The sequence below is a fragment of the Schistocerca gregaria genome, chromosome 4 (genome assembly GCF_023897955.1).
Source record: "Schistocerca gregaria isolate iqSchGreg1 chromosome 4, iqSchGreg1.2, whole genome shotgun sequence".
Taxonomy (NCBI): domain Eukaryota; kingdom Metazoa; phylum Arthropoda; class Insecta; order Orthoptera; family Acrididae; genus Schistocerca; species Schistocerca gregaria.
The window spans coordinates 574,931,520-575,075,698 of NC_064923.1; the positions used below are offsets into that span (position 1 = coordinate 574,931,520).

Below are 144,179 nucleotides of genomic sequence, written 5' to 3' on the forward strand. Positions count from 1 at the left end.
GCACCATGAGAACTGTGGCCTACACGAACATTATAACTGACGACCTACATCCCTTCATTCTTTTCGTCTTTCCAATGGCATCTGCTCATAATGCAAGGGTAGAATCTGGCTATAGTGGTTTGAGGAGCACGATAGTGAACTCATGTTGAAGACTTTGCCACAAACTTCCCCGGATCTGAACCTGGTGGTAAAAACCTGGGGCACCATCGGGCATCAGGTCCACACCCACAAACCACTGGCCTGTTAATTTAAGGTAACTACATGATCTGTGCATAGACATCTGGTCCGGTATACCTCTGGAAACCAACCAAGGACTTTTTTATTCCATACCACACAGTTACTGATTATTGCTTTCCAAATGTGGACCATTCTACTATTAAGCAGGTGATCATTATGTCTTGACTCATAAGAGTGGCAAATTAATGTAAAAGATTATTAGTCTTTAAGGTAAGTTTCATTAACACTTCACCTATTACAGGTGAGATTCAGATATGGCAGGTCCTATGTACTCCAGTTAGATACATTTTCCCAAAGTACCTCAGCTGCAAGTCCAAGCATAAATTGTTTCCAATGTGCCCAATTTTGCTATACCTGTCACTGCAAATATAATTAACTTAGCAAACTTCTTACCCCTAGAGAATTTTAACTATCTGTCTTGGCCAATCTTAAAGGATGAAATGTGACTACAAAGATATGAGATTAAAAAGTTGTAACAACTGTGGAACATCTAATACAAAACAGATGAGTTCACAGAACCATCAAATGTTGGTACAAATATTGTCCTTCCTTGTAATGGCAATGAGGTCATTGGATGCAGGACCAGACATTTATATGAGAGAAATAAAGATACATCTGTTGGCAGAAATATGTCGTAGGGTAAAAAATAAGTGTGCTACCTGTGGATAGTTTTGAGATGGCAGCTATACTGAAAGAATGACCAAGCAATGTTACCAAACCTGACAAGCTGGCATAACAAAAGAGATGAATGAAGGAGAATTGTGGTGATGTAGTGTATGAATAGCAAGCCAATATGTCACAGTTCTGCACACACAATAATGAATGGGTTACTGCAACAGCAGCTTGAAGGGTTTCCCACTTACACACATTTAATTAAATAAATGAAATATAAGTCATACTTCTGCAGTGAGAAATACACTTCATATGCTGTTCACTATCTTACAGAGTGTATCAATCTCTCTCTCTCTCTCTCTCTCTCTCTCTCTCTCTCTCTATGTGTGTGTGAGGGTGCACACCACCATACTGATTCACAGCCACCATCTAAGTATATAGTGATATTGTTGTGAGGTACAGCATCCTGGTGGAGGTCTTTCAATTGGACACCACTTGGGCGACTTATGCACCCTAAAACCCAATGGTACCCAATGGTACCATTGTGGCAAGGTATTTCAAGCAGTAGTCTGAACACTACACTGCAAACAGAAAGAAAAGACCCAACAGCATTGACGGCCGGGAGGTCCCTATCTGGAGAACTTTGGCCACCAGATTGCAAGTCTTATTTCAGGTGACACCACTTTGGGCAACTTGTGTGTCGGTGATGATGATTGGATGATGCAAACACCACCCAGTCCACGAGGGGAGAAAATACCCAACCCGGTGGGAAATTGAACCCGGGCCTGCTGCTTGGTAGGCAAACATGTTACTTCTTCCAAAGTAGTATCTCACCATTCACCAAAACTTTCTGGCTCATTACTCCATTGCTGGTCCTTACCATTTACTGCCCCTGGTGGCATCCATTATTTTCTTTTCTCAAAATTTTTCTGGATGGCTTCCACCTCCCTTTCTTTCACTATTTCTTCCAGTTTCACGATTTCTGCAGCCTTAAGCATACCCTGAGCCTGTTTGCTGCGTTTAAATCAACTTTTCCAGTGCTTTCTTCAGTCTACTTGTTCTTTTGCTTCCTTTAGATAGTTGGTGTTCTTTTCTTTTCTTTCTGAGCAGCTGTCTCATCGTCAATTGATTTTTGTCTTTCTGCTTTTCTTCTAATTCAAGTTTTCTTTTCCTTTTGCATTCTTCCTTATAAGCAATATAATTTGCAAGTGCTTGCTGTCCATAACTAATGAGCTGCGAGTCAGACACAGAAAGGAAATGGGTAAAACAGTGTTTAAAAATCTTTTGGCCATTGCTGCTTTGTCCCCTGTAAATGTGTGTTTCAAAGTGAAATATCTTCTCTCGTGTCCACATTTCCATGGGACAACTGTAAGTTGGGAATTCTTAGAAACCGCAACTTGTCATGTTCTTCCAGTTTTACATTTTAGTACGCTATTCAGTTATCTGCCTGTCAACAACTAATTGTTCAAGAGGAAGCAAATTATAAAGTGCCAAGAGTTCATTATGAAGAACTTCAGAAATTCACTCAAGTTTTCTCAAAACAAACTTTCAAAAAAAAAAAAAAAAAATCAGCCAAAAAGGTTTAAAGTCTGTTTCCTGCTATGTAAGTAACTTGTAAATCAGATGTTTTTGGTTTTGAAAATGTAATGTGAATGTAGTGAATAGTTCTGCAGATGAAAATATGAAATAAATTTCTGATATCACTGAATTTTTTTAAGCAGTCACAAGAGCATTGTAGAATTTTGACAATAGCAGAGAATTCTTTTTAGAGGTATATGCTTAAGATAGTAACACTGAATACCATCCCACTGTTCCAAACTCCTGTTGACTGCAGATCCTAAAGTAAGCCATCTTGCAGTTGTATGCCTCAAAAACTTTCTTTCCAACAAACAGGTGTACTGTCAGAATAATGGTAAATATTGACCAGAAATTGGGATGCTTCTTGACCTAAACATTCCAAAGCCTTTACACACACATTATGCATTACACGACTGTTGCCAGTTTCTATGTTTAGAAGTTGTCTGCCTCAGGTCTCCTGGTAATCACCATCGAAAACTTTTTTTTTTCTTCATTATGCTCATCTGATACTTGTGTATGGCATTTATCTAGGGATAAGTTGGCTTCAGAAAGTGATTCACAGTTTCTGATGTAACATTACACCATCTGCTTTTCATATAAAGTAAGTTCTTGGGTGACAAGTTGTTATGCAACACTTACATTCTAGCCAAAATGTAATGGTAGTTCGTAATTCTTTTTTTATTTTTAATTTCGTTAGTTACATTGAAACCCAATGTGTAATATGATGAACATGCTGCTTCTAACATACGTTCCCTGATATATGGTGGCAGTCCATCAGTTATTAGATCTCTCATTTTCTTAGACGAAAGTGAAAAATGTTCAGGAACACTATCCACATCTTACTCTGTCAACCATGGTAGAGGGTACGTCCCAGATGTTAGGATTTCTTCCTGTTCCATTCACTTAATGGCGCATGGGAAGAATGACCGACTGAATGCCTGCGTGTGTGTGTGTGTGTGTGTGTGTGTGTGTGTGTGTGTGTGTGTGTGTGTGTGTAGTACTTACTCTAATCTTATCCTCACGATTCCTTTGCAAGTGATACATAGGGGGCTGTCTTATAGACACACACTAACCATTTAAAGCCAGTTCTCGAAACTTTGTTAACAGACTGTCTTGGTTAGTTTACGCCTGTCTTCAAGAGTGTGCCTCCTCCAGTGTCTCTCCCATGGATTATAACCAAACCTGGGACCATTCATGCTGCCCTATACGTTCAACACCCCTTTTAGTCTTATCTGGTACGAGTCCTACCATGTGAGTAAGATTCTAGGATGGGTCACACATGTGATTTGTAAGCAATCTCTTTTGTACACTGATCGCACTCCCCCGGTAACCAGTAAACAGAAGTCTACCATCTGCTTTACCCACCCCTAGGTATTTTTACACGTTGGCCAATTCCAAAAGTGACTCATTGATATAGTTTTTTGTTTTGTGAAGTGCAAAATTTTACATTTTTTAATATTTCGAGTAAGTTGCCAATCTCTGCACCACGTTGAAATCTTATCAAGATCTGACTGAATATTTATGCAACTTCTTTCAGGTAGTACTATCGGGGTTCATCAACTTAAAAAGGTAACAAATATCAATTGACAAATCTATAAAGAAAATGGAAATCACTTGATTTCACTGTCCAAATCTATTCAGCAATTGTGGAACTATCCTAGGAACTTGACATCCATATTGTTCATGCACATACCGATCATTTATGGTTGCTGAACATTCTAAATGTAAATGATGTAGTCCAAATTTACTGTCAAAGTTGTACTTGTGTTTTGTTGAAAGTGAATGATTAAAAATCGTCTGAAAAACTTTTGCCTCAAAATTAATAGAGCAAGAACACATACTGCAAAGTAGTTCACTTTCACTAAGTTTTTTTCTCCATACAGAAATATTTCAAACTATCCAACATGCACAGACTTTACTTTTCAAACTATCAATCTTCGGAAGCCGATCACTATGAAATTTGCATTTTCTCCGACTCTAAAAGCAGTACCTCGTTGCCATGCGCTGCACTTCACTTCACAAGGTCACCCAACACAGTGCTATCAGCTAAGGGCCTCAATTGTTGTCTTGCTATACATGCTTTATAATTTTCAAGGTGCCCAGCCCTAAATTAGCAGGAGCAGCTCCAACTGCTGTCCTCCCCACATTGGCAGCAGTCAGCAAGCAGACAATGCATTCCTTTGTTGGTGAGCGGGTGACTACTGATCACATGAGAACATGGCATGTTGTGTACAAGCCAGCAGCTCCACTCCCCACAACTGCCATCAGCCAATCACAAAGTAATTTTCATCGGAGTATAGATTTTATCTACTTTCATCATTGGAGCATTTTAAATGAACAAATTTGGAAACAAAAGTGAGTGACTCATTTTCATCCTAAAAGGGCAGAAAAGGTGACAAAAATTTAAAAAGGTGACAAATTTTAACAAGGTTACAAAGATGACTGATTCCCCACCCCGAAAACACGTATGATATGATATGATTTTTGTATGAGACTGAACTTGGGAAATATCTTTGCTTGAGCGATATTTTTCAGTACCCCAAGATTTTAAGTGTTTAAAAGAAGTGAATTGATTTGCTTCTTTGTTTATTTTGTTGAATGCTCAAAGTGATAACTTCCAGATTTCATACATATTTAATTTTTTAATTGCTAACTGCCATATTTGTTTGAGCATTTCCAACATGACAATATTACATGTGTTACTGACACGAGTGTGATTCAAATGAAAACTGTAATTACTTTATATTATGTAATGCTGAAAAATGCAGTAATATAAGTTTTTGATGTAATCCACATGATGTGTAAGCACACATTCCACCACTTTTTGAAGTACATGGTTACCGGATGAGAATTCTTAATTCTTTTGATTGTGAATGCCTCTCCAAGTTTCACCTACACAGAAGTTACACATCTTTTAAACTTTCTGCACCACTGATACCATTGCTTCAGGGACAGAAACGAATAACAATACTGCACTTTCATCTCACAACCCATTTCCACAGTTTTAATAGCTTCACTGCACAAAAAATTTGTCACAGACTGCTGCTCCAACATGATGGAAACTGACAATGGGGAAGCCATCATTGCACTCCCACAGCTACCTTTTTTGTGATGCAATAAAGCTGCCAATGGTTCGTCATTTGTCAAAACAAGGGTAACTCCTGCCAACCCGACGACAACTTTTAGGAATTTTACCGCATTTCTGAAGTTTTCATTTGTTACCAAGGTGAATAGTTGCTTTACCATTACCAAATATGTTTTAAATCTACCTTTGCTAGTATTAAAAAAAACCATGATATTTATTTTATCATAAGGGCATCACTTTCTCCATGCAAAACATAAGTGGCAGTATTTTTGTCCGATTTAGGGTTCCATCTAGAGTGTTATCTGTATGTACATTTGCCATGTATTTTTGTATTTGGCACCAACAATTTTGACTAAATTTCACTTTGGCATGCAGCACTACACATTTCTTGATGTGACACACAACAAAACAGTAATCAGAAACATGGATTTGAAGAAACTTTAATAATACACTACTGCACATTTTCTTGCGTTGTTGGTGGATCCTTGTAGACAATGTGTTTGAGAGGCATAGGGAAATGAAAGACTTAGAGTGCCAAGGGTTAGGATGACTGATGCAAAACTGTAGTGGAGAAATAATTTAGAAGCTCATTACCAATTAACTTGCTACAGAAAATGTTTTAATATCTACAAAATTAATATAAAAGCAAATAAGAATACATTTTCAGTAATGACATAAAAGTATTTCATGGTTTATTACAGGCAGCCATGAGACGGTCTGCGAGATCCATGACCTCAACGTGACCTTCACAGTGCCTCTGGAGGGATTCCGAAATTGCAGATTGGCCATAGTATGCCCCTGCAATGGCTCCTGCCATGCTGGCAATAGTGTCTGTGTCACCACCCAGAGATATGGCATACTGGAGCGTACGGCGGAAGGGGTTCTCAGTCTGAAACCCATAACTTCCTATCAGAATTTTTAAAAAAATACATTTACTTTGACATGCATATCATAACTAGAGCATTATTTACATATTCTATACTCCATTTGTATCACTTCTAGTTGACAAATTCTGCAACTAATAGAAAACATGAGATACAAGTAAACAATATATTAATGACCAAAGACATGCACAATGTGAAGACTTAAAACCACTGATGAGCTAATATATTTTGACCACTGCCCACAGCATGACTGAATGCCACCTGGTGACACACAGGGAGATTATTATGGCCTGGGAACAAGCACTCCAGAAAGGGTGAAGCTGATCAGCTATTAACGTGCTACTGGTGAGCACCTAATGAAAGTTTTTGAAAGATGGTGAAACCACGAGCAGGTGGCAACGTCTTGATCCATGCCTCACCATGGGATGCTGAGGCTGAAGAGTTGCCCATTCTGTAACGCAGGATAGGAGGATTTGACAACTGCGTACAATGCTGGCACGGAGATAGGTATTTCAAAGTACATCGTTCAACATGGGGCTCCGCAGTATTTCAACCCCCAGGAATTCCCATGTTGACCCAATGACATCATCAATTATAACTGAATAGGGCACAAGAACATAAAGATTGGACGGTGCAACAGTCGAAACATGTCTCATTAGTGAATCATTTTTTCCTTGTTAATCTACATCAATGGTCATGCCTCTTTATGCCGAAGTCCAGGTGACTGGCTGGTCTAAACATGCACCACACCTCAGATACTGGTGGGGGCAATATTATGCTGTGGGGGGAGGGGGGGGGGGGGACATTCATTTTTACTAGTGTGGTACCTATGGTAGTAGCTGAAGACACTGTGACAACTGTGCACTATCAAAGCATTATTGTGGACCACCTGTCCTTCACACTTGATGTCTTCCCAGATAGTGATGGCACTTTCAGGAGGCTAACCGTGTGTCACAAGACCAAATTTGTGCTACAATAGTTAGGAGCATGATAGTGAACTTTATGTCCTGCCACCTATTTGGTCTGATCTCAACCAAACCCAAATGAACACATCTGGGACCCTATCAGATGCCAGGTCTGTGACCACAAATCACTGGCCTGTAACTTATGGGAATTGTGGCATGTGCGCGTAGACATCTGGCCCCCACACATCCCCAGAAACCTACTCGAGAACTTATTGAACCCATGCCACACAGAATCACTGCTGTACTGCACTCCAAAAGTAGACCAATAAACTATGATTCAAATGGCTCTGAGCACTATGGGACTTAACATCTGTGGTCATCAGTCCCCTAGAACTTAGAACTACTTAAGCCTAACTAACCTAAGGACATCACACAACACCCAGTCATCATGACCAATATACTATAAGCAATGTTTTCCCTTATTGGTTACACTATACAATGAGAAAAAATATGTGGAAAGAATACTGTAAAGGAACTTGCATATTACAAATGGAAGCAGCTAACAGCTCTCACATTCAATAAAATATTGCCCCAAGTGCACATTACCTCAATATCAGGGATAGGTCGTAGAGCACGCAGAAAGCAAAACACAGCAGTTGGAACAGAATAGAGGGCAGCTATGTTTGTCCCCAGTAAGTCACAGACTTTGGTGTTGATATCATCAGGGCTCCCATCAGCATCTAGCAGGTCCAGTGCTACACTGAGCTGCTTCTGGTAAGGTCGACATTCTTCCATCTCCACTCTGAAATGTTACGTCGGTCTGTAACGAATATTTTTACTTTCTCAGAGGGTTGTATTTACTGAATCTCTATGAAAGAAAGTAGCTCCTAATGTACCTCAGTTAAACTTCAGAGAATGTTTGTAGTAAAAATAGAATAGCTGCTTAAGAAAGTGAAGTCAAGTCAGTCATAAAATCTCTCTCAGAGGTCCGCTCATGACAATTTAGAAATAGTAGCAGTAGAAAGAGGCTGAAGAGTGAAAGTCCATCTAAATCATTTGCCTCCTTTCCCTCTCATAACACGTGACCTCTAGTGACTCACTCAAACTTGAAGGGCAGGAGGTTGTCAGTTTCATCGGAAACATCTAATCAGAGTCTCTCGTATGTGTGCCAATCACAAATGCCACGCAACATGCAGTTTGCTACCACAAACAAGTGCATAATTTTTCGTACCAAGAAAATAGTTAAGCATAGTAATTTACAGATCTCTGAGACACGACAAATGGACCTATATCAGACACACTAGCATTACTAGTCTAGAAAATACAGAGCAATAAAAGATAAATGTCTTATAGCAAATTTATAACTTTTACTCTAATCATCCCATGAGTATATGTGATTGCTCAAATGAAAGATAAAGCAGCACAGAACACACATCTAATCCCAAAACTGACCATCAATGGTTCTTTAGGTGTTACAGTAAATTTAGTATACTTTGTATTTAGTGCTTGTGAAAATATTGAAAAATATAAATTAGAATTGCAATACGCAAAGCATGGGAAAATATAGCTTAAGACAAGCAGATTGAAGGGCCACAAACCACGGTGATTCTAATGTCGCACACTACATAAAAACTAGAGATATGCTCGTACATACCATGTATGAATGTTGCAACTTTGGATAGCATGTAAGAAGTTTATGTCTGTAACATTTGTGATACTAAAAACTGCTATAGTATTTCAAACTGATTATACACATGGAAGCACGCAGTGTCCCATGAGGAACAGTCAGTATTCAGCAATATGACAGGAACAACCACTTGAAGCAAAAAGAAGTATGTAATAAGAGTAATGAGTAGTGTAAATCCAAGATCATTTCAAAACCTATTCAAAGAAATGGGCATAATAACCACAGCTTCTCAGTATTTTTATTCCTTAATGAAGTTTGTTGTAAATAACACATCTCTTTTTCCAACCAACTGCTCAGTACACAGTATCAATACTAGGAATAACAACAATGTACATAAAGATTTAAAATCACTTACTCTTGCCCAGAAAGGAGTCCAGTATCCAGCAACACATTTTCAATAAGTTACCAGCAAAGATTAAGATTTTAGTTTCACACAAGGCACAATTTAAACTTAGTTTAAAAGAATTTTTGGTGGCCAACTCCTCCTATTCCATCCATGAGTTTCTCAACAAGTGCAGTAGACCATTTTCATTAAAATTTATTATACTTTAATTTTTGACAATACTTGATTGTATTAGCCAAGTAACTAGCTATTGTGTGAAAGATGGATTAAATGAAAGCAGATGTAAGCATTAAACCTGTAAATATTAGAAGTTTAATGTTAATTCATGTACATAATTTTACTGTTTATTGACTGAGGATCATTAACATAAATGAAACAAGTTTTTGTATTGTGTTTATATGACATGTTCCACACCCAGGAGGATCGCCTATTTTCTGGCTCTATGGAATGAATAATTAATCTAATCTAACTGTAAAACATTACAATGATGAGGTAAAATGTAGTTATTTCATGGTGTTGCAGGTAAGTGCAGCCACACATGCTGAGTGATGGAGATCAGCCTTTTGGCAGACAGTGGTGATGCGATACTGTACGTTGTGAGGCACAGTGAGGTGTACTCGAGGATGTGTGGTGTAACTGCCACACATTTTGATTTAGTGTAATTCTGGCAGACTGACAAAGTCAGATAGTTGCAGGACTCAGAAAAATTCTGGACACTTCTAGACTGAATTGTTTGAGGTTATGTGGATTCTGATCTATTTTGATGGATGTTGGACTTTAAGTACCTGACGCCAAGTGTGGACATGCTAGATAATTGTACATTGGGATAAAGAATAATAGCAACCACGATTACCTACGTGACTCAACATGCTGTTTTTTGCTGAAATTCATGTATGATCAATGGACATTTACCTGTGGTTTAACTTAGAAAAATACCCAGTCTCTCTTATTTAAATGAGTTGCACTGCTACTCCCGAGATTTATATGTACTTGTAGAGGACGGTTTATTCCCAGTGGGCATAAGCAAATGCAAACAACCCTTCTTTGGGCCTCTAGATAGAAATAATCATTAGAGCCAAATCTGGAAAACGAAGTCTCAGGAGAAAAGAGGTAGACTTTTAAAGTCACGTACAGCAATATATTATTGTAGTTTTTATTCCCGTATGCTCACACTAGTGACATCTATGCCAGCAGGCAAATAAACAAAGCAGTCTATAGAGAGAAGAAATGGATACTGAATAATAAGTGCAAAATTACTTAAGGTTACAGACTTGTGATAGTGCAGGTAATCATGCAAGCCCATATACTACTCAGTTTTGTTGTTACAACAGTAGAAGTTCAGTTTGCTGTTCATAATGCAAAAAATTTGAAACAGTGTCACGAAGATTTAGGTTCCACCAACCATTACTTTTGTTGGTGTACGAATAAAACACAGCTTGCAGGTTGCCGTGTACAGTACATTTCTTACTCTTCAATAAAACATGTAAGCCCCGCCCATTACCCCACGACTAGACAAATGGTTGTTACACAGCCTCTTCCACTGTGTGTGTGTGTGTGTGTGTGTGTGTGTGTGTGTGTGTGTGTGTGTGTAGAGGACACTATCCGAAAGATCAACAATCTCTACCTGTGCCTACTAACTTACTAACATCTCAGCTATTCAATGAATGGCTACCTTTACTCTTTCCCGTGTTTGTATTGCACCATGCACTTTTTAGTGCCATACTAGTCACTCTGAAGAATACAATTAGGTGAGAATGTGTTAACCATCTCAGAAATTACAAGCATAATGCAATGAATACTATTATACATGATAACTGAGTAAAATGTGCTATTCTAGGCATATGAGAATGGAATGTGTAATAGAGCATACCCATAATCGTCATCCTCAATTTCATGCATTTTATTCATTAGCTCCTTGATGAAGGTTGTAGCATCTAGGCCTTCCGACGGGATGCTCTGTAATCCTTGATAAACTGCAATAGCCTGGAGTGAAAGCGAAAGACAAACAAAATTAATTTTTTTAGTTAAAAAATATACCTTAATCAATTACTCCATGCAAGAAGTTTCCACTTACAAAGTGGCATGTATACCTGTGAATAGGATTACTACTACTAGTAGTACTACTACTACTACTACTACTACTACTATTATTATTTTCAATTATTCCCTTTTAAAGAGAGCGTTTGAACTTGAATTCCTTTATGATGATTATGTTTTTTCTGAGCCCAAATTTTCTTCATTTGTTGTGGTTTCAAATTTATGTTTTTTGATTATGCTCCTGAATTCAGTTATATTTTCTGCATCGTTTACTGTTATGTGTGGTTGTCTGAGGTCCTCTTCAACTTCTTTTATCCATTTTGTTTTTCCCCTGCCTGAGTTGATGACTTTAAGAATTCACTTTGAAATTCTGTTTTCATTCATCCTGTGGATATGTCCATAGAACTGCATTCTTATTTTCCTTACTGTATCCATAATCTTGTATGTGTATTTATATAATTCTGATGTTGGTCTCTTCTTCCAGATTCCTTGCTCTTGTATCGGGCCAAAAATTTTCCTGAGAATTTTCTTTTATTGTTTCTCTATTTCTTTGATTTTAGTTTGCCCACCTATTTGTGTTGTGAGAGCTGGTAGGGGGCAGGGCGGGAGAGCGGGTAACAGGGCATTGCTTTGCAACCAGAGTCAAATGTTTGCAACAGTATCAATATGTCTGCTGCATGTCAATGATGTTTACAACGGTTTTCTTAAGAACAGAAATAAAACAAATGTCACATTGTGTGTACAGTTTTGTTGTAACTCTTCATCAATTCAGTACAAGATATCTGAATGGTGACTTTGAAGAACTGAATAGCTGCAAGAGCCTTTCACACAGAATGAACTAGGGGAATCCATGTCGTTCAAAGATTGTTTTGCTCTTCTGTCAATCGATGTGTGTTAGGGCAGCTGACGATTGTAGTGCTACATGGGGATACAGGATGTGGTGTCATACGCTGAGACAAAACCCTCTTTTTACGTATTCAATCTTCCAGTCTGCAGCGAATTGTGTGCTGTTTTGAAACATCTCATCTGGCACAAATTGTCAATTTGCCAGCAACTCCTGCCTGGAGCATCACTTTTCACAGTCACAGTCAATGCTGAGCTATACAGGTGTAACAAACAATCCATCCTCATTGCATACCCTGCATAATTAGCACTCCAGGAAAAAGGCTATTGTGGAGAAATCAGCCTACAGGTGGTTGTTTTTGTTTTGTTGGAAGAATTAATGTTCAGGTAATGTCATGCTCTCAAAATTCTGACTGAAAGACTTATTTTTTCCAGCTCTGTTTTTTTGTTTTATGTTTAATCATCAGATGACATTACTCTTTCCATTCTGATGTGAGAGTTGTTACATCTTTGCTAAATTTGTGATTACTGTGCAATCCTACACTAGTAGAGTCCAGTAGCACATATTTTTAAAGTAGGGTAGTTTTCAACCAAAAGAGCATTATAAACCCATATGGAGGTAAAGGTGGGACCTTTTCCCATTTTCTCTTAACTGCTTGTTTGTTCAGCCTCTCACTTCTCTCCCATCATTTCACCAAAGGAGATGTTCCCTTCTCACAAAAGACATCTGACATTTTTGGATTCTTAGCTTGTCATCTATGATGGCAGATCATTTTTGTTAGTCATGAAAGTGCCTAGTGCATAGCCATAAGAGAGTAAATGCAGCAGATGGCATATAACAGTGATCCATGTGGACTGTATAATCTCTAGTCAAAACATTTCTCCAATAGTCTATTGAAGAAGTGATATAACAACTTGCTCCTGTTCCCTTTCTCTGCAAACACCTCTTTCATAAGTAGGCCTACACACCCAGTCAATGTGTCACAAATACGATCTTGTTCACTTTTCATGTACACATGAAAATGAATTTGTTCACAAAAACCACAAATATCTTCATCAGCCGTCAAAAATTCATTGGGAACAAATGATGAGGGAGACACACAATTTAAATGATAAAACTGGTCAAATTTTGAATCGAGGATCAACAGTTAGTCTGGTTATGAGGTATATATTTGATATTGAAACCTTGCTTTAACTTATCACAGTTCTTAATTGTTGGAGGAAAGGAATGATTTCATGGAATACTGTTGCTACTAACCAATAGTCACCAAGTGTTTGCTTTATAAGAAGAGAAATGATTAACAATAAACATGAGTATATAGGCTCAGTTTTTTAATAGTTCACTTTCCCCACACACTATACGCTTGTAACTTTTTCTGTCTTCGTTTTTTCACTAAATTTGATGACCAGTCTCTGATTTCAATATTTCCACTGGCATAAATCACCCATTGGTGTGGAAGTCTAGTCAAGAGATGCATCCATATTGACAATTCCTTGAAGAGTGTGTACAAGTATGTCAACTGCATGCATTCCAGTCTCTCATCTGCTGTCTGGTATTTTAAGCAGTGACGACTGAAATAGATGACTCACAATATTCCACACCATCATTTTCTTAGCATATGACCAAATTATTATGTATTTTACTAATATAATTGTTTTACAAACATTGTCAGGAGACATTTTTGCAAATACAGTACTACATTACCATTATTTTTTGTTACTTCCTGAACATTCAGCTGCACAGAAATCTATCAGTATTTGTACCATCACCATCTGTTTCTCTTTCTTAACCAGACTGACAATGCTTCCTACCAATGCATCAAAAACTTAACTACAGTCAAATTTCACCATTTCAAAGTTGGGGCATGCATGAATAGAGAGAAAGCAAACAAAAGTAGCTAACAAAACTGGCCTGCAATAACACATGGTAGCAATAAACAACACACTGTTGAGAATTACAGCTAATTCAGATTTGGATAACTAGGTGGCAGCATAATGCAGACATTTAAAACAGTTCAGAGTGATATGTCCACTACAAATATTTGCACACAACAAGAGCCAAATTCAGGTACTATCTGCCTGTCTACAATATGTTAGGCAGTAAAGTGATGTTTTACTGCTGATGTAGTGTACAGATGAAGTTTATATAAGTTGTTTGTCTTTTGCTAATGTATACCTTAACTCTTTCCATATCCTTGAAAGTTTTCCTCAATGGGATTTATGAAATATGTTGAATGAAGAAGTATGTGTATATCGTGTGGATTTAGGATGGTCAACAGCAATGTTATTAGTGCAGTGAATAGTTTGGGATGAATGGCTGTGCTGAGAAACTTGGGCTCTCTATTCTCAGCTCATGTCCAGCTGTTTCTGGCTGACCCACATAGAGTAGGAGCAGCATGATCAGGAAGAAACAGGGACACCTTCAGGAAACAGTTTCAGATAAAAGAGAGAGCCTGTTTACACTGACAATCACAAGACAACTGACAAAACTCAAATTTTATTTTACTGTGTACTACCTGAAGAATTGCACCATCCCTTCCCAATTTATTTGTATGTGTCAACAGAGCAGACTTCCTGGCCTTCTCAATTAGGGCTGGGTAGTCTTTATGGTAGAACAAAGCTACTGGAGCAACTCTCATTGCCCCACCATTGCCCAATGATCCTGCTCCATCAAACTGTTCCTTTGCTGGCCCAAAAGGATCTTCACACTTTTGATCCTTAAGTTTCATAAAAACTCTGACAACATTTTGGCCATAACCACGACGTGGACTAGCAAAGAATTCTTTTACGAATCTGAAACATTAGAAATAAAAACCAATTAGTATTAATGGTTTTAAGAGTATACCGTCAGAGTTTTTAACATATGTATGATAATCTTTCACATCAAAATGAAATGTCTAGACTACAGCCTTACTGAAAACTTAAGTCACTTTAGACAGACTCAGGTTTTACTTTAGAAGACTATTTCCATATTTTGAATTCTGTGTAAATTGTCTGGGTTCAAGTGGACTGATATTTGACAACCTGTTCATTAAAAAGATTAACTGAATAATAGATCTAACTGATAGCAGAAAACTGAAAATTTTTCTTCAGAAAAATACAGACAAGCAAGTATACTTATGAATATGACTAGTAGCATCACTTATAATCATATGCAAAGCATTTTTTATACATCATGGAGCTTGGAAGAAACAGTTTCTTTGCATATAGATGACATAGATTGGCTTTGTATATAATTAGACAGGAAAAATGATGTCTAGCTGATACTCTTATGATGCAACATTACAATACTTGGAGGTGTCAAAAACAATGTAACTACTACCTCTTTCTAAGTTTTGTTTGGGACCATTAATAGTCAATTATTTTTCACAGTGCTGAAGCAGGCACCATTTGCCTGCTTCTCTTTTGTGACAAGTTTCCTCTGTGCAAAATTTTTCCTGATAATACAATATGTTTACTATTGAGTCCCTAAATCTTTAGTATTTTTACTTCGCTTCAAGACCACAAATACCATCATACCTTAGGAAAGATCTCCAGCAAAGTTCTAAGCAAGTGCAAAAATAAATAAATAAATAAATAAAAACTAAATAAATAAATATTGCAGGTGATTCCCGTTTATCGGAATGGCAAAAGAACAGATTCGCAAAACTGCAGACTAATATCCTTAACACCAGTTTGCTGTACAATTCTTTAACATAGTTCAAATACAGTGATTTTCTTTGAGGTGGAAAAACCACTGTCCACATATGCACATGTTTAGAAAGCACCGTTTGTGCAGAAAACAGCTTGCTCTTTTCTCATATGATATCCCACAAACTGTGGATTAAAGGCACCAGGCAGATTCCATATTCCTACATTTCCAGAAAGCTTATGACATGGAACCACACTGCAGACTGCTGAAGATCCAACCATACAGACTAGGTTCCCAGATATGAGTGTCTTAAGGACGTCTTAAACAACAACCCAGACTGCTGAATTCAGTGGTGAGTGTTCACAAGAGACAAGGGTATCTTCATAGGACCACTCTTATTTTCTAAATGCACAAATCATCTGACACACAGGTTAGCAACAATCTGTGGCATTTGCTGATGGTGCTAGGTGTATGGGAAGGTATCATCGATTGACAGTAGGAGGATGCAATATAACTTAGAAGAAAAAAAATTCTAGTTGGTGTAGTGAATGGCAGCTTGATCAAAATGCAGAAAATTGTAAGTTAATACATATGAGTACAAAAAACAATACTACAATGTTTGTATACAGCGCTGGTAGTGAGCTGCTTAATACAGTCACGTCAAATATCTATGTGGAGCATTGCAAAGTGTTATGAAATGTAATGAACATGTAAGGACGATAGTTCAAAAGGTGAATGGTTGATTATGGTTTATTCGACAAATTTCAGGGTAGTGTGGTTCATCTGCATAGGAGACCATATAGAAGGTAACCACTGCCAATGGTGAGAGCATCCAGAACATGTGCAAATCATTAAATGACATCCTAGACCATCAAACTGGGCTTTTACCAAATACAGCACTGCTGCATCAATTTGAAGGCAAAGAATGGCATAGCACTGTGGCACAGAAGTGATCAAGAGCTTCATCATGAATGTATCACATGTTACATGTTCCTCCAGTGGGTCGGATTTTATGTTCTTCCAATAATTCTGTCAATGAAATACCCAATGTATTGTAACATAATTTGTCTGTAATACTGCCAACCCAGTTATTGATACAGTATTTTTGTAGCATACATATTACTGTTTTAGTACTGCAAACAGCTGAAAGCAAGGGGAAACTACAACCTCCCCACTCTCCCACGAGCCGGCAGATGCCTCCCTCAAGCCCCTCCTTGCATCCCACCTCCCTCGCTCTATCCCACACAACACCCTCACCAATCTAGGGAGACAGACGTGTGTGTGTGTGTGTGTGTGTGTGTGTGTGTGTGTGTGTGTGTGTGTGTGTGTGTGTGTGTGTGTGTGTGTGTGTGTGTGTGTGTGTGTGTCTGGGGGGGGGGGGGGGGGCATGTTTTTCTTACAGCCAGAAAAAGGAAGTGCATTCCAAAAGGTAGCCAAAATCCGTACCTTTCGTTTGTGTGCCTATTGATGATGCAGCGCTTCTGCCTTTTGGTGAGTCATCTCCTTCATTCCTATACAATTTTCAACCAGATCTTTCCATAAGTTATTATAGATAAGTACTTTTGCTCTGCCAGGATAGTAACTACAGCATGTGGATACTTTAGGGAAATTTGTTGCACAACATGCATCAATGACAGTTGAATCAGATGTCACCATTTAGTGAGATGACAGGGACTATTGCGGATGGTGAGTGGTTGCAAATGTGGTGGAGTTTAGTCCATACTTGGGTGTATGGGTTCTCACAAAAGATACTGTGGGCACTGAAGTCCACCAGTAGGGATATGGGTGGAGGCAGCTGCTCCAGCAGCTCCACAAGAACGTGATACAGTACAAACCTGTCTGAAGGTATGTAAATATTACAGTCTGTTATCCTAACTGACAGGCACACTGAACACGAGTAACTTAGACGTAGATATCCTCGGGGAAGATCAGTTTGGATTCCGTAGAAATACTGGAACACATGAGGCAATACTGACCTTACGACTTATCTTAGAAGAAAGATTAAGGAAAGGCAGTCCTACGTTTCTAGCATTTGTAGACTTAGAGAAAGCTTTTGACAATGTTGACTGGAATATTCTCTTTCAAATTCTAAAGGTGGCAGGGGTAAAATACAGGGAGCGAAAGCCTATTTACAATTTGTACAGAAACCAGATGGCAGTTATAAGAGTTGAGGGACATGAAAGGGAAGCAGTGGTTGGGAAGGGAGTAAGACAGGGTTGTAGCCTCTCCCAGAGGTTATTCAATCTGTATATTGAGCAATCAGTAAAGGAAACAAAAGAAAAATTCGGAGTAGGTATTAAAATCCATGAAGAAGTAATAAATACTTTGAGGTTCGCCGATAACATTGTAATTCTGTCAGACACAGCAAAGGACTTGGAAGGGCAGTTGAATGGAATGGACAGTGTCTTGAAAGGAGGATATAAGATGAACACCAACAAAAGCAAAACGAGGATAATGGAATGTAGTTGAATTAAGTCGGGTGATGCTGAGGGAATTAGATTAGGAAATGAGACACAAAGTAGTAAAGGAGATTTGCTATTTGGGGAGCAAAATAACTGATGATGGTCGAAGTAGAGAGGACATAAAATGTAGACTGGCAATGGCAAGGAAAGCGTTTCTGAAGAAGAGAAATTTGTTAACATCGAGTATAGATTTAAGTGTCAGGAAGTCATTTCTGAAAGTATTTGTATGGAGTGTAGCCATGTATGGAAGTGAAACATGGACGATAAATAGTTTGGACAAGAAGAGAATAGAAACTCTCAAAATGTGGTGCTACAGAAGAATGTTGAAGATTAGGTGAGTAGATCACGTATATAATGAGGAGGTATTCAATAGGATTGGGGAGAAAAGAAGTTTGTGGCACGACTTGACTAGAAGAAGGGATCGGCTGGTAGGACATGTCCTGAGGCATCAAGGGATCACAAATTTAGTATTGGAGGGCATCATGGAGGGTAAAAATCGTAGAGGGAGACCAAGAGATGAATACACTAAGCAGATTCAGAAGGATGTAGGTTGCAGTAGGTACTGGGAGATGAAGAAGCTTGCACAGGATAGAGTAGCATGGAGAGCTGCATCAAACCAATCTCAGGACTGAAGACCACCACCACCACCACCACCACCACCACCACCACCACCACCACCACAACAACAACAACAACAACAACAACAACAACAGATATCCTCAGAGTAGTGGAGCAACTTGCATCACTTAATAAAAGCAAGTCTTCCGGTCCAGATAGTATACCAATTAGGCTCCTTTCAGAATACGCTGATGCAATAGTTCCACTTTTGACAATTATATGCAACCACTCGGTCAACGAAAGATCCTTACCTGAAGATGAGTAAGTTGCACAGGTAGTAGGGTAATTCACTCAATTACAGGCCCATATCATTAACATCGATATGCAGCAGGATTTTGGAACATATCTTGTGTTCAAACATTACAAATTGCCTCAAAGAGTTGACACAGAGTCAGCAGATACTTACACACCATTGTTCCTATGAAACACATCTAGCTCTTTAGACATGAAGTGTTGAGTGCTACTGACGAGAGATTTCAAATTGATGCCATATCTCTAGATTTCCAAAACGCTTTTGACACTGTATCACACAAGTGGCTTTTGGAATTCAACTAAATATCTAGGAGTTACAGTTATGAACAATTAGAAAGAACACACAAAAAATGTCATGGGGAAGGCAAATGAAAGACTGTTTTTTCTTGGCACAATACTTAGAAATTGTGACAGATCTACTACAGAGACTGCCTACACTATGCCTGTCTTCCTCTTTTGGAGTACTGGTGTGCAGTCTGGAACCCTCAGAAATGATTAACAGTTTACATCGAGAAAGTTCAAAGAGCAGCATTTTTTGTATTACTGCGAAATAGGAGAGAGTGTCATGGACAATACAGAATTTGGGGTGGACACCATTAAACCAAATTTGTTTCTTGTTGCTATGGAATCTTTTCATGACATTTTGATCACCAACTGTCTCTTCCGAATGTGAAGATATTTTGTTGACATCGACCTACAAAGAGAGAAACGATCATCAGAATAAAATAAGGGAAATCGGATCTCGCACGGAAAGATATAGGTGTTCGTTTTTTCCGCGCTCTTTTCAAGAGTGGAATAATAGAGAATTATTGTGGAGGTGATTTGATGAACCCTATGCCAGGCACTTAAGTGTGATTTGCAGAGTATCCACGTAGATGTAGATGTAATGCAGTAGTCAGTGCTACCCACTAACTGAAAGCGTCAAAAGCTTGCAGACTCCTGCAGATGCTCTCTCAGCAACTTTTATAGGATTTGTACCTTTTAATAGTAAGGGATAGGGTTTCTGTAGAGAGTTGAGTTTCTGGTAACTGTATCTCCTGAAGCCGCGCACCAACTGATGAATAAGTAGGCATTAACTGATTGAGTTTGGGCAGATGGTGATTGCTTGTTTATGTGTGTGTTTTGTTTTGGGCACAAAAACAACTAAGGTCATGTGTTCCCACACCAGAACCATAGAACATGTAGACCAAAAATGAGTTAAAAGAGACAACATGCTAAGCCCAATTGACAGAAGGAAAGATAGCTAGACAGGGACGTTCTCTTGGAGAAAGGGCCATAAAATACATCAACAGACAATGGAGGTCCTGAACTAAGGATTAAATGCCATGTGCCATACTGCTATGATGGATAAAAAGTGAAATGAGGTTGACAGCTCACGCAGCGTTCATTGTAATAGCAGATAACTCAAGACGCCAAACGCAAATCACAACATAAGTGGTTAAAAAAGGGCATTCCGCCAGGAAATCGCAACCATCAAATGTTGATGACAATGAGGACAAAGTGGTGGGGGATCACCACTTAATAAATGGTGAAGACTAAAAAGATAGTGCCCAATATGCAATCTAGATAAAAATCTCCTTGAGGTGAGAGGGCCGAGGAAGGTCGGCCAAGCCACAGAGTGAGGTTTAATTCCCCGGAGCTTGTTCCCATGAAGGGATGACCAAACGTGATGTCGGAGTGACACCACCTGCTGACAGGTGGGAACACAGATATTACTGGAGGGAATGGAAGAACCAGCAGTCCAACATATTAGGACTGCAGCCTTGGCAGTCTCATTTCCCCATCAGTCCACAGCTCATGGTATCGCGGTTGGGTTCTCGCCTCCCGAGCACGGGGTCCCGGGTTCGATTCTTGGTGGGGTCAGGGATTTTTCACCTGCCATGTGATGACTGGGTGTCTTCATCATCATTCATGAAAGTGGCGTGACTGGACTGAGCAAAGGTTCGGAATTTGTATGGACGCCCCACAAACCAAACATCATCATCATCATCATCATCAGACCTATTTGACAAGGGACCCACATACACATCACAGTGGCTCCATCAAGAGTGATCAAGTGGAAGCTTTCCTTGACCCGTTGCACCAAGGGATGAATGGTGTACAGCACACAGAGGCTCTGAAGGGTACTGAGAGAATTTGATCAAATGGAAAAGCCTATGAAAAACCCTGTGTCACCAGATGTGCTGTGTGGCTTGATGCAAGGTGAAGAGTTTTGCTGTAAATACTCAGCAGTGTTCCAGATACCGATAACGAAAATGCCAATGATGCAGGCACACCTGTTACCAAGGTCAGTCCGAGAGTTATCAGTGCACACATAGGTAAAATCGCAAAGTTCTGTGTGAAGATCGACAACCTTACAGTGATAGAGTGAGTCTGGAATAGTGTCCCTAGGAAGTGAATGAAGTCCAAGGTGACATGGGCCACCACACAAAGCCAAGGTGGAGAAGGGTTCACACCCCTCAGAAAAGTGGCAGGCAATGTGAAGTTAAGCTGCCTGCGAAGCTTATCTATACCGAAAGCAAACTCGAGGAGGTAACAGAGAAGAGGAACGTGCCCCTTACTGGTGGTTAAAGAAGTCATAAAGAAAGAGGCATACGATGACTGGTAGTGCATGAAGACAAACGGCACGCATATCAGCTGAGGAGAACATAACAGGGGTAGTTGGGCAGCTTCTGCATACAGAATATTAATGAGCTAGTATAAAAGGCACCAATGGACACCATGATGGTGGATTGTATTGAGATGGTGTAAGATGGAGGGACACGCAGATGCATAGTCTAGTTTCAAATAGAAAAGGGATTGATACAGAGGAGAATGTTCCGATAAACTCCCCAGGAGGTACCTCTGAGGACACGCAGGACATTGAGGAACCCAGTAAAGTGTGTGGCCAGTAAGATGTGGGAGGACAAGAAAGTTTCTTATTGAGCATGAGCCCCCAGAATGTCGTCGCTTAAATGAAGGGAAGTTCAACAGGCCCATGATGTACAGATGGTGGAAGAAAACCACTGCACCACGAGAAATTCATACAAACGGTTTTGTCAGTGGAAAATTGAAAGCCACTGTTGATGGTCCACGAGTAAAGGTGATCAAGACAATGCTGAAAAGCCACTCAAGGAGGCAAGTCCATGGAGAACTGCAACAGATGGCAAAATCATCGTCAACAAGGGAGCCAGAGATGCCCGGTGGGAGACTGGTGATAGCAAAGAGGATAACACTCAGGACACAACCTTGAGACACTCAATTTTCCAAAAGTGTCCGACAAGGTAGAACCCACACGTGCCTTGAAAACTGCCTCAAAACTTCCTGAAGGGGCAGGCAGCCTCGGAAGCCCCAAGTGTAGAGAGTACAGAGGATACCAGTCCTCCACCAGGTGTCTTAGGCTTTCTCCAAATCAAAAAACATGGCCACGGTCTGGTATTTCTGCAGAAAACCATTCCGACATGGGCTGACAAAGTGATCCCCCAGAGAGCTGTCAAAGGTTGGCCCACACAACAGAAGAGAGAATGGAACTGTTAAAAAACTAGTAAATGAAATCCAGCTAGCTTTTTTGCTATCCTGAAGAACACGACACTGTGCACACAACTGTTTCTAACTAATACAGTTTGCCATCATAGCATAGCAGTTAAAATTGCAGAGAGAACGTTTCCATGCATGATTTCCATCGCAGCACACCTCAGTCCACCAAGGGACCGGAAAACAGCGTGTTAAAAATGAAGTGTGAAGAACTGAACGTTCTACAACGGTAAAGATAATTTGGTAAAGTATTCTACCTGTTCGTCACAACTGGGAAAAGTGGTTTATCGAATGTCATCAGGGAGGAGTAAACCCACCAGCCAGCCTTAAAAAGCTGGCATTTGGGTTCGCACATAGGTGGGGGTAGGACTCAGCAAATGGATAGCAAACGGGAAATGCTCGCTTGAGTACATGGCAGAGAGAACAGACCACTCAAGACGACAGGCAAGCTGGGCAGTGCAGAATGAGAGATCCAAATGGGAATAGGTGTGAGTGGAGTCTGAAAAGAGTGTGGGTGCTTCAGTGCTAAGGCAGGTGAGGTTGAGTTGATTGAGGTCAGCCAAGCGAGCACTTCTGACAGGTTCTGCGTGAGCTCTAAAGGGAGTGGTGTGCATTAAAGTCACTGAGCAGCAAAAAGAGGTGAGTTAGCTGCCCAATAAGCTGGAGGAAGTCTGCCCTGGTGACACCGAATGATGGGGCGATGTAAACAGTACAAATGAAAATGGTGAACTGAGGAAGGAAAATGCGGATGGCAACAGTTTGCTGCTAGGTGTTCTGGGAGATGGTTTGACCATGAACGTCATCCCAGATCAGCAGCATGACTCCGCCGCAAGATGGAATGCCATCAAATGAGGGTACACCAAAGCAGACTGGAAAGAAATTCAAAAGGTCAACGTGGTCGTGAGGAAACACAGCGAGCATCATCTTCAGGGGTCAGTCCTTCATCCCCTGGTTGTGGTGGAGTATCAGCAGCTGGGCTGCTCTGCCTCCCCTACTCTTCCATATGTGATCATCTTGAGAATTCTTCAGTTGTGGCTAGTGTCGTCTGGATTGCCCTTTTCAGGATTTTAGTTGTTGCTGGCTGAGACAGTCAGCAGTTGTGGGCCTTCTGTTAAGGCCCAGTCTTCCATACTCCCGGCACGGACGGCGCAGGGAGAATCTTAGGTGGCCGTCTGAGCAGCAGTTGGCACAGCTAAGGATGTCAGCAGTGCCTCCGAGACTCTCTGCAACGTCTCTGCCAGGTGTGGAACCTGGTTGAGCACCACAGAGACCAAGGCGATGACCGCAGCCAGGTCAGTGTTTTTCACACTGGGTGCTGCGCAACAGCTGGGTGCAGCGGGTGTGAAGGAAGCAGTCTGAGTGTTGCCGCTCCTTGCGCTATCCATAGCTGCTGCTTCATTTTCGCGGCGCGCTTTCCCTCCAGGAGAGTTTGCACGCTACCCGTTTGGCGTGCCCTCTCGCGCACGTTTGGTGGTGCGAATGTGCCTTCTTTTCGTAGCATCGGCTGGCTGGGCACCAGCGTTGCTTCCTGTGGCCGGCATTTTCTCATTGTTGGCCTGCTGCATCTTCCCCGGTGCATGCCAGCGGCTTGCCACGTTGGCGGGCTACTGTTGCAATGATGACATCACAACCCCTGTAGCTTGCCGCGTGCTGACCACCACAGTTGGCGCACTTGGGTGTGCGCTTCTTCGAATATGGGCAGTGCACACTGGCGTGGTTCTCTGCGCATTTCATGCACACCTCCGGAAAGGAGCAGTGAAGAGCCACATGCCCCATCCTTTGGCAGCGGAAACACTGCACCATGCCGTTCTTCTAATTTTGTTTCTTGGAGGCAGAGAACAAGTGGACGCTGCGATTCCAATAGCAGCCTCAATTCCTCCTTGTTGGACCTAAGGCCGCCAATGTTCTATTGGAGGAGAGTCATGACAAGGAAAGGAAAGGAGGGAAGAAATGAAGGGGCATCACCACGGCAGTTGCCAAGTGCCACACTTCGAAGACACTGCTACAGAGCGTAGAGGCTGGAGGATCCTGCACCATGAGAACTACAGGGGCATTAGCATTCTCCCTTTGTCAGTCTGTGGAGTCCAGGACAGAAAACTGTTTGGCAGTGCGAACTACTGATGGAGGCCGGCCGAGTGAGGGTATCGTGCGTCTAAACCATTGACGAGGATTTTCAAGCGGGTGAGGGAGAAGACTGTTTGCCTTTGATTTCTTGGTACCTTTGAAGTTTGAATACGATTCGGAAATTTGTGGGCTGGAGGGATGTAAAAAGTCTTTGCACAAGTATTCTTTCAGTCCTTTATGGCCTGCAGGTTGTGTAGCAGGTGGTTTTGCTGTTTGAGGCAAAAATTTGGTGACTTTGAAGTCTCCAGTCAACAAATATGGTGCAGGTAATTGAGCAATAATTTGCATCATGTCTGCCCTAGTAATGGCAGACGACAATGGAGTGTAAACAGTACAAATGGAAAATGTGAAAGTGGGGAGAGTAATTCAAACAGCAACTGCCTGCAGATCAGTGTGCAATGTGATGGGATCGTATTAGATATCATCCCAAACCAGCAACATAACCCCTCTATGAGCCGGAATACCTGCCACAGGGGTTAGGTCAAAATGCGCAGAGGTATAGTGTGCCAAGTCAATACGATCGCATGGGCGTAGCTCCGTTTCCTGGAGAGCTACTACGAGTGGACAGTGCAAGCGTAGCAACAACTTTAAGTCCTCTCGGTTGGACCAAATGCTGTGAATATTCCAATGAAGGAGTACCATCGTGAGAAGAAAAAGAAAAAGGAGAAGCAAGAAGCCACTGAGGGCCTGGCTTTGAGCGAGCACTGCTGCCACTTTCAATAGGCGGACAGTCATCGTCCACGTTTTCAATAGATTCGCTGGCCACCATGTTAAGAGGGTCAGGAGGGGGAGCTTCCTCTGCCGGTGAACGGCCAAATGTGCGGCTACCAGCGGCGCGGCCAAGCATAACGGATGATGGCCTGGGGCAGCAACCGCTGGGTGGCGCAGGAGAAGAAATGTGCCGTGGCAGAGAAGGAGAACTTTTCTTCCTATGAGCCTTCTTGGAAGGTCGTTTAGTTGAAGTACTGGTCGATGGCTGGGAGTTCGGGGTGTGTAAGAAGTCTTCATGGTGTAAAGCCGAAAATGCATATCCTCCTATTACCATCTATTGTACTATAAATTTTTCTCTTTATTTTGTTACCTGAAGATATGACATTTTAGTGTCTTTATATATTATAATTGTTTTACAATGTATATAATTGGTTTGTGTTGTAAATATTATTTGTATTTTTACACTGGGTCTTGCCTAGGGAACACTATGCTATCGAATGATTACGTCAATAGATTGTGTGGAGAACCAAAGTGTTTAGCATCTTTGATAGGGTTAACTCTGCTGCATGGAGTGCAGGCAGTGCAGGGTCTGGCTGGAGTAGGGTGGTGGAGCAGATGTGTTGTGGGACTCTCCTGCGAGTTGCTGCGCATTCGGAGTTTGGCAGCATGTAATTGCACTCGATTTGCTATGATAGTTTCTGACACGGTGTCGCGGACGGGAAGCGTTAGCTGGCGCACATCAAGAGCCCGTTTTGTCTGGTGACAGTGTTGAGAAGAAGGCGCGCCAAAATCCAGCTTCTGCAACAGCGACGGCCGACAATGAGTGACTGTCGCCACCTCCTCGATCGATGACTTCAAACCTTCAATCAACCAACAAGGAAGACTGGTAGCACATAAAGTTTTAGAACTGTATGGCAGACCTCAGCTTTTCAAACTGTTAAATTTTTCTCACTAAACCACAGCAACGTAGCATGAAACTTTGTTGCTCATTGTCCCAATTGCATTACCAAGCAGGGTCCCTTCCTTTTCCGGAATGAATCCGAGTGTCGTTGAAATTCAAACACCAGCATTAAGGTAATATCACTCCAGTTCACTGCTTTAATTTCAAAGTTCAGTTAAGGTATTTATAGCTGGCTACAATATTTAGATTACACAAGCACAAATTAAGAGTGCAAGTTTTGTTACCATATTTTAGCTTACCTGTGACTGCAGCTCAGCTTGGTACGTACAAAATTTTACTATTGTTAATTGTTCAACAGCATTTAATTCAAGTTCAAAGTTACATCTCTTCTTTCTCAATTGCGTAGATTCAAGTAGCTTTTGAAATGACTGTTGAGGTAACCCAAGACTAACCTTATTTCATTGAATTTCGTAGTGCTTCAGAAACGAAGTTCACTACTAATTTCAGTCACTAAATCAACATTCAATTTTCCAGTTTTATTTATTCTCTTGCTAAATTAAGTCAAAGTGTAGCGAAATTTATTACTTCTGACAAACATTCAGTTTTCACACAACACGTGTCAACCTTCAGTTGCCACACTTTTAGTGCTAATTATATGTGCAATAACCTTCCTTTCCCCCCATGAACCACGGACCTTGCCGTTGGTGGGGAGGCTTGCGTGCCTCAGCGATACAGATAGCCGTACCGTAGGTGCAACCACAACGGAGGGGTATCTGTTGAGAGGCCAGACAAACGTATGGTTCCTGAAGAGGGGCAGCAGCCTTTTCAGTAGTTGCAGGGGCAACAGTCTGGATGACTGACTGATCTGGCCTTTTAACACTAACCAAAACGGACATGCTGTGCTGCTACTGCTAACGGTTGAAAGCAAGGGGATTTTCCCGATGGCATGCAGCTCTACTGCATGGTTAATGATGATGACGTCCTCTTAGGTAAAATATTCCGGAGGTAAAATAGTCCCCCATTCGGATCTCCGGGCAGGGACTACTCAAGAGGACGTTGTTATCAGGAGAAAGAAAACTGGCATTCTACGGATCGGAGCGTGGAATCTCAGATCCCTTAATCGGGCAGGTAGGCTAGAAAATTTAAAAAGGGAAATGGATAGGTTAAAGTTAGATATAATGGGAATTAGTGAAGTTCGGTGGCAGGAGGTAGAAGACTTTTGGTCAGGTGAATACAGGGTTATAAATACAAAATCAAATAGGGGTAATGCAGGAGTAGGTTTAATAATGAATAAAAAAATAGGAATGCGGGTAAGCTACTACAAACAGCATAGTGAACGCATTATTGTGGCCGAGATAGACATGAAACCCACGCCTACTACAGTAGTACAAGTTTATATGCCAACTAGCTCTGCAGATGACGAAGAAATGTATGATGAAATAAAAGAAATTATTCAGATAGTGAAGGGAGACAAAAATTTAAGAGTCGTGGGTGACGAATTCGGTAGTAGGAAAAGGGAGAGAAGGAAACATAGGTGAATATGGATTGGGGCTAAGAAATGAAAGAGGAAGCCGCCTGGTAGAATTTTGCTCAGAGCACAACTTAATCATAGCTAACACTTGGTTCAAGAATCATGAAAGAAGGTTGTATAAGTGGAAGAACCCTGGAGATACTAAAAGGTATCAAATAGATTATATAATGGTAAGACAGAGATTTAGGAACCAGGTTTTAAGTTGCAAGACATTTCCAGGGGCAGATGTGGACTCGGACCACAATCTATTGGTTATGACCTGTAGGATAAAACTGAAGAAACTACAAAAAGGTGGGAATTTAAGGACATGGGATCTGGATAAGCTGAAAGAACCAGAGGTTGTACAGAGTTTCAAGGAGAGCATAAGGGAACAATTGATAGGAAGGGGGGAAAGAAACACAGTAGAAGAAGAATGGGTAGCTCTGAGGGATGAAGTCGTGAAGGCAGCAGAGGATCAAGTAGGTAAAAAGACGAGGGCTGCTAGAAATCCTTGGGTAACAGAAGAAATATTGAATTTAATTGATGAAAGGAGAAAATATAAAAATGCAGTAAATGAAGCAGGCAAAAAGGAATACAAACGTCTCAAAAACGAGATTGACAGGAAGTGCAAAATGGCTAAGCAGGAATGGCTAGAGGACAAATGTAAGGATTTAGAGGCTTATCTCACTAGGGGTGAGATAGATACTGCCTACAGGAAAATTAAAGAGACCTTTGGAGAAAAGAGAATCACTTGTACGAATATCAAGAGCTCAGATGGAAACCCAGTTCTAAGCAAAGAAGGGAAAGCAGAAAGGTGGAAAAAGTATATAGAGGGTCCATACAGGGGCGATGTTCTTGAGGACAATATTATGGAAATGGAAGATGAGGTAGATGAAGATGAAATGGGAGATACGATACTACGTGAAGAGTTTGACAGAGCACTGAAAGACCTGAGTCGAAACAAGGCCCCGGGAGTAGACAACATTCCATCAGAAATACTGATGACCTTGGGAGAGCCAGTCCTGACAAAACTCTACCATCTGGTGAGCAAGATGTACGAGACAGACGAAATACCCTCAGACTTCAAGAAGAATATAATAATTCCAATCCCAAAGACAGTAGGTGTTGACAAATGTGAAAATTACCGAACTATCATTTTAATAAGTCACGGCTGCAAAATACTAATGCAAATTCTTTACAGACGAATAGAAAAACTAGTAGAAGCCGACCTCGAGAAGATCAGTTTGGATTCTGTAGAAATATTGGAACACGTGAGGCAATACTGACCCTACGACTTATTTTGGAAGCTAGACTAAGGAAAGGCAAACCTACGTTTCTAGCATTTGTAGACTTAGAGAAAGCTTTTGACAATGTTGACTGGAATACCCTCTTTCAGATTCTGAAGGTGGCAGGGCTAAAATACAGGGAACGAAAGGCTATTTACAATTTGTACAGAAACCAGAAGGCAGTTACAAGAATCAAGGGGCATGAAAGGGAAGCAGTGGTTGGGAAGTGAGTGAGACAGGGTTGTAGCCTCTCCCCGATGTTATTCAATATGTATATTGAGCAAGCAGTGAAGGAAACAAAAGAAAAATTTGGAGTAGATATTAAAAGCCATGGAGAAGAAGTAAAAACTTTGAGGTTCGTCGATGACATTGTAATTCTGTCAGAGACAGCAAAGGACTTAGAAGAGCAGTTGAACGGAATGACAGTGTCTTGAAAGGAGGCTATAAGATGAACATCAACAAAAGCAAAACAAGGATAATGGAATGTAGTCAAATTTAGTCGGGTGATGCTGAGGGAATTAGATTAGGAAATGAGACACTTAAAGTAGTAAAGGAGTTTTGCTATTTGGGGAGCAAAATAACTGATGATGGTCAAAGTAGAGACAATATAAAATGTAGACTGGCAATGGCAAAGAAAGTGTTTCTGAAGCAGAGAAATTTGTTAACATTGAGTATAGATTTAAGTATCAGGAAGTCATTTCTATGAGTATTTATATGGAGTGCAGCCATGTATGGAAGAGAAACATGGACGATAAATAGTTTGCACAAGGAGAGAACAGAAGCTATCGAAATGTGGTGCTACAGAAGAATGCTGAAGATCAGAAGGGTAGATCACATAACTAATGATGAAGTATTCAATAGGATTGGGGAGAAGAGAAGTTTGTGGCACAACTTGACGAGAAGAAGGGATCGTTTGGTAGGACATGTTCTGAGGCATCAAGGGATCACCAATTTAGCATTGGAGGGCAGCGTGGGGGGTAAAAATCGTAGAGGGAGACCAAGAGATGAATACACCCAGTAGATTCAAAAGGATGTAGGTTGCAGTAGGTACTGGGAGATGAAGAAGCTTGCACAGGATAGAGCAGCATGGAGAGCTGCATCAAACCAGTCTCAGAACTGAAGACCACCACCACCACCACAACAACAACAACAACAACAACAACAACAACCTTCCTTTTTCAGTTACTGTAGTAGTTGTCCATAGGACTGGCGACTGTAATTTTCCCCAAATCTCAAATATCTAATTAATGCCAGTTAATTGTTAATGTAATGACCACACATTTACTTTCTTTATTAACTTTACCCCTTTTCAAAATTAATTTCCACCAGTTCCATTTGCATTTTCCTTTGATTTAGATTTGCACATGGCGGCCACTGAGTGACGCGCGTTTCTTCGGCTGGCGAGTTTTTCCGCTCATTGAAGGTGTTACAGAGAAGTGCGACAGTCCACAACGTGTGTATCTGACTAAACAAGTGTTACTTGCCGTGGTGTATTGTTCTCCGTCGATTACCACAAGTGATAAGTGATAAGTGAGTGAAAAATGGGAAGAGCACGAGTAAGCGGCAGCAGGCGAGGCTACAGGGGCGCAGGCAGCGCGGGCGCCCGGTCTCCGGCGGCAGGTGAGGCCCCGCTTCCCGACATCGGGGAGCTCGTCCGGTCCCAGGTGAGTGCGGCGCTGCACAGCAAAGACACGCTAGACATAATCGTGCAATCCATCACGGACTCTGTGACGGCCGCGGTCATGGACAAACTGCAAGAGTCTGTCGGGCGCAACAGCACCGAAATCCAGTCTCTTAGAAAGTCCTTGGCCGCACAAGAGAAAAAAGCCGCCGAGCTAGAAGCTAAACTGTCTGCTGCTACCGATGAAATTGAGCAGTATCAGCGAAGGAACAGCTTGCGCTTGTTCGGGGTAGCTGAAAACGATCGCGAAAACACCGACGACCTGGCCATTAGCCTCGTGCGTGAGAAACTTGGCGTGCAGATCGACGTGGCCGATATTGACAGGAGCCATCGTGTTGGGCGCAGGATACCAGGCGCCACGAAACCCAGGCCTATAATAATTAAATTTGTGTCGTACCGGAAAAGAGCTGAAGTGTTTGCTCAGAAAAGAAAACTCGCCAAGAGTGGGGTTACCCTGAGGGAAGATCTGACGCGCGAAAGACAAAGTTTTGAACGCTGCGATCACACAGTTTGGCCTTCAAAATGTATGGACCCAGGACGGCAGGATCGTATTCAAGACGGAAGGAGGGAGGAAAACGGTGACGAACATGTTCGAACTGAAAGACTGAGCGAAATCTCGCGAGACACAAAGTCTCGTATTGTAATCTGTCTAATATAAGTTAATTTTTATTCTTTCTTTTCATGTTTTAGCTTAAATATAGCTCCGTTATTTCTATAAGTACCATAAGTACTCTATTTAAAATCCGTCAATTATTTCACATAAATATTGTTTCTTTATTTGTCTATCATAAGTGCTCATGTATACTCATATTGTCAGTTAAATGGGAATTAACATTCTCCATTAACAGGAATCTCCTTACAACCGCCTTTCTATATCTGTTATTTTCATCTTCGCCACTACCACTACTATTATCTTTTTGTAACCACTACTGCCACTTTCCATCTTTCTTTTCGCTCCCTTCTCCGATACTTCCAGCGTGTTTTTCACCTTTAGTTCACAGACGCTTGAGTCAGTCACGACCTTGGACACCTGTAAACATGTCTTCCCCCACAAAATCCAGCTTTTGTCCCTCTTCCGGCCAGCAGGTAAACGGAGCGCGCTCGGTCCTACAGGCAGCCACAATGGGACGGACCGGTTCAGGCGGCGGGCTCTTTGTGGCCCACGCGAACGCGCAGTCGCTAATGGCTCACTTCGACGAGTTCTGTGACCTGTTCTGCCAATCGCTGTTCCACATTATCCTCGTCTCTGAAACTTGGTTGAAACCAAACATTTCTTCCGACGCTATCCGAATCACTGGTTACTCTCTCCTAAGGGCAGATCGTGAAACACGACGCGGGGGTGGTGTGGGTGCCTATGTTCGCTCTGATCTGACACCTACTGTACTATGCACATCGGATGCAAAGGGCGAAGGAGAAGCAGAGTTCTTGTTTTTCGAAATAAATACATCAAATCAGAAACCGCTAATTGGAGTAATCTATAAACCTCCAAACGTCGGTGCCATGTCCTCCTTTCAGTCTGCCCTGTCCTCACTCGTGACACAGTATGAACACATAATCATTATGGGCGACACAAACATCGACTTACAGTTAAAATCTCCCTCTGCTGAAAAACTAAGGCGACTGTTCCACTCCAATGATATGAGTTTAACACCGCTGGACCCAACTCACCACACGTCACACAGCCACACACTCTTAGATATAATAGCAACAAAGCGACCAGATAAAATAATCCGCGCCAATCAGACATCCGCTCCGGGACTCTCTGCTCATGACGTGATATTCTTAAATTACTCAGTGCATACTACCAAAGAAAAATCTCACCTGGTAACCTACAGAAACTTAAAAAATGTTAACCATGACGCTCTTCAAAAGGATTGCTCAGACATCCCTTGGCATGATATAAGCAATGAACGGACTTTAGACGGAAAAATTCGGCAATTATGTAGCAAAATTATTGCACTGTATGATAAACATGCTCCTCAACGCACTGTCAAGGTAAAGAGAGCTCCTGCTCCATGGCTCACCACTACATTACGCCAGTTAATGAATAAACGTGATGCTGCACACAGGGCCTTCAAGCGTAACCCAACTCCCGAGGCGTACGAAGCTTATAGGAAACTCCTAAACAGAACGAAGCAAAGCGTGAGAAATGCCAAAATCAGACATGCCCGCTCTGTCATATGCGGTATATCAAAACCTGCTGCACTGTGGAAAAAGCTGCGCAGTTTCGGTATAGGGAAGCGAAGATATGACGCTGTTTATCAAGCGTCTGCAGAAGAATTAAACGATTTCTTCTCAACAGCTGTAATCTGCCACGCAGCGACAAATTACCAGCCCCAAGATATCAATCTCTTGAGAGACAAGTTTTTCCTAAAACATGTCACTACCGGCACAGTACACAAGGCAATTATGAGAATCTCTTCCGAGGCAGTAGGAAATGATGGAGTGAGCATTGGCATGATTAAAAACGTCGTAGCCACTATTATTCCAGTTATCACAGACATCTTCAACCTGTCTCTTGTCAGTAGTATATATCCTACTGAGTGGAAGCAAAGTTTAATCCAGCCTATACCCAAGACTGACAACCCTAAGTCGCCAGGTGACTACAGGCTGATCAGCATACTACCTGCCATATCTAAAGCCCTAGAATACATCGTCCATGAACAGCTGATGGATTACCTCAAAACTCATAACATCCATGACGAATATCAGTCAGGCTTTCGAAAGCACCATTGTACAGCAACTGCATTAATCAAAGTAACTGATGACATTAAACATGCTATGGACAGACGTGAAGCTACTATCCTAACACTGCTTGTCTTTAGCAAGGCTTTTGACACAGTTGACTTCGATATATTACTAATTAAAATGAAACAGCTGAATTTCTCAATCAGCGCAATACACTGGTTCGACAGCTACCTCAAAAACAGAAGTCAACAAGTCGTTTGTGGGTCGGAAAAGTCATCATGGAAAAGCGTGCACTCTGGAGTTCCCCAAGGCTCCGTCCTTGGTCCACTACTCTTCTCACTGTATATTAATGATATTTCTTCAGTGATTCACTCCTGCAGCTACCATCTATATGCTGACGACATCCAACTGTACATAAGTGCAAGCCCCAAAAACATTGCTGGCACAGTAGCGAGTATGAACGCAGATCTTTGCTCTGTTTCTCGATGGGCACAGAACCTAGGTCTGAAACTAAACCCCAAGAAATCCCAGGTCACACTTATATCTCATCCAAAGTTAATCAGCCGGTACTTTCGCGAAACGGTCCCTAAAATACTCCTCAATGGTACCCAACTACCATACCAAAAAACAGTAAAAGACCTTGGAATAATCTTGGATGAACACCTAAACTGGGAAGAACAAACAGTCACAGCTTGCCGGAAATCGCTCTCCTCCCTACATGCAATTCAAAAATTTAGAAAAATATTTCCAACCCATGTTAAACAAAAATTAGTCCAAACACTAGTCTTGCCTAATCTTTACTACTGCGATGTAGTTCAACACGGCACAAATAGTGAAAATTCTAGATGCCTCAAGCTAGTGATGAATGCTTGCGTCAGATACGTGTGCAATATTCGGTTGTATGATCATATCAGTCCTTCATACTCCCAGCTAGGTTGGATACGCCCACATAAGGCACGGAATCTCCACACGATGTGCTTACTTCATCGATTTCTTAGCCACTGGTGCCCTCAATACTTATCTTCTCACATTAAACATCTATCATCATTCCACAATCGCAATACCAGATCGGATACGTCTATCATCTTGGCTGTCAGATCGGATACGTCTATCATCTTGGCTGTACCTTTACATAACACAAAATCTTTCTCCGTGTCATTCTCCATCTCAGCCATACGACTATGGAACGCACTCCCCTGTGATCTGCGTCTTATCCAGAACTACTCAACATTCAAGAGGGAACTCAAAAATTACATATTAGGGACGGTATAGCCACCATTGTTGTGCCCCTAACATCTCTTTCTTTCTTCTCTCCATCACAGCTTCGAATTTTACCATTCTTTTTCTCTTCCTCTAACCTATCTACCTCTTATATATCTCATTCACCCCATTCTATCGCCTTATGTCTCTGCTCGATGAGAATAACTCACAAGCTGCAAGAATATAACGAGAAAATTCCCAACTAACTGACATTCACAAAAGAAATGTATGTTTACTTTCATATACTTAGTCACTATTATTATTATTATTATTACTATTATTATTACTATTATCATTATTATTATCATTATTATCGTTGATTGTTATAATTATTTTTATTGTTATAACTATCATTGTACTACTGTTATAATCTCAATTTTTTTTCGTTTGACATCAATACTGCATAATACGTTAAATGTTCTTAATGTTATTTAGTAACTGTAACTCGTTCAATCTGAGTATGCCTGGTTAGGTGTAAGAGAGGGCCTGAAGGCCCTAATCTTGCCAGGTAAAATAAATGCATAAATAATAAAAATAATAAAAAATAATAATGTAACCCTTTCCTCCCTCTTTACAGACAGATTAACTTCAGTGAAGATTGCTTTTCCCAAATTTCCATTAGGTACACGTGGTTTAATTTTTACTATCATTAAGGTCGGTAAGTGAGGGGGAGGTTACAACGAGACGGTTCCTTCTTGAAGGCCCGTGCATCTGACTTTTGGGTCTTAGTCTTGGCAGAAACTGATGAAGGTGCTTGTGTCTTAGGGGTGACAGGAAGAAGAGGTGACACTGACCGGGTGATCTTAGCACTGGCCGAACGGACGACCGAAGTGCTAAAGGTCAGATCGCATGTCTGCATCGATACCTCCCTGGTAGGCCGAGGAGATGCGAGGACGGTACTGTATTTCCCCACTGGGAGCAGTGTGGGCTTCCTACTACCAAAAAGCTTGTGAGCAGCCGAGGTGGACACTTTCTCTTTGACCCGAATATCCTATATAGAGCGTTCATCCTTGCAGGTGGAACAGTCGTGAGAGGACACTGCATGGTCACCCTGACAGTTCACGCAACAAGGAGATGGAGGTGGGCAGTCACCTTCATGGGCGTCCCTGCCCAAGCGACACATTTAGCCGCATTAGAACAAGACTGGCGGGTGTGGTTAGAACACTGACACTGGTAGAAGCGCGCAGGTGTCGGAACATAGGGGCAAACACAAATAACCCCATAGCCCGCTTTGATGCACGACAGTAGCTGAACACTATCAAAGGTCAAGAAAAGTGTCCAGGTCGGTACAAGGTCATTGTCGACCTTTTTCATGACCCTATGGACAGCCGTCATGCCCTGCTCAGCAAGGAAAGACTGAATCTCCTCATCAGTCAATCCGTCGAGTGATCTAGTGTATACTACACCACACAACAAATTCAAAGTGTGGTGAGCCTCCACCTGGACAGGGAACATGTACAGGAGTGTGGCCCGAAGGAGTTTTTGTGCCTGAAAGGCACTCTCAGTTTCCAACAACAAGGTATCGTTATGCATCCTGGTACAAGACTTGACATGTCCGGCTATGGCATCTACGCCCTTCTGAATAACAAAAGGGTTGACAGATGAAAAATCCTTTCTGTCCTCAGATCTAGAAACTACAAGGAACTCTGGAGCAGGCAGTAGTACTTTTGTCACTGGTGGCTCGTCAAGTTTCCGTTTTTGGGCAGAAGTCGAGAGAGAAGAAGAAGAAGAGAAATCCATTGTGGATGAATCCCCCACGATTGCCAGCATCTCCGATGGCGCGCTCCTTCCTTTGGAGGACCCTCTCAGAGGACGCTCCCGCCTTAGGTGAATGTTTCCACCTCAGGACACACCTCCCGAGAAACGGACGGAGGGACCAATCGGCATGGTCGGAAGGTGTCAGCTCGGGCACTCCCCCCTCCCTGGGCCTGGCCTTTACAGGGGGTACGCACAGGCCCTACTTGTCTACCCAGGGCGGGGAATTATGCTTTACCCCGTCACCAGCTACGCATGCAAATGCGTGCGTCAGCCTTCAGGCACGCACAGGGAGGAAAGAAGAATAGGAAAAAAAGGGAGAGAGGGAAAGAAAGGACAGACTGTCTCAAACGCTGAGCCGGAGACCATTGGGTGGACAAGAAGGCAAGGAGGAGGAGGCAAGGTAAAAAGTAAGGAAGACAGTGAGAGAGGAGAAGGACAAAGAAAGGAAACAAACAAAGGAGGAAGAAACCAGAATAAGCGAAAAACCAAAATGACCACAAATGTAAGTCGCTGAACCGTTCATCTCCGGATGCAGGTGCAAACTACCCCCTTGAGGGGGATGGACTCCTTTTAGTCGCCTCTTACAACAGGCAGGAATACCTCAGGACTATTCTTACACTGGACCCGCAGGGGGGACTAAGTTGGAATCATTCACTTAAGGTGGCCAATATAATCGGCTGCCCCTCATAATTCTCTATCTGACCATAAGCATGATATGGTAATATACATATGAAGGTGCAAGTTTGAGACCCCTTAATGCGTTATTTTTTTACATTCAATTTGGGGTGTCTGCTGAAGTTATGCGTGACGCAACATTGAAGATAGTTTGCTTCACTGTCTAACCCACCAGTAATAGGAAATACTTCTAAAACCAATTCTGCCTTACAACTCATGGCTGCGTTAAGATAAGAACATTTTACACAGAGTTTTCTCACCCAACAGTAGCCACTGGTTAACGGCCATATGACACCCACTGTCCAACTGGGCAACACAGTGCAGTGCAGCACTATCAGTATTGTCAACTGTCATTTTCTTATTTGCAGTTTTAGTATTTACCTTGCAATTACACATTGGATTTCGCATGCTTGAAACTTGAGTACATTTTTCCAGAGTTGCAAAATAGGTGTAACCAGAAAAAGGTCTAAAATTTGAGATACATTATTCGCTTTGGGTTTAAGATAATGGCGAAGGCAACAGAGGTAGCTTGGAATCTTTAATTCAAAGCAACAAAAGCCAAACACATGACTATTACTACAGTTTTGCTTGAACATCATTAGTTCACTCATTGTGTATGGCTTTGCAATATTGTTACTGGTGATGAGTGGTAATGCATTTATGTGAACTTCACAAGAAGAAATTAATGACAGAGTCCTAACAAAAGACATACTCAAGTTAAGTGCAGCCTGGACACAATATTTTGCATCTGGTGGCTCAAAAAGGATGTTTTACACTACAAAATCCTCCCCATGGTGTGTGCCTATCACAGCTGGTATTTGTTGGAGACAACTAAGACACTCTTTGGTCACAATGTAAGAAAAACAACCTTCAAAGCTGCATCACATGTTGCTACTATAAGGTAATGCACTCTGCTGATTTCACAAACAAAACTATCCACAAGTTTGTTTTAAAAGCCACCCCTCACATACTTCTTCTTCTGATCATATACCCTCAAATGTTTATCATTCTAGCTCCTTCTAAAAAAAAAATTGTCAAGAAAATACCTCTATGGACAAAAATGCACTTCAGACCTGGTTTCACAACATCTTTAACTCAGATCACATAGAATTGTACAGGTGTCGAATTGGTAAATTAAATGAGCATTGTCAGACTGTTATAGATAATGTAACAGAATTGTATGTTAATTAACTTCTCTCCAATGTAAAATAAAGGATTTAGTATTAGATTATGCAATGTACTAATACAAATGAAATACTGTTTACCTCAGAAACCATACACAAAGTCTATTGTAATAAAAGTAAGGTATCCGTAACACAAACAAGCTTATATTGGCACAAATTAGCAATATACAGGGTGTATCAAAACGAATAACCGATTTAAAAAAATCATAACTTACGTTATTTGACATATTTCCATGAACAACATATTGACTCAGACGTTGAACGCTTTAACCATAGTTTCACAAGGAGTCCGCAGAAATCCGTTCGCCGTGCAGCTCGACAGCCCAACATGCCCCAAATGTCCATCTGGCATGTGCTATGTCGACATTTACACATGAAACCATACAAAATTCAGCTACTGCAAGCTCTTCGTGAAGGCAACAAGCAACGTGTGGAGCTCTATAATTTTGTCCTTGGCAAAATTAAGGATGACAGTTCTCTTCCACACTTAGTGTTTAGTGACGAGGCAACATTCCACCTAAATGGAAATGTGAACCTTGATAATGTGAGAATATGGGGTATGGGACAACCATATTAAGTTGTACAACATGAGGGGGACTCTCAATTTAATATGTTTTGTGTAGTTTCATGGGAAAGGTGTATGGTACATTTTTCTTTGCCAAGAACACTGTTACAGAAAGCACAATCTTGATATGCTCGAGAGCTTTCATTTTCCACAGTTGGAGACTGATTTGAACGATTTCATTTACCAACAGGATGGGGCACTGCCACACTGGCATCCGGAAATGCAGGAATTTTTAAATAAAAGGATTACTGAACGATTGATCGGTCGCACTGGGCCAAATGATTTAGCCTTACATTACTAGCTTCTAAGATCATCAGACCTGACTGTGTGATATTTCTTCTGGGGGTTATAAAAGACTGTTTATGTGCCTCCACGACCAACAACAATGAATGAACTGAGACATTACATAACAGCATCTGTGGAAGCTGTAACTCAAGACATGCTCACTGCAGTGTGGGAATAGTATGAATACTGCATTGACATATGCCATGCACCTGAAGAGGGCATATTGAACACCCATGAAAAGGTAGAAAAAACTGAGTTTCTCCATTCATAAAAAAATCATTGTATATGTTTACTAGGTTCAGAAATATAGATGTGCCAAATCAGAGTATTCTTTTTGATACACCCTGTGTTACTCACAATGGACTTGGAAACACTCTGTTTGCTTACTGCCCCATGCCATGCTCAAGTAATATAGAAATGTGGCAGTTTATAAATAAAATAAGACTTCCTTATTAATTTGTGATCTGGCTGCCCCTAGCTCTGTCACAAAACTGACAGAAATTTGGTCTTCGGTGAGACTGGAAACATAAGCAAAGCAGCCATCACTTCACAGGTGACCACGTTACCTCAGAGCTAGTGAAGAGCTACAATATTTGTCTCTCTGTTATTGCCCCAGTGGTGGATACAAAAGCTAAATCACAGCATAAAAGACAAGATTAGTTGCAATTTCCACATCTAATGACTTTCTTGGGCTCGAAACCCTAGACTGATAAAACTTATTTTGCACCTTATGTGTGAATCACTCAGGTTATGCAGCACTCAGGTTACATGAATAGATCAAGTGAATTCAGCAGGATAATTCTGTGCCATCCAGGACGTACCTCATCATTCACAGAATTGCGAAACATTTCCGGCATTGTTGTCAAGATTCAGTTACACTACTAGGACGAAGAATACCAGCCAATGTCTTACTCGAGTCAGTTGCGAAATGACTACAGATTCTGTCTCGAAAATGTGATTGCCGAGGATCGGAATACTAAAAGTATATGCCACTAAGTCTTACTTGCATTTCTGTAACTAGGTCTAAGGAATAGAGCTTAGTTACAAACAACACTCTGATGCACTGAATGCAAAATAATCATACACCAATAACTGTCAAACTTGTGTGTTTTTCTGTCTTAAGTGTACTGAAAAGTAAGAAGTTCATCACCAGATGTGATTCACATTTTTGGAGCATCTCCAGTGTTTATACTGCTAACATTATGAGCAGGCAATACATTTTTATTATAATTATACATTTAAAAAGTATTTTTCTTGAGGATGTCAAATCATGCACCTTTCAGCCATCTAATTTCCAAACTGTTATTTTATTTGACTACCAGTTTCAGCAATTTACTACACATTCTTCAGGCTCCTCACTGATGTATAAGATGATTCCAAGCTTGACTCCAGTCAAAATAGGGGCCAGCGTTCAAATACTCTTACCTGTAGATTTCTGCTTGATACAGCCACCACTTCAACCATCATCTGGCAACTGTAGTTGGTTTTATCTAATAGTTGGCAGATGACGGTTGAAGTGATCATTGTATCAAGCAGAAATCTACAGGTACCAGTATTTGAATTCTGGCCCCTATTTTGACTAGAACCGAGGTTGGAATCTTTCTACATGGGGGTCAGTCAGGGGCCTGACAATGGCATAGTACATTGCTGGAACTGGTAGCCAAATAAAATAACAGTTTGGAAATTAGACAGCTGAAAGGAGTTTGATTTGACATCCTGCAGTGAACAGCTTGCTGTCATTGGCACCATCCCCAAAAGAGAGAAATTAAGCAACTACAACAGAGCACTGACTGCAAAATGTGAATACCCTGTGAGAGACTTTGTAAGCTAAGATAAAGTACCAACAAAGAAAAGCTTCTGTGCAGGAAACAAGCAATTACAGAAAATATGGGCTCAAACGGCCACTGAACATTAAATCTGTCACAGCTAGTGAGGCATCAAGAATGTAAACATTTTTTATTGGTATAGCAGAGGTAAAGGTAAAAAGAAGCAGATTCCCCACAATGTAAATGACAAGAGACATTGCAATTTATTCTTAAAATGACCATCTTGCAGTAAAAAACAATTTTCCAACTCACCATCGATTATTATGCACAGATTCTTGATAATATTTCATTAAAGCTAGACATAAATATCTGGCAAACATAGCAGGATAATCCAGCTCTAGTCCTGGACGTCCACTGACTACTACTCAGTAACAAAACATTTTCTGGATTGCATTTTGCATACAACAGTTTTTTAAAGACAATAGCAATAATTTGCGAACGTTTTCTTTCTATCTGTATAATATCACTAACAGCACCCTTTCCTTAGTCACTGTTTTGTGATGCTGTTAATTCATGTCAAATACATGTGAATCAGTGTGTAGCACCTATTTAGTCAAGTAACTATCAGTCAGTATGTTTTAGAGCAGTGGAAGCAAGATTGCAATGGACTTATTACTTAACTAACTATAACATATGAAACATGTATCGACTCATTTCAGTTGTGTAGCATACAGTAACATTTGTTAAGGAATTATCTGCAGAATTAATGTAATTACAAGAATGAAGTCTGTGTCTGCTTTGTACTAATGAGACAAGTGCTTCGTATATTAGATTGAGCAGACTGACAGGTGCTTCTCTTCAAATGTAAGGGGTTTTTGGATCCATTCTCTGCATTGAGGGAAACATGAGGTAATGTAGCAGGGCAGGTGTTCCTCATCATACATCAGTGTATAATGTATGCTTGCATGCGGAGCAGGATGAAGTAGATAGAACTTAGAAGTACCGATGCCCCCACACTGCCTTTACTTCAGTAGTCAGTGCTACATTAAGTGAATCACCACTAACATCATTCAAATTAAGTGGACAGTTGTCTGAGTACCCATACCTTTCTGATCATACAGTTGCTACTATCATATGCTTGCAATGATCAAAATAAAACTACTACTGATACTTTGCTAAGAAAAGCGAAAAGTGCATCATGAATGATAATTCCTATTTGCAGCACACCTGAGACCGAGAACCAAAATAGCAATAAGAGTTTAATAAAACAGGGCTAAGGGCAGAGCCCTGACATGTTTTCTCAAGTTCTTGCAGTTTGATCTTAATTCCTAATAGCTGAAAGCACATGTTAGTGTTAACGAGTCCTTTTGGCTATTGGAATATTTATATGGCATTATCAAAATTTAATTGCTTTAACACTATTAACTTAAGCAATACTCCAATTTGGATTGAATATGATTCTGAATGTAATGTTAATCTGATGTTCAGTCCAACTCCTGACAACTTATGGGATGATGTCTGAACTGTTCTCACTTTGTGTTATCGGTCGCCTGAATTCTGGGAAGAGTTGTGGCGTAAATCATTGCCAAACACAGATAAGAGCAAAAATCTTCACTGCTGTAACGGGTACTCGCCTTTTCTGCATCTTCCACATATCGTAATTAGTAATACAATGAAGTTCATTTTGCTGAAAGACCAGGTGTTCACTAGTCTTTAAATAAAAAAATCTTGTGAGCAGCAGAAATGCATGAACGGAAATAGCCTGAGACGGGGCACTGTACTGTCATACTATTGTGCACACTCAAGCTGATACTGCCTATCCAGAGGTAGGGTGAAATGAGACATATCACAGAGGACAGCTAGGCTTTGGTGGGTGGCTATGTTAAAACAGGCCACATCTGGGTTATCTGGCTTGAGGGTTTTTGGGTTGAGTTGGTTTGTGTGGTATGCGTACTGTAAGTCCTTCGGTACACGCACCATCAGATTATTTGACTTGTCGCTCTAACGAAGTAGGCGAGTGTCAGCAATGTCTCGTGGTCTTATCGTGGCGTGTTTATCTTCTGCCGTTAAGTCAGACAATAGAAATGCCACTTGCACGCTCAGAGTAGCAGACTGACGGTGACCAACTTTAAATAGAACTTTATTAATTTTCACACACATTTATTAAAATAGTAATAAGCATAGACCTTACGTAACTTGAGTCTGGATGCTACTTACAACTGACAATCTGAAGTTCCTTTGGTCTTGGTACGTTAATCTTATTCTCACATATATCTGGTACTTGACAAAGTGCCTATACATTTATCTTCATGGCTATGTACAGGAATATGGTATCTTATTAGGCGCAGACTGAAATTTGACTATAGACTGGTACAGACAGGTGCAGATAAATGCAGACTCGTACAGACTAATGCAGACTGACTGACTGTAGGTCTATACACTCGTTATAATACCTCGCGAGTTCAGGTATCACTGCGCGAGTGTGATCCACGAGGAGAAAAGGTTCTACGTTAGCACCAATCTCATTGGCTGCGTTACATATTAATACGTGGATTGACGGAACCAGAATTTGGTCCGTCTCTAAGGCAGCGCCATCTCGTACGCTGCACCTGCGCTGTTGTACTTGGCGGGGCATGCTCTACTGGGAAAGTTGTGTATGCGCTGACTACGCGGAACTATGTACACAACAGTTTGGTACACAGTTTTGAGTTGGGTTGAGGTCCGTGGGGTGGGGTTTTTTCTAGGATGGTTGGTGTGGTGTGTTGTGATGTTTGTGTTTCTTGTTGGATGGGGTGGTGTGGTGTGGGATTTTCACGTAGGGCATTGTGTTCAGAAAATTATGATGTGTTATTGTTAAGGTATTTGCAAAATGATTGAGAAAGTTATTCACTGATTGATTTGACACAAGATATGAAGAGCACATCAGAGCACAAAAATACAGCACACACCACTCCACATGCGAAGACTACCTTAAACAGAAACACTATAGACTAAGCAAAATAAAGATATAGGAACATCATACAAACTAGTAAAGAAAGACATCCCCTGCCTCTTCAAGAAAATCTCACTCTGTCTTACTCTAAATTTCCCCATCTTTCACTTCTTCAACACTTGTTCCTCACCCCCTTTTCCTTCAACTCATGCTTCATTCCACTCATCTTTGCCACACCCCTCCCACCTCACCACCATTACAACTTTTATGAGCTGGGAAGTAAGCCAAATTGTAAATATTTTACATTACAGACGACTGATGTCTTCTATTTAAATATAATGAACGAATTTGGTGACAAAAATACACATTTCCTCATAGCTGGAAAGACAGATTTAAAATACCTTCAATAATTATAAAGCAACTGCAGACAGTATGCCCACACAAATGAATTTTGCCATTTTTATCCTAACATATGTAAAGGAATCAGTCACTGTCACAATTATCAGTGAGTAGATTAGTGGCAATAATAAGTTTCGAAGATTAGCTACAGTTAAAATTTGTTAGCAAACTTCACAGAAGTAGTCTGAAGTGGTTGCTTAAGACTGTTAATGTAAAACTCGTCACAAATCCTGAATACTCTCACTCCATGAACGGATTTACTGACCACTGTGTGTATGAAGCAAGTTATCCAAACAGCACCATTGGTAAGAAGTGAACAGAGCTTTGTACTGTTTATCTACCCTGACCAACATTTCTGAAACCTTGACAATAAAGATAAGGGTTTATGCAAGATACATACACACAAAATGTAATTTCATAGAAGCAGAGTAGGAGCGACATGAATGGTCAGAATAAGTAATGGGAAGTCCTGGACATAGTAAAGGAAGTACCCTACAGGAGGTAAAAGAACCAGCAAGGCTTAAGTCGAACAAATGATTACAGATAACTGCATATGATAGCACGCAAAGGAAGAAGCAGGAATCACGGCTCATAGGCAAAAGCCCAAGAGCTATCAGATGAAAGAATACAGGAGAGTATTCAATGTAAAAGAACATGACCAGAACAGAGTGGTAAAAAGAGTGGTTGTGCGAAGGATACATGAAAATGGGGAGACGTGCACAACAGTACTCCCCAGAGTGGAAGTTTCTCATAACTATATTTTTACACAATGCCGAAAAATGTGCTCTTCACTTTGCGACCTCCCCTATGTACCATACTTAATATGAGGTGCCGCAGCAGGTGTGTATGTGTGTGTGTGTGTGTTTTGTGGTGGTTGGGGGGTGTCAAGAATGTTTATAAATAACTTTTAGATAATCTGTAAATGCAGGGAGCATATTTTATGACAGACTGCCCACACACAAAGGGAGTAAAAAAGTTAATTTTAACAGTAAATGAAACATCTATAGTTTGTGTACGCTGTAAGCATGTAAAATGAATTAATTATTTTTGATTACTGTAAGTATACACAAAATAGTGGAAAGAGTATTTTAAGATGCTGTTTTTTTGCACTTCCATTATTTTATGTAATTCAATATACATGTTTATCTATGCTGCAATGTAAACATTGTATACAATGTCTCTGAGATGGCCAACATCACTACCGACAGTGAGAAGGTTGAAAAGTTAATTTTTCAAAATTACTGTACTGTAAATATTTGTGCACAATATTAAATTGTGGCCTCTAGATACGCAAAAAGATAATTAGCAATGTAGCATTAATGCACTCGACTCGCAAGCAAAAGAAGTGGTCTTTAAATTCTGTGTACAGTGTTTGAGACTTGGCTTAACTACAATTTTCCTTGTAGTTACTTTGAACATTTTTCTTTTCTGATGGGCTTTACATAAAAAAACTGTACCAGAAATGAACACACATTTAGCATTAGCTGTTACTGTCCTCATACATTAATCTTTTTTTTCACTGGAATTGAGGTCACTCAAAACTTTCTCCGTCCAGTTTTCTAACCTACCCTATTGGTCGTAGTTCAGGGAGAAGGGAGGCGGGGCGAGGAAGCCAAACGGGAGTCCACAAACTGTAAATAACTAAATGAACATGGTACTCCAATCTAATATTCCACAATTCCACGATTCTGGCGTGATGCACCATTCCACTGCTGTGTCAAAAGTGAAAGTCACTTAGTACTGACATGCTGACTGTCGTCGTGATATGTAAGGGTTAGTTTTTAACTTTACATAAACACTTTTATTCCACTGAAAGTACTTACTTCTTCGCCATATCTTGGGGCTCAAAGCCACGGCAGTCTATCAGTGATTCCGCCACGCACTTCGTCATTGCAGTGTCATCTGTATATTGTTTTATTGGAGCTGCAAAACAAATAAATTGTACAAGTTTTCTATGCGTTGTAAACTGCAAGGTAGATGTTTACATTCAACAAAATCCCGGTACCTTTGAAAGGCGGGCCTTCAATTTTGTCAAAATATTGTTGAAGAACCGCTTTCGAAACACTGCTATCTCCCTCATATGGAGCACCCAGACAGTCTCCAAGAAGACTACCTAGCATACAACCGCGAAATTTCTGCGACAGTGTGCTGAGATCCATCTTTGTCATCACCTTCATTTGAAATAATCAGTGTGTTTATTTTACAACATGATTACTATCAGAGATCTTAACTGAGCAACGAGCTGATCATCAGTTCATTTCCATACTAAAGTACGAATTAATAGAAAAAACTTTATATATAAATCTTACGGGCAGAATTCGTTGCATGACTGCTTTTGCTCGAGTAAGGTAACAAGGACGCTAGCGTAAGGGTATGACACGACTTTTTTTATTAGCACCTGTTACGTACTAGCAGTATTTGTATAACATCTGTGGAAATGCTGTATAATTAGACCCTTGAAATGGGCGAGAAACCGTGTAATAAGACGTGAATTACATTGTACTAGACGTTGAGTTGTATAATCTGCTGCCAGTTTTTAAATAATATCGTCACAGCCAAAGCCATAGAGGAATTACAATTTCCAACCCAGTATTATTTTCAGCATTACATAATGAAAGAATAGCGCCCCAACACCCAAAATCAAAGCCAGACAATAACAACCAAATGACCTTGGGCATGAATTTCAATTTTTCAATGTGGCTGAACTCATTCTATGAAGACTATCATACCTGTTAACTACCCGTAATATTTGCGAAGCGACTGAATCTTGAGAAATTGTTTCTTAAGAACTGCGAAAATTTTACTAGTCTAAAGCTTGAGTTTTAAGTACGTTAGGACTATGTTTCCCTTGGCCGTGAACCGTTTATCTCTAGCTTTATATGTTGATAAGAGGGGCATGGCACAGTTGTTAAAGATGATGAAAGCCGTGCGAATTCACAAATTTGGCGGGCCAGAAGTTTTAAAAACTGAATCCATCCCTATTCCAAGCATAAAACATAACGAGGTGCTTATTCGTGTTAGGGCTGCTGGTATTAATCCCGCCGACACGTATATTAGAAGTGGTGGTTATGGACTCTTGCCAGAACTACCTGCAATTCTGGGGAAGGATGTAGCTGGAGAAGTAGAGGAAGTCGGCGAAACGGTGAAGAACTTTAAGGTATTACGCATTAGAGCCAATAATACAGCACAAATTATTTAGAGGTCCATGTTCCCACTCCAGATTCTCACTCCCCAATCCTTTATCTTTTACTTAATCCAACTTTTTGTAAATTTCTTATTTGACGATTGCTAATTACAAGGAATGATAATCTCACAAAGTTTACATGACTTTTTTTTGCACTTTTTATTCAGCACCAAAGCCAAGCCATCTTGTTGTTGTTGTTGTTGTTGTTGTTGTGGTCTTCAGTCCTGAGACTGGTTTGATGCAGCTCTCCATGCTACTCTATCCTGTGCAAGCTTCTTCATCTCCCAGTACGTACTGCAGCCTACATCCTTCTGCACCTGCTTAGTGTATTCATCTCTTCGTCTCCTTCTACGATTTTTACCCTCCAATACTAAATTGGTGATCCCTCGATGTCTCAGAGCATGTCCTACCAACCGATCCCTTCTTCTAGTCAAGTTGTGCCACAAGCTCCACTTCTCCCCAATTCTATTAATCTTAATTCCCATATTTCTGCCCTTATAAAGTTACTTGTTCCATCACAGTGCACTCTTTAGTAATCCCTACCTGGCCTGATTTTCCCTTTTCTTTCTTCATAGCCATCTTGCCTTTCCCATAACCTGCTCCATCTCATATTGTTTTGTGTATGGCAATGCAGATTTTATTGAGACTAAATCTAAAGCTTTCTCGAAAATTTATGTTCACCAGGTTGAGTGCAGTTCATTGCTTACTCACTGCTCTGTTTTATAATTTCATTAAAGATAAAACTACAATTTAGCCATTGTTATGTATAGTCTTCTAATGTGAATTTGTTTTTTGCCCTATTAAATTTCATTTTTTTCCTTATTCAGTTGCAAAAAAACTTAAGTGAATGTCTCGTGAATAACACAGTGGAGGCTGATAGGCACACTGATTTTTTAAATTTCTTTTTTGTCTCCTTGTATGTGAACTAAAACAATTACAACATTGTTCCAGCTTTTATAAATTGTTTCACTTCACAGACATCCTGTAAATAATTTTGTAAGTTCCTTTTGTACCATTTTCCCTTGAGCTTTAATCATTTCTACTGAAACATCATTTTCTCGTGCCTGTCTTTCCTCATATATTTAATGGCCTCATCTGACTTGTCTCCCAGAATGTTGTTGTTTTTTTATTATTAACTAGCTACGTTTGTGGCCCATCTCTTGAACAAGTATTTAAAGAAATGTTGAAAAGAAATGGTTCACTTTTTACAGTCCCAAATATTTCCATGGATTGGAATGGCAGAACCATGTCCTTCGCCAGGACTTTGATTATCTATCATCATGCCCAGAAATGATGGACATTCTATCCAAGATCCTTCCCACCCCTATTAAACTGGTATTCCATTGCCCATCAAACTACACAGCATTCTGGTCCATCCCTATGCCACTCCCACTCCCAACCCTTGCCACAGTTATAATATCTCTGTAGAAGACCCACATACAAGACCTGCCCAATAAATCCACCCAGCACTTCCTATTCCAGTCTTGTCATAGGTGTATCTTACGAGGTCTGTTGAAAAGATTGCGGAACTTTGTACACAAAATTTTTCTATGCTTACCTTTTACTTATTGTGCTTAAACTACTTTGAAATACTCTCCTCCACAAGTGATACTCTGCTCCCAACGCCGTTTCCACCAACAGGGATGAATGTGCAGGTGCATTATTGTGACACAAAGAGCCATAAATTGTCTCGCCACATGTCAGACCATTTCCTTCTCACATTTTCTTGCAGACAAATCCCAATAGTACCACTGATTAACAGTTTGTTCCTGTGGCACAAATTCATGATGAATTAACCCTTCAAAGTCAAAGAAAACTAGCAGCATCACTTTGACATTTGACCTGACCTAACAAGCTTTTATTGGTCAGGGAGAAGCTTTTCTGACCCATTGTGGAGACTGAACCTTGGTCTCAACATCATAACCATATACACCAGTTATGATTCTCTTAAGAAATATCTCACTCTCATTTGCATGATCCAAAAACTCTTCACAGATTGTGATGTGAAGGTCTTTCTGGTCTTGGCTTATGAGCCATGGGATGAACTTGGCAGCAACACAGTGCATTCCAAGATTCTGTTTCAGGATTTCATGACATGGTCCAACTGAAATGTTACATTGTTGTGCAATCTTTCAGACAGACAGTCTGCAATTGGCATGCGCAATTTTGCTGACGTTTCTGGACGCATTGCTCCTCTAACTTTGCCATCTCGAAATCTGCAGACTGTGCAACACAACGTTGTACTCAATACAGCACTGAACAGTAGCTAACAGACATACAACAATGGCAGTTACACATTAAACACAGGCGTGTGCAGAGATGCCAAGCGCATTTCACTCCAACACTCCACTGTATCGAAATTATGAGTGTTTCACAATTTTTTCAACAGACCTCATACACCATCAGAGGCAGGGCCATCTGTGAAAGAAGCCATGCCATACAGCAACTCTGCTGCAATCACTGCACAGCTTTTTATGTGAGTATGCCAACCAAACAGCTGTCCACCAGGATGAATGACCACCGACAAACTGTAACTAAGAACAAACATGCAACCAAACACAACATGCTTGATTTCAATGGTTGCTTCACAACCCAAACAGTCTGGATCCTTCCCTCCATCACCAGCTTTTCTGAACTAAGCACTTTGGAATTGTCCTTGCTACACAACCTTCACTCCCAGAATCCTCCTGGCTTCAACCTATGTTAACCCACTGTCCCAACACCTTCCACCCAACAGTTTTCCTTTTCTCTGTCCTGTCACATCCTCCCTATCCAAGTCATCTTCATAATGCTCTGCGTCTCACTGACTCTGATACCTGCGCATCCCATCCCTAGACCAAATGCCACCCCACCCTCCCGCACTCCGAGCCAGAAAACCTGCTCCTACCTCTCACTTTCTCTCCCTCTATCCACCCCACCTGACAGAACTCCCAACTTCTAAAGCCCAACAACTGAAATCTAATCCCAGCAAATGAAACTATTCTATGCAATTATACTAAGTGAAATTTTAACAGGGCAAGGAAAATGGGGCATGTGAGTAGAGGAGTGATTTACAGAGTGTTCTGGATAGGCTTATTAGCACTATCTGCAGTTAGAACAGGTGGGTCAGTGAACTGTTTTTGATCATTCAGTATTAAGCTTGGGCAAATAGACATATATTTATTTATTTCCATTATTTCTAGGCAGTTCATCTTTGTACCTTTTTGTATGTTATGAGAGGCTTCATTTTGCCCCTTGTAATTTCAGATTTAAGAACACACTGTGCTGAACAGCACATTGAAATGTGTGGTATTGAGATAACAGCAGACAGTGCACATGTTATTATGCTTAAAACAGTTGTAATAGATTGTTTGTTTTTCAGTCCTAGTTGCACATTTTTTTGTTTTATTTATTTTATTTTTATTTATTTAATTATCTTCTGTTCATAGTAAGGCTCTTTTAATTTCTCTGGATCATCTTGAGATATGTGTGTCTGTATCAGAATCACACATCAGAATAATTTTCTGATTTCTGGTGAGTGGTCATGATACAGATTCAACAGGTTGCTGACTCAACCATGTAGACCTGATGATGGTCCAGGGGGCCTGATACTAGTCACAGTATTAAAAATAAATGAATAAATTTAAAAAAAAGTGAGCTGCACTGAGAAATAAACAACATATAAAAATTGTTTAAAAAGTGAATATAATTACTGTTCTCTCAAGATGAATATGTTGGCTTTAGTGAGTTATTAAGCTGTCAATTTACAGGACACCTTGTGGAAATCTGGATTTTTTCTGAGACACATTGAATCATTTCTACTGCACCTGTCTAGAAAAACTAATTCATTCAGTGTAATGGCTGACTTTAATGTGAACTTGTTAACAGATAATAGAAACAGAGTAAACTCTGACACCTGACGTGCTCTTGGAATGGAAGTGGTAGACTTTCCACTTAGGGTAACAACCAGTTCCAATACTGGTAGTTTGTAGAGATGTATAGATATAATAATTACCTGTCAAAAATATTATTAATCGCCTTTCTGACCATGATGAACAATTCCTCACCATAAACCATGTAAATGTACAGAGAAAAGTAAATTTCTTGATAGTCTCCTTGGGTTTGCTGCTGGATCCTAACAATCAACATGATACGATATTTCAGTGATCCACCTATCTGCTCTCTTCAGGAGAATGCTACTGCTGTTGAGTCCCACTGAAAACTGATGCTGAGGCTGCAAGTTGTCATCCTATATAGGCTTAAGTATGACGCATGGCACATGTTGCACCCAGCACAATCACTGGCCCCAAGAGTGGGCTGATGGTGCCACTCCTAGTAGAACACTGGCACAAATAATATATCACCCTCAAAGACTAAACACTTGGGCTGGCCACACAAAAGAACATTGTGTTTTGATTCAAGGTAGTAAAAGATTTCATATCCTGCTAAGAGGAAAACCCTTATCTTCATTAATCAAATGGCCTGCCACCCTAACTTCAGGTGCCTCTTTATAAACACTGTTCCACAAACTGCAAGTACTGGCAACTATCAAAGTCTTATCAAATTTCTTTCGGGTACATGTCAGCTTTTTGAAGTAGTGTTTATGAAGAGGCAATTGAAATTAGGTTGGCAGCCAATGTGATTAATAAAGATAAGGGTTTTCCTTTTAGCAGGCCATGGAACCCTACACATGCATCAAAACATGACACTCATTGGTGCAGCCAGCCCAAGTGTTTGAAAATCTTCACAGGAGAGCTTCTGTAAAGTTTGGAAGGTAGGAGACAAGATACTGGCAGAAGTAAAGCTGTGAGTACCGGGCGTGAGTCGTGCTTTGGTAGCTCAGATGGTAGAGCACTTGCCCACGAAAGGCAAAGGTCCCGAATTCGAGTCTCGGTCGGGCACACAGTTTTAATTTGCCAGGAAGTTTCATATCAATGCACACTCCGCTGCAGAGTGAAAATCTCATTCTGTTAGAAAATAGTCTTTGAGAGCAATATGTCAGTGTTCTGCCTGGGGCAGCACCGCCAGCCCAGACGTGGGGGCAGTAACTGTGGCAAGTGGCACTCAGCAACAGCAGCATTCTCCTGAAGATGGTGGACAGAATGATTGACAAAATATTGTATCATGTTCATTTTGTGATCTGGCAGCAAAAAAGGAGACTTTCAAGAACTATTACACTGGGGAAGCCTACAATGTCATAAAAGAAAATATCATTTGAAAAACTTGACGATTATAAACAAACACACCATGGAGAACTTTGATCGTCAGCTATGGTACAGTTTGCGAATTGGTGTCTATATATGCTGCTGTTGATGTTAACATTAAATTTAATACATGTATTAATGAGTTTTATTTAAATAATTGTTTCCCAGTGAGATAGTAAGAGAAAGCCTGTTTAAATCAGGCTATAAGCTTTGGAGTACTAATGGCAGCAAAATTTATTGGAGAATGGAAAGTGAGCTTTTTTGCATCAGCCGAGAGATCAATTGATCCCAATAAGATTAGAGCTTGCAAACTGTACAGTACAATTCTTAACAAGACTATCAAAGAACATATTCTTGAAAGCAGAAATTGATACATCAATCAACAAAGTGTAAATTGATACCTCAAACAACAAAGTAAAACCTATCTGGAACTTCAAAGGAAGAGGGGAAGAGTGCAGTTTGTAGTTAAAATATCCAAATAAAAAATGAAGACAATCTTGTTAGTGATGGAAAACAGTTGTTGATGTACTCAACAAAAGCTTTTTAACAGTCATGGAACAAATATGATCCTGAGGCTCCGTAAATGAAGCCATGAATTTTCTTTGAGCCAGTGTACCTAGAACAGTGAAAAGTAAAAACTCTCTTAGAGTTGACAACATTTATGAATGGCAGCTTGCTCTAAATGTAGAAGAATATACGTAAATGTAGCTGAGTAGGAAAAACAGTCCCATAATATCTGAATACAGCATTAGTAGTGTGCTGTTTGACGCAGTTATGTCAATCAAATATCTAGGTGTAACATTGTGGAGCAAAATGAAATGGAATGAACATGTAAGGATGGTAGCAGGAAAGGCAAATAATCAAATTTCGTTTATTGAGAGAATTTTAAGGAGGTGTGGTTTTTTTGTAAAGGAGACTGTGTGTATAACTCTAGTGCAACCCATTCTTGAGTACTTCTCGAGTGTTTAGGATCCACACCAGGTCAGATTAAAGAAGACATTAAAGAATTTGGAGGTCGGCTGCTAGATTTGTTACTGGTAACCTCAGTCAACACCTATTACTGAGATAATACCTTAACTCAAATGGGAATCCCTGGAGGATAACCGACATTCGTTTCATGAAACACTACTGAGAAAATTTAGAGAACCGACATCTGAAGTTGACTACAGAATGATTCTACTGCCTCCTTTGTACATTTTGTATATGGACCATGAAGATAAGATAAGAGAAATTAGCGCCCATATGGAGGCATATATACAGTCATTTTCTTTTCACTCTATTTGCATGTGGAACAGGAAAGGAAATCACTAGTAGAGATACAATGTGCTTCCACCATGCACTGTACAAGGCCTATGGAGTATGTTGATGTAGATAATGAAGTTATTAAAATGCTGCTTCAGCCATGTAGCTAAAATCCTTTTCCATATTTTCAGTGCATCACTTAAGCAAGGAATAATTTCTAAAAGGTTTAACTATGCAGTTGTAAAACCACTGTATCAGAAGGGAGATAAGGCATTGTCACTACCCACACGTTTTTCTAAAAACTAATACATACCAGGGTCATTAAGCACCTTAGTTATCATAACATCATCAATGAAAGTCAGTTTAAATTTCAGATATGGTTATCAGCAGAAGATAACAATACTTACATTTGCAACTGATGTTACATTGTTCTACAACAAAAAAAATTAAAATGGTTGGAGGGTTTTGCATCCTAACAAAAGCGTTACACATAGGTAAATACCTAGGTATAGTGGAGCAGCAGTAAAGTTGCTTAATTCATACCTTTCTTTCTAACAGAAAGCAGAAGGTTGTATTGGTTGGTTGAGAAGGTGTTCAGCATTGGCAGAATGGGTATCACCAAATGTGGAGTGACTAGGGGCTCAGTTCTGGCTCCCTACTTTTTATTATTTTATTAATGACCTACCTCTTTGCATAGAATATTGTAAATTCGCCATCTCTACTGATGAGTGATGACACTATGGCACTTATTAATAATTCTGTGCCAGCCTCTGTGTCTGAGCGGTTCTAGGCACTTCAGTCCGGAACCGCACTGCTGCTACGGTCACAGGTTCGAATCCTACCTCGGGCATGGATGTGTGTGATGTCCTTAGGTTAGTTACGTTTAAGTAGTTCTAAGTCTAGGGGACTGATGACCTCAGATGTTAAGTCCCATAGTGCTTAGAGCCATTTGAAGCATTTGAATAATTCTGTAGACAAACATAAGGTGGAACCTAATAAGTTTTAGGAGTGTTGTGAAGTGGTTTAATGTAAATGGTATTTCTGTTAATTATGGTAAAACAAGTTTTATTCAGTTCCAAATAATCTTTAAAGCTGAAGAAATATGAGAAAAATGAGGTGACCAGCAGGTAGCTAGCATGGGTGCTTCAAAATACCTGGGCTTACAATTCGATAACAAATTAAACTGGACAAACCACATCCTGTATATACGCAAAAGGCTGTGTTCTGCAGCTTACACTTTACACTTCATTTGCACTTCTAAAAATACGGAAACCACGAAATCAGTTTATTATTGTTACTTTCATGCCATTATGGTGAAGGGAATTACATTTTTGGAAATCAGTCACTGGCTAGAAAAGTGCTATATGCACAGGAAAAAGCCACAAGTAACATGAGTGGAGTCCATGCCCTAGAACTGTCTGCAGAAATCATTTTAAGGAACTTAAAATCCTCACATACCCTGCACAATATATATTATACATCTACATCTACATAAATACTCTACAAGCCACGTACCCTGTACCACTGCTAGTCATTTCCCTTCCTGTTCCTCCTGCAGATAGAGTGAGGGAAAAACAACTGTCTATGCGCCTCTGTATGAGCCCTAATTTCTCATATCTCATGTCCATGGACCTTACACATAATGTATGTTGGTGGCTGTAGTGTTGTTTGTCAGTCAGCTTCAAATACCAGTTCTCTAAATTTTCTCAATAGTGTTTCTCAAAAAGACTGTTGCCTTTCCTCCAGGAATTCCCATTTGAATTCCCATAGCATCTCTGTAACACTTATGTGTTGTTTGAACTTATTGGTAACAAATCTGTCAGCCTACTTCTGAATTGCTTCTATGTCTTCCTTTAATCTGAACCTGATATAGATCCCAAACGCGTAAGCATTACTCAAGAATTGTTTGCACCAGCACCATTTTTGTGTCCTCCTCTACAGGTGAACCACTCTTTCCTAAAATTCTCCCAATGAACCAAAGTCAGCCATTTGCCTTTCTTGTCACAGTTCTTCACACACTCATTCTATTTTGTACCTTTTTTGCAATGTTACACCCAAATATTTAAATGACTTGACTGTGTCAAGCAGGACACTAGTAATATTGTGTCTAAACATTACATGTTTGTTATTCCTATTTATCTGAATTACCTTACATTTTTCCACATTTAGGGCTAGCTGCCATTCATCACACCAACTAGAAATTTTGTCTAAGTCATTTTGTATCTTCCTACAGTCATCCAACTTTGACACCTTACCATACACCACAGTATCATCAGCAAACAACACAGATTGCTGCCCACCCTATCCATCAAGTCATTTATGTATACAGAAAACAACAGCAGCCCTATCACACCTCTGTGGGGCGCTCCTGACAATACCCTTGTCCCGCGCCGCCGATCGCTTCCCGGGACCAGTTGTTCTCCGACATGGAACTCTTGCCTGCTCCAGACCATGTGTCGTCTTCGCCCGTCGGGTGCCCCGGCCCGATGGAGGTCGACCCTTTGACCCCTCCTGTCTCTCTACGGGCGCATACACCGCATGTTGGCGTGCACCCTGGAGCAGGTTTTCAGTCGTTTCCTAGCTCCCCCCGTGGTCCGAATGGCAGGGTGCGGGTGGCACAGCCTTGCCTGTTGTTAGGCTTCCCACCTCGTCGCATACGTCAACATGCAGTCCTCCCCACGGCGAGCGGAAGCCTTATTCCACAACCACATGCCGATTTGTGGGGGAGGAATGTGGTGTCACCACCAGACACCACACTTGCTAGGTGGTAGCCTTTAAATCGGGCGCAGTCCGGTAGTATACTCGGACCCGCGTGTCGCCACTATCAATGATTGCAGTCCAAGCGCCGCCACACGGCAGGTCTAGAGAGACTTTCTAGCACTCAGCCCAGTTGTACAGCCGACTTTGCTAGCGATGGTTCACTGACTTCTACGCTCTCATTTGCCGAGACGATAGTTAGCATAGCCTTCAGCTACGTTATTTGCTACGACCTAGCAAGGCGCCAGTATCCGTACTATTGATATTGTGAATCATGTACCATAAAGAGCGACGTTCTCCATGAATGGATTAAAGTTAAGTATTCCACCAGCTATGTCCGTTTTTCTCAATTCTAATTTCCTTGTCATGTTCCAGACCTCACGCCCGCCTGCGTGAGCTGAGACTCGTGCATTTCAGCCTCCTTTAGAAAAACACGGTTGGCTCTCCTGCCAACCACAACACATATAGTCACAAAAGGTAATATTCTGTTCTCTTTCTGTTTGTGCATGTATTACATCACTCAACCCAAGATGATTACTTCATGGAATGAATTTATAGAATAAAAATCTGCTTCAGTTGCCAGTATTTTCTTACTTTAGTCTACAAACAGTTTCTAAGCTTACATCTTCAGATACCACCAATTGTGAACAAGAGGAGGGTCTACTAATGTGCAAGTATATGGGGTGACATACTAAAATGAAAGCCCCAGTTGTGGAAATTGATGTATTAAATAATTATGGGGACATAAAAGTGTGGCAGTTGGGCCAGCCACCTGCGTAGAACCGAGCTGTGTTGAGCAAGCACATGGGACTAGAACAAAAATACTTACTTTGGGAAGGGTTCTGGACAGAAATGAACTCAATAATAATGTAGGAAATAAGTAACTGAGCACACATGTAGGACCAGTAACCACAGCACCCACCTGGACAGATCTCACAGAGAAGCATTACCCTCAGCCCTGGTCCGCAAACAGATTTCCCATGCCACATCCCCACATCACCTCAAGAACCAGCTATCCTGGACTGGAACAACTGAACTGTTTCTTTCGCCAGGGCTTTTGATTATTTATCATCATGCTCAGAAATGAGGGACATCCTACCCAATATTCTACCCATCATGCCTAAAGTGGTTTTCTGTTGCCCAACCTACCTCCATGACATCAAAGTGTATCCCTGTGCCACTTGCAATACCAACCCTTTGCCACAGTGATCATATCCCTGAGGAAGACCCAGGTAAAAGGCCTGCCATAAACCCACCCAGCAGTCCTATCAGGAGCTTATCCCACCACGTCAGAGGCTAGCCATTTGTGAAAGCAGCTATGTCATACCGTCTCTGCTGCAATATTGGTATACTACCATCCAGTTATCCACCAGGATGAATGAACACCACCAAACTGTTGCCAAGAGCAAAGTGGACTTCCCTGTGGCACAACAATAAGCTATAAACAACATGCTTGATATCTGATTTCAGTTGCTACTTCACAACCTGGGCCATCTGAACTATGCAGATGTGACTTAACCTTACGAGGCATTCTGCCACTCTCGAATGATTTTGGCCAAAGCCTGTGGGAATTAGCATGAAGTTGTGAACAATGAGGGTAATGGACATGGACAATACTTATGTAGTGTGTAACAAGTTAGGAATTTGGGTTGGATGTGAAGCTTGCTCGGATAGCCAAAGTGGTTAAGATGTCCACTCATGTAAAGTGGGAAATCTGGTTTTGAGTCTCAGTCTGGTACAAATTTTCATTTTTTGCCACGGAATTCATTTCAATTCCCACTTGTGGCTAATTTGCAATTTTAGTTTCGTCATGTATGTATGACATGTGATTAAAAGAATATGGAAATTTTTTTAATGATGCGGGCTTTATAATCCGATTTTCAATTATTTTTTTTTTATCTTGTTTGTGCGCATTTTCCTGATGTATGTTTACATTTTCAGCTGTTTTGAATATTGTGTTTATTGTTAGAAGTTGAAAAGGTTACATGGGTTCTTGAGCGCTCGGTGAATTTTTACTTTTGAAAAAGGTGGGTCAAAGAATTTGTGTTAAATTTTGCTTGAAAAATGGAATAAAGTGCAGCACTGCATTCAAAATGTTGACTGTGTCTTGTGACAAATCTACAATGAGTGAGGCAAGAAGAAATGAGTCATGTAAATGTTTCAAAGAGGGTCAAGAAATTGCTGAAGATGATGACTGCTTGGATGCCCTAGCACATCAGTTACTGATGACAATGTGGAAGAAGTAAAGAAAATGGTTCTGGAAAATGATCAGATCACCATCAGAGACGTTGCTGATGATGTTGGCATATACTTTGGCTCATGCCAAGCAATCTGTTTGAATGTTTTTGGGGATGAAACATGTAGCAGCAAAGTTTGTTCCAAAATTCCTTAATTTCAACCAAAAACATTGCAGAGACATCACTGAGGAGTTGGCGAATGATGTCGATGATGATTGAGAACTTCTTAAGAAAGTTATAACAGGTGAAAAAGACATGGTATATAGGTAGGGCATTGAAATCAAGGCCAAGTTGTCTCAATGTAAACTGCGAGAAAACCAGGGGGAGGGGGGGGGGGGGGGGGGGGAGGAAATCTGCAAGTTTGATCACATGTGAAAATCCTTCTCACTATTTTCTTTTATTACAATGCGCTAGTAAATCATGAGATCCTGCCTTATGGTCAATAAGAAATACTATCTGGAAGTTATGCACCATTTGCATGAAGCAATCCAAACAACACAACCAGAATTTTGGCAAAACCACTTGTGAAAATTGCATCACAAAAATGCTCCCAGCCACACCTCAACACTTGTTCGTGATTCTTTAGCAAAAAAACAAAATCATTGTGTTGCCTCAGCCACTGTATTTTTGGACATGGCCCCTTGAGATTTCTCTCTAAGCCCGAGCCTAAAGAGAACAATGAAAGCATGTTGTTTTGCCACCATTGATGAGATAAAAGCACAATTGCTAAAGGAGCTGTACACCATAAGAAAAAGTCAGTTCTAGAAGTGCTTCCAAGATTGGAAAAAGCACTGGCACAAGTGTATTATATCTGAGTGGGGTTACTTTAAATGGGATAAAGCTGATGTTGATGAATAAATAAAGATTCATTAAAGACAACAAAAATGCCTGTTACCTTTTGGTTATATATGACTGTGGGATCAAAAACATTCCTGAAAGAAAGATACCTCACACATAAATATATGCTCTTTGATGACAATGATCATTCATTTTGGATACATCTTCTGTCTGACCTCCTTTGGGAACCAGCATGAGGCTGCAATCAATGAGGGTAATGGACAGAAAATGCTACGTATGTAGTGAGCAAGAAGTTGGGCATTTGGTTTTGGCATGAAGCGTGCTTCAAAAATGAAAGTGGTTTAGATGACCACAGGCTTAAAGCAGGAAATCTGTATCCAAGACCCGGTCTTGCACAAATTTGTACTTATCACACCGAATTTATTTCAAAATCCGACTGTGGCTAGTGTCAGAATTTCAGTTTTGCCAAATACACTCCTGGAAATTGAAATAAGAACACCGTGAATTCATTGTCCCAGGAAGGGGAAACTTTATTGACACATTCCTGAGGTCAGATACATCACATGATCACACTGACAGAACCACAGGCACATAGACACAGGCAACAGAGCATGCACAATGTCGGCACTAGTACAGTGTATATCCACCTTTTGCAGCAATGCAGGCTGCTATTCTCCCATGGAGACGATCGTAGAGATGCTGGATGTAGTCCTGTGGAACGGCTTGCCATGCCATTTCCACCTGGCGCCTCAGTTGGACCAGCGATCGTGCTGGACGTGCAGACCGCGTGAGACGACGCTTCATCCAGTCCCAAACATGCTCAATGGGGGACAGATCCGGAGATCTTGCTGGCCAGGGTAGTTGACTTACACCTTCTAGAGCACGTTGGGTGGCACGGGATACATGCGGACGTGCATTGTCCTGTTGGAACAGCAAGTTCCCTTGCCGGTCTAGGAATGGTAGAACGATGGGTTCGATGACGGTTTGGATGTACCGTGCACTATTCATTGTCCCCTCGCCGATCACCAGAGGTGTACGGCCAGTGTAGGAGATCGCTCCCCACACCATGATGCCGGGTGTTGGCCCTGTGTACGTCGGTCGTATGCAGTCCTGATTGTGGTCGCTCACCTGCATGGCGCCAAACACGCATACGACCATCATTGGCACCAAGGCAGAAGCGACTCTCATCGCTGAAGACGACACGTCTCCATTCGTCCCTCCATTCACGCCTGTCGCGACACTACTGGAGGCGGGCTGCATGATGTTGAGGCGTGAGCGGAAGACGGCCTAACGGTGTGCGGGACCGTAGCCCAGCTTCATGGAGACGGTTGCGAATGGTCCTCGCCGATACCCCAGGAGCAACAGTGTCCGTAATTTGCTGGGAAGGGGCGGTGCGGTCCCCTACGGCACTGCGTAGGATCCTACGGTCTTGGCGTGCATCTGTGCGTCGCTGTGGTCCCGTCCCAGGTCGACGGGCACGTGCACCTTCCGCCGACCACTGGCGACAACATCGATGTACTGTGGAGACCTCACGCCCCACGTGTTGAGCAATTCGGCGGTACGTCCACCCGGCCTCCCGCATGCCCACTATACGCCCTCGCTCAAAGTCCGTCAACTGCACATACGGTTCACGTCCATGCTGTCGTGGCATGCTACCAGTGTTAAAGACTGCGATGGAGCTCCGAATGCCACGACAAACTGGCTGACACTGACGGCGGCGGTGCACAAATGCTGCGCAGCTAGCGCCATTCGACGGCCAACACCGCGGTTCCTGGTGTGTCCGCTGTGCCGTGCGTGTGATCATTGCTTGTACAGCCCTCTCGCAGTGTCCGGAGCAAGTATGGTGGGTCTGACACACTGGTGTCAATGTGTTCTTTTTTCCATTTCCAGGAGTGTATTTACTTTACTTTGCTTTTACTGTATACTCTTGTTGATATGTGCTTGACTGTTTCTTGTTGCAGAAAGGCCAGAGAGTGTTTGCAGAGTTGCAGGACAGGAATGGTGGCTATGCAGAGTATGTCGCTTGTCCAGAAGATAATGTTTTTCCACTGGCACACAGACTGACCTTTGCACAAGGAGCTGGTCTTTACATTCCATATGTCACAGCCTACAGGGGACTGGTAACAAAGTACATATATTTCAAAATCCTCTTGGTTTACAAGGAAACTGATGCATACATGGGAATTGCCTTATAATTTCATAAAAGTGTCTTATTATTACAATGATGGACTGTCTTGGAGGTAGTTTCAAATGTCTGGGGTTGCTTTTGATCTGCTGGCATAGTAATGTTTGCAGTGCATGTTTGCCACCACAAATACACTATAGTTTTAATATTATTGTTATTGTAATAGATTCTTGGATTTGGGTGGGGGGAATTGGGAGATGCCATGCAGCACCAATTAAAGACCCTATAATTCCAAAAGCTTTATTGTGGCACCCCCACTAGGAAGTGGCAGTTTGACAGAGCACACCATCAGCTGGGTTGGGGCCTGTGATGGACTGTTACTGTCAGGAGTGTTCGCAACTCTGGGCAGTCTCAGCTAGCGTATGTTGTGGCATAGAGCCATGCTGTGCTGTCCGGAAGGTGGCAGCCTGTTGATATAATGGCAGTGACCCACTGCCCCTGAGTCGATGGCCAGCGAGCTGCTTTCTAGAACCAGTGCTGGCGTGTTGAGACAGTTGTTCCAGATCTCGTGGTCTCAGGATGACTTGCCTGAAGCAGTTGAGCGGTGGTCCACATATAGCATTCCAGTATAAAACTAAAGCACATTATCCTAAATAATCACTATTCACATACAAGTCACACTTGTTAGCTGCAGAAAAACTCAACCACTGAAACCACCGTCTTGTATTCTGAGTCAGTGTTAAAGTTAAGTTTGAGCCAGTGCTTATCCAGAACTATTCTAAGTCCAACAAAAAATTAAGCATGAGCTTGCACTCTGCAAAATTACTCCAAGTCCAATGATCGGCACCCAGACAAAGTGAAAGTATTATACTAATGCAACTGCTTTACTGCCCTGACTATTTTGACTGCCACCAAACGCATCCACTGACACAATACTGTTTTCAAAAGATGAAAGCCTCCCTTGTCAAAAGGTTGTAAACCATTGACCAAAGACTGGATGTGCACTGCTGTTTGCCCTTAAATATTTTTGTTGATGTCACATAGTACTGAATCCATGTTAAATATTGGAACACTGACCACCATTCAAAATCAAGGCTGCTTGCAAGTATAAGCATAATTCTAGAATAATCCTACAATTATTATGATCATTTTGTGACCTTTTGTTACAAAAATGATACTGTATTATTTAAGTTGTTACCAAAATTCTTAAGCCTGCTTAACTCAGGTTTATAATGTGAAACAATTTCATTAAATTACAAAGTAAATATTGCTAGCTTGTTGAAAGTGCATCCTTCTGCCCTTCTAGATACATGTTCATTCAAACAAATCATTCACTCTTCCATAACAATTTAATGCAATTTTTATTTATGGCCATTTATATGAATAATCATTTAAAGTATATCTAACAGCTGACTGTAGATGGTCCTTACTTGGATTAGGTAAGAGGAACTAGTTAACTCATGCTGCCTTTATACTGTGTGTAGCTTGTGGAGAATGTACAACTGTGGTATATCTGCATATCTATGTTTTATAAAATCATCTGTAACTTTTGATATACAAGCAGGATTTGAAGTGTAGCCTATCATTTGATATTTCATATAAGATTCAATGGCATTTAATCATTACTATTTTCTATTGTCCAGTGCACTATTCATAATTACAATAGCAGTTGTAACTCTTAAACACTTGCTATAGAATCGTGGTTAAATTTGCAATGACCTCATCTCATTGGTGCAATGTTTTTGGTGTATTTTGTTAAATCGAATCATTCTTGAGGCCTGTAATGTAGTTTCTGTGAAAATCCAGTATCCATCTTATATTTTGTTCACTGTAGTTGCCATCGTATTTCTACAAGTGCCTCACCCATGCCTGCGTCTATCTGCCAGGGAAAATCCCACACCCACTGGCCACTCTCCTTATGTGGGGCCAGCCTTGCCAAGCTACCACACAATCAGTTAACCTCCCTTCTGCCAGCTCACACTGTGCAAGTCAACTACTTGTAATGTCACAAGGGGGTATTGAATGCGTACAAAGAAGTGCAGCATGAAAGGTCACAGGTTTGTTTACTCCCGGGGGCAGTGATAAGGAGATGCTGAAGGGGACAGTGTTAAGGAGATGCTGAAAAGCCTCTGTTGGCAGATATTTGATGCTAGATGCCATTTATCCTTAGAAAGTGTACTTACAGTATTTCAAGTGCTTTAAGTGAATAATCTAGAGATATGCTACTGCTTCCTATGCAGGAACATACACCCTGTTTGACAAATCAGACCCCACATAATGAGCCTCTGTGGTGTCTTCACATTTGCATTTATATTTTTGTAACAATTAGATATAAGTTTTTGTTATTACAGTTTTAATCACAATTAACTTTACTAATTTCCAATAATTTTTCAAGATTTATTACATTATAAGTTGTTTAAAGTCTTATGTTGTCTAAAAAAACTGTTAGAAAATGGTGTTTATACTGCTAAAATTTGATGCTGTATATATGTCTGAATCAACAGTTTTATTTTAGATTTTACTTCATTGCTGGGCCATCAACAAGTGTTGGCATCCGAACCGTTCAACAAAACATCATCAATATGGGGGAGGGGATTCATTCACACGTTTTCTTAATTGAATAAAGTATTCTTTTGGGAATTTGGGAGAACAGTATACGTTATCTTCAATCAGAAAGATTCCCAAAATTAGTAATAAAGTGATATTTATTAAATATGAACAAGTACTCAACTTAAATGATGCTTCTCCTTGTAAAATGTCCAGTTCAATTAGACATTGCAGATCGTTACAAGTCCTCTAAAATGTTAAAGTCCTGTCACTGTGCCTCTGAGAGATGCCTACTCAGAGTCCAGAGATGGCCTACAGTGCATATGGAGCTTGAGCTTGGAGATGACAGACAAACACTGCAGCTTATAGACTCAATGGTAACTTGAGACTGTACGCACCTCAGCACACTGAAGAGAATCGTGCTCCATACCTCAGTGCTCCATTATTTAATGCGGCAACGATCAATTGCTGTCCACACATGTGATGGCCACAGATTGGCAGCTGCAGCCCCTGGCGGATGTCAGTATAGTTTGTATCGCCAACCGATACAGCTGCTGCACTACGAGTGTTACAAGTGTGGCTTATTGATTGTGGTGTGGTACTCTCTGGAGCCATGAGTACTATCACCACATCTCTTCCTCCCTGAATCAATGCACTGTTGTTGGAGAACTATGTGGAGGGGGGGGGGGGGGGAAGATGCACTGCTGCTGGGCGTAGCATTGCTGGGCGTAGATGAGTGGCAGAACTGTGTCAGACGGCACCCACCAACTGACAACCCGGCATCTGTCTTGCAAGCATGAGGAAACATTCACCAGGAAACCGTTTTTCAGGGTGCATGCTCAGAGCAGGTCTTTAAGGGCACCAGTAGGTGAGGCATCCCTGGTGGTTCTTGAAGGTATTCGATGACAGAGATGATGTCAGCACATCCAGGTCCATGGGGGCAAGGTCGTCTGGCAACAGGGAGTCCTCATTCATGCAGGCTGGCAGTGGAGAAGATAGTACCACTGGTGAAGGCTGCTCCAAGGCATGCAAAAGTAGTGACCTGGAGATGGGTTAGGCCAGAGGAGACACCACAAAGCCAGAGGGAGGCCCTGTGGCCCAAAGGCCAAATGTGTGGTCTGCTGAAGGTCGTGATGGCGGAAGGAAGGTTTGAAGCAGAATCACTGTAATCATCATAAGAGCGGGGCTTTAATTGGTTCTGGTGGCAACGACAGATGTGGCCAGAAGCTCATGTGACACTGTAATGTGTCCGACCATGAGCGGCAATGACAGTGCCCAGCCCCGGAGCATTTCACTGATTTTATACATGGATGTACACTTTGTCAGACACTGTGAAGTTTGTGTGAAACTGCTGAGGAGATGGCACAGTTTGAGGGTGTAATAAGCTCAAAATAGTACAATCAGGACGTCCATGTAAGAGCTCTGCTGGGGACTTGCTATTAGAGGGCAGAGAGTGATAAGAACAGGGAAACAAGAGGAGAGCACTCGCTCTGGAATGTTCTTGGTTGAGCTTCATCATTTGCGCCTTAAAAGTTCTTACAAAGTGTTTGATTTCCTCATTGCTTTGTGGTGAAAAAGTGCCATAATCAAGTCTTGATTCCATTGGCTATCCATGTTGAATGAACTGAAAAGTCATTTTATGGTGGATCACGTGTAGTGGCTGAAGCAATGATTCACACATCGATCGCAAAGGATTGCAATGTTTGAAGTTCAGACTGATCCAGTTGACAACAAGAATCTTCCAATGAATCAAAAACTGTGTCTTCACTCACCCTCAGATGTGAAGCATTTGCATGCTTAGTGGTGGGCCTTTAGACAATATCATAATTACAGTTGGAAAGAGTCAATGCCCAATATTGAAGTTTCTGAGCTGTTCAATCCAGTATATTCTTGGACGGATGAAACAAAGAAGTCAATGGCTTGTGATCAGTGATTAAAGTAAATCCTCTTCCATAGAGATATTGATGAAATTTAGAGACACCAAAGATCATGGACAGAGCCTCCTTCTCTATGTGGCTGTAATTTGGAGGAGCTCATTTATGTGAGAACACTGCCACTATCCTGACATTAGAAGCATCCATTGCAAGGAGAAGTGGCTTCACCAGATCAAAAGGCATGAGGCAAGGGTCACCAAGAAAAAGTTTTTGAAAAGCTCGCAGATGTTTCCTTGCCCACTGAAAAGGAACATGCTTCTACAAAAGGTGATGAAGTGGAGTGGCAATTTAATGTAATAAGCAGCTTCCCCACAACAGTCTGTAGTTCCGACACATTCTTCAGCACTGGTAGCTGACAAATAGTGTCCAAATGCTTTTGAGCTGGGTGAATTTCTGATTTATCGGTCATATTGCCCAAATATTCCAACTCAGGAACATAACAGACACATTTGTCACAATTACATTTAAGACCAGCTGAAGCTGAAACAGTAAAAACATTTCTGAGGTTGTTCACGTGATCCTCAGACAATATCTCTGAAACTAAAAAGTAATTCAGATATGTGGAACAACATGGAACATAAAACAGTAGTTGTTTTAAGTACTTTTGAAATAAAGCAGAAGCAGAAGAGCTGCCAAATGGTAAATGTTGAAAACAAAAGAGGCCAATGTGAGAATTGATCACCATGAACTGTTGGATTTCTTCATCCAGTGGTATCTGGAGGCAGGCATCGTTTAGATAAACATTTGAGAAAGATGTGGCAGATTGAAGTTTGTCAATCAGATATTCAGGATGAGGCAGAAGAAAAGTGTCAACTATGGTCTGGGCATTTACAGCAGATTTGAAATCCACAGAAATTCTAATGTCTTCATTAGGTTTGGTTATTACAATGACAGGTGATGCCTACTGACTTGCTGTAACAGGCTGCAAAACACAAATGCTTTGCAAGCAACATAGTTCTGTTGCAAATTTTTCACAACATGCATGAGTGACAGGGAGCACCCTACAAAATTCTGGACGTGCATCTGGGCAGAGAGTAATATGTGCAGCATAATCTTTTGTGCACCCCAGAGAGCCTTCAAATAAAATTTGAAATTCATCACACAAGGCATTAACATCAGTAAAAGATGTGTGAGAAGCCATGTGCAGCACATTGATCTGTATTTTTAGTCCAAAGAGATCAAAAGCGCCCAAACCAAAGATGTTCTTGCTCAAAGCTGCACTAAGGACAGTAAGTGGCACTTATCTTGTGTTGTTCTTGTAAGTATCATTTAAAACACATATTCCTAAAATGTTAAGGTTTGCACCATCTTAATTTGTTGGACATGTATTTGAAAGAACCAGTAGTGGACTGCCAAGCAATCTGTAAGTACACTCTTGGAAATTGAAATAAGAACACCGTGAATTCATTGTCCCAGGAAGGGGAAACTTTATTGACACATTCCTGGGGTCAGATACATCATATGATCTCACTGACAGAACCACAGGCACATAGACACAGGCAACAGAGCATGCACAATGTCGGCACTAGTACAGTGTATATCCACCTTTTGCAGCAATGCAGGCTGCTATTCTCCCAAGGAGATGATCGTAGAGATGCTGGATGTAGTCCTGTGGAACGGCTTGCCATGCCATTTCCACCTGGCGCCTCAGTTGGACCAGCGTTCGTGCTGGACGTGCAGACCGCGTGAGACGACGCTTCATCCAGTCCCAGACATGCTCAATGGGGGACAGATCCGGAGATCTTGCTGGCGAGGGTAGTTGACTTACACCTTCTAGAGCACGTTGGGTGGCACGGGATACATGCGGACGTGCATTGTCCTGTTGGAACAGCAAGTTCCCCTGCCGGTCTAGGAATGGTAGAACGATGGGTTCGATGACGGTTTGGATGTACCGTGCACTATTCATTGTCCCCTCGACGATCACCAGAGGTGTACGGCCAGTGTAGGAGATCACTCCCCACACCATGATGCCGGGTGTTGGCCCTGTGTGCCTCGGTCGTATGCAGTCCTGATTGTGGTCGCTCACCTGCACGGCGCCAACACGCATATGACCATCATTGGCACCAAGGCAGAAGCGACTCTCATCGCTGAAGACGACACGTCTCCATTCGTCCCTCCATTCACGCCTGTCGCGACACTACTGGAGGCGGGCTGCATGATGTTGGGGCATGAGCAGAAGATGGCCTAATGGTGTGGGGGACCGTAGCCCAGCTTCATGGAGACGGTTGCGAATGGTCCTCGCCGATACCCCAGGAGCAACAGTGTCCCTAATTTGCTGGGAAGTGGCGGTGCGGTCTCGTACGGCACTGCATAGGATCCTACGGTCTTGGCGTGCATCTGTGCGTCGCTGCGGTCCGGTCCCAGGTCGACGGGCACGTGCACCTTCCGCCGACCACTGGCGACAACATCGATGTACTGTGGAGACCTCACGCCCCACGTGTCGAGCAATTCGGCGGTACGTCCACCCGGCCTCCCGCATGCCCACTATACGCCCTCGCTCAAAGTCCGTCAACTGCACATACGGTTCACGTCCACGCTGTCGTGGCATGCTACCAGTGTTAAAGACTGCGATGGAGCTCCATATGCCACGGCAAACTGGCTGACACTGATGGCGGCGGTGCACAAATGCTGCGCAGCTAGCGCCATTCGACGGCCAACACCGCGGTTCCTGGTGTGTCCCTGTGCCATGCGTGTGATCATTGCTTGTACAGCCCTCTCGCAGTGTCCGGAGCAAGTATGGTGGGTCTGACACACTGGTGTCAATGTGTTCTTTTTTCCATTTCCAGGAGTGTATTTCAATTTAATAAAGTTAGAGGTGCATCTATGTCTAGTTGCAACTGCACATTGTGCTGACCAATCTTCAGAGAAATGAACAATTTATTTGAACTTCTAGTAACCTTTGATCAGGTCTGGACAGGTTTTGTTTGATTAGCAGTAGCAGTGTGAATTGTGTTTTATTCATCTCATGATGTACATTTGCAATCCATTTGGTTTGGGTATAGGAGACATGTCAAAAATTTATAATACAGTTACAATCATTTCTACATTAATAAACAATAGCACTACAATAAATGATAACACTCTAAGGATATTGTCTTGGAATGTGTAACACATTGTATCCAGCTCAAATTTCCAGTTTGTCCTGCATGAATTCATCCACTGAGTAATAACACTCCAGCGTCACTACCTCATATAGCTTTCTTTTAAGTGAACCTAAATTCATCTGCATCCCCTTTTAATTTATTACTGATTTTCATTCCCATGTATTGAGGTCCCTGGGCATACAGTCTGAGATGGTGGGTGGGGAGCATAAATTTTGTTTGTTTGTTTCTGGTATCATGTGAATGGACAAAATGGTTTCCCTCAAATAATTCATGTCTGGTGCACAAAAATATAATAATCTCATATATGTATAAGAATGGCAGAGTTAATATTTTAAGTTTTCTAAATAATGGTCAACATGGTTCTTTGTGGCAGATGCAGGTGCAAATTTACATTATCTGTGTCAACTTGACGTTTTGGTCACATTAATAATATTTACATCCAGCCATTCTACTTGCTGCCTACATGCTGAAGGCTTTTGTGAATGTAACTTTTGAGAACAGATTTGCTGTATATTACCAGGTTTGGTACAGAAAAAAACATACAGCATCTTTATGAGGACAAAGTTTACGTTAGGACAAAGCATCGTGGGCATGATTTTAATTTGTTTCCAGCAGATGCATGTAATGACTATTTGTGTATGTGCAAGCATGTTTCTTGTTTACAAGAATGCTGTGCTTATGCTGGCTGCAGGGCTGTGGCTAGCCACACTTGCTGTAAGCTGTTTGCTGTTGCACTTTGTCAACAGAAGCAATTGCAGGAAATGGCATGTCAGTGTTTGCTGAATCACAAGTGTTCCATGATTTGAGAATTTGCACAACATCTGACAGGCTTGGATTCTAGTGCTTAAATTGTTTTGAGAATGGATTCTTTCATCAGGAATGTCCAGATTAATTGGGTCATGCAGCATTTCACCAGCAAATAATTTTCCATATGAATGATCAAAGTTGAAACTTCTAGTAAGACCACATAGCTCAGTAAGCTGTTCCTTGAAGGTTTGCTGTGGCCGTCTGATGTATCAAAAGAATTTGAATTGAGGGACAGCAACATAGATTTTGCTGTCATAGTAATCTGTCAGAGATGTAATAATCTGCTCAAAAGTGCACTTGTCCAGGTCAGACTCAAAGAAAAGTTTGCAAGGAGGCTGAAGTTCTCTTTGCCTATCCAGCTTAGAAAAAATGATCAATGCTATTCACCTTTAATACTGTTGGCCGCAAAGTGCCGCTGTAGTTGCTGAACTTAGATTTTCCAGTCTTCTATGTTCTCGTCACAACTACAAAAAGGTGGCACAGTGATTTTATTGCTTTGTCCCTCTTGTCTAAGCAGCAATGTTTGAAGAGCAGCTATGAGAGAATCGTCTGTTGTGACTGAGAGAAAAATAATAAGTTCATCTGGTATCATGGTAAATAATGAATCCCATAAATATGTATGATAAATGAGAAATACTGTTAAATACTGTTAAATTAAGTTCTGCTGTCTGCCATTCTGATAAAGCAAATTGCCCATATGCACTGTAAATTATTATGTGCAAGCAGTACACTTTTTGTTTTTTCCACTAGCTGCTGGTCACTGTAGAGAAAATGGTATATCACACAGAAATTGCTGACTGCGCCATTTTGTTGGGAATGCAGGAGGGCAGCACAGGTTATCTTCAATCAGAACAATTCCCAAAATTATTAATAAAATGATATTTATTAAATATGAAGATACTGATAAACTTAAATGATCCTCCTCCTTGTAAAATGTCCAGCACAATTAGACATTTGAAATTGTTACAAGTCCTCTAAAACGTTGAAGTCCTGTCACTGAGCCTCTGAGTGGTGCCTACATAGAGTCCAGAGTTGGCCTATGATGCGTACGGAGCCTAAGTCTTGGAGACGATGTATGAACACTGCAGCTTGTAGACTTGGCAGTAACTGCAGACTGCACATGACTCGGCACACTGAAGAGAACCGTGTGCTATAGCTCAAGGCTCTGGTATTTAATGAGGCATCTACCAGTCGCCATCCACACGTGTGATACACATGGAATGGCAGCTGTAGCCCCTGACAAACCTCAGTATAGTTCGTACTGCCAACACATACGGCTGCTGCGCAATGAGTGTTACAACTGTGGCTTATCAGTTGTGGTGCAGTACTCTCAGCAGTTGTGAGTACCATCACTACATATTCAATCAAGTAATAATCCCTTCATAAATATTTTGAACATTTACATTCTGCTGAACAGTGAAGTATCTAGTACCTTTGTATTTTTACCTTATATCATTAACTTGCACATTCTTGAAGAAGAATTTCAAAACGAAACAAAAACCTCTTACTTACATCCAAAAAAGTAATCCCATTGCCCAACAGCACATTAAAATATGAATTTAGTGAAAAGACAAACTTTTGATCATGAAATATCCAGTGATTGTATACTTCACTATTTGAAGGTATCATACAGTTCAATAATGCCTAGCTGTGTCAGTTATTTTCAGCTGCTACTGGGATATAGAACAGAGGAAGAGAGAGAATTTGGAAAAGAAATCAAGAGGGAAAAGGGGTTAGGAGGAAGACTGATGTCAGGAGGTTTTTGGAATCAACGGATGTGTAACATGTACTGCAAGCCCACCCACACTGATTTATACTTGCAGGCGTCCAGCTACCAACATTCTCCACAAAAAATGAGTATCTCTAGAATTTTGGTTCACAGTGCCAATGTAATGTGTGGCTACAGAATGTGCATCTTCATATTTTCGCAGTGCAATGATTGTTCCATAAAATTTTGGGCATGCAGCCAGGTCATCTGGCTCACTCTGAAGATGGCTGGATGGTATACAGCCAGAATATCAGAAGAAGAAGTGAACCTTAGGTGGCTGCATGCCTGAAATTTTATTGGACAATAATTCAAGAACAGTCTTAATCACATTTATTATTGTTATAATACCGCCAACTGGTTTCAATCCGACGTAGGGGTCATCTTCTGGGCATTTACACCATTGGTTGACTGCTGGTGGTGTCACTCCTGTCTACATAACGGCAGTTGATAGTTTCCTGCCATTATGTAGACAGGAGTGACACCACCAGCAGTCGACCAATGGTGTAAATGCCCAGAAGATGACCCCTACGTCAGGTTGAAACCAGTTGGCGGTATTATAACAATAATAAATACGATTAAGACTGTTCTTGAATTATTGATTATTAATACTAATTGCTGCTTCTCTCCACAACCATGTTGTCCAATAATTTTATTGGACGGCCTACAGGATGCCAAGGACCCATATACTAGAAGATGAATGATTACAGTGTCAGATTAAGAGGAGATCTGGAAGGATGTTGAACATGTCAGAGAAACAAAAATACAAAATATGTATCTCCAAAAAGCTGATATGCTAATGTTCCATCCAATGATCCTAATTGTGATGGTCCTAAAGGAGATGGAAACATTTAAAACATTTATACTTTTTTTTCATTTACACGTTAATAAAAAATCTTACCCCAGACCTTTAAATGTTTACATTTTATAGTAGCCAAGTATTGTCTAAACAAAAATAATTTCTGGGGAAAAAAAGAAATTTCTGTGGTAAATAGGGATGCATACATACCATGTCTTCAGTGAGCTGCGTACTGGAAAAAAATCCAGTAAAAACTGTTGCGTTATCCGTTTGTATGTTATGTATGTTTCTTTATATAGGTTTCTTGCTATTGTTTATTTCACTTTGAAAATTGTAGTAAATCCCAACAGACAAATGATAACAAAACTATCTTACCTTAATTCTTCATTAAAGGCTGCCTTCTTTTAGTAAAATAGCACATACAGAACTCATCACGTAGAAGCACTGTCCACAACTTCAACACCAGAAATAGAAATGACTAAGACATAGAATATACTAGACTCAGAAAATGTCAAAACAGCTTTAAATACATTGACATGACACTGTAAATTTACTGCTCTCTGTGGGAGACTTGCCCTATAAGCAAATTGAATGACATTTGCAAAACTTGCTAATTGACAAATATATGTATGAAATAGAAGAATTTTTGTAAGTATATCGGTGGGCATAATGTTGAAGTAATTGAAGTTTTTTTTTAAATTAATTGATGTACACGTTAAATGTGTGTATACTGCCTGACAAAACAAGTGAAGCCCCCAGAAGGGAAGGAGGAAATGAAAAGAACTTCACTGGTTGAGTGGGGATGTGACAATATTTCAGTGATTGAGGCAAATTTACAAAGAACTTAGCGGTTCAAGCCCACTTATCAGTATGACACTGCACTCCTTCTGCCCCAGATGTATGCAGTGGTTCAATTGGGAAGGGTGTCATAAAGCCATTACGTTATCCCCTAGGGCAAGATTGCTCACAACTTTTGTAACTAGTCCTTAATATGTCGATGGTTTGAAAAGTCCTCAGAACGGAATAGAAAAAAAAGTACTTACATCTCTGAAACTTTTATTTTTATTTCTCTATGTAGTCTCCTTGTAGATTAATGCACTTGGTCAAACAATGTTGCAGTGCTTTGATCTCATCTTGAAAATGAGTTTCCTCCAGGCCTGCAAAATAGTTATCAACTCCAGCTATCAATTCTTTGTTTGAAATGAATCTTCGTCCACCAAGAAAAATTTTCAGTTTTGGGAAGAGATGGAAGTCTAATGGAGCCATGTCAGGTGAATAAGTCAAGTGTGGCACCAATTCATACCTTAGTTCATGTAATTTTGCCATGGCAATGGCACATGTGTGTGGGCACGCATTGCCCTACTGGAAGGTGACTTTCTTCATTACTAAACCTGGCCTTTTTTCGCGTATCTTGTGTTGCAATTTGTCCAGGTAGTTAGCACAGTATTCTCTAGTAATTGTCTGCCCAGTGGGGAGATAATCTACAAACAGAATCTCCTTTGCATCTCAGAACACTGATGCCATTACCTGCCCCACCAAAGGAATTGTCTTCGCTTTCTTTGATGGTGGAGAATCATTATGTTTCTAAGGCTTTGACTGTTGTTTTGTCTCTGGGGTATAGTAGCATACCCAAGTTTCATCTGTGGTCACAAACTGGTACAAAAAATCTTGTTCGTTTCTCCTAAAATGTGCCAAACATTGTTCTGATATGGCCATTCTTATGCATGTTTGATCCAGTGTCAAGAGTTGTGGCACTCATCTTGCAGATAATTTTTTCGTTTCTAATTCTTCAGTTCAAATGTGTTATAGCCTTCGAGATGACATCTGGCAAGCATGAGCAATTTCATGCACTTTCATTCAGCGACCCTCCATGACTATTTTTTGCACTGTTGCAATGATTTCTGGCGTAATGACACAGCTTGACCAACCACTGTGTGGATCATCATCTAAGCTCTCCTGACCAAATTTAAAGTCATTTGTCCACTTGGCAACAGTTGAATATGAAAGAGCAGAGTCCCCCAGTTTATTCTGGAAATTGACATGAATGTCCTTTGCTTTCATACCTTTCTTCACGAGGTACTTAATCACTGCTCGAATCTTGATTTTTTTCTGTCTTTGCAAATCACTACGCAGGAACAACAGAGCCATGTCATCACCACAGCTCTCTACCAAGAGCAACAGTTCAATGAACGTCACGTGAACAACACATTGTACTAGTGCTGACCTCTTGTGGTGATTCTGAGAACTTTTCAAACCACCCTTGTATCACAGGTACAGGCACTGGGATGAAGTTGACGTCCAAACTGGTCACACACATATTGCATCCGGGACACATCTGGGGATCTTGGTGGCCACGGTAGTGACTCATCATCATGCTGACAGTTCTTAGAGACATGTACCATCTATGGAAGCATTATCCTGTGGAAAAATGGCACCACAATACTGTCATATGAGAGGTAGCATGTGAGGATACAGGAGGACTGTGATGTACTGTTGTGCCACCAGCGTTCCCTCAACCACTACCAGCCGTGAACTGAATTCATACCGATAGCACCAATAGTGGTGCTGCTGTGCCTCTCCAAAACATTGGAAGAATGGGATCTCTTCCTAGGTCATCATCATACTTATTGACAATGGTCATCCAGGGTAGTGCAGAACTGCAATTCATTGCTGAACACAACTTTCTGTGTTGTGTTAATGGCAGCCTATGCACAGGATGGCAATTCCCTAGTCTGGCTGCTGTTAATCTGTGACCCATGACATGGGCTGACACACAAAGTTGCAGGGGTCCATTATTTGAACTCATGTGGCAGTTGCAAATGTGAAGAGGCTACAATATACGTGGTGCACAAAACAGGCAATTCTCCCTTGTGGTGATCAAGTGCGGTTGAAAAGAAATTGTTGACCACTACACCTGCCCTTACATTCCTGTGCAGTCCAACATTGGGCCACTGGCCCCACAAATCTGGATATCACACAATTCAGCCAGATAACCAAATTGGTACCCACAACAAGGCCCTTTTCAAAGTTTGTCAAGTGCTGATAATGCTGCCCCACATGAGTACAGCACACCTCCACCTTTTACACAGTGATCATTCAACGTTTGAAGCTGTTATTGGTTGGTTGGTTGGTTGGTTGTTTGGGGAAGAAGACCAGACAGTGTGGTCATCGGTCTCATCAGATTAGGGAAGGATGGGGAAGGAAGTCGGCCGTGCCCTTTCAGAGGAACCATCCCAGCATTTTCCTGGAGTGATTTAGGGAAATCACGGAAAACCTAAATCAGGATGGACAGACGCGGGATTGAACCGTCATCCTCCCGAATGCGAGTCCAGTGTCTAACCACTGCGCCACCTCGCTCGGTGTAGCTGTTATTGCCCCATATATACCCTGCCTGGCCTGATCGCAATGCTAAACACAAACATCACTAATTCAATAGGGGGCTGTGAAATGTGAGCTACCTGAAAACCCTTATTCTACTCTCAGTGCCTCACTGAAGAAAGTTCATAGATTTGCTGTAAAATTAAGGGTACAGAAAATAGTCCAAAAGTGTTCATCACAGAACCTTTAATTAATGTGACCATTCTCACATTTATTGTCACTACAAACAACACAATGACCAGTTCCAGTTCTCACATAATAAATTGTTCACTGGCAGGTACTTCCACAATTCCACAAAACAGTATGACAGTGGCAGAAATGGTGCCCTTTTGTGTCTGAATTCTGAGAGACAGAAATTCATAAGTTGGTATCAAATTACACAGCTAGTGGATGCAGTTAGTTCCACGATGGTTAATAATAATGCACAGAAATGTAGATAGTCGTTGCCAAGCAGTTAACATAATATAAACAGATGGTAAGCTTGAAGTATTGCATTTTTGATGTTTAGGCACAAACTCTACTTTTTCCACAGAGCTCTTACTAAGATACAATTGAAGATTTTGGGGTGAGGTTGTGTTATAAAGACTGAGGTATGAACATTTCAGTATTTTGGGAACTACATAATGGTTTGAAAAACTTATAGATTAGATTTTAGAATTGGACTGAGCTTTATGTTTGAGTAATAATTTGGTTTACAAAATTGGTTGTGTGTTAATAAAATGTAGAAGTTCATGGAAATATTTTGTACTTCCATTTCAATGAGAGCTGTTTAATGACAAATAAAGAAATTCCAGTGTTCTGTGCTCTAGTACATGGTGATATCATTTGTAAATACACTGCACACAAAAAATTGTGATCTTCTTGAAGCCACATAATCGTCTCCCTCTGCAATGCGTAAATTCAAAATTTGGCTCAAAGGTGCCTACAACCTTCCTTCGTAATGGTGCAAAAGCATGGTGCCTTGCAACACCACTCTCAGATTCAACAATGGTTCAAACGGCAAAGTGTTGACACTTGAAAAAAGGGCCACAGCTCAGAAGTTCATATGAGGTGTAAACGTGGGTTAATGATGTCACATTGGCAACAAGCATCACCAGAATACTGTCCAGTGCCATCATGTAGATACACTATGGAAAGGGGATCACAACCCCCTCTTATTCACATTTTACCCCTTCTTTTGACGCCTCTGTGATGGAGGTCATAAGCATAACACATACTTTTGAAATCAGACAATTTTGTTATGTGTGGCTGAGGAAAACATTTCGGACACATGACATGAAAAGCCCTCAGGGGTTGGCATAAAGGGCATCAGTGAACCCAAGCCTTCCCTTGGGGCATTGATTCCCACACATTTCATGGTCGAAAATGACAGGTCACAGTGTGATGAGCAAGAGGATGCCATTCTTGACAATATTCGACACTACTGTCACCCTTTAGGTGATTGAACCCTGCTGTAAGGACATTGTTGGGCTGCAACCCCATTGAACATTATCTTACTCCTGTGGAGTGGAGTGTTATGACAACTTTTGCTCTGGTATATAAGATGGAACTACTTGGGACTGTTCAAAACCATTCGATGAAATTTGACTGTGATCTGAAGCAGTGAAGGATGTTTATGCTTGCTGATCCATCCTGATTGCATGCAACCTCCTGTTGTGTGATCATGAAGCTGTGCAACATTGACATGTGTATAAACAAAAAGGCAAAAAGTCCCTCTAAGATTCTTCAGTTTGGCATAACCTTGGATGCCACATTAAAAATGTACCTGTCTGAGAGACTTCAGTGCTCGTTGAGCTGATTGGTACCTCACAGCTGTTTTAGCAACTGAGGGCAGGCAACCCCTTCAACACTCCTTAGATGGGGTTCACTTCCCCTTAGGCACTAGAGCAGTCACAAGGTACCATTCAGCTCACTCGGCGTCAGGCCCTCCGCCAACTACATTTTTAAGGAAGGGGTACACCCTGAGGGCTTTCTGCATCAATTGTGAGCAGTGACATGTCTGAAATGTTTTCCTCAGCCACCCCTAAGAAAACTGTGCGATTTCAATGCTAGGTGTCACATTTCCGACCTCCGTCACAGAGGCATCAAAACAAGGGGTGAAATGTGGGTAAGAGGAGGTGTTATGACCTTCCATGATGTGACACATCCACAATGGAATTGGGAAGAATTTTGGTGAAATGTGGTGGCAATGTGATATAATTAACCCACCTTACAACTCACATGAATGGTCTGAGTTGTGGTCCTTTTTTCACACATGTTAACACCTTGCTGTTTGAAGTGTTTCCAAGCCTGAGGGTGATATCGTAGGGCACCATGCTTTTGCACCATTACAGAGGAAGATTGTAGGCACCTTTGAGCCAAATTTCGAACTTATGTGTCACAGTTAGAGACAATTACTAGGTTTTGAAAAAGTAATACTATTTTTTTTTTATCAGCGTGGAGTATTGGTGCCGCTTTGCAAGTAGTTGTCCTCTGAAATTTATTATTAAACTTGAACCCAACAAAAAGAAAAAAAACCAAAGAAAAAAATGTTTGCCACAGGTGTAAAGCAAAGGCTGGGCAGCTGTTGTTGGTGCATGGGGCCAGTGGTGCTGTGGGTGTGGCAGCTGTGCAACTGGCAAAGTCTCTCGGTGAGTGGCAGATGCATCTCAGCTGCTAAGCTAAGAGCAATCTTTGTTTCTCGAATTCTGGATGCAGAGTAATACGTTATTGCCCAGTCGTTACAGTTACGTAGTTACTTATTTGAAGATGATGAAAGATCTTCATGGACTGAGAGGGGGGTGGACATAAAAGAGAGTTGGTGTTTGCTATTTTGCTTCCTAGCAACACTCACTGACTTTCCTCTTTGAAATGCTAACCTATCTTTCTAATTTAATCATCCTACAAGTTCTGCATTGCCTAATAAAAACTCTTCCTTCCCAGTAACAGTGACCATTTTTGCATTAAGGTTCTGACATACTTTTATTCTCTCTTCAGTCATTCAGAAACTGGTTTTGTTGTTGTTGTCTTCAGTCCTGAGACTGGTTTGATACAGTTCTCCATGCTACTCTGTCCTGTGCAAGCTTCTTCATCTCCCAGTACTTACTGCAACCTACATCGTTCTGAATCTGCTTAGTGTATTCATCTCTTGGTCTCCCTCTACGATTTTTACCCTCCACACTGCCCTCCAATGCTAAATTTGTGATCCCTTGATGCGTCAGAACATGTCCTACCAACTGGTCCCTTCTTGTCAAGTTGTGCCACAAACTCCTCTTCTCCCCAATTCTATTCAATACCTCCTCATTAGTTATGTGATCTACCCATCTAATCTTCAGCATTCTCCTGTAGCACCACATTTCGAAGCTTCTATTCTCTTCTTGTCCAAACTATTTATTGTCCATGTTTCACTTCCATACATAGCTACACCCCATACAAATACTTTCAGAAACGACTTCCTGACACTTAAATCTATACTCGATGTTAACAAATTTCTCTTCTTCAGAAACACTTTCCTTGCCATTGCCAGTCTACATTTTATATCCTCTCTACTTCGACCATCATCAGTTATTTTGCTCCCCAAATAGCAAAACTCCTTTACTACTTTAAGTGTCTCATTTCCTAATCTAATTCCCTCAGCATCACCCGACTTAATTCGACTACATTCCATTATCCTAGTTCTGCTTTTGTTGATGTTCATCTTATATCCTCCTTTCAAGACACTGTCCATTCCATTCAAGTGCTCTTCCAAGTCCTTTGCTGTCTCTGACAGAATTACAATATCATCGGCGAACCTCAAAGTTTTTATTTCTTCTCCCTGGATTTTAATACCTACTCCAAGTTTTTCTTTTGTTTCCTTTACTGCTTGCTCAATATACAGATTGAATAACATCGGGGAGAGGCTACAACCCTGTCTTACTTCCTTCCCAACCACTGCTTCCCTTTCATGTCCCTCAACTCTTATAACTGCCATCTAGTTTCTGTACAAATTGTAAATAGCCTTTCGCTCCCTGTATTTTACCCCTGCCACCTTTAGAATTTGAAAGAGGAGCATGAAAGGGAAACTGTGGTTGGGAAGGGAGTGAGACAGGGTTGTAGCCTCTCCCCGATGTTATTCAATCTGTATATTGAGCAAGCAGTAAAGGAAACAAAAGAAAAATTTGGAGTAGGTATTAAAATCCAGGGAGAAGAAATAAAAACTTTGAGGGTCGCCGATGATATTGTAATTCTGTCAGAGACAGCAAAGAACTTGGAAGAGCACTTGAATGGAATGGACAGTGTCTTGAAAGGAGGATATAAGATGAACATCAACAAAAGCAGAACTAGGATAATGGAATGTAGTCGAATTAAGTCGGGTGATGCTGAGGGAATTAGATTAGGAAATGAGACACTTAAAGTAGTAAAGGAGTTTTGCTATTTGGGGAGTAAAATAACTGATGATGGTCGAAGTAGAGAGGATATAAAATGTAGACTGGCAATGGCAAGGAAAGTGTTTCTGAAGAAGAGAAATTTGTTAACATCGAGTATAGATCTAAGTGTCAGGAACTCGTTTCTGAAAGTATTTGTATGGAGTGTAGCCATGTATGGAAGTGAAACATGGACAATAACTAGTTTGGACAAGAAGAGAATAGAAGCTGTCGAAATGTGGTGCTACAGAAGAATGCTGAAGATAAGGTGGATAGATCACATAACTAATGAGGAGGTATTGAATAGGATTGGGGAGAAGAGAAGTTTGTGGCACGACTTGACTAGAAGAAGGGATCGGCTGGTAGGACATTTCCTGAGGCATCAAGGGATTACAAATTTAGTATTGGAGGGCAGCTTGGAGGGTAAAAATCGTAGAGGGAGACCAAGAGATGAATACACTAAGCAGATTCAGAAGGATGTAGGTTGCAGTAGGTACTGGGAGATGAAGAAGCTTGCACAGGATAGAGTAGAATGGAGAGCTGCATCAAACCAGTCTCAGGACTGAAGACAAGAACAACAACAACAACAACAACAGTGTAATGATGAAAGTATTTGCATACAGATAATTAACAATATTCACACTCCACTGAAAACTATGAAACACTTAAGTCTCAACTTCAAAGTGCAATAATGTATGTTCATATCAGCTTGACATTACTTAAGTTGCAAGCAGTAAAATGCATGCATGAAACAAAAGCTTACATTCAGTGATACCAACAGAAGATGAGAAACATACTGTTCCCATCCGAATTTACTCATGTCTGATATTTCCCCATCTTTCAGTACCTACATTCTGCTCTGCAGGCTGATTGTCCAAGAGGTCTGAACGTTAAAATAATCTGTGGAGCAGTTTCGATAGCTCTCAAAATCAAAGAGTTGGCCAGTATCCCTCCCTCACTGTTTGCTCAATATACAGATTGAATAACATCAGGGAGTGGCTACAACCCTGTCTCACTCCTTTCCCAACCACTGCTTCCCTTTCATGCCCCTCGACTCTTATGACTGCCATCTGGTTTTTGTACAAATTGTAAATAGCCTTTCGCTCCCTGTATTTTACCCCTGCCACCTTCAGAATTTGAAAGAGAGTATTCCAGTCAACATTGTCAAAAGCTTTCTCTAAGTCTACAAATGCTAGAAATGTAGGTTTGGCTTTTCTTAATCTTTCTTCTAAGATAAGTCGTAAGGTCAGTATTGCCTCACGTGTTCCAACATTTCTACGGAATCCAAACTGATCCTCCCCGAGGTCCGCAACTACCAGTTTTTCCATTTGTCTGTAAAGAATTCACGTTAGTATTTTGCAGCTGTGACTTATTAAACTGATAGTTCGGTAATTTTCACATCTGTCAGAACCTGCTTTCTTTGGGATTGGAATTATTATATTCTTCTTGAAGTCTGAGGGTATTTTGCCTGCCTCATACATCTTGCTCACCAGCTGGTTGAGTTTTGTCCTGACTGGCTCTCCCAAGGCCGTCAGTAGTTCTAATGGAATGTTGTCTACTCCGGGGGCCTAGTTTCGACTCAGGTCTTTCAGTGCTCTGTCAAACTCTTCACGCAGTATCTTATCTCCCATTTTGTCTGCATCTACATCCTCTTCCATTTCCATAATATTGTCCTCAAGTACATCCCCCTTGTATAAACCTTCTATATACTCCTTCCACCTTTCTGCCTTCCCTTCTTTGCTTAGAACTTGGTTGCCATCTGAGCTCTTGATATTCATACACGTGGTTCTCTTCTCTCCAAAGGTCTCTTTAATTTTCCTGTAGGCAGTATCTATCTTACCCCTAGTGAGATAAGCTTCTACATCCTTACATTTGTCCACTAGCCATCCCTGCTTAGCCATTTTGCACTTCCTGTCGATCTCATTGTTGAGACGTTTGTATTCCTTTTTGCCTGCTTCATTTACTGCATTTTTATATTTTCTCCTTTCATCAATTAAATTCAATATTTCTTCTGTTACCCAAGGATTTCTAGCAGCCCTCGTCTTTTTACCTACTTTATCCTCTGCTGCCTTCACGACTTCATCCCTCAGAGCTACCCATTCTTCTTCTACTGTGTTTCTTTCCCCCCTTCCTATCAATTGTTCCCTTATGCTCTCCTTGAAACTCTGTACAACCTCTGGTTCTTTCAGCTTATCCAGATCCCATGTCCTTAAATTCCCACCTTTTTGTAGTTTCTTCAGTTTTATCCTACAGGTCATAACCAATAGAATGAGGTCAGAGTCCACATCTGCCCCTGGAAATGTCCTACAATTTAAAACCTGATTCCTAAATCTCTGCCTTAGCATTATATAATCTATCTGATACCCTTTAGTACTTCCAGGATTCTTCCATTTATACAACCTTCTTTTATGATTCTTGAACCAAATGTTAGCTATGATTAAGTTGTGCTCTGTGCAAAATTCTACCAGACGGCTTCCTCTTTCATTTCTTAGCCCCAATCCATAATCACCTTCTATGTTTCCTTCTCTCCCTTTTCCTACTGACGAATTCCAGTCACCCATGACTATTAAATTTTCATCTCCCTTCACTACCTGAATAATTTCTTTTATCTCATCATACATTTCATCAACTTCTTCATCATCTGCAGAGCTAGTTGGCATATAAACTTGTACTACTGTAGTAGGCATGGGCTTTGTGTCTATCTTGGCCACAATAATGTGTTCACTATGCTGTTTGTAGTAGCTTACCCTCACTCCTATTTTTTTTATTCATTATTAAACCTACTCCTGCATTACCCCTATTTGATTTTGTATTTATAACCCTGTATTCACCTGACCAAAAGTCTTGTTCCTCCTGCCACCGAACATCACTAATTCCCACTATATCTAATTGTAACCTATCCATTTCCCTTTTTAAATTTTCTAATCTAACTGCCCGATTAAGGGATCTGACATTCCACGCTCCGATCCGTAGAACGCCAGTTTTCTTTCTCCTGATAACGACATCCTCCTGAGTAGTCGCCACCCAGAGATCCGAATGAGAGACTATTTTACCTCCGGTATATTTTACCCAAGAGGATGTCATCATTATTTAATCATACAGTAAAGCTGCATGTTCTCGGGAAAAATCACGGCTGTAGTTTCCCCATGCTTTCAGCCGTTCGTAGTACCAGCACAGCAAGGCCGTTTTGGTTAATGTTGCAAGGCCAGATCAGTCAATCATCCAGACTGTTGCCCCTGCAACTACTGAAAAGGCTGCTGCCCCCCTTCAGGAACCACATGTTTGTCTGGCCTCTCAACAGATACCCCTCCATTGTGGTTGCACCTACGGTACAGCCATCTGTATCGCTGAGGCACGCAAGCCTCCCCATCAACGGCAAGGTCCATGGTTCATGGGGGGGATCATTACACTAGAAGAGAAAAAAATGTTACACGTAATTTCCTTATAATTTACTAATTTAAATGCTAAGAAGAAAATGTGCATGTAGTTTGTCCACATATCTCAGTCGCACTAATGTCTAGTAAAATATTAATGGATATCTACATACATTATGTTGCTGCTGCAACAGCACACCATGTCACATGATGAAGGAAGTATTTACCAAGCAGAAAAAACAGCACTTCACACCATTTGCACCTACAGATTTGCATATCTTACTAATGTGTACAGCCATCTGTATCGCTGAGGCACGCAAGCCTCCCCATCAACGGCAAGGTCCATGGTTCATGGGGGGGATCATTACACTAGAAGAGAAAAAAATGTTACACGTAATTTCCTTATAATTTACTAATTTAAATGCTAAGAAGAAAATGTGCATGTACCTTGTCCACATATCTCAGTCGCACTAATGTCTAGTAAAATATTAATGGATATCTGCATACGTTATGTTGCTGCTGCAACAGCACACCATGTCACATGATGATGGAAGCATTTACCAAGCAGAAAAAACAGCACTTCACACCATTTGCACCTACAGATTTGCATATCTTACTAATGTGTGCAGCGTTTCTCAACCATGAATAGAATACGAAATGTGAAAAGATAAGTTCCTCAGAATGCTGCATTGATGCAGAAAACTTTGTGCTGCCTTATATTTCCACTCTCAATTTGAAAACAAAATCTCAAAATTCCTTTGAGTGACTTGGTACTTCTTATCCTTTGATGTAACACTGTGTTGGGAATATGTTGCCCAGTGTGAGTCACACAAGCTGCAGTCTATAGATAACACTCTCACAAAACAGGTCACAAAATGACTTACAAGTCACTCCCTTTCCCATACCTCGTTGTTCTCCCCATCTCACATGGAGCAGATTGGAAAATGACTCAGGAGTCACTCTGCTCTCTGGGCTCTTGGCTCAGTTACTGATTCAGTTTGTTTTGTGATTCAGCGCCTCTCCTTCCAACTTACATTTTACTGGGTATTGTTTTTTATAATAATAATGGTAGTATATTACATAATTATTTCTAAGTTGATGATAGTGCATGTAATACTGTTTTTATTTATTTATTTAACCTGATCTGATTGATGCCTTCAGGATCTCTCATACATCAAATGAGGATTTTATATATAATCACAACCTTATTACATCACAGTTGCTTGAAAAATTGTCAACTCTTTCAATATGATGTCTTCTTCTTCTTTCTGCATGTGTTAGGATTTGGCTGTTGTGCCCTCTTGGTTGAAATTATTTATCTTTACACCTTATCCTCAGTCTTTCTAAAGATCTTCTGCTCACTGGGTAACACTTCATTGTAATTTTTGTATTCGTTTGTCTTCCATTCTTCCAATTTTACCTGTATTCCTTAATGTGCTTATTTAAGTTTTTCACTCTCAATTCTTCTTTGATTTCAGCATTCATCCTCATGTCAAACTCGGCTACTGTTCTTAGGAATTGCATTTGCAATGCTTGTAATTTTTGTTCATTTGTTTTGGTGACAGTCCACAACTAGCTTCCACAGGTTATTATTGTTTTGTAGGGTAGTGTATCCTTTCTTACTTTAGTTCCAATGTAATCTTTCTGCTTTCCTTTGTATGTCAGTTTCTGTCACGAATGAGATAGCATTTCGTAAGAAGTTGAATGAATTTAGTCTTTCAATTTTCTGATCACTGGCACCTGAAAGCCATAAATTTTGTTTTCTTTGAAGATAATAACAGATTATATAACTTATCTGCTGCGGATAAAATATGAGCAGCTATATGAAGTGTGTTCTCGCTATCAGAAAGCACAATTTGATCATCAGCGAAGACTAGTACCATAGAATAATACCTTTTGTTGAAGTCATAAATCATGACTTAAATTAATTACACTTATCTTACAATTATTGTATTGTATTTAATTTTCACTAAAAGTATGAAAACACAACAAGAACCAGTCTTATTTTTAAAATGTTCCCTCTTGATACATATTATTAAGGATCTTTTTGTAATATTTTTAATTTTTACAGCAAACAAAAAAAGGAACTCTTAAATCTAAAACTACTAGGGATGTAACATAAAATTTTTACTCCTCCCTCTATGTTCTTTCAAAATAGGATCAAATCAAATAAAAATACAGTTATGATGACCTGAATTAAATTGCATTGTGCCTTCCTATTATTTATTTTTGTGAGTGAATGACAAATGGTGAGTCATGAAAAGGGCTAGTTCATTCCGTGGGTGAGTAGTTCTGATTTGATCAGTGACAAGAATGGTTTCACTTATCTGTAATAGCAACCACCACTAACCAGTGGGCATGATCAAAAACAGTCGTTTAGAAACAGGTCTGTTGCTATGGTATAGTTAATTACAAGGAATAGTGCAGAATACTGAAGAAAGTAAGCTGGTATCTAACAACACAACATTAGGAATAGAAGACTCACATTGTGACAGAAAGAAAGGACTCCAGTGAAGGACAAGACTGGTACAACCAGAGAAGGGGAGGACCAGACAGCTTCAAGAGTGAATGATACATCAATAACAGATGTGAATATGTGACAAGTGTGATCCCATACAAATAAGCTTAGTAAAGAATGTGACACTCAGTTTGCCAGAAAAAGAAAAATAACAATTAAATCTTCAAAATCAAAATGTAAAAAAAAATGCTATGGTTGATTAAAGAATATTATAGTAATTTAGTAGTATTTGAAATAACAGCATTACCAGTCATTTATGTCTGGTTGACATGTTACGTGTGTCTACAAGAAAGAGGATAAAAAAGTGCTTTCAGACTTCCATCCAAAAACTTTGGGCACTATTCTATAAAAATTAAGAACATGTTACTTATAACTGCATACTTAGCCACCTGACTGCCAGAAATATATTATCAAACTCACACTTTGGATTTTTGGGGGGTTCCACTATTGCAAAAGCTATTCAGTGTGAATATACATAATTCATTAATTAAATAATTATGGACTACTGATATTATGTGTGACTTGCCAGTGACAAACACAGTACCCTTTTAAATAAATTAGGATATTGTAATATTGTTGGAAATGCTACTGAATACTTAAAGTCACGTCTTTACAACAAGACAAAAAAATATGTCCTATCATTTTGACAAGTCCAATAAAATGTTCAAGTGTTTGCCTGAAATCCAACTAAACAGCATCGTTTAACAAGGCATTACAGTTGTTGAAGTAATTCTAATGCCTTGAAATTCTAAAGTTCTGCCGTAAGTTAGTGTTTCTAAAATTCACTTGGTGTCGGGAGTACTATCCATGAATTCTACTGATCCCCACGGATGCACAGCTATAGCAGCCCAGTTTTACTTACAAGCTAGTTGTCTATCCTCTCTTGATCACTGATAGTTAAGTTTTAAATATTACAGTAATAGCAGAATAATTATACAGATAAACACGAAACATATCAGTTTCAAATAACATTTGATGCTCTTTACAAAAATACTTTCAGTTTTATTATCATACCTAGCAATCCAACTTTGCAATCAATTTCATTAATAGTCATTTAAGATAAAATCAGATTTTATTACAGTAAGCATCTTAGCACTAACATTTAGATAACACAGGGCTACAGGACATATATGGTTACCATATGCTACTCGTTCATTATGTGTATATGTTGTTCTTGTCTAGACAGGGCTTCATTAATGTATTGCATAATCATAATTATTACTGTCACAGTCCACCTATATAATCAATAAATACAAGAAGTCAATACAGTGGGTTAAAAAAAATAAATAAAAAAGTACCACTTGAGCAGCCAAAGATAGTAATATTCGTGTGTGTGTGAAGTGTGCTTGCTTGTCTGAATGCATGTGTGTTTCTCTTTTATGATGAATGCTTTGGCCCAAAGGTCAATGGGTAAGAGCCTTTTTTCATTGTGGCTGTCTGTAACTCAATGTATCATCTTTACAGTGAGTAGCAATCTATCCTTTCTGTAATTGTTGATATTCTGACCTGGACCTTCCATTCTCTGTTAAAGAATTTGAAATCTGTATATTGAGCAAGCAGTGAAGGAAACAAAAGAAAAATTCAGAGCAGGAATTAAAATCCATGGAGAAGAAATAAAAACTGCTATTCATTTCTTTGTGCTACTTTCCAGTCTTCGGGTAAAGATCTCTCTATGAGCAAGTGGTTGCATATGATTGCTAAGTACGGAGCTATTGTATCAGCATGCTCTGAAAGGAGCCTCACTGGTGTATCATCTGGACCAGAGGCCTTGTCTTTCTTCAGTGTTTTCAGCTGTTTTGCTACACTGAGGACATCTACTTCTAAATTACTCATTTTGGCAATTGTTGTTTTTTGTATTGTATTACATTCATTGCCCCTCTTGCCTAGAAAGCAGCTTACACATAAATCATGGGACAAGTCAAGTTATAAGTATACAGCTGAAAGTGATTTCTAGGCATACTTATTTAAGGTTACAATAATACACTTTACACGTAAGTATTTTTAGAATGCTTCTTAAATGTAAATATTCTTCAGTGGAGTAAAAGCAGTGATGCAGTAAATATTCAAATTCAAATGGCTCCAAGCACTGTGGGACTTAACATCTGAGGTCATCAGTCCCCTAGACTTAGAACTACTTAAACCTAACCAACCTAAGGACATCACACACATCCATGCCGAGGATTTGAACCTGCGACCGTAGCAGCAGCGCAGTTCCGGACTGAAGCACCTAGAACCCCTCAGCCACAGTGGCCAGCTGCAGTAAATATGACTTAAGAGATTTTCCAAAGGTACTGACCTTAGCAATAGCCTTTATGTTTTCAGGAAGTTTGTTATTAAGCTTAACTCCCATGTGAAAAGTACCTTTTTGGCACAGAGTTGTGCTGATTTGGGTTATATGTAAGTTTCTGTTTTGTCTAGTAAAGTGATCATTTATATCACAGTTTTTTTGCAATCTGAAATCCTTACCTATCACATTTATTTTAAAGAATAAAAGGGTTTTCACAATGTATGCTCATGGTAATGGAGGAATACCAGATTTCTTAAACAGGGGTTTCGAGAGTCTCTAGATGTGCACCCAAACAAGATTCTAATGCCCCTTTCTTTAGTTTAAAAGTGCTATTAGTTGTTTTAGAGTTTCCCCAGAAAGAGACCCCATATCTAAGATGAGAATGAAAGTAGGGATGATACGCATTCATTACTGTTTCCTCACTACAGCATGATTTTAGTGAACAAAGAAGGTAACATGTTTTGCTCAGTTCTGCAGTGAGATATTCAATATGCTTATTCCATTTTACATAGCTCTGCAGCTAAAGTCCTAAGAATTTGGTTTCAGTACTATTACCAACTAGGTCGTCATTGATAGAGACCAATGTCATAAACATGTCCTTGTTAAGAACATTGGGGAATTTTAGTGCAATGGGTTTTTTACTGTTTATTATAATCTGATTATCCTGTGCCCAGAGGCTAAGTTGTATTGTGACCTCGTTTGTTGTCTGTTGTAACTGTTCAAAGAATTGTGGTGTGTCATCGGCAAATATGATGGTTTTATGTGCATCAACATTTAAGTTTAGATCATTTATGCACATAAGGAATGGGAGGAGTCCCAATACTGATCTTTGGGGTACACCACATTTAATTTGTTTATAGTCAAATAAGTGTTCTGATACAGTTTTTAGTTCAATATTTGTGTGCTTGATGCACACTGTCTGCTTATGATGAGTCTGGAAGGAACTGATCAGTTGTTGGACAAACCTCGACTACCATATCTTTCAAGCTTAGGTAGCAGAATTTTATGATCCACCATGTCAAAAGCTTTTGACATGTCAATAAATACTCCTATTGATTCCTGTTTTTTGTCCATCAGGTTTAGGATGGAACTGATGCACTTGTAAATAGCAGTTGTCATTAATGTCTTATTTCTGAATCCATGTTGTTCATCAAATAGAATGTTGTTTTTATGTATAAATTTCATAAGTTTATTATACATAACATTTTTTAAACTTTTGAGATGCAAGAGGAAACTGTGATGTGACTGTAGTTATTTACATTATCTTTCTCACCTTTGTTATGTGCTGGAATAACTTTTTATGTTTTCAATACATCAGGGAAAGTGTCTGCCTGATGTGAGCAGTCACACAAGTGTGTGAGTATTTCAATTAGGATTAATGCACTCTTCTTCAATATTGTTTCAGGTACACCATGAATGCTTGCAGAGCTGCAATATTTTAGTCCTTTCATTGCCTTAGCTACTTCATCTTGTGAAACAGAACTGATGTACATTGATCCTCTACATGCACTTAATTTATATTCATTTGCCTGGGTGCTCTTATGAAAATCTGATTGTAGCATATTGTCACGTAGAAAAAGGTGTAATGAGATGAATGATGAATACTAACTTCACTTAACGAAGGTTTATTTAGCACAAGAGTGTGGAGCGAACTGCCTCCAGCCAGAACACATACAGCTACAGAACATTCCAGTGCAATGATTCCTGACATTTGTGGATACTTCTAGATTGTACTTGAACTGAATCTAGAAATTAAAATTGTACAGTCCAGATGAGTTTTGAACCCACGACCCTCCATGCAACAGTTAAGTATCATAACTACTACACCATGGAGCTACTCAGATTCTTCTGTGACAGTATTATCAGCAACACCTGTGAAAGAAGTGTTAAATGTGTTAGCTACTTCTAATGGGTTTGTTACTTCTTAATTTTTTGTAGTAATATTATATTTTTGCAAGGTTGCCAGTGTTCTCCAGATTATAGGCTTTGATTTATTAGCTGAATTATAAATGTATTCATCATTATGCATTATTATTATTGCTTTTATTACTTTTCTTAATATTTTGAAGTATTTTTTATAGTAGTGCATACTTCAGGTGAAGAAGTTTTTGAGTTACATATTTCATGAAGTAGTCTTTTCTTCTGCCCTGAAACTCTTATTCCCCTTGTGCTCCATCTGTTTGTTCAAAAGTTCCCCTGTATGGTTTCAGTTTTCAGTGGGAATGCAATTTGAAAGAAATGGGTCAATGTATTGATGAAGGTGTTGAAGCTTTCATTTATATCATTCATTTTGTACTCTTCTGATCATTTTTCTATCTGTAGTAAGCTGTGGAAGTAGTTTACATTATCCTGATTATAACTTCTACATGAGGTTCTTAAAGACTTGTTGTTAATAATACTGCCTTTTACTTTTATGCTTAATATTTGAACAAGATTGTCACTAAAATCTGCACTGAAAATTTTTAGTGAAGTGTTTTGTAAACTATTCTTGACTAGAAATTTATCTTGAGCTGTTTGGCAAGTTTCTGTTACTCGGGTAGCAGATTTTACTTCAGCCTTTAAAGTATAGGATGTTGCAAGCTTCAAAAGGGTCTCTCCATTTCCACTATTTGTGAGGAAATAAATATTAAAGTCACCACAGATTATCAACTATTGATCCATTTTATTTACTTGATTTAGCAATGACTACATTTTGTTTAAGAAAAGTTAATAATTTCCAGATGGCAATGGGTAAAATGTATTGATAACCACACTGAACTGAATAATTTTTATAGCTCTAATTTTATAATCCTTTTCGACATTTGTTCCAGATAAGTCAGGTAGGATAATTAAATCTACATTTTCCTTTGTGTAAACTGCCACCCCCCACTGTGCTTACTGTTTTTCCTGCAGTAGTAAGAAGCCAAAATGAGTTTATTTTCATATTCTGGATTAAGCCAGTTCTCAGAAATGAATAACACTGAAATATCTTTAAGTTCACCTGTTAACAGTACATTAATTTCATCAATCTTATTATGCAGGGATTGCACATTATGGTGACAAATTTTTAGACCAGGCGTATTAACAATTTGATAATTGGGAGTCATATTTATAGCATCACATACCTTTATTTTAAATTTGGATCATAAGTAGTTGATTAAAATTCTGGAATATTTACTTCATCTCCTTTTGTGAAGGAATTTTGGAAAACCTTGTTTAGCAACTCTGCTTTAGTGGCACTGTTTGTTATCATGCAGTGAAGGTATTGATTGCATTTTGCTGCAGGTGTACTTTAGATGTGACCAGAATCTCTTTGGGTTTTCTGCCAGACTTTGAAACAGAATTCCACTGTAGAAACTGTTAAAAGATCTCACATTGAAGGTCACACTAGATTTTGAGCTTTTGTAAAATGTTGCCAATCTTTGGGATTATGCGTTGTTTTAAATTATGCTTTCTTTATTGCTTCTGCAACAGTGTTCTGATCTGTTTAGTGTGCCATGGGAGACCAGTACCATCTCTTATTAATTTATTAGGTATATGTCTCTCGGTTGCCATCAATACTATTTCTTTTAATTTAAACCACATCCTATCTGTGCTTACACAGTCAGACTGGAAGGAGTGGAGACTGTTTCTTAGGAAGGTGTGAAAGGAAATTTTTATATGCTTTCTTAAATAGATGTATTTTGTGTTTATTTTTGGTAGGTTTGGAAGTCATGATATTCAGCCTATGTACAACAAACTTGTGGTTCTTGATATCCTAAAAGCATTTGACACATTTCCATACCCATGTTTATTAGCAAACGTTTGATCATATGGGGTATTAAGTGAAATTTGTGACTGAATTGAGGACTTTTTGCTAGGGAGGACACAGCATACTATATTGGATGGAGAGTTATCATCAGATGTAGAAATAACTTCAGGTGCGGATCAGGCATGTGTGTTGGGACCCTTGCTGTTCATGTTGTATATTAATGGCCTTGTTGACAATATTAATAGTAACCTCAGACTTTTTGCAGATGATGCAGTTATCTATAATGAAGTAATGTTTGAAAGAAATAAAATATATTCAGTCAGATCTTGATAATATTTCAAAGTGGTGTAAAGATTGGCAACTTGCTGTAAACGTTCAGAAATCTAAAATTGTGCACTTCATAAAATGAAAATAACTTAGTTTCCTTTGACCATAATATCAATGAGCCTCAGCTGGAATCAACCAACTCACACAAATACCTGGGTATGGCACTCTGTAGGGAAATAAAATTAAATGATCACATAGGCTCAGTTGCAGGTAAAGCAAGTAGTAAACTTTGGTTTACTGGTAGAATACTGGGGAAGTGCAACCAGTCTACAAAGGAGATTGTTTACAGATTAATTGTGTGACCCATTCTAGAATATTGCTCAAGTGCATGGACTCGTACCAAATAGGACTAACGGAGGATATTGAATATGTACATAGAAGGGCAGGACAAATAGTCACAGGTTGGTTTGACCTGTAGGAGATTTACAATGATGCTGAAGAAACTGAACTGGCAGACTCTTGAGCATAGATGTAAACTATCCTGGGAAAGTCTACTAACAAACTTTCAAGAACCTGTTCTAAATGATGATTCCAAGAATATACTACAAAGCTCTACACATCACTCACATAGGTATAATGGGGATAAGATTAGAATAATTTCAGCAAGCACACAGGCATTCAAACAATCATTCTTCCCATACTCCATAATTGAATGGAATGGGAAGAAAGCCTAGTTACTGGTACAATGGGGCGTACCCCCTACCATGCACTTCACAGAGATGTAGGTGTAGGAGTAGGTGTAGGTTTAGGTGTATCATGTTTGCTGTGACTGGAGCTCAGTGTGGTTTTCCTGGTGTTTTAGGTCTCACTGTTGCTGGAACTGCAGGATCATCTGAAGGACTTGAACTGGTGAAAAAAGTGGGAGCTGATCATGTGTTCAATCACAGGTAAATATTTGTGTGCAAGAAAAACTATGTTTTATTTGGCATGTTGTGCTTACTGCAGTATTTTAGAAGACAGTTGTTAAGTATGATACTATTGCCTGCCCAGTTAGCCATGTGGTCTAATGCACTGCTTTCCGGGTGGGAAGACGTGCCGGTCCCCGGCATGAATCCACCCAGTGGATTAGTGTCAAGGTCTGGTGTGCCTGCCATTCAGTGGATGGTTTTTAAGGTAGTTTTGCATCTGCCTCGGCAAATGCGGGCTGGTTCCCCTTATTCTGTCTCAGTTACACTATGTTGGTAATTGCTGCACAAACACTGTCTCGAAAGGTCCCTAGGTCAATACAATACAATGATACTATTGCATATATCATGTTAAACACACTCATGTATGAATTACACATAACCTGTGTTAGATAATTGTAGGTTATTATTATTGTTACTTAATTTTGCACAACATTTTCAGTGGTGTTGGCTATAGTTTTGTGCCTAAGTATGCAGAATACTGGACTCTATATAAAAGAAAATCAGATCTAAAAACAAAGAGTATTTTTGACAGAAGATTGTAACATAAATTATTTCTGTCTTTCAGAAATGTATAAAATTTCTTCACCAGACCAAAAATTTGGAATAGTAAAATGGTACTGCCAATTTTGCAGATGGTCAAAGATAGTAAAACATGGTTGAAGAAACATTCAGAGGGTACAGGAAATATGGGGAAGCAGGGGAACAGAGGGCTTGTTCTGATTTCTGATGCAAAATTTGCTCAGTTGGGGCCACTGACTTTCATGTCACTGGGGAGGTACTAACTTACCAGTAGATGCTATCTCAAAGTAATGTTGGTTTTGTGTATGGGTAGTTCAGTGGCCTGTGTTGCTCTTCTTACTTCCCTAGGAAATACTGAATAAATGTTTCATTCTTCCATTGCTGACTCATCTGTAGGAAAGTGAGTAAGAGCAGGCATAAAAATGTTCCATTGGAACAACATTGGCTGTGAAACTTGCAATGTACCTTACCAACATTTTCCAACAAATGTGTTCTTCAACATTCTGGGGGTAATTTAAAGGAAACAAGTGGAAAAATAAATATTAGTAATGCAGTGGTATGTTCCAAACATTTTGTCCAGAACTGCATGTAGGATTTGACAAAGTGTTAGAAAGGAGATACTGAAGAAGGAGACAAAAGAAAACATGTTGCAGCAAATTTGATCTATGTGGGAGACAAGATCTATATTAATTTCTTAATTATATTAAGGGAAGAGACACTGTGAAATACTTTTGTAGTTTTCAGCTGTATTTTTAACATATTGTGCATGAGTTGTAAAAGACAAACATGAAGTTTTGGTATTTATTACTAACAATACATTACACTGAATACTTAAGCAAATGCTGACAGTGGTTTATCTTTATCTGTACATCATCATAGAAAGAGGACATTATTTTAGTATGAGCTCAAGAAACAACTAGTACAACAAGGAAGAAGTATGAGGAAATATGAGAGTAATTTTTTAAGCAAGAACTTTTGTAATAGCACAATAAATATTTTATAGGAAATGAAAATATGAACATTATTTTATTTTTCTACATAGTCACCTTTAATGTGAAAACACTTTTTCATTTGTGGCACCAGCTGTTGGATAATGTCATCACAGAGCTCTGCCACGAGTCCATTTAACCAGTCAGTTACAGTTGCTTTCACAGCCATCATTCTCCAGTCGTCATCCAACAACAAATTCTATAAGTTTTAGGAAAAAATGGAAGATTGGGGGTCCTAGATTGGGACTGTAGGCTGGATAACCAATAATTCCCACCAAAAATTGTCCATTTGCACCTTTGTACTTGCAGCAACATGAGGCTGAAGATTATCAAGAAGCAGAATGATGTCCTTTGAGAAAAGGCCCACTGGTGATTTTGAATGACACATATAAGCTTTAATAAAGTTTCATGTTACCTCTTAGGATTTATTGTCACTGTTCTTGGCAAGAAGTATATCAAAAGAACAATGTTTTGGTCCCTGAAAACTGCATCAATGATTTTCCATGTTGTGCTTGTTTGAATTTTCTAGGTTTTATTGGAGAAATTGAATGATGCCACTCGTTGGATTGTCATTTAGTCTCTAGAGTATAGTAGGCAATCCATGTCTCATCACGTCACAATGTGACTCAAGAATCCTTGCCATAGTAATCCAAAAATGTATATAAATGTGCAAAACACTTTGTGCGGTGTTCATGCATCAACATTCTTGTGACCCATATTGCACACATTTTTTTTTTTGAATTTGGTCCACAACAGTTGCACAAATTACTCATCTTGAAGCTTGAGGGAAATGTTGATGAAGTGTGCCAATAGTGAAGTGCCTCTTTTTACAAATCTTCTCTTCAGCTTTTCCAGTTACTTTTTACAGGTTACAGTAGGCTGTCCAGATTGATCCTCATTATGAACATTCTTCCTTCCTTCATCGAATAGACTGTACCACTTATGCGTATTTTCACTATTCATCACATATTCCCCATACACTGAAACAATTTGCCAAATATTTTCACTATTCGTCACATATTCCCGATACACTGAAACAATTTGCCAATAAATTTTAGCAGAAAAGACCTTCTCTGCATTTAAAAAACAAATGTTTGAACGCACCACTCACTCAGTGGGATTATAAATTGACATGGCAGCAAACAATGCAGCACAACTAAACAACCAACTCAGACATAGAGTTGAAACATATAGGAAAAGTACTGGGGACTGGCCAAGAATGGCTGACCTTGAATTGGCATTACCTGACACTGTGTGAACACTATGCACAGTCAGTTCGTACACCCCTTGTAATCATGTACAGTTATGTCTGGCTTAGTTACTCAGTGACAGATTTGAAATCCAAATGTCTCGGCTTCATTCCACAGTCAATCCTTGGATTTTTTCTGTCACTTATTCTTTCTTTCACTTCTGGCAATGAACTGTTGATGCAGTACACCACTGTTCACAGTCTGCATAAAATTGTAGGACTCCCTATAAGTGGCTAGGTATGTCATTTCGGGTTTAAGGGTAGGGCTACAATATACCACTCCAATGGGATTGTACTGCAGTGTTAAAACCAATTTTCAGGTTGAGGTCAGCCTGCCTTACTTATGAATGAAATAAATGCTAAAGTACCCTGAACCAATAATTATTTTAAATGAAAAATATGGATAACTATTGGGGGGGGGGGGGGGTGTAAAGCTAGTTGTGTAACTTTCTGTTGTTCTCTCTCTTACTATACAGCAATTTCAAATTGACTAATAACAACTATAGTTACTTAAAACTTCAATTATTAAGCTGTACTCAACCTGAAGGTTGGTTTGAACACCACAGGGCTGTAGTAGGCACAATCCTCTTGGAGCTGATATGCCCTTGCCTTACTGTTCTCTTTGAACTGCCTTGCTCAGGCACTTAAAAGAGGACCTGATGCTTAATGTGAACTCCAAACCATGGCACAATTTGGACTGTATTGGAGCTAAAGAACATAGATGCCTGTAATTGGTGGAGGTAGGGGTGGAGGAACTGTGTCTGTCTCTGGCTGATAGCATAGACCAAGAGAGCACTAAGGTCCACAGCACGGTTCTCCTTCATCCTCCCAGTGACATCACAGGGCACTGTGAAAGTGGCACCACTTCAGCTGGGAGTGGCCTAAGAGCTACATTTCTATGAGCTTTGATTAGGAAGTGACAACAGATCCAAATTCCAAAGTAATCACAATTATGAGGTGTAGGTGGCCCATAATTTTTTCAGATACTGACCTTTATATTCATAAGAATTTTTTTTGAATCAAAATGAAATGAAAAATTTTTTTTCAGTCTGAATTGACTGAATGAATGAAAGACTGTGAGCATTAGAGTGATACAATAACCAAACAACTAATTACAGTTGCTCAAGGCACCATTTTATATTCATACAAGTTTTTAATTGTAAAACTTTATTGTTTTGAAATGATTTCATTTTAAATCCAGAGTGTACAGTAAATGAACACAATGTGCATCTGCCAGCTTTGCTAGTAATCATACGATGTTAAAATTAGTAACAGCAGCTTAAATTTGATTTCTTTCTTGAAAATGGGACAAAGTTTTAGAAATGAGCCACTCTTAATATTTTCATGTTCATTGAACTGCTGAGAGGGTCACTCTGAAAGCACTGAGAATTTCTCGGCTGAGTCTTTAGCCAACATGCCTGAGTGAAAGGTTACACATCACTTAGTAAAATATTGTGATGTTCATGTCTGGGATGTCATTCTAAATTAGTGTTCAGCCTATTTGTTTCACAAGCAGGGTTCTCTTTTTGTTATGCTTCGTAGTTATTTGTTATCTCATTTTGATAGAAGCAAAAATTTGTGAATGACTCTTTGACTTTCTTGGTTGATCAGTTGTGAAAAATGAAGAGAAAATGGAATCAATTTATCCACTTGAATTGTGGATGATCTGGTTTTATTTCTTGTTACAGGACAGATGGTTACCTGGAAAATGCGGTAAAGACTGTTGGAAAGTTTGACATTATATTTGAAAATCTTTCTAATGTGAATCTGGGAGCAGATCTGACAGTTATGAACAAGAATGCATCTATAGCGGTAAGGCAATATAAAATTTGCTGCGTACAGTTAACTGATGCAGTTGACATAAATATTGAGCACCATGAAATATATATTTAAAAAACTATAAACTGAAACTAAATAATATTTTGTGTGTGTTTCATAACACATTTTATGGTCTGATTGTAAGAAGTCTTGGGAAATGTAAATGAGGATGACTGAATTGGTCCCTCCCATTTGTAAGTACAATATTTTAATTTTGCGGGTACCAAATGAGGTGTCTTAGTCTTTAGCAGTGGAATATGCTTCTTAATATACAACTGACTGAGGTAGCTCAGTGGTTAGCACACTGGACTCACATTCGGGAGGATGTTGGTCAAATTCAAAATTACTCCTGCTTTAGGTTTTCCGTGATTTCTCGAAATTGCTTAAGGCAAATGCTGAGATGATTCCTTTGAAAGAGCATGGCCGATTTCCTTCCCCATCCTTCCCTAATCTGAGCTGGTGCTCCATCTTCAATGACTTCATTGTCAATGGGGCATTAAAACATTAATCTTTCTCCCTCTCTTCATATAATGCTAGATAAATTTTAGCAGGAATGTATAGAAGCAAATTTATTCAGTCATTTATTCACCATCATATTCTATTGACTCCATCAAGGAGGACCTTCAGGTATGTGCACGGAGTATACCTTGACAAAACACCAGGAAATTGTAGAAACTTAATCCATACTCTGTGTTAACTATAGACTAATTTGACCTCAATGATACAAAGAATATTGTAGATTTACACTTAGCACAGCACAATCATTGGTAGCCAAAATACCGACATCATTTTCCAAAATTTTTGAGAAGGTGATTTATTCCAGGATAGTATCTCACGTTTGTGTGTCAGAAGGGTTGCTCTACTGAGAATGCCATTTACATCTTCATTTGCCAGATTTTTTCAAGTATTAGATAATAAAATAGTGCTGATTGGTATTTTCTGTGTTCTACCTAAGGCATTTGACTGTGTGAACCACAGTGTTCTCCTAGATAAGTTGAAGTTTTGTGGAACTGGTAGTACAGTCAACCAATGGATAATGCCATATCTAACCAAAAGAATGCAGAAAATTTTACTTAATAATTCAACCAATATAGTTTGGGGACATAATTCTGACTGTGAAGGAATCACATACGGGGTTCCCCAAATTCCACCTGTAAAGGGTAGACAGCTGTTCATAACCATACATGTTTATGCTTGAATTGTTAAGTGCTAGTAATTTCAGAGGCTCACTTGAGTCATTCATAAACAAGCTTGAGGCCGGCAGGGTACTGATTTTTGAACCAGTGTCTGTCAAGAACTTGAGATCTGAGAGTCTATCAACCACTTGTAATCAGTGCAAAGTTAGCTTATTCTTCCAGGATGTTGGAGAGTGGCAAAAAGGAATAGTGTAAAACATGCTTCCATGGGCCTTGCCTAGGATGTGCATGTTGCTGCCTAGTTTTTCATTCATTTATGATGCTGTTTGTGAGAGCCACAGCCCGTGGCACCTACAGTAGGCTGCCCCCGCCATTTGGGAATCCAAAAAGTTTTGTACATCTTGTAGCTCATGGTACCAGCAAAAATCATCGGTGTGAGTCTGGTTCTGTTTGGAGTGTGACTGCATCTTGCTGCTGGTGGAAATTCACCATTTGTAGCCATCTTTTCCTTTGTGGCTTGCAGCTGTCTGATCCCCTCAGCAATGCCTAGTTTATGCCTGTAACTTGTGGTTGCACAGCTTAACATTGATTCTTCTAACCTCTCTGATGAGTCACCATTGCAGATGTAACTGATGATGTTGCTACGGATGCTACAACTGTTGACTGCAGGGTAGCTAAATCTCTGTCAGCTATTTGCAGTAGCTTGTCAAGAGGCTGTCCTTCCTACATGATCAACATCAGCTGAACTTGATGAGGAAGCTGTTGTCGCCAGATGTGTAGTAATAATTCAGTAGGTATTATGCTGCCATCAACTATACTTAAGTGTCTCCAAAATTCCAATGGACATCTGTCCCCATGTTTCTCCTGGTACATTATCTGGAGAAGTCACTGCTCAGGTAATTACTTGCGGTAAGCAATCAATGACATTTTTAGTGTGATGTGTAGTTGGTGGAGCAGCAGATATAGGATCGCACAAGAGACTATTGCTGTCGTCCTTTGATCTAGCTTGCTAATTGCAAGAGTGAATTTTTCACAGTCTTCAGTTATGCACTATTGCTTGAAAATATTATCTAGTATCACAAACTGTATGTCTGGTTGCATAGGTGTGAATGGAGGTGCTCTTTAGTGAAGCCATGGTGTGGTCGATAATGACGCATTCATATGCAAAAAATCTTCAGCATGTGTTTATGCTTGTGGTAGGGCAGCTAGCACTGGAACTTGTAAATTCATGGAATCCATTCTGTTATCATCCTTCAGTGTTGCAAGTTCCAAAACCTTAATCTCTTGGTTTAGCCATTGTATCCCTTTGTTCGTGGCTTGTAGAAGTTTGTGAGCTTCTTCCATATTTAGTGTAACTGCTGCACAACATTATCGCTGCAAGAGCTGTTCTTGTTTTTCTAGAATCACCAGTTGTGTAGAAAACAAGTTAAGCCCACATATAAAGTTAGATAAGATATTTTATTTTTCCAACTCAAAAGAGAATACTCAATAGAACCTGAGTCAAACTTTCTAATGTTCCCTACACTTGAACAGAGTAAACATAGCACACATCACTGGTTAAATCCCATTCACACATAGTATAAGAAATGCCTATCACTCTTCATGTTCATTTAATCATAATTGCAGGTATCTGATGACGACAGTAACTGCAATGGCCTAATAAATAAACAGATTTAATTAGTGATCTAGATGCTTTTATTCACAATACATATGCACTGAAATGACAGTGTATGTATTGAAGGAAGACACATGCTTAATAACTATACTTTTGTCTTCATTGCATTGTTAGTATTAAATAACATGAGACAAGTATTCCTGTGTGACTCTTCCCCACCCCCCTGTTTTAATACAAAGTGGGAAGATTTCCCTTCAAGTCATTAACAGAGTCTTTCAGCCTGAGACTCTATACCCACATACATACTCTGCAAGCTGAGGTTACCTTGTGCCACTGTTGTTCATTCCCTTTCCTGTTTCACTTGCAAATGAAGTAAAGGAAAAGATGTCTGTCTGTGTTCTTCTGTATGAACCCTAATTTTTCTTATATGTGAGAGCTGATGTACCGTATCAAGCAGCAAATTGCTTAACTTTCTTTTACTGGCAGAACAGTTAAGTTTGCTGAGTCTTAGGGATATTTACGCACCATCATAATCTCCTGTTCCCTTCAAGTGTTCGTCTGCAGCCCCTTGCTGAATGACGTAGGTGTTACAAGGGATCAGGCATCATATTTTTAATTAGAGTTTGTCTCAGATTTTAAGTACTCTTAACTATATATTTCTTAGAGCCAAAGGAGCTTGGATCATTTCAGAACAGGCACACTGCATGACTGACATAAATTATTCAATGAACTGCTAGTAAATTCCTAAGAGTTCCCATGTTTCTACAATTTTTCATGTGATGTCATAATGTGGCTGATCTGCCACTCAAACTGCTGTTCCACCTATCATGGCCATCACATGACTTGTCACTGTAGGACTCCCAATCCAACTGCCCCCACTTTCCAACTGCCTGTGCCTGGCTGCCTGTTCTCACATTGCCTCTACTCCCTGGACTCTGACATCACTACTTGATATCAGAAAATGTCTCATTGGCACAATGTAATTTTTTAAGTGTTAATATTGTGATTCTACGATGGCATGCTGTTGTGTGTCAAATGTATCTTACATCTATGTGTCTATTAACTAATTAAATTTCCTGTTCTGTTACCTCTTGCTATGTTCCTCCAAGCTCAGTGTTACAACTGTTTTCCTCCTCCAGAATAGTGGGCCCTTATGCATGTTTCTAGCTTTTGAAATATACCATCTCTGTATGGAGATGGTTCACACCAAAATCTTTCAGATTACATCTTGCCTTTGTGGTCCTTATGTGAGATGTCTGTTGGGGGCTTTAAGACCATTCTGTAAACTGTGACAAATGCCAGGTCTCTAAACTTCCTTGATAGAATTTCGTGAAAAAAAAAAAAATGTTTTCATCACCCCGGAGATCCCCATTTGAGTTCACAGAGCAGTTTTGTATGTTGATCTAATCGACTGGTAACAAATATAGACCGAGCGAGGTGGCGCAGTGGTTAACACACTGGACTTGCATTCGGGAGGACGACGGTTCAATCCCGTCTCCAGCCATCCTGATTTAGGTTTTCCGTGATTTCCCTAAATCGTTTCAGGCAAATGCCGGCATGGTTCCTTTGAAAGGGCACGGCTGATTTCCTTCCCCATCCTTCCCTAACCCGAGCTTGTGCTCCGTCTCTAATGACCTCGTTGTCGACGGGACGTTAAACAACAATAACCAACCAACCAACAACAAATATAGTAGCACACTTCAGAATTGCTTTGATGTCTTCCTTTAATCTGATTCAGTATGGATCCCAGATGCTCAAACAGTACCCAAGAATGGATTTATGAGTGTTCTTATATGTACTTTCCTAGAATTCTCTCAGTAAACTGAAGTCAACAATTTGCCCTCGCTACAGTGGACCTTACGATTCACTCACTATTCAGTGTTAGGTTTGGATATTCAATTGACGTGGCTGTGCCAAACAGCACACCACTAATACTGTATTCAAAAATTACAGAAATGTTTTTCCTACAAGTCTTCATTAATATACATTTTCCCGCATTGAGAGTAAGATAGAAATAGCAAAATAGATATTTTCAAACCATCCTGTATTCCTCTACAGTCAGTCAAAGATGACACTTTCTCATACACTATTAACCTCTTTAGCAAATAGTCAGAGGTTTGTTGTTCACACGATCTCTCTTTAATGAGCATTCTGGAAATGAAGCTGAGGTGTACATGACACATAGACAGAGAAAGCAGGAAGAATACAAACAGCAAAGTTAGAGTCCCTGGGATACAGGCATATGTTTATAAGCTTGTCAGAACTTTGTTTGAAGAGAGAGATACTGCTACATTTAATGTGATGCTCCCTGCTATTCTCCACAGGCTCTAGGCACATCAGTAAATTGCACCAATAATGTATAGTGCTGTTTTTTTCTGATATAGACTGCATCCTAGCATAAATACAAACATGTATAGAGAAAGGATGCACCACACCATTGTATAAATACATTTCCACAGAAAGCATGTGAAATGATTAGATATGACAATATTCACTCTCATTCTTTCATTGAGGATAAAATTTTTGACAGGCGCTTTGTGCTCACTGAACTCAAAACTCAAAAACAAAATAGAGGAAATTTGTCACAGACATAATTTTAAATCTTTTTTTTCTGTTTTCCATCTTTCCTTTAGTCGCTTTAAATTCATGGAGGTACGTACAGTTTATGCAGCTCATTGAAGGCAGTTTGTCTATTGGCATACACATTTTACTTCTTTTATTTGGGAAGCATCATCTGTGTGATTCCCAGTGCTGTTATCTCATGTGTGTGGTCCTGGAGATGTCTCGGTAGTTTCAATGCTCCAGCTGACCAATTTCTGGTGTTCTTTCACCCACATTTGTCACACTGCATACATCATTTGCACTTTCCATTTTGTGATGTAGTGTGACAAATGTTGGTGAAAGAATGCCAGAAATTGGCCAGCTGGTGTATGGAAACTAACGAATAGATCTCCACGACCACACACGAGTTAACAGAGCTGGAAATCATTGCTGATGTGCTTCTTCCCCCCCCCCCCCCCCCCCCAAAAAAAAGAATTGAAATGCGTATGGCAATAAACAAACTGCCTTTAATTACTGCCTTTAATTAGATGCACAGACAGTACATACCTCCACTGACATAATTTAAGTTTAACTATAAACAAAATGAAAATTGTAAGGGAGGAACACAGATCCAAAACACCATTCTTGTCAAATGTGAGGTGTATTTCATACAGGAGAGTGATGTTCAAGGTCACTTTAACATACACAGGTGCTCCTGTAAGTACTTGTAATTCATTAAATGTAAATACATACATAACGAATGCTAGCCTCAAGCTGCTGCAAATTGGATCCAATGATCTAATAATAAAAAATGAAGATATTTGTGTCATGGATGTAAATTATAAAATATTAATCTAAATAAGTTCACTGGGAATGTCCAGGCCTAATATTCGTGCCAGAACAAGAGACAGTTGTGTTCCGTTTTCTGAGTTAGTGAATAGAATAAGCTCAATAAGAGAGCTAGATGTTATGAACTGTGCACTGTGTCATTAAAGCTGCTATTAGTCACCGTTTGCAACAAAACTGAGAAGGTTCACTCCTCCAGAATTAAAAATGTCCCATCCAAGATAAACATTGTCCAACAAAGGAGACCTTTTCTGTAAAAAAGAAGAAGGTTCCACATCAAATTCCTCTTCCAAACATGATGCAACTGAAGCACAGTCAGGTATTTTATTGCAAGACATATTTTGTTGTTTGATGCCACAGAAGTTGAAGAAATCTGAATTAATAGGGAACCAATGTTCATTTGATATAATTTAAAATACTTGTAAAATTCACTAACAACTAAGACATGATTGTCAACTTCCTAATTGTGGATCTGTGCTTCCTTTTTCTCATTACTGACGTATTTATGTATGGTATTTCTATTGTTAGTTAGTTACCATATCTATTTTTTCCATAGATAACATGTTGAGGATCCAATGGCTGAACCATAAGATAGATGCTTAAATAGCTGCAAACCACTGAATTGATATGATATTGTAATCTATATCTACATCTACATTTATACTCTGCAGACCACAGTGAAGTGAATGACAGAGGATACTTACAATTGTACTGTCGTCCCCTGTAAGCTCATATCTAATACTGTTAAAATACTATAGTGCATGTATGAGATGAATTACCAATCATCTATTTTTGTTGTTTCGTACTGCTCCTTCCAGTAAAAAACAACAAAATAATGTTGTTTCACTCTTCATTGTGGTATATGCTTTTTCCAATCTGTCCCAAAATTGTTTTAACTAAAATATGGAATGGGGGACAATTGCATAGGAAAACTGAAGAGTATTTTAGATTAATACATGTTGAAATTGTGCACAAAATCCCAATGAAAAGCAGCACAACTTTATATTTAGTATCATAGGGATACAAAAATTTCCAGGAAAAGTCTGAGACTGTTTGATTGTAAAGCACCATTGAACTCAAAAATATGCAACCGATAATTCGTCTCATAAGTGTACTTCAGCAATCTGATGGAAGTGTTGGATGAAACTGTTGATAACAAGGAACATTAAATGATTTTAATGTAATGTCTTATTTTATCAATTTACTAATTAATAGCTGTTTCACAGTCTATATCTACATCTGTACTCTAAAAGCCATTTTAAAGTGCATGGCAGAGGGTACTTATCATTGTACCACATATTAGGATGTCTTCCTTTTCCAATCAGTATGGAGCATGGGAAAATCGAATGCTTAAATGCCTCCGTAAATACTGTAATTCATCCAGTCTTGTCTTTGTTGTCCCTATGAGAGCAATACGTAGGGTGCTGAAGTATATTTCTAGATTATTCACTTAATATTGGTTCTTGAAACATTGTAAGTTGATTTTGAGGGATGACTGGTATTTATCTTCAGGTGTTGGACAAATCAGGTTTTTCAGTATTTATGTGATGCTCTCCCATTAGTCAAACAAAGCTGTTATCATCCATGCTACCCTTCTCTGTGTAAGTTCAAAATTCTCTTTTTGTACTGTTTGTAATGGTCCCACACACTTGAGCAATGTGCTAAGATGGAAAGCACAATTGTTTTGTAAGCAGGCTCCTTTATAGACTGACTGCATTTTCCTGGTATACTACCAGTGACTGAAGTTTGCCTCCTGCTTTCATAAACTGGGCCTGTGTGATCATCCCATTTCATATCGATACACATTGTTACACACAATATAGCGGAGATGCTGAGTCACAGATAGGCACAACAAAAAGACAAAAAGACTTACAATATAAGCTTTTGGCCCTCAAGGCCTTTGTCAAAAATAGACAACACACACACACACACACACACACACACACACACACACACACAGAGAGAGAGAGAGAGAGAGAGAGAGAGAGAGAGAGAGAGAGAGAGAGAGAGAGAGAGAAGTAAAAAGACTGGGTGCATTGGTTGAATGAGGGCTGTGCATTGTTGGAATGGTAACAGGGAAGGGGGTGGATGGTTGAGAAAAGTGACTAGCGGAGGTTGAGGCTAGGAGTGTTATGGGAATGAAGGATATATTTAAGGGATGTTGTTACATTCCATCCTGCATTTTCCGTTGTTTGATCATTGTTACACACAGGTATGAGTTGACTCAATTGAATTGTGACTAAATTGATGTTGTGAAGTTCTCAATTTTACATTCTGTACATTTAAAGCAAGTTGCCTGTATTTGCAGTACTTTGAAATCTTATCGAGATCTGGAAGATTTGTGCAACTTTTTTCGGACTGCTTTATTGTAGGTAACTACGTCATTAAACCTGAGGTTACTAGTAATATTGCCTTTCAGCTCATTAATATACAACAAGAACAGCAATGATTCCACTACATTTCCCTGTGGCACACCTGAAGTTACTTCTACTTTTGTACATCATACCCCATGCAAGATAACATGCTGTCTTGTTCCTACCAAGCTATCATCAATCCAGTCAAAAATTTTGTTTCATAACACATATGATTGACTTATGCTAATAAATTTTGGTGCAGTAACAAGTTGAATGCATTTTGGAAGTTAAGAAATAATGGCACTTAGGCTTCCCTTGATAAAAATGTGAGTTAAGCTCACACAACTGATGTTTGCTGAATCCATACTGGCTGGGATAGAGATCATTCTGTTGAAGGCACTTCATTATGTTTGTGCTCAGACTATCCTGAACTGAAGAAGCATGTAAAATTAATCTGTAATGGTTATTAGAGTAACAGTATGGACATGAAGGAAAAATTTTAAAGTTTGCGCAGGGAAGCTAAATGGAAGTTTGCACAGGGGAAGCTAAATGGCAGTGGCATTGTGTTATGTGCTGTGGTGTGTGAAGTCAGTAAGATTAGTCAAAATGTTTAAGGCATCCTGTAGTTATTGATGAATTTGGTTCAAGGGATCATGACTAGGAGAATCAGGCTCTTATCATGGTTCAACTATCAGTCAGATTTTCTGTGCCTTCTGCAGCTAATTCCAGGAAAAGCACTGGACAGTTCCTATAGTAGTACCAGATCTGATGCCATGCACATTCGCTGCCAAAGCTGATTTTCTGCTGTGTCTCTGGTCATGTCTTTGTCATGTGACAGCTTACTGTGCAACTCCTCCTTGACAAATCCTGGATCTGTGTGGTTTGAACACTTTGGTTATTCTTTTGGTACATGTATTAATATTGGAGAATAAATCATGTTGGGAGATGCTTCCTGTTGTGTCATTACCACTGATACTACTGCAGCTGGCATATGCCAACAGTTGGTAGCACATCAAGACATTTCAATGGATGGTGATAGAGGATACGCATGACAACACCACAGCCAATTATGTGCACCCTCTGAGCCTGTCTACACTGGCTGCTGACAAGAGTGACCTCTGCAAACTGGATGTAGGACAGCCCTGCAACAGTCTGGGCCAGTTCTACGTGAGCAAGTGAGCAGACTGTGCAGTGTCATGGCATTCCTACTCTGTTGTCAGGTGTTGACATCTATTGCTGTGTACATCAGACTATGTTTATGATCTCCTGTTTGATAAAAGTGGCACAAATGTATGTTTACAGACTATTTGTGCTGGTTAATTATTTACTCTGGTCCAGATCTTATGGTGGTGGTTTGCTGCTCTTCTAGTCCTGGAAACCAGTCTTCCTATGTTGATATCCACTGAGGGATACAGTACACTCAGTGAATATCTAGACCTTGTACCAAGTGAAATGTATTAAGCTTTGGAAGAAGAAACACATAATGATTTATAAATGTAAAACAAAGATGATGATCTATGACAAAGCAGTGATAAGTCACTGGACTGAGTAGACTTATTTACTTACCTAGGAAAAAAATTAGTAGTGATAGATGGAGCATAGAAAAAGCTGGAAGTAGAATTGCTGAAACAAAATATGCTCTTAATAAAAGTAACAACACTGAATATGTTTCATTTATGATATTTGATGGCTGTAACAACTGAGCCAAAAGAAGGGAGAAAAAAGACTGGAACTATGAAAAATTCTGTTATAGGATGCTCTGAAAATCAAATGTACTAACAAAAAAAGGTAAGGATGACGTCCTTAGTAGTGTGGGTCAGTAGAAATCCACTGTAGAAGCAGAGTGCAGGTTATTTGCTGTTGCTGAAACATGTGAGTGTCTTAGTAAAGTAATAGAGAAATATGCCAGTGATAAAAGAACTAGAGGCAGACCACAACTGAGGTACGTAAATCAAGTCATGAAAGATGTTCACACTGTACCAATCACACTACTGCCATCCAGTCCATTCATTGAAGACCAAAGGAAAGAATTACTTTGGCCTCAAAAAGGACCTCAGAGCAATTCCAGCAATGTTAACTGTTGAACACAGCAAATTTGAAGTGTTGTCTTGTATTTTACTCTAAATATATATAGAATAATTTTATTTGGTGCTGTTCACTAAGCTGCTACAATACCATTATCAAGTTGTTTCTATTTGATTTTAAAATCTGAATAATGTCAGAAGTTCTATGAGTATAAATAATGGAAGGAGTAGAAATAACATACAGTCGAGAGGTTGAGTCATTGAGAGGCACGAGACTGTGAATGCTGTGAAAAGAATAGATTTTGACTCACCATATAGTGAAGATGTTGAGTCTCAGACAGGCACAACAAAAAGACTGCGAAACAAGTAAGCTTTCAGCCAAAAGCCCTTCTTCTGAAGTAGACAATTTCCACACACATTCCCATAAAGACAACTCACACATGTGACCTCTGCTTCTTGTGAGGCCAGACTGTAAGCAGCTGCACTTGATGCGAGTAACAATCTGGGTGCTAGGAGGAGATTGGGGTGAGGAGGGGGAAGTGTAGCAAGGTAGGGCAGCTAGTTGCACTTGGGATGTTAGATGGAGGGTGGGGGAGGGGGAGGAGGAGGGGGGAGGGAGTGCAAAAGGAGAAGTGGAAAGACTGTAGGTGCATTGGAGGAATAGAAGGGAAGGCTGTGTAGTGTTGAGAGGTACAGTCTGTGCCAGGATTTTGGCATCCTCTCATTGTGCCCTGCAATGAGGAATGTCTCACCCACTATCCTTCCCACCCCTTCCATAGTGATATTCTGCTGCCAACTGAACCTAAACAATATCCTTGTCCATCCTGTCTTCATCCCTGCTCCCAACCCCTTGCCTCATGGCTCATATCCTGGTAATAGACATAGATTTAAGAACTGTCCGTTACATCCTCCCACCACCACCTACTCCAGTTTGGGCACAAGCAATACCTGTCTCATGAAAGGGTGGGCCAGCTGTGAAAGTAGTCTACCATCTAAACTACAACCACTGTGCTGCGTTCTATGTGGGCATAACAACCAGGAAGCTGTCTGTCCACATGAATGGCCACCGACAAACTGCAGCCAAAAAACAGCTACACAACCAACCACTTGTGAAGCACACTGCCCAACACAATGCTCCTCACTTTAATGACTGCTTTACAACCTGTGACATCTAGGTCCTTCCTGTCAACACTAGCTTCTCTGATTTGTGCAGATAGGAACTCTCCCTGAAATATATCAAATGTTCCCATACCCCCCCCCCCCCCCCTCCCTTGGGCTCAACCTTTGTTAGTCACTGTCCTTCATCCATCTATCCCCTTCCCTGTTTCCATTTCAGCACTTCATGGCCTGCTATTCTCCCAACACATCAACAGTCTTTTTACTTCCTCCTTTTCTGCTCCCTTCCCACCACCACCCCGCTCCATCCTGCATCTAGCCTCCCAACTGCACCTAGCTGCCCCACCCCCTTCCCACAACATCCCTGTATGCTCCCACAAGCAGCACTTTACCATCACTCCCTCCTCACCTCAGTGTCCTCCTTACACCCACCACCCAGATTGTTTCTCCCATCATGCACAGTTGCTCAAAAGAGTCTGGCCTCAGTGGCAAGAGAGAATGGTTGTGAATGAGAGAGAGTGTGTGAGAGAGAGAGAGAGAGAGATTTGTGTTTGTGTTGTCTATTTCAGAAAAAGGTGTTTTGGGTGAAATTTTACTTGTTTAGCAATCTTTTGTTGTGCCTGTCTGCAATTTAGCATCTCTAGTATATGATGAGTAGCTGTCTATCCTTATCATAATATTTTCATTATTACACCCTGGATTTTTCATAGATGAGAATGTTGCTAGCTATTTCATGAATCCTTTTTCAGAGCTGACAGAATGCACGTACAAACATTTAAGCCTGCAGCGCTACATTGTCCTGGTTGACTACTGCAGATAAACTGGGTGAAGGATTGTGCTGGGTAGACTGGGTGAGGAGGGGAAAAGGAGGTGGGAAGTGGTAGGGAGGGTTGGGGAAAGGTGGTTGATGGCTGGGAGGGAGAGGGAGCAGACGCACAGAATGAGAATATGGCATCCATGACCTTGTTCTGGCCTCAGGCAGGGGAGATGGGCACCGTGCAGGATGACATGGAGGACTGGATATGGAGGGGGAACCAGAACAAAGGAAGAGGGAGACTGTGGATAGGAGTGAGTGAGTGGAGGATATAGTTAAGTTAGGGCCATAGGGCAGGGCTGTAGGTGGGTGTGAGATCAGGACTAGTGGAGATTGGGGCCAGGATGATTACAGGATTGATGGATTTTTTGCAAGGACAATTACCATCTACTTAATTCAGAGAAGGAGATTCGGGGGGGAAGAGGGGGGGGGGGGGTCCAAATGGTACGGATTGTGAAACAGCCACTGAAATTGAGCATGTTGTGCTCATCAGTGTTTTTCACCACTATCCTCTGGCCTAAGCCACGTTTTGGCAGCAGCTATTCGTTTGGATAGACTACTAGTTGGCAGTTGTGCCACATAAAATGCTGTGCAGAAGTTACAGCAGATTTAGTATATAATATGACTATTTCCACAAGATAGGACAAACCTGCGATGGGTCTGGAGTAGGCTGTGCTGGGTGGGCATGATGGACAGAATTTTGTTAGCCACAACATTTTCATTACACTGGAGTTGAGCATTTCTGAACTTTGACTTACTTGCTTAATTCCTTTTACTCCATTGTGGAGCATATGGCACATTTTAGAGCTCTCCATCTGACCCTGTGTGTTGCCATCTTCTTGATGTTACTTCAGAAATGACCGACGGCTGCCACCTCAGCTTCAACAGTCCTCCGCCAGGTCGGCCTCCGTCTGCCTCTCCTCCTTGCCTTGTGGGTTCCATTCTATAACCTGCTTTGGAATATGTTGTGGGCCTCTTCACAGGGTGTGTCCAATCCATCTCCATTTCTGTTCTTTTATGGTTATCTTGGCTTCCCATTGTTGGGTGCATTGCCATAGTTCTCAGTTTGAGATAACATTTGGCCATCATACTCCCAGTATCATCCTCATACATTTATCATTGAAGGTTTGTACTCTTGTTTTAATTTGTGCTGTCAATTTCGATGTCTCACATCCATAAAAGAGAACAGACTTTACATTTGATTAAGAGATTTTAAGCTTTACCTTCAACAATATTTCACAAGATGTCCAAATTGGATGCAGCTGGGCAAAGGCCCCTTTTGCCTTTTTGATCCCACTTTTGATGTCTTCTGTCGCCCCTCCATCTTTAGAAACAATACTTCCCAGATAACAAAAGCTCTCCACCTGCTCAATCTCCTCTTCTTTCATGGCTAGTGCATTCTTGTTCTTTCTGTTCATCCTAAGCTCTTTAGCCTTAGCCGTGTTTATTTTTAATCCAACTCTCTGAGCTTCTGTTTCCTATTCCCTAAGCTTCTCTCTCATATCCTTGAAAGTGTGGGACAGAAGGCAGATGTCCTCTGCAAAGTCCAGGTCCTCCAGGTGATCATATAGGGTCCACTGTATACCTCTCCTTTTCTCTCAGGTTACCTTCTTCATGACATCTAATGTCAACAAAATAGCAGTGGTGAAGGTAAACAACCCTGCCTTACTCCAGAATTTAAAATGAATGGTTCTCAGAGATTTTCATCGTGTTTCACCTGACAAGTATATTTTTTGTACATCCACTTCATGATACTGATGATCTTGGGTGGTACTCTCTAACTCTGCATTGTTTTCCAGATGGCTCCACGCTGCACTCTATCAAAGGCTTTTTCATAGTCAACAAAAGCCAGATACGAAGGAGACCAGTATTCCATGGATTGCTCAATAATGATCCTCAGAATGTTGATTTGGTCTGTGCATGATCTGCTATCTCTGAAACCAGCCTGTTATTTCCTGAGCTTGCTGTCCATGGGCACTCTGAGATGGTTTAAAACAACCATTGACAAAAGTTTGATACTACGCCAGTTGTTGCACTTTGTCAGGCCTCCTTTCTTGGGCAACTTGATAAGGATTCTCTTTCTCCAATCTTCATCGCCCCTTTCTGCTGCCTCTCGAGCTCTTTCTGCAAGCTGTTCTACCTGATTTCTTCTGTCAGATCTATCGCTTCTCTTCACTTGCTGATGAACTTCGTTGTACCTTGCCCTAAGGCACTGCTTTTCTTCATTGTCCCTACACTGGTTGATCAAGGCCTTTATTTCTCTTCTTTCTTCAATCTTCTGTCATATATTATCAGATATCCACAACATTTTCATTACCCTGGAGATGAGCATTTCTGAACATTGCTTGACTGATATCACTCTGTGTCACTGCAAAATCACTGAGTTCATCTCCATTGACTCCAACCCCACTGACACCATCCGTTTCATCTCAAAGAATTTAACTCAGTTGATGTATAGCAAACTACATGAGTGATTTTTTTCTGTTGCTTGCCAGTTACAGAGATACCAGTCTCAAGATACCAGTTTCCATTTCTGTTTGATAAAAAGGAAAATTCACTTGAGTAACTATAAAATCAAGAGACAGAATGGCTGACTAGTACTTAACTTCAGTACTTAAAGTTCATATTACTATTTAAAGTATGAGACTGTCCTAGCTTTTGAAACTATCAGTTCCTTCCTTGGGAAAGAAGGAGCAATAGGTTGCAGAAGATTATAAAGCAAGGGCATTTCACTCAGGCCCATGGATGAGAGGGACCCATGTGCTGTGAGAATGAGAACCTGGTCATCCATTCTGTCTCAAAATTTTTGTTTTTGTTTCTGCTGTTCTTTTTACGAGTTGAACTGTGTGACATTAATGTTATTTTCTCTGATCAAAGTATTAATTCAGAACTACTTGCAGATTGTGGGATGTCGAGGAACAGTTGAAATAAATCCGAGGCTTATAATGCAAGCAGAGGCAACAGTGAATGGTGTCTTCCTCTACAACTCAACTTCAGTAAGTTTTAAATGATGCATATTTTAAAAATAAGTACAGTTTTTAAATATTGGCACTGCAGCACAGTGGTCAATGATCCACACATGCACTGAGTACCTGCTTCTAGTGATTACCCACAGATGCAATAATGGTAGCATCCATGTGTGTTTATGTTTATTTGCTCTTATTTAAAATGCGTTTGTTAACTAAAAATCCAACAACCTCTGAGTTCCATGTAGTGATTTATTTTATGTGCTAAAGAGATGAGAAAGTAGTCAAATTCATTAACACTAGGGGAACTCATAGAGAAAGCACTATGGCAAAGTGATCATAAAAAATGGCTTAGAGCATTTAGAAATGGGTGTACTGACATTCATGATGAAGCACAAAGTCAGTGACTACTTGTTATCACTGAAGATTTGGTGTAGAAAGCTGATGTAAAAGTTCTAGAAAATTGATACTCTGATTTAACACTTTGATTTAATCATTATCAAACGAGCTTCTTCAAGTTACAAGAAGTGTTCTATAAAAAATTCTTGCTTAATGCTTAAACTACTTGAGATTGTGCCCACAGCATTTGTGATTGGTTGTCAAATTGGGCAGCAGTTTTTAAAATGGGGAAGTCAGAAGTTGGGTGTTCATTATTATCAGTGCCTTGCTGTTGATAGAAATCATGTTGAAAAGCAGATTAGATTTATAGGTTTTCATAAAGTAATAAAACTGTGTGTGACTGTAGGCTTTCCCGGTGTAAACTGTTGATCAACAAGTAATAAAACTGTTTTAAAAAACAAACTTGTATTTCTTTAATATAAATAATAGTGTTCACTTAAAAAAAACACACACTGAATTTTACAAATGTCTTCTCTTTCTCTTGTATGTATATGATTTTTTTGTGAAAATACTTACATCTGATGACCACAGTGTTGGTGTTTTTTTCACTGACAGGAGGAGAGACAGGCTGCTATTGACAATCTCTTGGATGGAATTGCCAAAGGTTGGGTCAACCCTGCCGTGGCTAAGGAGTACAAGTTTGAGGAAGCTCCTCAAGCTCACCACGACATCATCCATACCAAGGGAGCAACAGGCAGGCTTGTGTTAGCTCCCTGAGGATGCATTTAGAGGGCTGTGCATAAATCACACCTGCTAATATCCTTCTATTGTTCGGTTCAATGTTTCTATAAGTGGAAATCTGGGTTTGGGGGTTGACTGTGAGCAGCAGTATTTTAAATGTTTATTATGGTTCATTAGTGCTCATCTGGTGATACTTTAATTTCATGAAGTGGATTGCTACTTTGTTATTTCATAGCAGGAACAAAACGCATACTTACCAGGTGTTACAACAATGAGCAGAATGAATGTTTAGTGAACAGAGAGACATCATTTGATTTGAAAATGAAACTGAGATTATTTACATGATGGAGGTACAATAAATGCCGTGGAAAAGGCACAGCTTACCAATGGACTGTGTAAATGAGTTATGGATGAAGTTGTTGGATGATTTAGTGTAGTGGAGTTTAGTTTTAACAAGCTAGAGCTCATGTAATATGGTGTGTCCTGAAGTGATATATGTCTATGGAGTCAGTGTCCTTCAAGTAATCTTTTGTTTTGTTCAGACATACAATCATAAACAAATGGAATTATGACACATATAATTGCAACTTAACTGAAATTGTACATGAAATTATGATACATGCAGTTGAAATGAACTGAAATTGTTATTTTGTTGTTAAATTGCATTTTACATAGATTATTTTTGGTAAATAACATAAAATGTGTAATTTGAACACAAGCAAAAGATAGAGCAAAACAAAGGAAATTAATTGTTGACTAAATCTAACAAGTGGAATAATATCTTCATGAATAATTTCTAACAAATGGACTACATTCTGTAGCACTTGTTAAACAAGTTCTTGACATAGTTCTCCATGGTTCCACATACAAATTTGCACAAAAGACAGTTAGGAATGTAGATAGAAATTCTTCCTCAGTGTTGACAAAAGCAAAAATGTGATGCTGTGTGGACAGAAATTATAGTGGTAGTAGGAGTAACGGCTTTTTTTGTAGCGGCAGCTCATAAAGTGTAATGAAATCGAGGAAATCTTGCTCTGGGTGTTTTGTTGTCACAGTGTGTGCCATTACCCACAGCACATAGCTGCATGGTTTGATTGCCATAAATGTGGGCTTGTAGTCAATGTATTAGCAAACTGTCTTTGGAGGCAACTAAACATTGATTGGTAATATAGGGTAACCAGTATTTTCACCAGTAGCAACTATCATTTTTGGTTTTGGTGCCTTTAGCAGTTTTGCATCTCAAATACCAGATTTAGTTAACACAATATAAATTATTCCATTCAATGATCTGGACACTCCATGTAAGGCATGATCTGCTTTATTTGAATCTAATCTAGGTTGTGCATAAAAGATATCCTTAAAACCTATAACTACTCCTTGTTTTTCTAGGTCAAAACCCAGGGCATTTGTTGTGAAAGTAGTTAATGTGAAATCTGACCAATTAGAGGCATCAGGTGGTGTGACACCAATTGCATCTAGCCACAGGTGTTGCCCATGATAGTAATTAAAAAGCATATGGACATGATTTGATTTTAAAGTATCTCGCCAGTGCTCTTTCTAATGTAAACAATTAGCATATATCATACATCATCTAGAAGAGCTACCAGATTGTTCTGTTCTAAGCGGAAGTGTAATCCCAGCCAAGTGCATCCCGGAACAAGTACCTAAAGTAGGGAACCATCAAAGTCCTCCATGCTTGCCCCCTCCCACTTTCCCAGCTCACCAAAATGTTGCTCACACCACTTCCCTCACAACCAGCTTCCTCCTCCTTCTTCAAACTCTCTCCTCTCTATGCCACCTTCCTCTCCTCCCAGGTGTGACAAGAAAGTAAAATATTTAAGAAACCACTCTTGGAAAAAAAAGTATCTTTTATTTTGAATACTTTATTACAATCAATACACCAATACCGTAGGAAAAGGTAGATTGTTGCTTACCATAAACATAACATGCTAAGTTGCAGGCAGGCGCAATTAAAAGACACTTACACATAAGCTTTTGACCGCAGCCTTTGTCAGAAAAAGAGAAACACACACAATTCATTCACACAATCACTCACACCTCATGCACATGTGATCGACAACTCTGGCAGCTTGGGCCAGAAAGCATTGCACAGTTGCCGGGCATGTATGCATAAGGTGTGCTTGTTTGTGTGAATGACTGGTGTGTGTTTCCCTTTTTACAATGAAGGCTGAGGCTGAAAGCTTATGTGTTAAGTGTCTTTTAATTGTGTCTGTTTACAATTTAGCATGTTATTATTATGGTAACAGTCTGTGTTTTCATACATTGCTGATATTCCTACCTGGAATTTCCATTGTTCATTATATCAACACTATACTTCAACCATTTACTCATCCATAAATATATCTAATTTTAGTGAAGTACAGAAACAAACTTTTTCATGAAAAAGTGTATTTTTAACTACTGAGACGACCTTTTTACATTTGCAATAAAATACTAAAATTAAGTGAGTACAACACCAGATAATATTGCAAAATAATAGAATTGTATCAACATCTACACCCATACTCTACAAACCACTGTGAAGTGCATGGCAGAGGGTACATCCCATTGTACCAATTATTAGGACTCCTTCCATTTGCTTGTGGAGCATGGGAAGAATGACTGTTTGAATACCTCTGTGAAAACTGTAATTGATCTAATCTTGTCCCCACAATTCATACAGGAGCCAGTTCTTGAAACCTTGGGCAGTATGCTTCTGTGGGATAGTTTTCATCTATCTTCAAGTGCGTGCCAGTTCATTTTCATCAGTATTTCTATGAAGTAGGTCAAATAAACCTGTTACCATTCATGCTGCCCTTTTCTGTGCTTGCCGAATATCCTTTGTTAGTTCTATTTGGTACAGTTCCCCCACACTTGAGCAATATTCTAGGATGAGTGATTTGTGAACTATCTCCTTTGTAGATTGATTATGTTCTACATCTGTCAGTGGCTCTCCATGCTCCCTAGCAAAAAATCCTCAATCCAATCACAAACTTTGCTTGATACCCCACATGATTGTACTTTCAAATGCATTTTGGAAATTGAGGAGTACTCCATCTACCTGACTGCCTTGATCCATGGCTTTCAGGATGTCATGTAAGAAAAGTGCAAATTGGGTTTCAAATGATCAATGTTTTCTGAATCCATGTTGGTTGAAATGGATGAGGTTGTTTTGTTCAGATACCTCATTTTGTTTGAGCCTACAATATATTCAAAGATGGCACAAAAAATGGATGTCTAGGATACTGGATGGACTTCTACTTCCCTCTTTGGAAATGGGTATCGCTTATGCTGTCTTCCAACTACCGGGCACACTTTCTTTCTCAGCAGTAGTAACACTAATAATTATTTCACACATCTCTGCAGTGGTGCAAGAGCTAAACTGGGACAATATCCTAGGATTTTCATTCGTAAAGGAACATTTGCATTTCTGGCTTTTCTTTGCTATCCCCAATTCCAGTTCCTGTCTCATCCATGAGTGTCTAGACACTAACTTTGGTGCCACTAACAGCCTTTATACATGACCAGTATTTCTTTGGGTTTTATGAGAGGTCCATCGATAGTTATTGAAGGCTTCACACATTGCCCTCTTGACAGACAAAGGTCTTCCACTCAGTGTATCCCTATGTATAGCATGATGCTTTGTTTCACACCTATTATGCAGTAGTCTCTGTTTCATTAGGAGTTTCTTTAACTGTTTACTATGTAGGGTTCCTCCTTTCATGAACTATTCTTCTGCTAGATACATATCTATCAAGTGCACTGTCAACTATTTGTCTAAACCTGAGTAACAGTTGTTCTAAATTATCCTCTCTGTAGCTAAATGTTTTGAGCTACTCCTTGAGTTATGACACTGCTGCCTTTTTATCCAGTTTTCAGAAAATATAACTCCTCCTACTAGTCTTGTTTGGTAACCATTGTTGCTACAACTGCCTCTTGGTTACTGATAGCAGTTTCCATGTGGACATCATCAAAGAGGTCAAGTTTATTTGTTGCTATTAGGTCCAATATATTTCCATCATCAGTGGTGTTACAAACACTCTGTTCTAGCTAGTTCTCAGAGACCACACTTATACTATGTGATCAAAACTATCCAGGCACACCCAAAAACATACATTTTTCATATTAGGTGCATTGTGCTGCCACCTACTGCCAGATTCTCTGTATGAGCAACCTCAGTAGTCATTAGACATCGTGAGAGAGCAGAATGGAGCACTCTGCAGAACTCATGGAACTCGAATGTGGTCAAGTAATTGTGTCATATGTCTGTATGCAAGATACTCCTAAACATCCATAGGTCCACTGTTTCTAATGTGATAGTGAAGTGGAAACATGAAGGGACATGTACAGCACAAGAGCATACAGGCCGACATCTTCTGTTGACTGACAGAGACCACCGACATTGAAGGTGTAATAGGCAGCCATCTATCCAGACCATCACATAGGAATTCCAAACTGCATCAAGATCCACTGCAAGTACTATGACAGTTAGGCAGGATGTAAGAAAACTTGGGTTAATGGTCGAGTGGCTGTTCATAAGCAACAAATCACTTCTTGTAAGAGCGTAAACATTGGATGATTGAACAGTGGAAAAACATTGTGTGGAGTGATGAGTCATGGTACACAATGTGGCGATCCGATGGCAGAGTGTGGGTATGGTGAATGCCAGCATGTGTAGTGCCAACAGTAAAATTCGGAGATGTGGTGTTATGGTGTGGTCATGTTTTTCATGGAGGGGGCTTGCACCCCTTGTTGTGTTGCGTGTCACTATCACAGCACAAGCACAGGCCTCCAATAATGTTTTAAGCATCTTCTTGCTTCCCATTGTTGATGAGCAATTTGGGGATGGCGATTGCATCTTTCAACATGATTGAGCACCTGTTCGTAATGCACGGCCTGTGACAGACTGGTTACACAACAATAACATCTCTATAACGGACTGACCTGCACAGAGTCCTGACATGAATCCTATATGTTAAAGTACACTGACTTCGTGCCAGGCCTCACCAACCAACATCAATACCTCTCCTCAGTGCAGCACTCCATGAACAATGGGCTGCCATTCCCCAAGAAACCTTCCAGCACCTGATTGAACATATGCCTGCGAGAATGGAAGCTATCATCAATGCTACGGGTGGGCCAATACCATATTGAATTCCAGCATTATTGATGGAGGGCACCACGAACTTGTAAGTCATTTTCAGCCAGGTGTTCGGATACTTTTGATCCATAGTGTAGCAATGTTTTGCAGGACATCTTGCTGTGGCCTTACTTATAAAACTGTAATTCTCCCAACTGATTTTTGGGTGGTTAAAGTCTCCACCAACGATGACAGTGTGTTTGGGGAACTTAAGTAATAGTGAACGTAGACAAAATCTAATGTTTTTGATTACGTCTGGAGATGAGTCTGGTGATCAATATAAGGAATTGATTGTAAGTTTGCACCCATCCTTCATACTGAGTCTTGCACAGACACTTTTATATCACAGACACATTTGTATCTGGGGGATTTGATTTCCTGCCTACTGTGACGAATACACCATCTCCATTTACCAATAGCCTATCCTTACAATATAAGCTTGAATTTTCCACAAATATCTCACTGCTATCAATTTTCCCGAGGGCATGCAGCTTTCTGTATGGTTAAATGATGGTGATGTCCTCTTGGTTAAAATATTCCGGAGGTAAAATAGTCCCCCATTTGGATCTCCGGGCGGGGACTACTCAGGAGGATGTCGTTATCAGGAGAAAGAAAACTGGCGTTCTACGGATCGGAGCGTGAAATGTCAGATCCCTTAATTGAGCAGGTAGGTTAGAAAATTTAAAAAGGGAAATGGTTAGGTTAAAGTTAGATACAGTAGGAATTAGTGAAATTCAGTGACAGGAGGAACAAGACTTTTGGTCAGGAGGATACAGGGTTATAAACACAAAATCAAATAGGGGTAATGCAGGAGTCAGTTTAACAATGAATAAAAAAATAGGAGTGCGGGTAAGCTACTACAAACAGCATAGTGAATGCCTTATTGTGGCCAAGGTAGACACGAAGCCCATGCCTACTACAGTAGTACAAGTTTATATGCCAACTAGCTCTGCAGATGACGAAGAAATTGAAGAAATGTATGATGAAATAAAAGAAATTATTCAGATTGTGAAAGGAGATGAAAATTTAATAGTCATGGGTGACTGAAATTCGTTAGTAGAAAAAGGGAGAGAAGGAAATGTAGTAGGTGAATATGGATTGGGGCTAAGAAATGAAAGAGGAAACTGCCTGGTAGAATATTGCACAGAGCACAACTTAATCATAGCTAATACTTGGTTCAAGAATCATAAAAGAAGGTTGTATACATGGAAGAAGCCTGGAGATACTGATAGGTTTCAGACAGATTATATAATAGTAAGACAGAGATTTAGAAACCAGGTTTTAAAATGTAAGACATTTCCAGGGACAGATGTGGACTCTGACCACAATCTATTGTAGATTAAAACTGAAGAAACTGTAAAAAGGTGGGAGTTTAAGGAGATGGGACCTGGATAAACTGTCAAAACCAGAGGTTGTACAGAGTTTCAGGGAGAGTATAAGGGAACAATTGACAGGAATGGGGGAAAGAAATACAGTAGAAGAAGAATGGATAGCTTTGAGAGATGAAATAGTGAATGCAGCAGAGGATCAAGTAGGTGAAAAGATGAGGGATAGTAGAAATCCTTGGGTAACAGAAGATATATTGAATTTAATTGATGAAAGGAGAAAATATAAAAATGCAGTAAATGAAGCAGGCAAAAAGGAATAGAAACTTCTCAAAAATGAGATCGACAGGAAGTGCAAAATGGCTAAGGAGGGATGGCTAGAGGACAAAGGTAAGGATGTAGAGGCTTATCTCACTAGGGGTAAAATAGATACTTTCTACAGGAAAATTAAAGAGACCTTTGGAGAAAAGAGAACCACTTGTATGAATATGAAGAGCTGAGATGGAAGCCCAGTTCTAAGCAGAAGAAGGGAAAGCAGAAAGGTGGAAGGAGTATATAGAGGGCCTATACAAGGGCAATGTACTTGAGGACAATATTATGGAAATGGAGAGAATGTAGATGAAGATGAAATGGGAGATACGATACTACGTGAAGAGTTTGATAGATCACTGAAAGACCTAAGTCGAAACAAGGCCCCCGGAGTAGACAACATTCCATTAGAACTACTGACAGCATTGGGAGAGCCAGGCCTAACAATACTCGACCATCTGGTGAGAGAGATGTATGAGACACGCGAAATACCCTCAGACTTCAAGAAGAATAAAATAATTCCAATCCCAAAGAAAGCAGGTGTTGACTGATGTGAAAATTACCGAACAATCAGTTGAATAAGTAACGGATGCAAAATACTAACGCGAATTCTTTACAGACGAATGGAAAAACTGGTAGAAGCTGACCTCGGGGAAGATCAGTTTGGATTCTGTAAAAATATTGGAACACGTGAGGCAATACTGACCCTAAGACTTACCTTAGAAGCTAGATTAAGGAAAGGCAAACCTACGTTTCTAGCATTTGTAGACTTGGAGTAAGCTTTTGACAATGTTGACTGGAATACTCTCTTTCAAATTCTGAAGCCGGCAGGAGTAAAATACAGGGAGCAAAAGGTTATTTACAATTTGTACAGAAACCAGATGGCAGTTAAAAGAGTCGAGGGACATGAAAGGGAAGCAGTGGTTGGGAAGGGAGTGAGACAGGGTTGTAGCCTCTCCCCGATGTTATTCAATCTGTATATTGAGCAAGCAGTGAAGGAAACAAAAGAAAAATTCAGAGTAAATATTAAAATCCATGGAGAAGAAATAAAAACTTTGAGGTTCACCGATGACATTGTAATTCTGTCAGAGACAGCAATGGACTTGGAAGAGCAGTTGAACGGAATGGATAGCGTCTTGAGAGGAGGATATAAGATGAACATCAACAAAATCAAAATGAGGATAATGGAATGTAGTCGAATTAAGTCGGGTGATGCTGAGGGAATCAGATTAGGAAATGAGACACTTACAGCAGTAAAGGAGTTTTGCTATTTGGGGAGCAAAATAACTGATGATGGTCGAAGTAGAGATGATATAAAATGTAGACTGGCAATGGCAAGGAAAGCATTTCTGAAGAAGAGAAATTTGTTAACATCGAGCATAGATTTAAGTGACAGGAAGTCGTTTCTGAAAGTATTTGTATAGAGTGTAGCCATGTATGGAAGTGAAACATGGACGATAACTAGTTTGGACGAGAAGAGAATAGAAGCTTTCAAAATGTGGTGTTACAGAAGAATGCTGAAGATTAGATGGGTAGATTATGTAACTAATGAGGAGGTATTGAAGAGGATTTGGCAGAAGAGAAGTTTGTGGCACAACTTGACTAGAAGAAGGGATCAGTTGGTAGGACATGTTCTGAGGCAACAAGGGATCACCAATATAGTATTGGGAGGGCAGTGTGGAGGGTAAAAATTGTAGAGGGAGACCAAGAGATGAATACACTAAACAGATACAGAAGGATGTAGGTTGCAGTAAGTTCTGGGCGATGAAGAAGCTTGCACAGGATAGAGTAGCATGGAGAGCTGCATCAAACCAGTCTCAGGGCTGAGGACCACAACAACAACAACAACAACAATTAATTTCACATTTTAACCAGCTCTCTGCACCTAGTATAGTGTGAACTCCACAGCTTTTTGGGAGCACATCAAATTGTGGCTCTTTGTTGCAAATGCTGTGGCAGTTAATCACTAGTATTTTAATACTTTTGTCGTAGGGGGCATATCTTGGATCTTAGACTGACACTTGCAGGTCCCCTACAACTGTTGTTATGCGGACTGGGTGGAGAGTTGCCTCATCTAAAAAACCCATGTGTGCACCCCATATGCAGTCAGCTACCTGGGTAGCAGCCTTTGATGTGTAGTGCACACCTGACCCATTAAGAGTACTGGAAGACAAAACAGAAAAAAAATTAATTTGGAAATAAGTAGAAAAGTGTGAATTCCCTGCCTGCCAGAGTAGCCGAGCGGTTTTAGGCGCTACAGTCTGGAACTGCGCGACAGCTACGGTTGCAGGCTCGAATCCTGCCTCGGGCATGGATGTGTGTGATGTCCTTAGGTTAGTTAGGTTTAAGTAGTTCTAAGCTCTAGGGGTCAAAAGATGACCTCAGCAGTTAAGTTCCATAGTTCTCAGAGCCACTTTTGTGAATATCCTTATTACAAATTAAACTGCTATTAGCATACGTGCTTAATGACTTAGTGTATAGTCTTAGTTAAATGATTTTTTACTTTTTTCTATTTGCAAAATGGCCCATAATTTTAGAGAAATCATTATTGCACCTTTTTGTTATTATATCTTTCAGTTATGTTGGCAATTAGTTTTGTATGCTATACTCTTCCTGGTTGCTTTGCTTTGTTGTTGCCATCTTCAGTGTAGTCTTTGTTTGTGTGCAAGTGTGTATGTGTTGAAGTAAAATGTGTGATTTCTATGTCAGTGATGTGAGAGCTCTAGAGGTTTCACAGGAGATACCAAGTGGCAGAAGAATCTATTCCCAGTACATTTCTCAGTTAAAATTGCTGTCTGGACACTGAATTTAAAGAGAGTCTGCACTAAACTGTATGAAACACATTTGTGTGTGGCTTAAGAAGTGAACCAACTTGGAAGAATACGGTTGGGAAATGCAAACTGATCTTCAGTAACTGTCAAGAAATTTCAGTGCTGATGGTGTTGGTTGGTAATGGGCATATGAAGCCTCGTAAAGCAGAGTGCATCAAGTTAATTTGATATCAGGAAATTCATACTGTTGTCCTTGTAGGAAACAAGAACACATATAAACTCAGTGCTCACTAAAAGGTTCCATTTGCAAAATTGATGGACTCCAAGGACATATTCCAAAAATATGTCATAGGAAAAGTTCAAACTTCAAGCAATCAACAGTCAACAAGGTGGAGTCCAAAGAAATCCATTGTGAGGAAAAGAGAGAGAAGGCAAGCCAGGTAACAAGAGGAATCACAAGATAGTATGAAACTAGGCATTTTTGCCAGGCAAATTCTCTTAGCTGACCACCTCTTCTAGACAAATAAAATACACAAAAGGGTTGAGAGAAAAAAATCTTGTCAAGTTATCAGAAGAGGAGCTAGCCCATGCCAGATGTGCTACACCTACTGTTCCTGTCATTCACTGAGCTAAAAGCCAAATATCTAAAGTGACTATTTGTGGTAACTGTTAATGCTAACTTTGTCACTTCCCAGTATCTGCTACATGCTAGGAGCAGAAGAGAAATTCACCAAAATGACTTAAATAATTCCTATTTACAGATAGAAATGGGTGAATCATCACAATATCTGCAAACAATATAACTCCTTGGGCCTTTTATAAATTTATTAGACTTACTTTTGGAATTGCCACTGCCCTTGCTATATGGCAAGAAAAACTAGATAATATTCATATTGATCTTAAGAAAACAATGTTTTTATTTTGATGGTACTACCTTCACAGGCTTCTCTCCAGCAGAGTGTTGGTTCCATTTTGTTATGTTTACTGAAAGCTATTACACTACAGAACAAACTGTAAATACTGAGAAAAGTAAGTATTTCAAAATAGAATGAAATATTGTGGTCATATGATCAATAAAAAATCTGGCCTTGTGGTCTAGTGGTAAAGTGCATGCCTGGAAACCAATGGAACATGAATGAGATCAGATCCTGGTTGGACTACAGATTTTTTTCAGGCTGCATTGAATGAAGCCTTCACCTCTCAGTGATATGAAGATTCACCAGATATGAGACATGGTTGAGGTTCCATGTTAAAGTGCAGGTCCCTTTTCCCCAGTAGGATTACTGGTGCAGGTTAGGGACATGCAAGGGGCATCAAGTTCAAAGATTTGCACCAGGCTGTTGAACCACATGAAAATATTGTTGTTAAAAATGGGTGGAACACTGCCAATGGAAAAGTAGAAGCTGTGCAGAAAGCCCCAGAGCCAACAATCCTAACTCAGGTCTTGCCGCACAGTGAGTTGGAACAGCAAACAACACAATCAGAAAAAAGATATTTGCTTTAGTACCACACAGCTCATTCCAAAAGAAAACATGACAAATTTAAACTCAGACACTACCTCTTACACAATAGATATACTCCAAAGAATGACATAATTTATCCTTGAATGTATAATCTTAGTTCAGTCATATTTTTCAGTGCTATTGGCTTCCTGGACTTAGGGTATTCTAGCCTATAGGTGTTTGGAGGTCAATATTCAGTGACACTGAATGGCCAGTGATACAATTCAAAAGGCTTTTATATCTCTCATCAATGTTGATTGACTTCTCCTTGGTCTGTATGAAAAACCAAACCCATTTTCTCAAACCCTGTATGCCGGTACCTTTTGTCTTGGTGCTAGTTCTGCTCTTTTAGTTCATTTTGCATGTGTTCGTTAACCAATTCTTCTGTTACATGGGCCCTGGTTGCTTGCCCAGATGGAAATTTTACCACTTTAGCATCAGATTTGCAGGCTGCAGGGTGTCTCATTACTTAGTAGGGACTAAAGTGAACCAGGGGCTGTCAAACAACTTCTGCACATTACTAGATAGCATCAGAGGATTGTGGCAAGGAGTAGGCCAGTGGGAGCCTACTAAAATAATATTAAAAAGTCAATCACTTCATTACAACCTATGTAGCTACACTCCCACATGTGTGACGGCCATATCCCTTTGGCACGTGGTGAGGTAGGTGCATGCCGTGTGCTGTTGACTAGTACCCAACCAATAGGCTCTGACTTATGTGTCCCGGAATGATGCCCATTTGCCAGCTAGCATTTGCGACCCAGTTAAGTGTACCACAGCTGCTAGCAGGTGGTGTCAGCAGCATGGGTGGCAACCAGAACACTTTCAGAGGGTGCCAGCCTCCTGGTGGGAAATCTCATCTCTGTGAGTGGTGGTGTGAAGACAATAAACTTAATAATGATCATCTCCGGGGTTCAGTCATGATGCCAGTTCTATTCATCTGATCTCCTTGAAACAGCTGCTTTCATCTTAATAACAGCGTCCATTGCAAAGCTAAATGTCACCTTTAATGGTCAAGACCCCCCAGCACCAAGAATTCTCAAAATATTTAGGAATAACTCTTGATACAACTTTGTCATATAAGAAACACATAGAAAACAATGTAGGAAAGCTGAGATCACAGAACATCATATAGGAGTTGAGTGGTACCTCATGGAGTGCAACAGCTACAATACTGCGATTTCTTCCTTAGGACAATGTTTACTATGCTGCCAAATACTGCTCTCCAGTGTGGATTAATAGTGCACATGTAAGAAAAATCAATGAATATACCAATGAGGGCAATAACAGGTTGCATAAGTTCTACTCCTGTGAACTGGTTACCACCTCTGAGGCACATTGCTCCACCAGATCTTTGAAGACAGAATGCCCTCCTGAAATAATATGAAAAATTAATTAACATTCCCCAGCTCCCAATCCAGTATGATGTTCCTGCACTTAAGAGTGAGCTGATTAAAATGTAGGCAGTTACCCATCATATTGGGAGAATCACTGCAATCAGTGGGATTCAGTATGAGCAGGAAGTGGTCAGATGTGTGGAACAGCATTCTCCATGAAGACTACCAGACCCTTATAAGGCGTGGTACAAGACCAGCCAACGTGGAATTTCTGCATTCATGCCTGGAAGGCAATTAAAAGGATTTTTACAGGCCATAGCATCTGTACAGAAAGCCTCTGTTATGGGGATAGGCTTAATCTTCTCAACGTGACTGTGGAAATAAACATCAGACTGCCAAACACATTTTAACAAGCTGTAGAAAACGAGTTTACCCTGGAAATACAGGAGATTTCTTTGAAGTGACAAGGCAACCCTTGAATGGATTAAAAACTTAGATATCAATTTGTAGATTTAGTGTTTTAGTTCTATTTGTTTTGCAAAATTATACAGTTCATGTATGTTAGTTGCACGTTTGTTTATATTGGCATTTGCTAAATAAATAAATCCCCTATACATTTGGCTCGGGCTCCACAGCCTCTAAACAACACCCATTATAACCAAATGGGGTAGATACTATTGCACTTCAATCAGCCAAGTTGCTGTCAACACACTTATTCACTACTGTGCAACTCACACTTACTCTGTCCTGTCCACAGGCCTCCCATCAGCATTGCCAGGCACCAACACAGTATTCCAGCTGGGCACTGCCACCCATACATCACCACCGGCCAGGATCAATGTGGAGAGGCCTGTTTGCTTCAATGAGCCACAAAGCAATATGTACTAAAACTTATAAAGATGTTGTTTGTTGTCAACAGCGTTAGACTGAGACTTCAACCCAATCACATGCCACCACACCCTTCAAGTAGGATGAAATATGATAACTATGGCAGGCAGGTGGTGGTAGGGCACAAAGTCCCATCAGGAACTTAGGACTGAAGGCGATGGGTGAAGTCTGGATTCAAACCTATGGCTGCTGCTGTGATTGTCCATCTTCCCACAGCTCGTTACATCCCCAGCATCTTGGTGGTGCTGTAGAAAGTGACAGAAACTGGATGGGGAATCAATGGCTAATTTCCCTTGCTTCAAAATACAACACTATTTATATTTTTCTCCAGCACATTTTTTGCTTAAAATTTGTCGGTAGTCATGTTGTAAATAACAGAACCAGCCCCAGTATAGTGACACTGTCTCGACCATTGCAGTGGCTATTGCTGCACTATGCTGTTTTGTGCTGGAGTCGGCTTCCTTTGCTGCACAATTCACTTGCCTGTCTGTTTATACTGTCCTACATGTTGCCCTAAGGGTAACTTCCAGCTCTTGGTGGCTAGTGCAATCCTTCTTGTGGCTAACTTACCACTTCTTACTACTTTTTTTTGCTAAAACTTAGACTGTGGCATTACATACCCTTTACAGGATTCACAAACTTAACTATATTACTGTCATTTGGACACATTGTGGGGACAGGTAAACTAGACACAGGCCTGTTCTTCTTCCTTTCAACTTTCTCCTTCTCTGCTAATTCCCTTCCCCTTCCTTCCATTCTCTCCAAACTCTTCCTGTTCCTCGACTCATGAAGCCTGTTTTCACTCTACCAGTCATTTAGTTTTATCTGCCTCTCCTTCACATATTCTGGAGTATGGTGAAAAGATACTTCCTTCTCTGTAGCTTCAAGTGCTTTCCAGTCTCTTAAACAATTTGGCATTTTATGAGGCGCTAGTTCCGTGTAGTCAGCGCGTACACAACTTTCCCACTAGAGCGCGCCCCGCTAAGCACAACAGCGCAGGCACAGCGCTTGTCCGTCTCCGCACTACGAGATGGCGCTGTCTTAGAGACGGACCAAATTCTGCTTCTGCCGATCTGTGTATTAATATGTCATGCAGCCAATGAGCTTGCTGCTAACGTAGAACCTTTTCTCCTCGCTGATCACACTCGCCCAGTGATACCTGAACGCGCGAGGTATTATAACGAGTGTAGAGACCTCTCATTAGTCAGTCTGCATTTGTCTGTGTTAGTCTGCATTAGTCTGTACCAGTCTGTACCAGTCTATAGTCTGTGCCTAATAAGATTATCATATTCCTGTACATAGCCATGAAGATAAATGAATAGACACTTTGTCAAGTATCGGAGATATGTGAGAATAAGATTAACGTACCAAGACCAAAAGAACTTCAGATTGTCAATTGTAAACAGCTTCCAGAATCAAGTAACTTAATATTTATGCTTTTTATTATTTTAATAAATGTGTGTGAAAATGAACCAAGTTCTGTTTAAAGTTGGTCACCGTCAATCTGCTATTGTAAGCGTGCAAGTGGCATTTCTATCGTCTGACCTAACGGCAGAAGATAAACACACCACGATGAGACCACGAGACATATTGCTGACACTTGCCTACTTTGTTAGAGTGACAAGTCAAATAATCTGATGGCGTGTGTATCGAAGGTCTTACGGTATGCACACCACAGTCACCATCACCCTTGAATTAGTTCCCATCTGCACATACACACTGGTCCCATCACTTCTGCCACTGGTCAAATGTTTTCTGGAAGTCCTGTTCTTTGAGGGTGTTTATCACCACCAGCGATGCTTCTTGAATCCTCTCTAGAGTGGTGAACTGATGGCCTTTCAACTTGAGTTTCAGTTTTGGGAATAGCGCGAAGTTGCAAGGTGGCAAATTTGGCAAGTACGGTGGGTGGGGTACAACCGCCATGCTGATTTTTGCCAAAAAGGTCCTGGTGAGCAAGGACGTGTGACAGGGTGCGTTGTCGTGATGCAGCAGCCAGTTCCCTTGATGCCAAAGTTCGGGCTCTCATCATCGCACGTTTTCACAGAGTCGTCGCAAAACATCATAGAAGTACGTGGAATTCACTGTTCGGTTGGGCGGGACGAATTCTTTGTGCACAATTGACTTGGTATCAAAGAAAACGATTATCATTGCTCTTCACATGTCTCACTTTTTTGGGTCTTGGAGAGCCTGGGCTCTTCCACTGGGATGATTGTTGCTTTGTCTCTGGGTTGTAACCATAAATCTTGTCACTGGTGATACCCTGTGACAAGAAGGTTGGATCTTCAGATGCGGTCCAACGAAGGTCCGTGCACACTTCAACACACTGTGCCTTCTGATCAGCAGTCAAGATCCTTGGCACAAATTTTGCAGCAACACAATTCATGCCCATCATCTGTCAACATTCGTTGACATGTCCTATAACCAATCCCACTTCATCTGCAAGGTCTTCAATGGTTCGACATCGATCCACACAAACCAGTTGTTGAAGTTTGGCAACAATGACTGGCATTGTGCGGCTAATGGGCCTTTCAGTGCGAGCGTCATCTTTGACGTCTGTTCAGCCAGTGCTGAATTGAGCATGTCCCTCAAACACATGTGTATGGCTCATGCTCTGTCCCCCAAATACTTGTTGAATCATTGCAAGGGTCTCTGTAGCACTTTTCCTGAGATTCACACAGAATTTGATACATACTCGCTGTTCTGTTCGCGGATCCATTGTAAAATCGCCACACACCAAAAGCAGAGTATTATGGAAATCACTGTGGATACACAACACATCCTCCCAGCCAAATGCCACTCTGAACACTGGCTCATCATATATGCAGCTCTCGTCACTTAGTGGTGCAAAGATCTACTACTCCTACTTTCCAGATGGCAGCACCAGTCCTGAAAATTTTGGATTCCACCTCGTATGCTTGCATTTTATCTACTTTGGCTGCTATAATTTTAACACCTCCTCTGTGGTAGTCCCTTGTGGTGTTGAAGACCCTTCCCCAAGTGGTACTGACTAGACATAATTACCCTTTATCAATCACATACAAGACAACAGACTCTTAAACTTACAACTATCCCAATACTTCTCACTGCTTTACATGCTTACCCCACTATCCCTCCCCCTTACCTGCCCCACTCTGGATTTCTACTTTCATTCAGTGAAACAGTTGGAGTGTGGCCTAAGTGGCCAGAGATAGTGGTTTTGTGTGTGTGTGTGTGTGTGTGTGTGTGTGTGTGTGTGTGTGGTGCACCTGCTTGAGTGAATGTGTCCATTTCTCTTTTAAAGAAGGCTTTGGCGAAAAGGTCAGTATGTAACAGTTTTTTTTATTGTGCCTGTCTTCAGCTCAGCGTGCCTTTGTTATGGTGAGTAGCAGTCTGTCCTTTTCTGCCCAAACTGGATTTTCCATTGTTTGGAATGAAAATTGCTCTTGTTTGAGTCTGTGATATTGCTGCCTTTTTCCACGAAAGATACAATTGCAGTTCTACAATGTTAATGAGGCATAAATTGTTCTCTCTAATACATTATACAAAAGGTTGTGCTCTTTTATCAACTGCTCCTTGTCTATTTGACTGCTCGTAAGTAGGGCATTTGAATCCTTTTGTATCTATGTTTCTAGTTTCTTAGTCTGTCACTGCTAAATACATTCTGAGTAGCTACAGTGCCCTTCTCTGGGAACATCCAATGAAGGAGACAACAAACAGAGTCAAATTTCTCTGAATATGATAACCAATTTCTGTACAGGTTAAGACTTGATTTAATTGCAGCATTATAGTAACTGATAGGAAAGAACCTTCCTGTATCTAGTGGGAAAGGCCCCTTTGTCTGAGAAGGTTGACTATCAATAATTTTCCTTTTTAAATCAGCATCAGTTACATTTAATGGAAGTTCCACTAGTCCTTGAATTTAAGGCCTTCATTGAGTACCAACTCATACTGCCTACTAAGCATGGGGTCAGACAGCTCTTTGAAATCTTCCATCACATCAACTGGTGATTTTCAGCTGTAATAAGAGTATAGCTTTGTGGGGTGATATTAGTGCTTGTTATTACTGTTTCTTGTGCATAGAGGCAGTTTGGCATCAGAAACTGTTTTTGTCGGAAAGAACACTGAAGTCATTGGAGACGGAACACAAGCTCAGAATGATTGAAAGATGAGGAATAAAATCAGCAAAGTCCTTTCAAAGGAACCATCCTGGCTTTTGTTTGGAATGATTTAGGAAAATCACAGAAAGTCTAAACCTGTTAAAGAAGGAAAAAGATAGAAATGGTCATACCATTAATGAAATAATTGATGACCAAGCTTTGATTTTTGTGGTATAAAATGTCATGTTTGAAGAAAAAGTTATGGGAATAGATTTAGAATTCTTGTGAAAATACAGTTTCTTCATACAAACATGTTTCATCACATCTGTGCTGTCATTATGAGTTCTCATTCCTACTAAATATTAGAATAATTTTTAAATATTTGAACAATATCAAGGAGGATGGAAAATTAAACTCAACCATCTAGTTGTTATTACTAGAGTAATTTTACCTTAACTAGTAGTTTATATGAGTTGTTGCACATTAATTCATTTTGTTTGGATAAACTCATCTGCTATAATATGATTGTTTAAGAAGAAAAACAAATATTACTCAAATTGTAAGTGTAATGAGAATTTTTTAATTTATTAAAATTCTGCTGGCCATAAGGGGTAGTTCCATGGATTTTCTTGAGAGACTGAATGATTTGTCCTTACCCTTGAAGGGCATCTTCAGTGTGAGGGTGTGGGTTGTGTCTAGGAAGAAACTCCAAGTCACACTGTGGATTACTACTGACTGGAGTTAATATTTGCAGGTACCTTGCTTGGCATAATTCCGTTTGAAATATGACTATTGTTAAAGTGTTGTTAATACTGATGATGACATTCAACATTGCAGGAATGATCACTGATGCACTTCTTCTTCATAAGCAAGAATCATATACCATTAAGCTGCAGATATTCCTCTTTCAGATTTAAATTATTTTTTGTCCAGTCACTTCTGTCACCTCTATGCACAACCTACGAGGGCATCACCTTATGGTTACTAGGACCTGTGTCATATCAAACAGAATTTTGTGGTTTATTTACTGCCAAGAGTGCCATGTTGCAGTTGGTTTATCTATATCCATCCTTTGACACTTTCTTTTATTCTTCTGTTTTCATATTTCCTCCTTCCTCTTTGTGATTCATATATTCCATTTTTGCAAGTAAGGCACAGGAATATCTAAGGTCTGTCAAGGGTGCTCACCAGCCATTAGAATAAGCATGGATGTATAAGATACTGAGTAGTTGCAGATAGATGTTTGTAGATGCTATGAAGAGAACAGTGCATAAATACCTTGATGCACTTCAGTTTTCTATTTCTGCATTTTTTCTTTCCCTTGAAATATTTTCCTTCAGGTGCCAGGGGCACCTTTTTCCCTGGGCTCCACATCATTGTCCCAGTTGCCCCAGACTAGTTATTTGCCTCATTTTTAAGACAGATTTAGCTTTCACTTTTCAGCTGTTGCTGTTAGATTCAAAATCAAAACATTATATTGTAATCAGCATGTTTTTCAAGCTCTGTTGGTGTAATGGATTACCTTTTGGTTTTGTAAGTGTCCTGGCAACATTTCCAATATACTCAGAGAGCAGTTTATACAGGGGTATGATAAGCTGCAAGATGATGAAGTAGTCACTAGGTCTACCCAGGAGCAATACCTCAATGATTTAAAACCGCTGTTTAATAGACTTAGAATTAGTGAGGCCAAATGTTGATATGTAAGTTTAGTTTATCCAAGTAAGTGTACTGTGCAAAGTTAGTTCCAGGCCCACATCCCCAAAGATTTAAAGGAGTTCTAGTCATTTTGGGCAACACACATTAAATTTACACCAAATACTGTGCAGCTATCATTCCTTCTCAATCAGCTTCAAAAAAAGGAAGTCAAATTTGAGCACTGCATCACTTGTCAGACAGTGTTGTTGAAGCTAAAATCTTGTTTTAAGTTAGCTCCCTGCCTGGGCACATCTACACTAGTCAAATGTTTCGTCCTGGCAAAAGACACTTTGCAATTCAGGTGAGTTCAATAAGTAAAAAGCAATCTGTTTTCAGCTTAATGAAACAAAATGTGGGCAAATTACCCCTGATGACTTTGAAGGTGGCTAGACTCACTAATCAGAACCTTACACTTCACAAAGCAGCACTTTATACCTGTCTCAAATGGATGGAGCATCTGCCTAACGCAACAGAACTGGCACTCTGGACCTATTTCTCAATGACTCACACACTTTAAATGAATTGGGGGGAGGGGGGGGGGCAGTACTTCTTCTGGCAATCGAAGAGTCTGAGTGGCAGGTGATGATCTTCATTATGTTCCTGCTCCACTACTCAGTGTGTTACATGAGGCACACTGGGGCATGTCAAGTATAAAGGCAATGGCAAGTCATCAAGACTTCATGTATACCAACTGAGCATTGACAGTGCCATCAAAAGTAAGTCCTGGAATCACACATACATAATTACTCTAGCGTGGTCTCTGTGCTCTGTTATAGCACACCTCAGATGTTTGAAGTAGTGGCCAGCCAAAAGCACCTGGTGTGACACTGTAATTGGATGTAACCTCACAATTAACATTAGCTTATAAACTCAAACAATTAAGTACTTTTTGCGGCTTAACATACAGTGGTAGTTGTTCACAGCTAAGACAACCAGTGATATTAGTACATGCACTTAATCAATCTTGATTGTGGAAGTTAATACTGCTTCCGGCACTCAAAGTCACATCACTGAAAATCATCAGTCTCAAAGGTATCCACTTCCCTTTTTCTCAGCCTCACTCAGTTAATGATTTAGCTTCTGTTCAGTAACATGATCTGGATAAGATTTAACATGACAAGCATCTAGTATAAACACTCTTGCGACAAATAACTTCTAAACATAGATTTTAAATTTCCATTAATATCTTCTGTTAAATTTTTATTCATTCTTCATAATGCATTTGTACCATCAATGTAATAACAGAAACTCTGGTTGCCCACACATAAGATTTTGATTTAAAGCTGTGAAGACAAACAGGCAACAAATTATACATGAAAATTAAGATCATACAAGGTTTTCTATCTTTTCTTTCTTTTACTGTTCAATACATTTTTTGATAATAATCAAAAGCCGCTGTCCCAGTGATGATGTCCTTCAGCTTGGCATGGCTGTCAGATTCGCGCAAATGGTGACCAGCTTTGAAAGACAGCAAGTACACCACCATTGCTCCAGTGTCTTCGAATCCGTGTAACAGCAGGGAACAACATAAAACTATACATATCACAGACATACTCATTTTTGGTATTATGGCCCCAATACTGCTTTATTATGTTTCCTTTAATATGAATATTACATACTTTATATAGCCACTATTCTTACCACAAACCATGCCTCAAACTGCATCACTGAAGGAAGGTAGTGCTGGCCAAGGGTGTGCTATATTCTCTCATGAATATCAGCACATGATCCATTTTGTAAGTAACAATGTTGGGGCTACACATGATGTTGCCAGCTGAAATCTGAGAGGAAGAAATAAAGGAGGCTCATAATCACGTAGAATCACAATATGGAGGTTGAAGGGCAACAAATCAGAGAGAAACAGAGAGGTATTGCTGGAGAGGAAGAAAGTGAGAGACAGACCAATAAGTGAGGAATTGTGTGCAGTGTGTACTGTAAGCAGATATGAGATGTATACAAGTGTTATTGCAGAAATTACTGGAAGCTATGAAACAATTCAAAACGAGTGAGATGGATGTGTTTGGTTCATTTAACCAGACTCCTTCAAGGGATCATTTTGTATAGACAGTTATGATAATTCTTCTAGATATGTGGGAATGACCACAATCCCTATTCAGCAGGCAGAAAAAGATGCCCCAACTATGGTCAACAGTTGTCTAGTGAGGTGTGATGTGCCAGATGATATAATAGTGGAGAAGGTGAAAAATTTCATGTCTGATTTAATGAAACAGTTATGTATTTTCTACGAATTCAGAAAATAAGAACTAGTTCACTACATACTCAGACAAAGTGTAGAATGGAGAGGGTACATCAAACTGTTGAGAAGATGTTGAGTCACTATGTGAACTGGCACTATAATGACTGGGACATGAATCTTCCATTTTTAGTGACAGGAGTTGTGAGTTGCAGCACAGCGGCCAACCCAAGCGGATGGCTGACTCAGCGAATAGTGGTGGGCAGTAGCAGCGAACTGAAGTGGCAGCAGCAAAAACAGTGGAATTGGACAAAGCAGCAGCAGTAATGGCAGAAGAAACTGTGAATTGCTGACTGCTCCCAAGGAGCACATCAAAGCAAAATTGTCAAGTAAATCTATTGACACTCTCTTGCGCTCAGTGGCAAAGACCCTCCGTTTTGCAGATCCTGCAACATCAGTTGCAACCTCCCCAGTGGGGCTCTCTCATTATTTGGTAGGGGACATCAGTGTCAGGGCTCCACTCACGTCTGATCACCCTGCACTCCCATTCTTTGGTAGGGGACATCAGTTTTAGGGGGCCATTCGTGTTGGATCACACTCCACACTGTAGGCCAATGGTTCCCAACCTATCTTAGACCATTACTCCTGAGTGCAGTTAGACATTAGCTAGTACCTCCCTCTCCCCTGTGCCATCTGTTCCCCCCCCCTCCCCCTGTGCCATATATGTTGCCCCCCCCCCCCCCTGCTCCTATCTCCCGCACATTATCACCAACTTCAGAACCTAACTAAAATGTACAATGAAAGGCTTTTCTTGGAGCACTTTTATTTTTAAAATGATGAAAGACATGAATGATATTTTGTGTGTGTGTGTGTGTGTGTGTGTGTTAGAATGAATGATGAAGCAATTTTTTGTGCATCTCAAGTGCTACCTACAACTACGTCTCAGATAAGAAAGCTAACTATCCACAGTGACAGTAGATATTTGCTACAAAACTACTTCCCCTGCATTACTCCTCTCCATTGCGACACTTGCTTGACCAGCACACTGCAACCCCATTTAAAATGAAAAAAGTTCAGATGTGGTCACTGTACTTGCTATTTGTGAATCACTTGATTTCTGGACTCATTACTTTTGAACCAGCACAAACTGAATGGTTTCAGCCTGTTAATGCTTTGTGTCCAACCATTCTAATAGTAATAATAATAATAATAATAATAATAATAATAGGTACACCTGCATCGTGCTGTCAAATAATTCCTTTATCTCTTTCTAGGAAAGTAATGAAGCAATTTCTGGACTACTGCAGGTGCTACCTATGACTCAAAAAAGACATTTTTTGAGACATTTAGCATTTGTCATGTGTATGTCTCACTATTGTCTTCAGCATAGTGCAGGACAAAGAACAACTATATGTGTGGTGGGTGGACTATGTGAGGAACCTGTAGCCTCCACCAGATTACTGCTACTAATTGAAAAAAGTAATTACTGATAACTTACATATATAGTCAATATAGTTTTATAAAATTGTGATAATTGAAATGATCTTTTGAAAATAATTTAGTTTCATGACTCAAACAGAATCAAATCACTTAGTTTTTACCATCATCATCATCATCATCATCATCATCATTTAAGACTGATTATGCCTTTCAGTGTTCAGTCTGGAGCATAGCCCCTCTTATAAAAATCTTCCATGATCCCCTATTCAGTGCTAACATTGGTGCCTCTTCTGCTGTTAAGCCTATTACTTCAAAATCATTCTTAACCGAATCCAGGTACCTTCTCCTTGGTCTCCCCCAACTCCTCCTACCCTCTACTGCTAAACCCATGAGTCTCTTGGGTAACCCTGCTTCTCCTATGGATGTAACATGACCCCACCATCGAAGCCTGTTCGCCCTGACTGCTACATCTATAGAGTTCATTCCCAGTTTTTCTTTGATTTCCTCATAGTGGACACCCTCCTGCCATTGTTCCCATCTACTAGTACCTGCAATCATCCTAGCTACTTTCATATCCGTAACCTCAACCTTGTATATAAGGTAACCTGAATCCACCCAGCTTTTGCTCCCATACAACAAAGTTGGTCGAAAGATTGAACGGTGCACAGATAACTTAGTCTCGGTACTGACTTCCTTCTTGCAGAAGAGAGTAGATCGTAGCTGAGCGATCACTGCATTAGCTTTGCTACACCTCGCTTCCAGTTCTTTAACTATGTTGCCATCCTGTGAGAATATGCATCCTAAGTACTTGAAACCGTCCACCTGTTCTAACTTTGTTCCTCCTATTTGGCACTCAATCCGTTTATATTTCATTCCCACTGACATTACTTTTGTTTTGGAGATGCTAATCTTCATACCATTATCCTTACATTTCTGATCTAGCTCTGAAATATTACTTTGCAAACTTTCAATTGAATCTGCCATCACAACTAAGTCATCCGCATATGCAAGACTGCTTATTTTGTGTTCACATATCTTAATCTCACCCAGCCAGTCTATTGTTTTCAACATATGATCTATAAATAATATGAACAACAGTGGAGAAAGGTTGCAGCCTTGTCTTATCCCTGAAACTACTCTGAACCATGAACTCAATTTACCGTCAACTCTAACTGCTGCCTGACTATCCATGTAAAGACCTTTAATTGCTTGCAAAAGTTTGCCTCCTATTCCATAATCTCTTAGAACAGACAATAACTTCCTCCTAGGAACCCAGTGATATGCCTTTTCTAGATCTATAAAGCATAGATACAATTCCCTGTTTGACTCATAACACTTCTCCATTATTTGCCGTAAGCTAAAGATCTGGTCCTGACAACATCTAAGAGGCCTAAACCCACACTGATTTTCATCCAATTGGTCCTCAACTAATACTCGCACTTTCCTTTCAACAATACCTGAGAAGATTTTACCTACGACGCTGATTAAAGATATAACTCTGTAGTTGTTACAATCTGTTTCCATGTTCCACAGCGCAAAACATTTAGAAACTAAAAAATTTTGCGTAGAGCAACATATGGAAGCATGTGCCACTGAACTAAAACTAAATGATGGCACTTTCATAATTGTAACAGTGTATAGGTCCCCCTCAGGGAATTTCCAGCTATTTCTAGAAAACTTGGATGCTTTGCTGTGCTATCTGTCAGACAGGGGGAAGCAAATTATCATTTGTGGGGATTTCAATGTTGATTCCCTGAAAGAGTTGATAGGAAGAATGACCTTGTAGTATTACTCAGTTCTTTCAATTTGAGCTCCGTCATTGATTTTCCTACTCGGATAACAAAGAACAGCAGGACATTGATAGATAACTTTTTTATAGACCAAAGATAAGTTTAAGGAGATAAATGCTTATCCTGTTGAGAATGGTCTTTCAGATCATGGTGCACAGCTAGTTACAGTACATGGCATAGCTCCATGCAGTATATCAAATCAGAATTTCAAAGCAGTGCGTTCAATTAACAATATAAATACTGCAAACTTTAGTGAAAGACTAAAGGAGCTAGAGTGGGATGAAGTGTATATGGAACCCGATGCAAACTTGAAATATAACTTATTTCACGATACATTTTTAAGGTTATTTGAAATTTGTTTTCACAGGAAAACAGTGAAACATAATTCCAAGAAAACATATAAAAAACCTTGGCTAACTAAAGGAATGAGAATATCTTGCAACCGTAAAAGAGAACTGTATCTATCAGCAAGAGGGAGTACTGACCCCAAAATTGTTCAGTATTATAAAAACTATTGTGTGGTACTAAGAAAAGTTATTAAAAATTCCAGAAGCATGTGTATCATGTCTGAGATCAGTAACTCTGATAATAAAATTAAAGCAATTTGAAATATTATTGAAAGGGAAACAGGGCAACCAAGAGCACAGGAAGACTTTAGTGCCATAAAACTGAATGACAAGTGTACTAACAAACAATCTGAAATTGGAAATATTTTCAATAATCATTTTTTAAATGTTGTGGAGAAAGTAGGATCTAGATCTTCACTAGAAGAGGCAAGGCTTCTAATAGAAGAGGCCATACCTGTGCAGTTTGAAACAACTGTATTTCCACGAACCTCTCCCTCTGAAATCAGTAAAATAATAAACTCACTGAAAAGTAAAAGCTCTTACGGAATTGATGGCATTTCCAGCAAGATACTTAAAGCTTGTTCCCCACAGATAAGTAGGATTCTCAGCCACATATGTAATACCTCTCTGTAGCAGGGCGTTTTCCCCGATAGACTGAAATATGCCATTGTAAAACCATTGCATAAAAAGGGGGATACGTTGGATGTGAACAACTATCGCCCAATCTGTCTTCTGACAGCTCTATCAAATTTTTTTGAGAAAGTAATGTATTCAAGAGTAGCCTCCCATATATGTAAAAATAAAGTACTAACAAAATGACAGTTTGATTTCCAGAAAGGCTTTTCAACAGAAAATGCTATATACGCTTTCACTGATCAAATATTAAATGCTCAGAATAACCGGACATCACCCATTGTTATTTTTTGTGATCTCTCAAAGGCCTTTGACTGTGTAAATCATGTAATTCTTTTAGATAAGCTAAATCATTATGGTTTGAGGGGGGCAGTGCACAAATGGTTTAATTCATACTTAACTGGAAGAATGCAGAAACTTGAAATAAGTGGTTCATGTAATGTTAATACAACAGCTGATTCCTCAAACTGGGGGGGGGGGGGGGGGGGGGGGGGGCACTATCAAGCACGGGGTCCCACAGGGTTCGGTCTTAGGTCCTTTACTGTTCTTGATATACATTAATGACTTACCATTCCATATTGATGAAGATGCAAAGTTAGTTCTTTTTGCTGATGATACAAGTACAGCAATAACATTCAAAAACCAAGAACTAAGTGACGTAATTGTAAATGATGTTTTTCACAAAATTATTAAGTGGTTCTCAGCAAACGGACTCTCTTTAAATTTTGATAAAACACAGTATATACAGTTCCGTACAGTAAATGGCACAACTCCAGTAATAAATATAGACTTTGAACAGAAGTCTGTAGCTAAGGTAGAATTTTCAAAATTTTTTAGGTGTGTCCATTGATAAGAGGTTAAACTGGAAGCAACACATTGATGGTCTGCTGAAACGTCTGAGTTCGGCTACATATGCTATTAGGGTTATTGCAAATTTTGGTGATAAGAATCTCAGTAAATTAGCTTACTATGCCTACTTTCATTCACTGCTTTCATATGGTATCATATTCTGGGGTAATTCATCGTTGAGTAGAAAAGCATTCATTGCTCAAAAACGTGTAATCAGAATAATTGCTGGAGCCCACCCACGGTCATCTTGCAGACATCTATTTAAGGATCTAGGGATCCTCACAGTAACCTCACAGTATATATATTCACTTATGAAATTTATTGATAATAATCCAACCCAATTCAAAAGTAATAGCAGTGTGCATACCTATAACACCAGGAGAAAGGATGATCTTCACTATGCAGGGTTAAATCTGACTTTGGCACAGAAGGGGGTAAATTATGCTGCCACAAAAGTCTTTGGTCACCTACCAAACAGCATCAAAAGCCTGACAGATAGTCAAGCAACATTTAAAAATAAATTAAAAGAATTTATAGATGACAACTCCTTCTACTCATTGGCTGAATTTTTAGATATAAATTAAGGGAGGGAAAAAAACTATCTTAAGCATTAGTGTCATGCAATATTTTGTGTAATGTAATATCTTGTACAGACATCTTTCATTAACCTGACACGTTCCACATCATTACGAAGTGTCGTATTCATGATCTATGGAACAAGTATTAATCTAATCTAATCTACTGCTTTTGCCCAGTCTGATGGAACCTGTCCCAACTCTCAGGCCACTTCAATTATCCTGTGTAGCCATTTAAGACCTGACATACCACTGTATTTGATGAGTTCCGACTTGATTTCATCCACCCCAGCTGCTTTATTGCACTGCAATCTATTGACCATTTTCTCCACTTCCTCAAATGTGATTTTATTTCCATCCTCATTCCTATCCCATTCTACCTCGAAATCTGAAACATTGCTGATCGTATTTCCACCTACATTTAGCAACTCTTCAAAATATTCCCTCCATCTTCCCAAGGCATCCACAGGATGCACCAGCAGTTTTCCTGACCTGTCCAAAACACTTGTCATTTCCTTCTTACCTCCCTTTCGAAGACTGCTAATTACACTCCAGAATGGTTTTCCAGCAACTTGACTCATAGTCTCCAACCTGTTTCCAAAGTCTTCCCAAGATTTCTTCTTGGATGCTGCAATTATCTGTTTAGCTTTGTTTCTTTCTTCAACATAACTTTCTCTGTCTACCTGAGTTCTAGTATGTAGCCATTTTTGACACGCCTTCTTTTTCCTTTTACAGGCTGCCTTGACTGTGTCATTCCACCAAGCTGTTTGCTTCACACTACGTTTACACACTACTGTTCCAAGACATTCTTTAGCCACTTCTAGTACTGTGTCCCTGTACCTTGTCCATTCCTTTTCCAATGACTGTAATTGACTACATTCAACTAACTGGTACCTTTCTGAGATCACTGTTATGTACTTGTGACTGATTTCCTTATCCTGAAGTTTCTCCACTCTTATCCTCCTACATATGGACCTGACCTCCTGCACATTTGGCCTTACAATCCCAATTTCACTGCAGATTAAATAATGATCAGTGTCATCAAAGAATCCCCTGAATACACGCGTGTCCCTCACAGCCTTCCTGAATTCCTGGTCTGTTATTATATATTCAATTACAGATCTGGTTCCCCTGCCTTCCCAAGTATACCGGTGAATGTTCTTATGTTTAAAAAAGGAGTTTGTGATTACTAAGCCCATACTGGCACAGAAATCCAAGAGTTGCTTCCCGTTCCTGTTGCCCCCATATCCTCTCCAAATTTACCCATAACCTTTTCATACCCTTCTGTTCGATTTCCAATCCTGGCGTTAAAATCACCCATGAGCAGAACAATGTCCTTGTCCTTTACTCTAACAACTACACCACTGAGTGCCTCATAAAAACTATCCATCTTATCTTGATCTGTCCCTTCACAATGCGAATATACTGAAACAATCCTAGTTTTCTTGCTAGACACTGTCAGATCCATCCACATCAGTCGTTTGTTTATATACCTTATTGCAACTACGCTGGGTTCCATTTCTTTTCTGATATAAAGCCCTACACCACATTGTGCTATTCCTGCTTTGACTCCTGACAGGTAGACCTTGTATTCTCCCACTTCCACTTCTTTCTCACCCCTTACCCGAATGTCACTAACAGCTAAAACGTCCTGCCCCATCTTACTTGCAGCCTCTGCCAGCTCTACCTTCTTCCCAGAGTAGCCCCCATTGATATTAATAGCTCCCCATCTCATTACCATTTGTTTGCCAAGTTGTATCTTAGGAGTCCCTGGTTTGTCAGTTAGAGGTGGGATTCCGTCACCTCCAAAGGTCCGAGGCATTTTGCTCTGAATGTTGCCAGCATCATATTTAAAGTGCCAGGGAAGCAGGTTGCTAGCCTTACTTGCCCTGAGTCCCATTGGGTTTTACCCCTAACGGCTGAAGGACTAAACAGCGGATTTGGTAGTCTTTGCCGTATGAGCACAAAGGTGACCATAACTCAGAATATGTCAGAGATGCCCAGCCTTATTCCAAAGTAACTGGTATCCCGACTGTCGGGAGCACTTGCTTGGCCACTCATACATTGCCTGTGGTTCATGAACTAGGACATGTCTACAGGAACCCACACCATGAACCACTTAGTTTTTACCCCCCAGAAAATTTCATTTTACTCCTCAGGAGGTCATTACCCACCGGTTGGAAACCACTGCTGTGGCCTCTCCTCTCCTTTCCATGCTCTCATGCACCAATAGGTTTTGGACCACCCTCTTACATAGGGCTACACTGTTTCCTGCACCTTCCACCAGCAAAACTGTCATTCTCCTTCCTCCACCCAAAAAAGTCGCTGAATTCTGGGGAGATTGCAGATCTCCCTGGCAGAAGTCCTCACTTCACACACAGCAAAGTACAGGCACTGCAAGAGGTAGAAGTGTTGGGTCATCCCTCCAACATCTCTGACATCG

At 40.2% G+C, this 144,179-nt stretch overlaps 2 protein-coding genes across 2 annotated transcripts; one reads left to right on the forward strand and one right to left on the reverse strand.

Annotated features, from left to right (window-relative positions):
• Positions 1-6,109: 6,109 nt before the first annotated feature.
• On the reverse strand, positions 6,110-46,830 carry LOC126266925 (ADP-ribosylhydrolase ARH3-like). Its single transcript, XM_049971616.1, has 7 exons — positions 46,722-46,830; positions 46,418-46,583; positions 46,236-46,335; positions 14,728-15,004; positions 11,202-11,314; positions 7,908-8,103; positions 6,110-6,401 (listed from the first exon to the last, which is right to left on the reverse strand). Exons 1-7 carry the CDS (start codon positions 46,737-46,739, stop codon positions 6,198-6,200), a joined length of 1,074 nt encoding a protein of 357 aa, XP_049827573.1. The 5' UTR covers positions 46,740-46,830; the 3' UTR covers positions 6,110-6,197.
• Positions 46,831-47,130: 300 nt separating this feature from the next.
• LOC126266926 (quinone oxidoreductase-like) lies at positions 47,131-115,614 on the forward strand. The gene is made up of 7 exons (XM_049971617.1): positions 47,131-47,569; positions 61,775-61,941; positions 78,814-78,902; positions 93,693-93,777; positions 98,244-98,367; positions 113,720-113,815; positions 114,740-115,614. Exons 1-7 carry the CDS (start codon positions 47,252-47,254, stop codon positions 114,899-114,901), a joined length of 1,041 nt encoding a protein of 346 aa, XP_049827574.1. The 5' UTR covers positions 47,131-47,251; the 3' UTR covers positions 114,902-115,614.
• Positions 115,615-144,179: the final 28,565 nt, after the last annotated feature.

Excerpts from the sequence above, each read along its gene's own strand:
- LOC126266925 (XM_049971616.1), bottom strand. Across the intron at positions 11,315-14,727 it reads GGGATGGTGCAATTCTTCAG|GCTATTGCAGTTTATCAAGG; the intron begins GTAGTACACAGT and ends CTTTCACTCCAG. Across the intron at positions 6,402-7,907 it reads GACCTATCCCTGATATTGAG|ACTGAGAACCCCTTCCGCCG; the intron begins GTAATGTGCACT and ends TATGGGTTTCAG.
- LOC126266926 (XM_049971617.1), top strand. The coding sequence starts at position 47,252 with ATGTTTCCCTTGGCCGTGAACCGTTTATCTCTAGCTTTATATGTTGAT. Across the intron at positions 98,368-113,719 it reads ACAAGAATGCATCTATAGCG|ATTGTGGGATGTCGAGGAAC; the intron begins GTAAGGCAATAT and ends AACTACTTGCAG. Across the intron at positions 113,816-114,739 it reads TCCTCTACAACTCAACTTCA|GAGGAGAGACAGGCTGCTAT; the intron begins GTAAGTTTTAAA and ends TTTCACTGACAG.